Below are 141,865 nucleotides of genomic sequence, written 5' to 3'. Positions count from 1 at the left end.
TCAGTCCTTCTATTGATGCCATTACAAATTTATGAGCTGATTACACATGTCAGTTGTGGGGCCAAATAGCAAATTCATGGCTCTGAGTTTGCTAGTGAACTTTCAACATAAGATAAAAACCCATAACCCTATGCTCCCCACCCCAACCATAAACACTAAACTTAAATCCTAAACCGAACCCGAACCCCCTAACCCTCACCCAGACATGGAGTTGCAGAGTTTGGAGTCTGCCCAGCTGGTTTCCTATCTTGCTGTGAGGATTACAGCTCAGTGATTCCATGAATCTCAGGAGAGACTTTGAATTTTTAACATTGTTGAGACTGCTATAGATTATGGGGACTTGGGAAGTTGGATTAAATGTACTTTGCATTATGCTATGTTTAGGTATGGGCCATACAGACTCATGTGTTTGAACAAGTCAATGGGAACCAGAGAGTGGAATGGGGTGATTTGTATCTGCTCTGCCCAGGGGATGGCAGTACTAGGTGTGGTCCTGTTGGAGGAGGTGTGGCCCTGTTGAGGAGGTGTGGCCTTGTTGAGGGAGGTGTGGCCTTGTTGGAGTGGGTGTGTCACTTTGGCATGACCTTTAAGACCCTCATTCTAGCTGCCTGGAAGCCAGTATTCTGCTAGCATCCTTCAGATGAAGATGTAGAACTCTCAGCTCCTCCTGCACCAGGCCTGCCTGGATGCTGCCCTGCTCCCGCCTTGATGATAATGGACTGAACCTCTGAACCTGTAAGCCAGCCCCAATCAAATGTTGTCTTTTATAAGACTTGCCTTGGTCATGGTGTCTGCTCACAGCAGTAAAGCAGTGGGTGTGGCTTTAAAGACTGATGGTCTCTGGTTTTCTATGTCATCTTCAGATAAGCTGGAGTTATCACAGAGAAAGGGGCCTCCCTTGAGAAAGTGCCTCCATGAGATCCAGCTGTAAGGCATTTTCTCAATCAGTGATCAATGGAGGAGGACCCAGCCCACTGTGGGTGGGGCCGTCCCTGGGCTGGTGCTCCTGGATTCTATACAAAAGCAGGCTGAGCAAGCCATGGGGAAGCAAGCCAGGGAGCAGCACCCTCCATGGCCTCTGCATCAGCTCCTGCCTCCAGGCTCCTGATCTGCTTGAGTTCCAGTCCTGACTTCCTTTAGTGATGAACAGCAACGTGGGAGTGTGAGCTGAATAAACCCTTTCCTCCCCAGCTTGCTTCCTGGTCATGATGTTTTGTGAAGGAATAGAAACCCTGACTAAGACAGTTATGTAGTCTTTGTTCTATCTCAGTGGGAACTGAGTGGCTCTAACTTTCAGCCTGATAGTCCAAGTCGAAGTCGCAGAAAGAAAAAGGAACACTTGGAAAAGTGATTTTAGCATTTATTACTAAGTTGTAAAACGTTTCCTATGAAAGCTCTCTAAGCAAAAGGGGGAAAACAGAATGAATGAAAAAGGGGGATAAGGGAAAATATTTCGCTCTCCTCTCTTTGTCCTCAGCACTTATACATCTTTCAGAATAGAAGAACGCATGTTAAAGAGTTGAGCACAAGTTTACACAGAAATTTAAATCAGACATTGAATAAAAAGCTAACATCAGTGAATGTTTACATGCATATCCATTAGGAGAAATTACCTGGCTAAACGTTCATCACCTGTCTCAGCTTCCACAGGTTCATCAAGATTTTAAAACCAAGTAACTAAGTTATTGGTGAAGTTTTGTATAGATAAGCTCAGTCAATATCTTATCTTCTGTCCTAAAATAAGTCATTATTCCTTCTGATGACCTTTGGTGAACGGTTTTACACCCTCTTGGAATGTGCTCTGAGAGGTAGAAAATCTGACTGCCATCTAGAAGCAATGAACCGTTAACACGAGGGGAACTGGCAGAGCTCTCATTGCTGTTTTCACTATCAGAAAGGACTTACTAGCAGTCCTGCTATAAAATATCTTAACAAATACTGATATAATTTCAGGAATTCTTATAGGATCATCATTAAGTATCAAGAAATCATCTATCTCTCTACGTAGCCTCACTACAAGACAGAAAATCTTCATAAATCTGCAGAGAGCTGCTCAAAATGGTGGGCTAATACCTAGTGATTGTCCCATATGTTTAATGACAGGAAAAGCATATTAATAGCAGGAATCTTTCCTAGAGTGGTTTTCTCCTGGGCCTTGACTACAGGAGCAAATCTGCAATGGATTATTATAACCAAGGAAGACCATCTCAGGAAGATCACCTGCCAGTTATTAGCTTGTTGGCTCCTGACACTAACCTAACCATGACCCGGAACTGCCCTTCCACCCCTAACCTGTCCCTAAGCTCAGCCTCAGCCCTGACCGTCTAATCCTATCCCCCTAACCCTCTAACCCTAACCCTTAACTTTGTAACCCCAACCACCTTAAACCCTAACCTTCTAACCCACCCGGCCTCACTACATCAAACCCTTGGCCTTTACTTTGACCAGGTGATTGAACTGTTATGGATCTATGCAGATTTCAAAACACAGAGACTTTACCACACTGAGCACATCCATAAGGTTTTTCTCCAGTATGGGTTCTTTTGTGCATCCAGAGAAAACTGTGAAGGGCAAAGGCTGTACACTGCTTCCATTCACAGGGTTTCAGTGAATGGAAGTGTGAATACTTCTGCTATAGTGAGGACTACAGAAATGTGCAAAGGCTTCGCTATATCCAACATATTCGCAGGGGGTCTCTCTGGTGTAATATCTTTTATGCCTTTTGTCTTAATTTGGATTTTATTGCTGTGAAAATGTACTATGACCAAGGCAACTCTTATAAAGGACAACCTTTAATTGGTGGGTGGTGTACAGATTCAGTCTATTATCATCAAGGCTGAAGAATGGCAGTGTCCAAGCAAGCACGGTGCTGTAGGAGCCGAGAGTTCTACATCTTGATCAGAAGGCGGCAGGAGAAGACTCTTCTGCCCTGGGTGGAGCTTAAGCATAGGATCTCAAAGTCCAGCCCCACAGTGACACAGTTCCTTAGAGGCCACATCTCCGAATAGTGCCACTACCTATGGGCCAAGCCTATTCAAACCACCCTATCTCTGAAGATCCTTCCGACCTGTAAAGACTTTACCACGTTGGTTACATCCATAGGGTTACTTTCTAGTATGTGTTCTTGTATGCACTCGGAGGTGACCTGATTGTGAATAGCCTTTACCACATTGATCACATTCATAGGGTTTCTCTCCAGTGTGAGTTCTTTTATGTACTTGGAGATAACCATGATATACAAAGGCTTTACCACATTGATCACATTCATAGGGTTTCTCTCCAGTGTGAGTTCTCTTATGTACGTGGAGATAACTATGATATGCAAAGGCTTTACCACACTGATCACATTTGTAAGTTTTCTCTCCAGTATGTGTTACTTTATGCATTTGGAGATGACTGTGTCGTGCAAAGGCTTTACCACATTCGTTACATTTGTAGGGCTTCACTCCAGTATGTGTTGCTTTATGTACTCGGAGATTAGTGCTAAATGCAAAGGCTTTACCACATTCATTACATTTGTAAGGTTTCTCTCCAGTATGAATCCTTTCATGTCTTCGAAGATCACCAGGATATGCAAAGGCTTTACCACATTGATCACATTCATAGGGTTTCTCTCCAGTGTGAGTTCTTTTATGTACTTGAAGATCACCAGGACATGCAAAGGCTTTACCACACTGATTACATTTGTAAGTTTTCTGTCCAGTATGTGTCCTTTTATGTCCTTGGAGATGACTGTGTTGTGAAAAGGCTTTACCACACTGACTACATTTGTAGGGTTTCTCTCCAGTGTGAATTCTTTTATGTACTTGGAGATACCAATGATGTGCAAAGGCTTTACCACATTCAAGTTTTCTCTCCAGTATGTGTTACTTTATGCATTTGGAGATGACTGTGTCGTGCAAAGGCTTTACCATATTCGTTACATTTGTAGGGCTTCACTCCAGTATGTGTTGCTTTATGTACTCGGAGATTAGTGCTAAATGCAAAGGCTTTACCACATTCATTACATTTGTAAGGTTTCTCTCCAGTATGAATACTTTCATGTCTTCGAAGACGAGAAGGATATGCAAAGGCTTTGCCACACTGATTACATTTGTAAGTTTTCTCTCCAGTATGTGTTACTTTATGCATTTGGAGAAACACATGATGTGCAAAGGATTTACCACATTCGTTACATTTGTAGGGCTTCACTCCAGTATGTGTTGCTTTATGTATTCGGAGATTAGTGCTAAATGCAAAGGCTTTACCACATTCATTACATTTGTAAGGTTTCTCTCCAGTATGAATCCTTTCATGTCTTCGAAGATGAGAAGGATATGCAAAGGCTTTACCACATTCATTACATTTGTAAGTTTTCTCTCCAGTATGTGTTACTTTATGCATTTGGAGATGGCTGTGTCCTGCAAAGGTTTTATCACATTGATTACATTTGTAAGTTTTCTCTCCAGTATGTGTCCTTTTATGTCCTTGGAGATGACTCTGTTGTGAAAAGGCTTTACCACACTGACTACATTTGTAGGGTTTCTCTCCCAAAGGTATTATATTATGCATTTGGAGACTACTGTGATGTGCAGAGGATTCACCTTTTTGAATACCTTCATAGGGTTTCTCTCCAGTACGAATTGTTTCACACCTTTGAGGATACCTGTGACATGCAAAGGCTTTACCACACTGAGTATATTCAGAGGGCTTCTCTCCAGTAGAACTTCTTTTATGCCTGTAAAGATAATTGACACAGGTGAAGCTCTACCAGATTCTATATACCAATGAATCTCTTTACCTGCAGGACTTAATTCTACAATGTGGTCTAATTGTAAAGAGAAATCACATCTTAAGGTTTTATCACTTTGTTTACAATCATGGTTTCCCCTTCACTGTGGGTTGTTTTGTGTCTTTTAAGACATCTGTAATGGTAACATGGCTCACATCTGTAGTGTCCTTTTTCTCTATGAGATTTTTTTTCACATACTTGAAGAGGAATGGAAGATCTCAGAGCTTTACCACACTAAGTACATTCATAAATTTTCCTATATTGTGAAATATACTATGTTTGCATACTATATTGATTGGCAAAGAAAACCTGGACAAAACAGAAGACAATTTCCACATTCCTAGTACTCATAGGGATGTTCTGCAGTGTGAGTTTATTCCCAGTGAAGTTGGAAAATCAACCAATTATAAACTTGTTCAAACTGAGAACGTCTACTCAAATGGGGACTGCTACATATATTCTAATTGTTCTGGGAGGGAGAGAGGTACATCGCTTCTTTCCATATCCCTATGTCCACATGGCTTGTATCCATTGTGACACATGGTATAGCTATTAAAAGGAGAATCAGAAATTAAAGATTTCTACATTGCATTCACACCGTTTGAATTTTTATTCATCAAAGACATGTGGTATAGGGATTAAGGTTTCTCCTAAACATTCTTGACTCTCATAAACTGCCCCCTCACTTAAACTTGGCAATGTTACGATATAAGTAATCAATTTTACTATGGGATATTTGCTTATTAGAAACATATACTGATCCTATTCAATATGCAAATATAGATATAAATACATATCTTTTGCAGTATGTGAGTGGTGTGAAACTAAACAGAGTGGCTGTTCAACAGAATAGCTTTAGTGTTGCTAGGATTCAAATGTTAATGTCTGCTAAGGCATCGTTTCCTTTTCTTCTTTCTTAGAGGAAAACACAATCAGACGCCTGACATTGAGGCACATGGTTTGTGGGAATTTAATGATCACAGATATACTTGCTTTTTTACATTGTTGCTTTTCTTTAAAACTTCCAGGACACATTAAAATTTCTTCAAAGCATATTCATAGCAATTTGCACTTGAAAATTACCTTCCATGTCTTCTGGAACTTTGACAATGTTCTTCAATATTACGGTCTCCCCAATTGTAGCCTAAAATATAGTCCCAGAAAATGTATAAATATATTATTGGAAATTAGGCAAAATTTAAGTTGCTATGTTTAGCAAACCTGATTTATTCACCTCCTTCTTCCTCCTTCTCAATTGAAGTTACAGAAAACCATTAGTAGCAAAGAGATAGTTGTTCCCTTATTTTGAAAAGTGAGCCCTGGGTTCGGGCTCCAGCTCCGAAAAAAAAAAAAAAAAAGTGAAAGAAAGTTCTCTATCTTACCTACAGCAGTGAGGTTCCAGTAGGTCTCCAGCATCACATCTTTGTAGAGATTCTTCTGTGAAGGATCCAGCAAAGCCCATTCTTCTCGAGTCAAGTTCACATGCACATCATCATAGGTCACTGCATCCTAACATATCCCACACATGTGTACATCAGAAACCATGATACTGACATCACTGTAAATGTATGCTTCACCGACAATGTATCTGTATGATTCTGGTGCTTCCCCCACTTATTTCTTGACACAGAAGTTGTAATGCAATTACCAAGTCATCGAAGAAGGAAACTGAATAATGAGGTTCACCTCTGTCACCTCATTGCCCTTTGAATAGGATATATAGCCTTGCAAGAGAAATGCCAATTAAAAGAGGGGGTGGGGGAGGAAGAGGGAGGGAGGGAGGGAGAGAGGAAGGGAGGGAGAGAGAGAGAGAGAGAGAGAGGCCATGACAAGCAAAGAGTACTGAGCACACATCAGGGAAATTGTATGAACAGTTACTAACTACGGAAAATGATGGGCAAGCTGAGTGTATTGCCTCTTGCAAGCCTTGAATCCCAGCATTCAGGAGGCAGAGGCCGGTATCTCTCGCTGAGTTGGATGCCAGCCTGGTCCATCCAGGACGTCCAGAGGTGCATATTAAGACCCTGTCTCGGGGTTGGGGATTTAGCTCAGTGGTAGAGCGCTTGCCTAGGAAGCGCAAGGCCCTGAGTTCGGTCCCCAGCTCCGAAAATAAAAAAAAACGAACCCCCCCCCAAAAAAAAAAGACCCTGTCTCCCCTGTAAAAAATCAATGAAAGATAGAAAGGACTCGGAGGTTTTTACTGGAGTTGCTACAAAGAATTACACATTCACTCCAGTTCTGTATTCATCCTCAGGAATCCTGAAGTGCCCTGACCTTAAACTCTAACAGTAATGAGATCTTACTAAGGGGGATGCATCCTTAAACCATTCAGATGGACAGGTGAAATATTGGCAATGTAAAGGTTGATTCTAAACCAGCAACATAGGACAGGAGAGATGGCTCAGCCTGAAGAGCCCTCGCTGGTCCTGCAAATAACTGGGCTCAGTCACCACTACTTACAAGGGGCTCACAATTATTCATTACTCAAAGTTCAGGGATCTGAAGCCACCCTCTGACTACTATGGGGACCAGGCATACATGATGTGCATATTCACGCACAGGCAAAATACTCATATTCATTCAAAAAATAAAAACAAACAAGAGGTAGGAAGAATGTCACCTGCAATCCAGTGACTCAGAAAGCTCGGCAGTGAAGCGCAGGCAGTATTAATGTCCTGAATACACGCCATACTGAGAAAGGGAATATTCTCCCTCCCAAATTTCAAAGTTCACAATGTGGATGAAGATCGGCACAACAGCATATGCTTGACTTGTACCAAACCCAACATCCCACGCCCATCAGTCAAAAATATAAAAACAAACAAACAAACAAACAGCAAAATCTAGGCATACTGGTCCACATCTGGAGCCAGGGTCACATGGACCTTTATGTTTAAGGCTTGCATGTTCTACACCCCTACTCTCAGGACAGCCAGGCCCACACAGAGAAACTTTGTCTTTAAAAACTGAAACCTTGCGGGCTGGAGAGATGGCTCAGTGGTTAAGAACACAGACTGCTCTTCCAGAGGTCCTGAGTTCAAATCCCAGCAACCACATGGTGGCTCACAACCATCTGTAATGGGATCCGATGCCCTCTTCTGGTGTATCTGAAGACAGCTACAGGGTGCTCCTCTACAAAATAAATAAATCTTTAAAAAAAAAATAAAAACTGAAACCAAACAACAAAATTAGAAATATAAAAACACCAGGCTCCCAAAATATAGCATTGAATAACAACAGTTTCAACTGCGTCTCCTGTGATTTAGGGAGTGTATAATGGTGAAGGCAAGACAACATGAGAACAAAGCTGACTGATCAGATTCAATCACAACACAGTAGACACACACACACACACAAACACACAGACACACAGACACAGACAGACACACAGAGACAGAAGACACACAGAGACAGAGAGACAGACAGACACACATAGAAGACACACAGAGACAGACAGACAGACAGACACACTCAGGAGTCTAACCAAACAGTGGGAACTCAGGGAATCTCAGAAACATTACTGACCAAGCCAACAGTGGCCTTGGGACCGACACCAAAACCTCATACGGTGGGAAGAGTTGTGTTCTCCGAATCTGAAGCAACCCCTCCCCGAGGCCCTGGCCTCTGACCGTTACCATCTCCCCCAGCCATATTCATGGTGTAGAGAAGGAGCGCTGTTTTCCGTCTATACCTCGGGCCTCAGGATAAGCTCACAAGGCCTAGGCCTTAGACTGGCTCTGCCAAGCATGTTCCTGGGTTTCAAAAGGAGCTATGTCATGGGGACCTCAGGGAAAGAAAGCCTTGCTTGACCTGCCCAGCACTCAACACAACCATGGATTTTAACCTTTTCAAATGGTTGTCAGCAGGTGTCATCCTGCCCATGTGGCAAAACTGAGTTTTTCTCAAGAAGAACTGAACGTTTATTGCACGCCAGGCCCTAATGTTGATTGTGCTCCTGTAATGCCCCACTGAGCAGCTTGTTAGAGGCCTGCTCTTTGACATGCGGATGGGCCTGGTGGCTGGTTGTAAGTCACACTTGTTTCCTTTCTTATGGCTTGGAGCCATGTTTCTGGACAACCCTGGTGGCATCCTGATCTCTAACAGGCCAGGTTAGCACACTTACCTGTGGGGTGCTTTACAGGCAGCCCTCCCTCAGCTAAGTTCTCGGTGTGACTTTCGATATCCTAAGAATTAGTAAATACTTTACATCGTCAATTCTACTGTTTTACATCACAGCGCGATATTGAATGGCTACCCAGCATGTGAGATGCCTTTTACAACCTCCACAAATAACTCCAAATGGATTTTACACCTTAATTTTAGACATTGCATTTTTTTCCGGAGCTGAGGACCAAACCCCAGGGCCTTGTGCTTGCTAGGCAAGCGCTCTACCACTGAGCTAAAACTCCAACCCCTACACCTTAATTTTAAATGTTAAGAACGGAACTGGTGGGCTGGAGGGATGGCTCAGTGGTTAGGAGCACTGACTGCTCTTCCAAAGGTCCTGAGTTCAATTCCCAGTAACCACATGGTGGCTCACAACCATCTGTAATGAGACTGGATGCTCTCTTCTGGTGTGTCAGCTACAGTATATATATATAATATTTTTCTTTTTAAAGAGAGGAACTGCTAGAAACTAGGGCTCTCTGGATTTGGCATCCTGACAAGCCACTCTCCCAAATGCTGTGCGCGGATGCAGCCCCACAGTGAAGGTTTTCGGGGGCTACCACTGGGTCGAGCTAGTGGCTAGGAGCACAAGAGATCGCACAGGTGGCCCCGTATGGATGCCGGTTCCCCCCATGCCCCAGGAAAAACCCACCACATCGGCTCCCACTGCCCAGCCCCCTGCTCCTCCCGGTCGTTGGCAGTGACCCTGTGCTCACCATGCCACAACTGCAGAGCCTGCCTGAGCGCGCCCCACAGCATCCAGTTGCAGGACAGAGGATTCGAGCCCGTGCACCTACTGGGAAGAAGCCGCCGCGTGGTCGCAGAAGATCCCGCCTCCTATTCTGATTGGCACGACTGGAGGCTTTGATTGGCCAGTGAGTCTTGAATGGCACGAGCACCTTCCTTAGGATTAGAGCGTGCATAAGGGACTCAGTAGAGGTTCTTGACCTGGGCTTCCAGTCCAGGACCGGATCTTTTCCAGATCTGCAGAGATTGTAGCCCTGGTGCCCGTCCACCGATAGCCTAACCATCTGTCTCCGGGACCAGCCCCAGGGAGGCCCTACCACTCCACCCACCACTGCTCAGTCGCCCGCTCCTCCCCTGTGTGGGCAGTGACCCTGTGCTCACCAGGTCCTGACTTCAGCCTGAGCTCCCCTCGCAGCACTCAGTAGGCTCTTTCCCTTCTTCCTCCTGGAATCAGGGTAAATAGCTTGCATAGCCCATTACTCAACTTGCAGTAAGTTATCGATCTGTCCCACAAGCGGAAGGGGGCCAAGGATATTAATAATTAAAGAGAGATTTTGGGAAAACAGGATTTTTGGTTTGTGGCTGCTGAGATTCATCGCCTTGCTCACTGTTCTCTCTTCCTCCCCACCCCCATCCTAATTCTCCCTCCCCATAGCGACTTCCCTGACCTCCTTGGGTCTGGTGAACCCTCTGGTTCCTTGGGATCAGTGAACCCCCTAGAGAGCTGCCCCCAAATACTCTAAACTGGCTTGGGTTGAGCCCTTCGTGGTGAGCTTAGGGAAGCTGCAGCCACCAGGTGAGAACCCTGGGAGACAAACAGGAAGCGGGTGAACCCCAGGGAGCCCCGTCCTTAGCCAGCTCAAGGCGAGCAAACATCCACGCTCGGAGCTGAGTTAGTAAATTTCTCTAGATGAATCTGATAGGATGAGTGCATGTCTGTAGAAAGTGGATTTATTAGGACATTTCACAGGCTGTGGTCCACCTACCCCAGCAATGGCTCATAGCGGCTCAGTCCGTGTTGTGTCTCAGCTGCTCTTCAGCATCCAGCAGAACTCTTGAGGTGGATTCCTGTTACTAAGATGATTTTCCTGTTAGTACAAATATAACCGCAAGGCATTGGTCCCCACTTCGGAGCAGAGCTCTGCAGATCTATGGAGATTTCCCGAGGTGCAGCCGTCTAGACAAATAGATGACTTACGTCTTAGTGATGCTCTTCTAAGAATTCCTAAAATTATATCAGCGATTATTAAGCTCTTTTATAGCGGGACTGCTATTAGGTCCTTTCCGAGTCGCGACTGCAGTGAGAGCTTTGCCAGGCTCTGTCCGCAGCCCATTGCTTCTGCTACCGAGAGCACATTCCAGGAGGCTGTAAAAGCAAAGGCCATAAAAAGGGGACTAAAGATTTACTGTGGGCGCTAGGACAGATGGTAAGATGCCGCCTGGGTTTATCTGTACAGAACTTCCCCAACAACTTAGTCGAGGTTTGGTCCTCTCCACGAACCTGCGCAGCTGTGACGGGCGATGTTGCGATAAAAGGGCCCGTGTGGGCCCGGGAAACACAGTTTATTTACTTTGCTCTGTAGCCTAAGGATGAAAAAGAAAAGCCTCGCGGTTTGGCCCTGGAGCCAGGACCGGGGAATGCGGGGCCTCCCGACCCCGTAAGGGAAGCCATCGCAGGGGCTTTGGGGTGGCCTCGAGGAGCCTGTGACACAGTGGAGCCTGGCGAGGGAGGGACGCGGTGCCTCAGTTTCCCCCTCTGTATCTCAGATGCCGCCCGGGTAGAGTTATGGCTGAAGAGCGAACCGGTCAGAACCAGTTCCCACGCGACCCCCCGACCCCCGATCCCGGACCACAGCTGAGAGGGCGGGAAGGGTGAGTGATGTCCCCGCTCAGGGCATAGGAACGCGCTGCGTCCCAGCGCACACAGTAGGCACGGAAGGTACGCGCGCCAGTGCCCTGACTGTGCGTGACGTCACGGCGGACACGCCCCCGGGGACACAGTCTTCGGGGAGGGAGCGCGGGCCTCAGACTGGCTGGTCGGACAGCGTGGACGTCGGCGCTCCCCTTCCTCCGTCGCGAGTGGAAACCTGCAGGGGGCAGGTCAGTGACAGCCGGGTCACGCGGTCACACGTGGGGGGGAACACAAATTCCAGGGTCACAGGGGGGGTGGTGTGGGTCGGGGTCACACTGGTGGGGGGAGTGCGGGTCCCGGTATGGGGGAGCAGTGAGGGTCACGGGGTCACAGGTGGTGGCAAGCGGGTCCAGGGGTCACCCAGGGGCGGGAATGGGGGTCCCCGGGTGTGCACAGGGTTGTGGAGCGCGGGTTCTCAGCACAGTTCAGCCTCCTGCCTCAGTTTCCCCTCTAGCTCTGTCTTGCACGGCCCTGCCCTGTCCCACCCAACACCTCGACCCCACTCCCCGACCCCTCAGGGTGCCGCGCCCCTCACTCACTGCGCCCCCCACCCCCCTTCCCCGCCGTAGTTGCAGCCCCCATGGGAGACCAGGCGGACTGGATGTCGCAGCTGTGCCCGCGGCTGTGGGACGTCCCATTGCACCACCTGTCCATCCCAGGTGAGTGCGGGGCCCGCCTTCTCAGACTGGGAGGGGGCTTCCGTGGGGAAGCTGTCAATCACTGTCAGTGGCTCTGTCAGGCTGGGGGGACCGCCCACTGGCTGGGGGGTGACAGGGCTGGGGGGAACAGGGGCTGGGGTGACTGGAGCTGGGGAGCGGGGCTGGGGTGACAGGGGCTGGGGTGTCAGGGGCCGGGGGTGACAGGGAATGGGAGTGACAAGGGCTAGAGGAGGGGGGCTGAGGTGACAGAGCCTGGGGGTGACAGGGCCTGGGGGGGTGACAGGGCTGGAGGAAGGGGCTGGGGGTGACAGGCGCTGGGGGAGTGACAGGGGCTGGGGGAGCGGGTCTGGGGTGTCAGGGGCCGGGGGTGACAGGGAATGGGAGTGACAAGGGCTAGAGGAGGGGGGCTGGAGGTGACAGAGCCTGGGGGTGACAGGGCCTGGGGGTGACAGGGGCTGGAGGAAGGGGGCTGGGGGGTGACAGGCGCTGGGGGAGTGGCAGGGGCCGGGGGTTAACAGGGGCTTTAAGCCCCGCCCCTTCCAACCTGTCAGTCACAGGGGACCCTGACCCGCTCCGGGCTCCGGCGGGGAGTAGGGAGCGGGGCATGGCCGATGACGTGGTGATGACCGTGCATGTCCCCAGGGAGCCACGACACGATGACGTACTGCCTGAACCGTAAGTCTCCGATCTCCCGCGCACGCTCGCGGCTGCTGCACTTGCTGGGCCGGGTCCTGCCATTCCTCACCGGGCCCGCGGTGATGAAATGGGCGGTGACGCAGGTGAGGGCGTGTGCATGCGTGTGCGCGCGTGTGTGCTTGTGTGCATGTGTGTGCGTGTGTGTGCGTGTGTGTGCGTGTGTGTGCGTGTGTGTGCGTGTGTGTGTGTGTGTGTGTGTGCGCGCGCGCGCGAGGGCGAGTCTGAGGGCGGGGTAAGGGTGGGCCTGGTGACGTGTGGGGGCGGGGTTAGGGCCCGGTGATGTAACTCCGTGGGCGGGGCTAGAGTCCTGGTGAAACACTCCCCCCACCACAAATCCCGTGCTCGGCTGTCCACCCCGACCCTGCAGACCCTGGACGTGACGCGGCAGCTGGATGCAGGTGTGAGGTACCTGGACCTGCGGATCGCGCATGCGCCGGGGGGCTCCGCACGGAACCTGTGCTTTGTGCACATGATGTACACGAAGGCGCTGGTGGAGGTCCGGGCCGAAGTGGGTGTGGGGGTGGCGGTGGGCGGGGCACTGGTTGGTAGGGGAGGAAGCATGGAGGGTAGGAGGGGTCCGGTGGACACCGGTCCCGCCCGGCTTAGTCCCTGGTGACCCGACCCCTGACCCGGCCCGCCCCGCCCCCCCAGGACACCCTCACCGAGGTAGCCGAGTGGCTGCAGCTGCACCCACGCGAGGTGGTCATCGTGGCCTGCAGGGACTTCGAGGGGATGACGCGCGAGATGCACGACTACCTCGTGGGCTGCATCGTGAACATTTTCGGGGACACGCTGTGTCCCAGAGGGGTGAGGAGGCGGGGCCTCCGCTGCGTGGGGCGGGGTGGGGGATGGGGCGGGGCGGGGCGGAGCTGGTCCTTGGCTGGCGTGGTGAGAGGGGCGAGACCCTTACCCTGGCCCTCACCCCCTGCCCCTCCACCCAGGAAGTCCCCACCCTGGGGCAGCTGTGGGCGCGCGAGCAGCAGGTCCTTGTGTCGTACGAGGACGAGGCCACGGTCAGCCGCCATGATGAGCTGTGGCCCGCGATCCCATACTGGTGGGGCAACGCGGTGAAGACCGATGCGCTGTTGCAGTTCCTGGAGACCAAGAAGGGCCATGGACGCCCAGGTGACGTCACTTGGGGAGGTCGTGGTGACGTCTTAGGTACAGGGTAACGTCACTCTGAAACAGGGACTTCAGTGCTGTCATCGTGGGGGATGGGGACAACAGTGATGTCATGGGAGTAGGAATGTTAGTGACATTACAGGATGGTGGTGATGTCACGGGGACCAGTGACACATGGGATACGGTTCAGTGTGACATCATGTGGGGCAATGGTGATGGCTTATGGGATACGGGGAAGTGCAGTGATGAGGTATCATGCAATGAGGCAGGCGTCTGGCAGGGGATGAGGGCAGACATCGGCGTGGGCGTGAATGGTGCCCGTGGGGATCGGGAGGGCACCGGACAGGTGCACTAGGTGTCATCCTGACACCACAACTACCATCCCTGATGATGTCATCAGTCACAAAGGGAGGGGACGAGGTGTCTGCTGTGTTTATGTGGCTGTGTGGTGTGGTTTTCCCTGTGACATCATCCACATAACATGGCGTCACAACCCTAGGTGGCCTGTTCGTTGCTGGCATCAACGTCACCGAGAACTTGTGCTATGTCCTCCTGCACCCGGGGGACTCCCTGGAGGAGATGACGCGGCGTAGCGTCCCGCTCACCACCCAGTGGGTGCGCGCGCAGCAGCCGGGGCAGCGCCCTCACTGCACCAACATCATCGCGGGCGACTTCGTGGGTGCAGATGGCTTCGTAAGCGACGTCATTAGCTTGAACCAGAAACTAGTGTCTCCCTAACCTCCACGCCCCCAAGTCAAGCGTCACCACTTCCAGTAACTTGGTGCAGGACAGGGGCCCCGAATGTTCCACTGTGCTGCAGGACGCACGGCGGCCACTTCCGACTGCGTCACTTCTGTGCGCATCGCCAGAGGCTCAGTCCTCCGCTGATTAAGGGATTTCCAAGTAACGCACACGTGCGGTTATTTTTGTGGTCTCTGGTAGCCCACGTTAGACCCTGGCCATGGAAAATCTGTGACTTCCCCCCTTCGCCCCACCTAAGCTTCCACAGGAAGCTCTGTCGCCCCCCCCCCCCCGTCACTGAGCACAGCACTTTCCCACGTGACACGGACACCACCCAGGCAGGCAAGGGGAACACAACCGGCTTTAATGAACTGTCAGTCAGTGTGGGGGTCAGAAGTGATGTCAGTGGGGAACAGCTTCTGGAACCGGCCATAGGCGGCCTGGGTGATGACGACGGTCACGTGAGCCGCACCGCCCTCCGGAAGCTCCTGCACCTGCTGCACCACGGCCTCCTTGTAGAGCCACCTGCACACAGGAGAACCAGGCGCGAGGCATGCTGGAAAGCGGTGCGGGCGCGGGTGGGCCCCCACGCATGACTCACCCAAGCTGGGGTCCCCCGAGGCGCACGCGTATCGTGAGCAGCTGCCTGCCCGTGGCGCGCAGCACTGACGCCTCCAGGGCCGCCTTCAGCTCGTCCAGCCCACGCCCTGAGACTGCAGATACTGCCAGGGCTCCAGAGCATGGCGTGGTGTGCCTGCCGGGGTGGGGTTAAGGAGTCACATGTGGGGTGGGCCCGGAGATCGGTGTGGGCCACCACCCTACCCACCGCACCACGCTACCCACTGCAGCATGCTCACCCAGGCACCAGGTCCACCTTGCTGTGAACCTCCACGGCAGACTCCAGCAGTGCAGGGCGCAGACCCAGGCCCCGCAGTGTGGACAGGACAGTGGCTTTCTGCAGTTCTGCGTCAGGATGGCTCACATCGGTCACGTGCACCAGGACGTCCTGGGTGGGGTGTGACCAGGGGTCATAAAGGGGTATGGTCAGGGGTCAGAGGTGGAAGGTAAGCGAGAGAACAGTGGTCGCAGACAGGCCTGGAAGCGGGGACACCCCACACCGCTGAGCACTGCGCAGGGGTCAGGCTCTAACCACTGGACTGACACGCACCGAGTAGGCCACATCCTCCAGCGTGGCAGAGAAGGCGTGGATCAGGCTGTGCGGCAGCTGGGACAGGAAGCCAATGGTGTCCATGTACAGGACACGAAGGCGCGAGGGCAGCCGCCCCTCGTGCACCGTGACATCGAGCGTTGCGAACGGCTGGTCCTGTGGCTGTAGAGTGGCCTCGCCCGTCAGGGCCCGGATGAGCGTGGTCTTCCCTAGAGGCGCGGGCGAGACCATGGCTCCTTTGGCCTCCCCGCAGCGCCTTGCCCACCCGGAGCGCAACGCCATGCACACAGGCCACGCCCACCCCGCCCTGGCAGCACCTTGCTCACACCACGCCCACCCAGAGCAGCGCCCCTTGGTCCTCACCGCAGTTGGTGTACCCCACCACGGACACCACGGGGAACTCGCGCCGCACCCGCTCCTTCCGCATCAGCCTCCGCTTGTCCCGCAGCCGCTCGAGGACACGGCGGAGCCGCAGCTCCCGGTCTCTGAGCGCACGCGCCCGCAGTTCCGAGAACGACTCACCTGGGAGGGCAAGGGATGCTTGTGGGGTGCGGGGTATGGGGGATGCGGGGTGGGGAGGAGCCGGGGCACACATCCGCGGATCCTCCCGCGAGAGTCACACCGACGGCCCTACACACAGCCCTGAGCTCGGAGCAGACTCCGTGTGCATAGATGCACTCGGGGGTCAGGAGGAGTCATGGAAGGGTCAGGGGTCACATGGACTCACCATACCTTGCAATGTCCCTCGTGCCCCCTCTCCCGCTGTGATCTCAGGGCTCAGTAACGTGCTCCGCCCACCCCCAACCCCACCCCGTCTCCCCACCGTCTCCCTGTCATCCGCCCCGGGGCTTACCTGACCCCATGATGTACCGGGAGCCCCAGCCTTGCTGATCCTGCTGCTCAGAGTCCCCGCTCACGGAGGACCTGGGGGAAGACGAACGGGAGCACTCGTGCCTCAGCGTCCGGGGTGTGTTCAGCGGAAACGCGAGAGGAAACTTGGAGACCCCCGCAGCATCCACAGACATGCGAGGGTGCGCGGGGAGGGCTGCGGGGAGCACCACAAACACTGCAGCACCCACAGACGCGCTAGGACCGCAGATGGTGAAAACACGAGTGGAGGACGTGCGGGGGGGGGACAGACAGCACGGCGCACCTGAGGAGCGGAATCTCGGCCAGCGCCAGCTGCATCCGGGCCTCCCTGGTGCGCGCGTTGCAGCGGAAGATGTGAAGCACCAAGGTGAATCTGTCGAACACGCGCAAGCCCCACGCGGTCTCCAGCTCCTTCTGAGGAGACGGGGGTCATACGGGGATCAGTCACGGGGTCACGTGGTATCATGGGTCACGTGGGGAGCAGAGAACACGCGGGAACCTGGGTCTGTGGCGTCATCCTCTCCACGTTCAGGAAAACCGATGTGATATCCTGGCATCCCCTGATCTTCTCTGGAGCACAGGGAGTGGCCGTCAGGGGTCAGAAGTGGGGGAGGCGGTGTGTCCTGGGAGGCGACATCTACACCCGCCTGGGTAGAGGCAGCAGACACGCACTCGCACACACACGCGCGCGCACGCACACACACACACACACACACACACACACACACACACACGCACGGGCGCTCAGCAGCAATGGTGAAATACTGCTCACCTGTCACATACATACACACACACACCTGTCACGCATGCACACGGAGGCGCGCCCAGCAGCCAAGAGTGTAGTACCGCTCACCTGTCACACACACATTCACCTGTCACTCACACACACGCACGGAGGCACGCCCAGCAGCAAGGGTGTAGTACCACTCACCTGTCAGGTCCCGGAAGTTGCCCTTGCCGAACACCTGCCTGCTGCCAGGCGCTGCGCTGGACACCACCAGGGTCCGCGCGACCGACCATCCCGGGAGCGCGCGCACGAGCGCGGCTGCCTCTGCCACCTGCCACTCCGCTGCGGGGACACACGGGTCCCGCGGTCAAGAGCCGGGCAGGGAGGACCCGGAACGCTGCTGGCGCGGAGGTTAGGTCCGGGATGGAAGCGAGCCCACGCCAGGCCCGCCTCCTCCCCCCACCCTACGCCCCCACCCTGCGGCTCACACCACGCCCCCAAACAGCTCGCCCTGCGGAACTCCAATGTTCGACTGACTAGGGCAAGGCACCGAACGTCAAGGGCACGCCCCCACCGTCCGAAGTTTCCCCCCAGACTCCGCCTACAATTTAAAGAAAGCCCCGCCCCAGAGCAGCCCCTAAATCTCACGCACACCTTACCCACACACAACCCGGAGCACACGCAGCCCCACCTATGGAGTAGCCCCAGGTACCATCCCACTCTCAGCCAGATCGCGCCCCCTCAAACTCCCCAGACTCCGACTCCACGCTCAGAGTAGCCACGATCCCCAGCCAATCCGACTTTCCACAGTGCGTACCCCATGCCGATGTCCATCAGATCACCCCAGTGCTCCTCCCTCGGCTTGTCCTTGTTTTGGATCCGCTCCTCCCAGACCTCCACCCGCCTGTCAGTCTGACCCGTAGCTCCTCCCTTCCGCTCTCAGTACCCACTTCGGTCCTCTCTGCAATCTCTTCCGGCCGCGGCGCTCTGATGCCTCCATCGTTTCCGGCCCCGCCCTCAGGCGGCACCGCCGCCCCGGTTCCTTCCCGTCAGCCCTCCGTCCGGCGGCCTCCCGATAGCACCGCGCGTTTCCGCCTTCAGGTCCCCGCCCCTTCCGGCTTCCCTACTCTGTCTCCACTCTCGCCATACCGGTTACCTGTGCTGCGAGGCGTTTTTCCGGCCGGGCGTTTGACGTCAGGATGCAGGACGCACACGCGCTGTGCGTCAAAGGGCAGGAGGGGCGGTACGCGGAGCAACTCATCCTCCTCCTCTTCGTCCTCACGTGGATCCTCCCGGCCTCCGCCTCGCACGGGCCCGTCTGATGCCCACACGCTCCCCAATGCCCGGCTCCCGGCGCTGACAGCGCGGACGGGACGTGGCAGGGTCCCCGCGAGGCTCAGAGCGTGTTGGACACGCCGCACACGCAGGAGCCAGATGCCCGGGAGCGCGGCGACGCGAGGGAACAGCATGGCGCGTGCGCGCGCACCGGGGTGGGTGAAGCAGTGACAGACAAGAAGGACAGCACGGCGCATGAGCGTACGTGAAGGGCTCCGTGCGGCGGGACAAAACCGTGCTAGCGCGCAGCGTAGAACCAGGCGGGGGGCGGGGTCAGAGAGAAAGGCCAGCGAGGGGCGGGGCCGGAAGGACAGTGCTCCTCCCCTCAGTGGCCGCTTCTGAGCTTGGCTCCTGATTGACAGGAGGCAGAGCCCCGTGTTGTCACTAGCGGGTAAGTGTGGCCTTAAGGAGGGGGTGTGGTCTCACTGAGGGGGCATGGTCTGTGCTGTAAGTCAAGTTGCTCCTTTATCGTGATGTCACGTGTGTTATCTCCTGGACACCGGGGTCAGTACACCTGTCACATACCTGGGATTATCCACTATAGCCGGGACGAGCACCCACGTGTGTCCTGAGTACTACACATGGAGGGGTGGTTCATAACCCGGAAAAGCGTCGGCTGGGAGAAAAGAGCCCCGGTCGGTGCTGTGACGTCACCCCCGAGCTCCCGCACTGGGCTGTGGGCCCATGAACGGTGGAAGGGAGGTCCCTTAGCTTCGACCTCACCCTCGAACCCCTGACTGCGCAGCCCACTGTGTTTCACAGACGAGAGTCTGCGCAGCTCACTATTATCCTGGAGCACTATTATCCTGTGTGTGTGATGCTCCATCGCCAGTGTCCACGAGATCACGAGACCCTGCTTCGGCGAGTGCCCGGGTCTTCCGCCCCTCAGTTCTGTTGTGATCTATTACCCCTCAGTGGCCTCGCCCCATGTCAGTCTATCCTAGCTTTGAAGGTTCACAGCCGGGTCCACAGGCCCTGTCTCTCATCGCTCAGCCCCGCCCACACCTGAGCCCCACCCCCTGCCTGTCATCGTTCAGCCCCGCCCACAACCCAGCTCCACCCCCCCACCCCTGTCACTGCTCAGCCCAGCCCTCTGCTCTACAGCCGCCCCCTCACCCTGCCTGTCACCGGCCAGCCCCGCCCCCACGGCCCGCCCCTTCACACCTTCCCAGTCACAGCTCAGCCCGGTCCCCTCATCCTGCCTGTCATCGCTCAGTCCCGCCCTCACAGCCCACCTCTTCACACCTTGCCTGTCACCGGCCAGCCCCCCCCGCAATGCAGCCCCACCCCCTACCTGTCACCGTTCGGCCCTGTCCTCTCATTTACAGTACCCCCCCTCACCATTCCCTGTGCTCAGCCCCTGTCTTGGGGCCAGAGATACTGAGCTAAAACGATTTTATCCTAACGTTTACTTTCCTTGCTCTGTTCTCTGTTCCCTCTTCCGTCGGTAAATTACAAAATCGACAGATGAGGAAATGGTTTTGTGTATTCTTGAGCCAACAAAATGGTTCAATAGGTCAAGGTGCCTCCCACCAAGTCTCTAAATTTGTGTTCAAGCCCGGGGACCTACATTTTTGAGGGTGAAGGCAACTCTCATAGTTTGTTTCTGACCTGTACCGGCATATTTTCCCAAGCACACATTCCTCCCCTGGTAGATAAGAAAATGTAATTGAATAAAATAACACTTCTGTTTTCTAGACTTTAAAGTGAAAATAAGGGTTTTTGTGATTTAGTAAATATTCATTTTGCTGCACATACTATTGTAATGGAGCTATTAATATAACAGTACGGTATTCAGTACGGTGGTTTTGCATTTTCTAGAAGCTGTGTACAGACAAGGCTAAAATGCAATTTCACATTCAACACCACAAACATCATCTAAAATTAAAGCGTTCCATACTTCTACCAGGTTTTTGACAAAATTCTTCTCTGCGTTTATCCAAGCAACTCTCCATTGGTGTGGGAAGTGTAAAGCTTGTTTTCACATTTCATGGCCACAGTGTTCTGACCATTTCATGATTTACACATAACCTGGACTCAACTCATGAGTCAGGTTCTCCTCATACCCAAAATTGTTAAGAGTTTATCTGATACCGAAGAAGTCAATCTTTCGAGATTCAGGGAATACTTGAGTGTGTGAATTTTGCTCAGCTCCTGAGTCTTAGGATTCTCCATCTTCCATGTAGAACAGAATTTTCAGTTCTAAGGAAATTACAATAACCTGGCAGGATACGTGACTGCCAAAGGTACAACTGGTTTTTCTTCATCTCTCATCTTCATCTCACTTCATCAGTGGCACAGTTCTCTGAGATAGATCCCTAGGCCAGAGCTGTCCTGCATCCTCCATGCCCACTTTGAATGAGTTTGCCTTTGGTTCTTTTATTCTTTGGAGGTTGTTCTGTAGATTCCGTTCCTCAAACTCTATGTTGTCTCCTTTTCTGTATCCCCACTGAAAATCATGGAGATTAACTTACATTTTTTCTTTTGTGGGAGTAGCACTGGAGATAAGAAGTCTCATTTCTTTTTATATTTCAGAGTTAAGGGACACTTTTGATTACCATCTGAGGATATTTGTACCAGTGCTAATCAGCAGTGTGGTTTTGTTTCACTGCCTGAATTGGGACAATGTCTACCTTTCTTTTCTTTCTTTTTTTTTTCTTTTCTTTTTTTTTCGGAGCTGGGGACCAAACCCAGGGCCTTGCGCTTGCTAGGCAAGGCAAGTGCTCTACCACTGAGCTAAATCCCCAACCCCTACCTTTATTTTCTTAATATTTTATGCATGAGTACACTGTAGCTGTCTTCAGACACACCAGAAGAAGACATCAGATCCCATTACAGATGGTTGTGACCCACCATGTGGTTGCTGGGATTTGAACTCAGGAGCTCTGGAAGAGCAGTCAGTGCTCTTAACCTCTGAGCCATCTCTCCAGCCCCAGTGGTGCATTTCTAAAGGACATAAGTTTAATTCCCAGCACCCACATGGGAATTCACAACAGTTTTAGGAGGATCCAACACCCTCTCTCTGGCCTCTGTAGGCACTAAACATGCACATGGTGCACAAGCATGAGACAGAACTAATCCACATGAAATAAACAAATTTTAAAATAAAGTTTTAAAAATTAATATTCAGGTCAGTGAGACAATACAACACAAAAGGACATTGCTGATGACATCATCTTACGGAAACAAGTATGTTGTGGTACCCGAGGTAGGGTGGGGTGTGGGGTGGGTTCCGGAAGTGAAGCCCACCTCTAGTCCCTGGCACATTTGTGCCAGTGGATCTCTGGGAAATGTAGTTCTACATGGACACATCCTCTAATGGGCCACATCGACTCTGCAGCTATCAGGTCTGCAGTAAGCATGAGTGAAGCGAGTGACAGATGATATGGTCCTGTGGGGAGCAAAGCCTGTGTCCATCCTGGTCTTTGGCAAACTCGAAGAACGTTCAGGATCTGATTGAAGCCAGCACGGATGCCTTGGACAGGCTTGGTGCGCATGCGCAGAAGGGCGTTAGGGGGCGTCCTGGTTTTGGAGAGGATTAAGGTGAGTTGTGGCCTGGAACATTCTGAGGGATTGCGGCCAAACACCTGGTAGGAGGTTGGGGGAGGTGGCTGGGGGTGAGAATGGGGGTTGGGAGTGGGGGGATGAGGGAAGATGGGGGTGTCATCGCTGATGCTGCACCCTGTCAGGGAGAGTGACTTGATTCATTGATGGAGAAGCGTCTGAATATCAGATCATTCAGGCCTGAGAAAGTAGGTGTCGGTGCCAGGTACATGAAGGGCTAGTGGGATTCCCCAGACAAGCCCTTGTGGGGTTGGGGAGGGGGGACTTGCTTTCTAGGTTTGTAAACCTATGAGATCTGGACGGCATCCATGTGCGATCTTTTTGTTGGTGAAGACAGTGATGATCAGTCATTTGGATGCCAGTGAATTATGAGGCTTGGGAGGTTGATTTACAAAATTCTGTTGTGTTGTGGGTTTCCTTGACTGGAAAACACGTAATTGTGAGGACATTAGGACCCTGTCTTCCTGAGAAACAGCAGAAATTATGAAACTTTTCACCGTTTGGATTCTAGGAGATGCTCTCTGTAAAGAATTATCATCGGAGTACAATAGTGCTTAGTTAGGTCTGGCTGTGCTCCTTTGTTAGCAATAACAAACCTGAAAGTGATGCTCTCCATTCCATTCTTGTCTCAGAAAATTATCTTCACTACCCACCTATCAGTCCCAATGAAAAGATTTTTAAGCAAACTGAATAAGTTTTCCTTCTTTCTCCAGTTTTTTTAATCTTGTGCTGCACACAAACTCTCCCTAAGCAGAGAAATATTCCTATTTGTTCTCCATCACAGACTTTAATCACACTTGGCTATACTCAGTTCTTTATACAAGTTTTAGTTCTTTTAAAAGAAAATCTAAGGGGTCGGGGATTTAGCTCAGTGGTAGAGCGCTTGCCTAAGAAGCGCAAGGCCCTGGGTTCGGGCCCCAGCTCCGAAAAAAAAAACCAAAAAAAAAAAAAAAAGAAAATCTAAGCTGACAGTGCATGCTTTTCATCCCTGCTCTTGGGAGGCAGAGTCAAGCAGATCTCTGAGTTTGTGGCCAGCCTGGTCTACAGAGTGAGTTCCGGGACAGCCAGGGATAACTAGAGCTAATCCTGTTAAAATAAACTAAAAGAAAGGAGGAAAGATAGAGGGAGGAAGGTAGGAAGATAGAAAGAAGGACAGGAAGGAAGGAAATAAAGAGGAAAGAAAATCCAGCTGGGCATGTGACCCACGCCTTCTGTCCCAGTTACCTCCTTGACTATATAGTTTAAAGCCACCATAGCCTACTGGAGACTGTATCAGAAAAGGGAAAAAAAAGATAAAAAAGAAAAGCTCCTAGGACCACATTGGCCTTCAGGTCTTCTCTTCTACAGGTTCCCTGTTATCAAATTTATCCCTAAGCATGTCCAACCCCATCCCTCTAGAGGTCTCTCTTTGTGACTGATCTTCTCACGGCCTTATTACCACAAGCTGCCTCTTTTGTGGAGAATTCTTCTTCTTTTCCTTTAAACCCTAATAGGTTTATTCATTTAGAAATATTTATATTAGTATTTGCCTGCATATATCCACAGATTCTGAAGAGGGCACTGGAATGGGTTGGGGATTTAGCTCAGTGGAAGAGTGCTTGCCTAGCAAGCGCAAGGCCCTGGATTCGGTCCCCAGCTCTGGAAAAAAAAAAAAAAAAAAAGAGGGCACCGGGTCCCCTGAAATGGGAATAGAGGATGGTTGTGACTACCATGTGCGCGCTGGGGACTCAACCCAGGTGCTCTGCCAGAACAGAGCGTCCTCTAAACCCCTGAGGCACTGCTTCAGCTCCAGAAAAATGGAGATGAGATTTCAGTCACAGTCTTCTCTGTATTGAGGCACAAAGATTGAGACACAAAGGTAAGTCAGAAGCCTCTTGCTCTGATCTTGCTCAGTCTAACTTTCCGATGTTGTCACCCACACTGTGTCTTCTTACCTGGACTATCAGAGTCTGGTCATTGGAAATTAAGGCTTTACTGTGGCCTGCTTCGACATTAGTAGTTTGATAGTCAGTCTGCTGTCATGCTAACCAGCTGAACACTCTCTACAGGTATAGTTTGTAAGTCTAGAACACGTTGCACTTGCCAATATTGTTATATAAAGTAGAATTTTTGTTTTTCTTATCTACAAGTTTGTAAAGTAGGAGTTTTCCTTTTTTATCTTGGCATTTCCTTGGGGGTTATTCTTAGGAAGAAAATATCCCTGGATGATCCATACCTGTAAAGTCTTTGACTCTGACTTCACATCTAGTTAAATGTGACTTATACCATAACAATGAAGGAACACAACTGTAAGTACCCATGTGTATTAGAATGTCATTTTTTTTTGGAGTTTGTTATACTTACACTGAGTATTGTTTATGTTTATTTGACATGCTGATGTGACTTGCTTCAGCCTGCAATTTGCAAGTTGAGCCAGGGTTTTCTTTTTTTTTTTTTTTTTTTTTTTTTTCTTTTTTTTTTTGGAGCTGGGGGACCCGAACCCAAGGCCTTTGCGCCCTGAAGGCAAGTGCTCTACCACTGAGCTAAATCCCCAACCCCTTTTTTTTCTTTTTTAAAATAGATTTATTTATTATGTATAAGTACACTGAAGCTGACTTCAGACACACCAGAAGAGGGCATCAGATCCCATTACAGACGGCTGTGAGCCACCATGTGGTTGCTGAGATTTGAACTCAGGACCTCTGGAAGAGCAGTCAGTGCTCTTAACCACTGAGCCATCTCTCCAGCAAGAGCCAGGGTTTTTCTTTTCTTTAAGATTTATTTATGTATATATGTCCATGTAAGTGTATATCGTATGGGAGGTACATCTGGGGTTATAAGCCGTTATGAACTGCCCAGTTTGGCTGCTGAGAACTGACCTTGGATCCTTTGGAAGAGAAGCATGAACTCTTAACCAATGAGCCACCTCTCTAACTCAGAGCCATGGTTCTTAAGGATGGAATGTGACCTGGGCCTGGCCCAGATGTGGCCAGGATCAGCAAGATATGCCATGATGCCATACTCCATCTTTTTTCATACCCACCGTTTGTGACATCTAGCATGAGGCTTTAAATTATTTGAGTTCCCATCAAGAGAAAACCAAGATTTGCACATCCAAAGTAATGATATTCACTAAAATGATGTATCTGGTATCTCCACAGGCCGTTGCTTTCAGGAATAAAACAATTCCTGTGAGACAAACAAAAGGGGGACTCAAGAGTGAGAATGTATTCTTAGGTTCCAAAGATTTTCTCTCTGGAATGAAGATGATTGTAGTAGTTTGGCCCAGGGAGTGGCACTATTTGGAGGTGTGGTCTTAAAGTAGGTGTGTCACTGTGCGCATGGGCTTTAAGATCCTCATCCTAGCTGCCTGGAAGTCAGTCTTCTCCTAGCAGCCTTCAGATGAAGATGTAGAACTCTCAGCTCCTCCTGCACCATGCCTGCCTGGATGCTGCCATGCCCCTACCTTGATGATGATGGACTGAACTTCTGATTCTGTAAGACAGCCCTATTAAATGTTGTCCTTTATAAGAATGATCTTGGTCATAGTGTCTGTTCACAGCAATAAAACCCTAAGACAGAAGTTGGTACCAGGGATTAGGGTATTGCTGTGATAGGCCTGACTATGCTTTTGTTTGGAGGAATGTTGTTTGGGACTTTGGAAAGCGGTGCAATGCGTTAAGTGAGGATTAATGGTTTATCCTAGTAGGAATATGGAAGACTTTGTTGCTGAGGGTGATTGGATCTGTGGATGCTTGGATGTGGTGGTTTCAGTGGAGAAGAATTTTAGTATGTGACCAAAACTATGTTCTTGTGATAGTCTGGTGAAGAACGTGGCTGCTTTTTGCCCTTGTCTGAAGAGTCTGCCTGAGGCTAAGGTGAAGGGAGTCAAATTAATTGCATTGAAAAAAAAAGGAGGTCTTAAAACAACCCAGTTTAGACTGTGTGCTATAGAGTTTAGTCTCATGAAGAGCACTTTGATGAGGGGTACCAAGCTTAAAAAGAGCAAATACAAAATGTATGCTTGAAGTATTAAAGGGGCAGTAAGAAGTAGAATGGAATTTTATCTCCTTTGTTCTAGGAGATAAAATTAAGGGAGCAGTGACATGGAAGCAAGTTTCAGGCATGGCGGTAGAGGCAAGAAGATCTCTGAGTTCAAGGCCAGTCTGGTACAGAGTCACTTCTAAGTAGAAAAAAATAGGTCAAGGTACAGTCGTACATGCCTTTAATCCCAGCATTCAGGAGACAGAGCCATGCAGATCACTGAATTCAAGGCCAATCTACAGAGCAAGTTCCAGGACTGCCAAGCTTAGGCAGTGAAGGAGTTAGAAAACAGAAAGCTGGTGAGGATGTGATAGAATAAGGGTGGCCATGTTCCAACTCCAGCAAGCAGCAGAACTCAGCATCTTCCGCCATGTGCCTCTGACTTTAGAATCAAGAGTGGAAGGAAACTACTGGAACAATTGATGCTGCTCAGCCAGAGCTAATAAATTAGTGACGATTAAAAAGAGGCTAACATCCCTCAGGTTAAATCTTCTGGGAGGATTTCTGAGAGCACAAAGAAGGTATATTCCAAAGATAGCCAAAGTTGTACCATGTGCTTCATCTGGACTTGATAATGTGTAAGAATCACCCAGGTGGTACTGGTTTTGAAGGCATGAACACATGAATGTGTCATGAAGAACAGCTGAGGCTTGGCACTGAGAGAGGCCAGGGCATTGGTGAAGGTGCAGCCTTAGTTACAATTGATTGCCTAGGACTGAAGGGATCAGGCAAAGAATTTGAGGCTTGACACATGAAGAGAGCCTGTGAGAGGCTATTGGTGAAGCCTAGTTCCAGCAGAAGACCCCACGATATTGGAGAGACCAGTACCATGGGATGATCACCAAAAACAGTAGCAGCAATGGAGTGGATCAACCTGAGCTTAGAGCGCTACAGAGGGCAGAGCTGCAGAAGTGACCCAAGCCCTTTGATTATGTGTGGATCTCAGACATTGGAACAAGAAACTGAAATTTGAAGTTACCTTGGAGACCCCAAAAGATGGAGAGATGCCAGGGCTGTGGGAAATGTACTGAGGAAAGCTGCTCACAGGGAGGGGAACCAGCTCAGGAGAAACAAGTTTGTTGCAGTCAACAAAGATGAAAGGAGTTGGAGATCTGGACTGCTTTGATATCAGACATGGAGATGCAGAGTTTGGGAATTTACCCAGATGGTTTTTGGTCTGTTTGGTCCAGTATTTACTCACTGTGACATTTTGGAATGGTGGTATATCCTGTGATATTTAAGGTATGTGTTTTGCTTTTGACTTTAAGGGATTACAGTTTAGTGATTGAATCTCAGAGGAGACCTAGAACTTAAGATTTTTTTTTTCTTTTTTTCGGAGCTGGGGACCAAACCCAGGGCCTTGCGCTTGCTAGGCAAGTGCTCTACCACTGAGCTAGAACTTAAGATTTTTAAATATTGTTGAGACTGTGATAGACTATAGGGACTGCTGAAGTTCAGCTAAATGTATTTTCCATTATGCTGTGTCTAGGTATGGCCCCATAGACTCAGGTTTGAACAAGCCTACGGGGGCCAGGGACTGGAATATGTTTGGCCCAGGGAGTGGCATTATTTGGAGGTGTGGTCTTGAAGTAGGTGTGTTACTGTGAGCATGGGCTTTAAGACCCTCATTTTAGCTGCCTGGAAGCCAGTATTCACCTAGCAGCATTCAGATGAAGATGTAGAACTCTCAGCTCCTCCTGCACCATGCCTGCCTGGATGCTGCCATACTCCAATTAAATGTTGTCCTTATAAGAGTTGCCTTGGTCATGGTGTCTCTTCACAGCAGTAAAATCCAAAGACAATAATTAAGTCAAAGGTGAGTTATTTGTTTATATCCTACGGCAGTTTTTTCCCCCACATAGAAGTAATGAGGCATACATGAATCTGTAACTGGAAAGGCCTAAAATTAGTCTCTATATAGACGTGAATCATAATAAGAGAAAATATAAAGCTTTAATAGCTATTTAATTAGATGGTTAGTGAACAAATTTCTAAGTAGCAACCTGTAATAACTATATTTCCCGAGACTGGTTCTTACAGAATTCCTTAATATGAGCTTAGAACATGAATTTAAATAACTTGGACCATTGTATTAGAAAGTAAGACAGGCTGTTTCAGTCATCTCGGTGCCTTTGGAGGCCTGCTGGGAACAGGACTTCTAAAAAAAAAAAAAAACCAAGTATGTCTGGAAGGCTGTGGTGCAAGGCCATTTTTGCTGGCTACAAGCTAGGCCTCTGGAACCAAAGAGAGCACATGGCTCTTCTTAAAATTGAAGGCGTTGGGGGTTGGGGATTTAGCTCAGTGGTAGAGCACTTGCCTAGCAAGCGCAAAGGCCCTGGGTTCGGGTCCCCAGCTCCAAAAAAAAAAAAAAAAAAAAAAAAAAGAAAGAAAAAGAAAGAAAGAAAAAAAATTGAAGGCGTTTATGCCCAGATAAAACTGAGTTCTACTTAGACAAGAGGTGTGCTTGTGTGTACAAAGCAAAAAACAATACAGTGACTCCTGGAGGTAAACGAAATAAAACCAGAGTGATCTGGGGAAAAATAATTTGAGCCCACGGAAACAGTGGCATGGTTCGTTTCAAATTCTGAAGCAACCTTCCTGCAAAGGCCACTGGACACCGAATCTGTGATGCTATACCCATCCTGGACTTAAACTAATGGAGAGTAAATAAATAAAAGTATATTTGTGATCTTGTTTAAAAAAAAGAAAAAAGAAAGTAAGTAAGACAGGAGCCTTAAATACACATTAGTTTAGATTATGGTTTTAGAAAGGACAACTAAGTCATATAGCAGGGTGGTCTTAGAGTGTCACTTAATAGTTATAAATAGATGGACCAAGCTGAGCTTTAGGTCCCATGTGGTAAGTTTGAAAGATCCCCGTGTGACTTAGTGCAGCCATTTCTTAAGTGATATTGGAAAAGCTGTGCTGACATAGCTGTGGCCTTGTCCTGGGAGCTCCAGGAGGGGAAACATCTGCCAAGTCAGATATCCTTGGCACCGGAATAGCTGAGCTAATAAAGCTGTGTGGCCTTGTAATGACTATATATACTACAGTGTATATATATATATATATATATATATATATATATATATATATCAGCAGAAATATATATTTCTGCTGTTTGAGGCTCTTCACATCCCTCCTGCGTGAGGACAGTGTCAAGCCCCAGCGCACTGGTATCCCGAGTAAACCTCTTGTTTTTACATCAAGACTGAGTCCCGTGTGTTCGTGCGGTGGTGGGTGTCCTCAGGATTGGAGTGAGTCTCCTCAATCTGAGGGTCTTTCAGTTAAAGCAGCAAACCAAAAAAATACCGTTTCAGCTACTTAGGCTGTGTTGGGGAGGGTGGGGCTTCCGGAAGTGATTTCTGGGAGTGTGACGGTGACAGGTGAGGTAATCTCCCAGGAGCAAAGTCAACAACCTCAGAGCATTCAGGATCTGATTGGAGCCAGTACAGAGCTCTAGGACAGACTCACTGCGCATGTGCAGAGTAGCAAGGTTGGCAAGATGAAGGTTTAATTGTGATCCTGGTTTTGATCAGAATTAAAGCGAAGTATAGCCCGAGGCATTCTGAGGAACTGCAGGCAAATGCCAGGTAGGACATTGGTGCAAGAAGAGAAGGTCAGAGGCACGCGTGTGTGCACGTACACGTGTGTGTTTGCGTGTGTGTGTGTGTGTGTGTGTACTCATGCGAGCGTCTGTGTGTACATGTATGCGCATATATGCGTGTGTGTACGCGTATGCATGTGTATGTTTGCATATGTGTGTGTGCGCGCACGTGTGCATGTGTATGTTTGCATATGTGTGTACGCGCGCGCGCGTGTGTTTGTGTGTGTGCGTGCGCGCGTGCGCGCGCCTCAGGGAGCAGGTTGAGGCTTCCATTGCTGCTGCATTCCGTGGCGAGAATGATTCTATTCCTCCATTCTTTGGTGACGCCTGCGGATTAGATGATGGAGCATCTGAACATCATAGCGTTCTGGCCCGAGAGAGCAAATGCCCGGTATATAAAGGACTAGCGGGATTCCCCAGACAAGTCTTTAGAGGGTGTGAGTCCTGGGCTGCATGGATGTGTGATCTATGGGGTTTGGGGAGGTTGATTTACAAGGTTCTGTTGTAAGACTTTAAATCATTTGAGTTCTCATCAAGAGAAAACCAAGATTTATACCTCCAAATTAATGATATTTACTAACATAATGTATCTCGTTTCTCCACAGGCCACATCGCTCAGGAGTAAAACAGTTTCTGTGAGAGACAAACAAAAGGTCGATGTGTTCTTAGGTTCCAAAGATTTCTCCCTGGAATCAGGACAGAAAGACGTCATGACATATTGAGTTTCTTAATATAGCAGAAGATGATGGAATCATCCAAGGTGAGTCATTTGTTTATATCCTATGGCATGGGTTTTTTTCCACCGTATGTAGAGGTGATAAGGCTTATATGAAACTGCAACAAGAAAAGCCTAAAATTTAGACTCTAAATGGATTTGAATTATAATAGAAAATATAAAACTGTTTAATAGCCATTTTAAACAGATGGTCTAGAGAAAAAAGTCCTAAATAGCAACTCTGTAATTACTCTATTTCCTGAGATTTGAAGGTCTTCAGGCTGGAACCGCATCAGTAAGGTGAGACTATCCACAGAACTTAGTCAGACAGAAATCATAACGTACAGTGTAAGAACAGCTATGCAGTTACACCAATAGGGATCCTGCCCCGGAGTTCTTAATCTGGTCTAGATAATTTGTTTCATATGAATTTTATTTGTCTGTTATTATTTTGTCTGAGAGAGGGTCTTTTTTAGATCAAAGACCATTGCCATCATCTTTAGTAAAAGGATAACCCTTGTATCTTCATGTAGTCTTAATTCCGGGGTCATTCTGTTTTGAGAGCATACGTGAAAGAGTAGGCAAGAATTTGAGGCTAGCATGGGCTACATTATGAGCTCCTGCTAACCTGGGTTACATAGTAAGATTTTTCAAAGTGGGTAGGAGAGAAAAAAATAATTGGCATTCTGTTTTGTTTTGTTTTTTACAAAATGTATCTGAGAATTTAGCCCATACACTCACATGAAATCTACCTACTTGACTGGGAGTGGGAGCTCATGCCTTTAATTTCAGCACTCAGGAGGCAGAGGCAGATTGATCTCTGAGTTCAAGACCACCTTGTCTACAGACCTAGTTTCAGGACAGGCTACACAGAGAAACCCTGTCTTGAAAAACCAAAAAGCAGAAGAGGAGGAGGAGGAGGAGGAAGGAGGAGGAGGAGGAGGAAGAGGAGGAGGAGGAGGAGGAGGAGGGAAAGGAGGAGAAGAAGAAAAGAAAAAGAGAATTGGTTTCTATAGAAGGAATGTCTGGTTCTTCCTTCCAGCCCCACACTCCCAGAAATAAAACTCAGGCTCAAAATATATTTACAAATACCTTGGTTATATAGCTAGGCTCTACTCTGATGAGATCAAAACTTAGATAACCCAATTTTTTTTTTTTTTGGTTCTTTTTTTCGGAGCTGGGGACCGAACCCAGGGCCTTGCGCTTCCTAGGCAAGCGCTCTACCACTGAGCTAAATCCCCAACCCCAACCCAATTATTTTAACATACAGTCTGCAACATGGCTGGTGACCTATGCTCATGTACCATGCATCTGTCTGTCTCCTCGCAACTTCCCAGCAAATCTCCCTGTTCCTGCCTCTTTCCCAGAATCCCTTCTTTCTCTCTAAGATGTCCCACCTCTACTTCTTGCCTAAGTCATGAGCCATAGGCTTTTTAATTGACAGGTAAATTGCTTTTAAAGATTTATTTATTTATTATATATAAATACACTGTCGTTGTCTTCAGACACAGCAGAAGAGGGCATCGGATCCCATTAACAATGGTTGTGAGCCACCATGTGGTGGCTGGAAATTGAACTCAGGACCTCTGGAAGAGCGGTCAGTGCTCTTAACCGCTGAGCCATCTCTCCAGCCCATCTTCTTAAATCTTAAACAACTTAGGCTTGAGTGAGATTATGACTATCCATTCTTCAACTCCAAGAGACCCAAGAAGGAATAAATATTACCCGAGTATGCAGGAAGCTCAGAGATGCAGCTTCTGAAAATTATAGAAATGACAGCGACAGGCGATTGAACAGTCCCAGTATTGTCTGTATAACGTTGGAGCGACTGTCTTCAGCCTTCTGGCCCAGAGTGTGACACACTTTTTCTGAAGCAGGACTTAGGAAAGACTTGCTTACCCTGTATTGGCAGAGCTTGGCAGTCGACTTCCCTGCATCCGTTTGTCCTTTCTGGACAGCATGTCTGCAGTTGAAGCATGGCATTTTCTTTACCGGTGGCTAGCTTGCCACAGTTGAAGCAACTCCACGTGGAGTTATTGGTGCTCATCATCTTCTTTGAAATGGAATAGGATATTGCCAGGAGCAGACTTGTCTCATAGTCAAAAGATCTTTTTGTTGTTGGAATCCCTAACCCTATTAAACTTGAACGACAAGCATAATCCAGATGTTATAAGTTATATGTCAGATTGGACAGATACAACACTATACTAACTTGTTCCCCAGCTGTAAGACCTCTTGCTATTAGCAGTTTCTCTCAGTTACGTGGTTCTGATCCATCATGGCTTCTTCTCCTCTACCTCTGTCCTCTTCTCCACTTCCCTTCCTACTCTCCTCCTGCCCGCCTCCCACTCTCGAACCTCCTGTCCCACCTTTCCCCTCCACTGCCTAATCATAGGCTGTAGTCTTTTATTGACTGGTGGACATTAGGAGAAGGTTCACATGAGATCACCTGAGTACGTGATGGACTGCTTGTTATGGGCAACGCCTCTTGAGGAAGCAGTATTAATGGTAGAATATAAACGGCATTAGGTCAACTCACTACATCTTTTAATAATGAAATAATTTTAAATGCCGTATTCTGTGAATCTCTGATAGACCATCTTCTGTCTATTTATAGTATATTAGACCAAGCAACAGGATTATAATTTTGGGACAATTGAGAGTACAATCTAATATGACCATGGGTTCAATTGATTGACTATTAACTTACATTACTTAATTATCTTAAAGTTTGTACTAGAAGCTGTTGAAAGGACTGGGACTAAACCTGGTATTATTAAATGAGTTTCATAGTCATAAAACCTATACAAGAGTTGAAACATACAAATATTATGTTATAACAAATTAATCTTAAATTTTGTATCAATATCCAACCTCATACCAATGAAAGCCTTGAATCTGTATCAATGTACAAAGTTTTGTACCAATGCAACAAAACATAAAGATCTCTTCCAATGTAAGATTGTGGCTATAAAGTGTTTTTTGGTTTAAGAGTAGATTCAGTAATCTACCCCATTTGTCTAATTTCTTGTAGTTATCCCCCACCCTTTTTTCTTTTCAATCCCCTTCCCTTTATCTAAGGAAGAAAGACAAAAGGGTAGAGAAAAGAAATTCCTTAATCTAACCTCTCTCCTGCATTTTCTCTCTATCCAAGACCATAACTATTTGTATCATCCCTTAAAATGTCCACATATGTATAATTTATAAAGTAACCAAACCCATGCCCCTAATTTAAGAGACTGGGACCACTCTTTTTAGAATTGCTTCCTGTTGAATTGGGGTGAAGAATTCCTGTTTGGGAGACCAAGAAAATTAGAAAAATGGATAGTTTTAAGAAAGCTAGCTGTAGGATTTGGTGTCCAGTCTCTGTATGTTAAGAAAATTCAGACTTAAATGAAGTCCTGACTGGATGGAATGGACCAACCAAAGACACCTGGGATCAGCAGCCTTTCCTGAAGCTGTTCTAGAAGCAGCTCTTTTGAGGAAACAGCAGGAAAATAGGCATCCCAGAATCTTCAAGGATGGATTTTGCCGGTCTGTTGTTTTGGCCTTCCATTCTGCAATATACAAACTTTACAAGCAATATCTGAATCTATGAAGACATTTGTATGGGATGTGCATGGTATACAGACCAATTGAGGATGATTTCCTGTTCTTTGTTTAAGCAGGTGCAAGGCAAGTTTCTTTCTTTAGAAGTTAGTTTGATCATATAATCAAACTGTGATATAAGTCTCCATTCATACCACATGAAAGGTGGTATGTAATAATAAGTCATGAGAATGCTATAGCCAACAAGACTTACTGACAATGTAAGCTGAAGTTCTGGCTGGAGACATATATATGTCCCAGTCAATTTCAGAGTTGTTTCAATAGAGGGTTTAGCAACACATATTACCAGTGCATTTGGTCCTCTTGATTTTCTCCTGTCTGAAGCTGAGATCTTCCAAGGTCTCCCTCTACAAAGCTGATCCTTATTACTTTGGAAGGAGTCCAAAGCCTTCTCTTCTTTCCTGTTAGCACAAATACAGTTTCTCTTCCAACATAACATGTCCTTCGTGTGGCAGTCTAAAGTCACTAAAAGTCTACATTGATCCACATTAGCAGCCCCTTTCCTACCTAGGTCTGTCTTATTTTGGCCTCCCTCATAGAGGGTGTGTAATACCATCATAACCACCGAACTTATAACCACCTTCGTTTTAATAATTTAAAACAATTAAAGCCATCGGAAACCATTATTTGTTGAGACAGGATTTTTCTGTGTAACCTGAGCTGACTTTGACTTGTTTTGTAGATTAGGCTGGCTGTTAACTTATGAGGAACCTTTAAGTCCCTGCCTTTGTCTCCCATGCATTGAGGTCAAAGGCTTGGATTTATTGATTTATTTATTATCAATGAACCCTTGAAGACATTTGTATCAATTCTTGTTTTTTCTCCCTTCTTTGAGAATTATTATCTATGTGGATTTATTTAACATGCTCTTTTTTTCTCTTAATTATTATTCTCTATATTCAATTTTATTCAGATTCCCTTCTATTTGTTGTATAAGCTTATTCCCAAGTAATATTGTATATGGTTAGAGGTTTTCCCTTGTGTTTGTTTATATGTCGTGTGCTAGCGTGAATTGTAAGCAGGTCTCCCACGGGAGCCCATGTTGCTCAGACGAGTATGACACCCTATTTTATGTTAGTTCTCATGGGAACCCCACATTCCAAGGAGACAGGCTGGCTGCTCAGACTAGTGTAAAACTACCCTCTGTTAGCTCTCATGAGCATAGCTTTTCTTTTTTTATTGGATAAAAGCAAAGCAACTCTGCCGAACCCCAACTCTGGGTCCCCACATCGACCAGCAAAATATATCTTTCCTAGGGCAAAATGCTTTTTGTCAACAGAAAAGCACTATTTGAAATTATAAACATACCTTATGTGAATAAATATGCCCATATTCCCTTTTCTTTATATGAATTAAAGACTGATGTGTAGTTTTTTAATTACTCAGGCCCCCTCCTATTTATTATTAAGCAAAAACCTATATAGATAGTACCTTTAAGGAAAAAAATGTCATTTTGAATTTTATACTGTCATTTGCAAGTGGCTGTATCTTTCAGTAGAGGGTCTTGTCCTGATTTTATTGTATAGACCTGCCTGTCTCTGTCTCCTGTGTCTGCTATTGTTTTAGCGCAGACATTGTGCTGCCCGCACCTGTCCACAACCGCATTCGTTTGTTTACAAGAAGAGGCATTTCTGCCTTCCTCCCGATTCTGGCTGAAGCAGCCAACTTAGAGCTGCATTTCTGCATGCATGAGCACAGGGCACTGATTCCCACGGGACAGGACAGGGGCGAGCCAAGTTTGGGAGAACCTGAAGAGGCTTATCCTGAAGCTGTGGTCTCCAGGAAGTCTCCCAGGTTTCACCGTCCGCCCTTGCATTCAGTCTGTGTGTAACCGGGAGCTGGTTCTCCTCCTACCTTTAGGAGAAGCCCCAGTGTTCTGTTTTAAAATTCAGTGGCGGCTTCTTTAAAAGCGGTCTTCTGCGCTCTCCGCTCTCCGTAGGTCCCTTGACTAGGAAACCCCTTCCCAGCTGCTGGTCCTGTGCTGTTCTGGAAAGCTTTTGCTTTCCTGTTTTCCTTCCTTCCTTCCTTCCTTCCTTCCTTCCTTCCTTCCTTCCTTCCTTCCTTCCTTCTTTCTTTCTTCTTTCTTTTTTTTAAAAAAAGAGACCAGACCTCTTTTTCCAGCTAGCCTGACTATTCCCTGCTTTTTACACGGGCCTTATTATTATTATTATTATTATTATTATTATTATTATTATTATTATTATTATTATTAACTTGAGTATTTCTTATATACATTTCGAGTGTTATTCCATTTCCCGGTTTCCGGGCAAACATCCCCCTAATCCCTCCCCCTCCCCTTCTTTTGGGTGTTCCCCTCCCCATCCTCCCCCATTGCCGCTCTCCCCCAACAATCTAGTTCACTGGGGGTTCAGTCTTAGCAGGACCCAGGGCTTCCCCTTCCACTGGTGCTCTTACTAGGATATTCATTGCTACCTATGAGGTCAGAGTCCAGGGTCAGTCCATGTATAGTCTTTAGGTAGTGGCTTAGTCCCTGGAAGCTCTGGTTGCTTGGCATTGTTGTACATATGGGGTCTCGAGCCCCTTCAAGCTCTTCCAGTTCTTTCTCTGATTCCTTCAACGGGGGTCCTATTCTCAGTTCAGTGGTTTGCTGCTGGCATTCGCCTCTGTATTTGCTATATTCTGGCTGTGTCTCTCAGGAGCGATCTACATCCGGCTCCTGTAGGCCTGCCTTTCTTTGTTTCATCCATCTTGTCTAATTGGATACACGGGTCTTTTTAGGATGTAAGCTTGAGTTCTAATTGCCATAAGTTGAGCACCATTTTGTAGATGTTACAGCTGGCTCTTCCTCCTAGCCCCATGCTCCCAGAAATAAAACTCAGACTCAAAATATATTTACAAATACCTTGACCATATAGCTAGACTCTACTCTGATTAGATCAAAACTGTATGCAGTAGGCATCATTGCCCTGGCAGCAGCAGAACGACCAGTTCCTCACTACCCACCCCAGTGTTCTGAGTTCCTGAATGAAACGCGTGTGTGTGTGTGCGCGGACACACACACACACACACACACACACACACACACAGAGAGAGAGAGAGAGAGAGAGAGAGAGAGAGAGAGAGAGAGAGAGAGAGAACCTTATATTTAATATGCCTTAGTCAGCTCAATGGCTAAGCCATTCCCAAACATCCACATAGCTAGCACACTCTCCCCTCCCATACTCCTGAATTATTACTTACTAAAACCTATATTCCACTCTGGCCACTCAGGACCCAATTGGGGGAACCCCTGGGGCTGCTCTTTCCCTGCTCTTACGTGTTTGGTTTGCTCTCCCTCCCTGCACTTCTCAGGCCTGAGTGTTTTGACTTCCCAGCATGGTGGTTCTCCTTTTGCTCTTCAACCCCTTGCTGGTGAACCCTAAAGTCCCATCTCTGTCTCCTTGCCTAGCCATTGGCATCTGACAGCTTTGTTCACCAATCAGAACCAACTGGTGTCAGGGACCCTCAGTGTCTTACATTATGAATTCTCATCCAATTTTGGGAACTCAAATAACATAATGCAAGCGTCAGACCAAATCCACAACAAAGCCTTAGATAAGTCAATTATTTTAACCTACATTTTGCCATGTGCCTGGTTACCTATGCTCAGGTACTTATCTCCTCACACTTTCCCTGTGAATCTCCCCATGCCTGGCTCTCTCCCAGATATCCCACCTCTATTTACTGCCTAAGCCGTAGACCGTAGGCTTTTTAATTGACAGGTGATGCATCCGTACAGTACACAAGGCATTCTCTACAGGTCTCACTGTGTGGAAAGGGTGGCCTCCGTAGACGCACATGTTTGAGTACTTGTGGCCTTATTGGAGGAGGAAGTGTGTCACTGTGTAGGTAGGCTTTGAGGACTCCTATGCTCAGGTTGTGCCCAGTGCAAAAGTTAGTCTTCTTCAGGCTGCCTTTGGATAAAGATGTAGGACTCTCAGCTCCTTCTCACCATGTCTGTCTGGATGCTGTTGTGTTTCCTGCCATGATGACAATGGACTGAACCTCTGAAACTGTAAGCCAGCCCCAATTAAATACTGTCTTCTTGCCTTGGTCACGGCGTCTCTTCACAGCAATGGAAACCCCAAGTAAGACACTGTGTACCCTTGGCTGGCCTAGAACTCGATGCGTAAACCACCACTCCTAGTCAGGGAAGTCTTGCTATGTAGCTAAGGCTGGCCCACCCCAGCCTCCCTAGTACCCGGGATTACAGATGTGAATCAACCACATCCAGCTCACAATTATACAAACTTGAATAACATTTTCTTTCATCTTAATAATATATTATTATATCACAGTATTTATTCATCCCAATGATGCGCAGCTGAGAAAAAAGCATTTATCTTACAGTTTCTGTGGTTTATTGGTTTCTTCTATCTCTGGTTCTTGAACAGAGTCTTGAATAACACATAATACCAGATGTTCAAAAAGATTGAGGCCATCTCAAGGTGCACTAAGGAGAAGATCCAGTTCTTACGTCTTCGTAGGAACGTTTGAGCCTTGGTTTCTTGCTGTATGTGGCTCAGACTTTCCTAGGGAGAGAAAGAACTCTTAAGAAGGAAGTTACATTCTCTGAGAGCCTAATCTATGACAGGGCACCACTTCTCTTCAATCCTTATGTCCTGCGGTCGGTGAGGTCACTTAAAAGCCTAACACCAGTGCTAGCAGTCGGAGACCACGGAGGTTGTCTGCCACGGAGACCCAAGCCTGTGTCCCACAAAGCCCCACGAGAGTCACTTCACATCAAACAGAGATTGTGCTTTTCAGATATCATTTGAGGATGTGGCTGTAGACTTCTCCTGGGACGAGTGGCAGCTGCTTAGCCCTACTCAAAAGAGTTTATACAGAGATGTGATGTTGGAGAACTGCAGCAGCCTTGTCTTCTTGGGTGAGAGTTTCTGCTGTAATTTAGTGTGTGGCTAGTAAGCATTCCTTTGCTGTGTTTGCTGATTTAGATATTAGTCTCAAATTTCAAATTTCCTCATTTATATACCATTCCTGTATATATATATATATAATGATTTTTTTCTCTCACTTGCTTTATTTTGTGGTCTTTAACGGTTCTTTTAGATTCATGTATTTTGTGTGCATGTGTGTTTTGCTTGTATGCATTTGCATCACATACATGTCTGGTGCCCACAGAGGAACTAGAATTACATATGATTATGAATTACTGTGCTGGGAACTGAACCCTGGCATATGCTCTTAAACGCTGAACCATCTCTCCAGGCCAATATTTCCTGGCCTTTATAATAAAATTTCTTTATGCTTGAGTCTCTCAACTAAAGCAACTGGGCTCAAATTCTCTGCTTCTAATTTATAGGTAATCAAACCATCAAACCTGATGTAGCTTTCAAGCTAGACCAAGAAGAGTCACGGATAATGGATGAAGAAATCCTAACTCAAAACTTTTTAGGTAAGAAATCACAAACATTAGGAAAGGTAAAAATTTAGTTTTAAAATTTTCAGGAACAGGTGAGTACATTTGAAGTGTTGTTCATAGATTTTTATTTAAAGTTCCTAAATCTTGAGACAGCTATGGTGGCAAAGGTCCCAGGGCAGAAAATATCTTTGTAATTAAATATTTCAGAGTATTTATGAGATGTGGTAGAAGAGTCGGGGGAGGAAAAAAGGGCTATAAAGGCCTGGAAATCATGATAAAACTTTCAATCTGTCAGAGTTTTTTAAAGATTACTAGATGCTGTGCTGAAGTCAGAAGTAGGACTATTATTTTGGAGAAGTAGGTAGAATTAAGGATTCTGTATGCCAGCATGTGACAGACACAAAGTGCAGAAGTAAGCACGTGCCCCACACAATAGCAGCAGTGTGTAATTAGCCTGGCACACATCGTGCTTTAGAGTGCTGGGATTACAGGCATAAGCTGTTATGCCTAGGTTAATGGGGTTTTTTTTGTTTGTTTGTTTTCGTTTTTATTTTTTTATTTTTTTTATTATTTATTTATTTATTTATTTATTTTCGGAGCTGGGGACCAAACCCAGGGCCTTGTGCTTGCTAGGCAAGCGCTCTACCACTGAGCTAAATCCCCAACCCCTCGTTTTTATTTTTTGACACAATTCTATTCCTAAACCTTTGAGTTTATATATACACAGGGTTTGCAGTACTAGGGATTGATGCCAGTATCTTTTTTTTTTTTTTTTTTTTTTTTTTTTTTTTTTTTTTTTTCGAGCTGGGGACCGAACCAGGGGGCCTTGCGCTTCCCTAGGTAAGCACTCTACCACTGAGCTAAATCCCCAGCTGATGCCAGTATCTTATATAGACTAAGCAAGTAATCTACTACTGAACTACATCCCAACTCCTTTTTGGTTTGTCTTTGAGACAGAGTTTTACTATGTAGCCCTGGCTGTTCTGGAACTTGCTTTGTTGGCCAAGCTGGCTTTGATCCTCCCAACTCTGCCTCCTCAGTACTGAGATTAAAAGCATGTACCACCATGCCAGACTTTCCAGTGTTTTTTTTTTTATTAAGGACAGGGATCTCATTAAGTTTCCCAGATGTGATATGAATTTGCAAGGCTCCCAAGTAGCTGGGATTCGATAAACATAATCTATAATCTTACGTGGATTTTTCTTAGATTTACCTATGTCATATGTGTGAATATTTTGCCTGAATATGTGTTATATGCACCATGTGTGCCTGGTGCTCAAGGAGGTCAGAAGAAGGCATCATGTCCCTTGGAACTGAAGTTATGAATGAGTTTTGAGCCACCATATGAGTACTGGAAAGCAAGCCTGGATCTTTCACAAGAGCAACGAGTGCTTTTAACCACTGAGTCATATCTCCAGCCCTTTATTTTTATTTTAAAAGTACAGTCTTTGAGTCTGGGCATCGTGGTGTGTGCCTTTAGGCCCACCACTCAGGAAGTAGAAGCAGGAGGATAAGGAGTTCAAGGCTATCGGTTACACAGTGAGTTTGATTGGCTAAGTGAGATATTTGTCAAAAAAAAAAACCTCACAAAAACACAAAATTACTGTTTCTTTCTCTCATAATTCATAAAATGGCTTGCTGCAAATTCTGTAGATAGACTCTATTTTTATCTTATGATTCTTGTTTTTAATCACCAGATTTAAGCTGACTGGCGGTCGGGCATGGCTTTAATCCCAGCACTTGGGAGGCAGAGGCAGACAGATCTCTGTGAGTTCAAGGCCAAGCTGGTCTACAGAGTGAATTTCAAGACAGCCAAGGGTACAGAAGGAACTCCATCTTAAAAGAGCAACCCAAACAGCAACAAAAACAAAACTCAAACAAAAACTATAGACTTTACTTCCCCTCATATCTGTGCATGAACCATCAGGTCTTTATTTTGTTCTCTTTCATATCAGCAGCACTTGTTGGTTCCTTCTCTCAGATTCTAATATTTGATAATTGGATGCTACCTTTATTCCCCACCAAAAAACTTGTCTCTCAGGAAAAGGGTAATCCATCTCTGAACTTAAGTAAGATAGAGGAGTGCTACTTATTGGCCTGTTCCTCCTGGTTTGCTCAGTTTCTTTTCTTAAGACACCCCAGGACGGGGCTGGAGAGATGGCTCAGTGGTTAAGAGCACCGAATGCTCTTCCTGAGGTCCTGAGTTCAAATCCCAGCAACCACATGGTGGCTCACAACCATCTGTAATGAGATCTGATGCCCTCTTCTGGTGTGTCTGAAGGCAGCTACAGTGTACTCATATACAATAAAATAAAATCTTTTAAAAAAAAAAAAAAAGACACCCCAGGACCACCTACTAAAGGATGGCACCGCCCACAGTGGGCTGGGCCCTTCCACATCAATCATCCATCAGGAAAATGATTGATTTTTTACAACCTTGCCTATAGGCAAATATGATGGGGCATTTTTCTCAGTTGAGATTTCCTCTTCTCAGATGACTCCAGCATGTATTAAGTTGCTATTCTCAGAGGACAGTGATCCACAACGTCACTTTCAAGTATTCAGTAATCTGGACATGGTGGCACGTGCCTTAATTCCAGCTCTCAGGAGGTAGAAATAGGCAGATCTCTGTAAGTTTGAGGCCAGCATAATCTACAGAGAGAGTTCCAAGACAACCAGGTCTATGTACAGAGGTGCTATCTAAAAAAAAAAAATAAAATACCTCTCTCTCTCTCTCTCTCTCTCTCTCTCTCTCTCTCTCTCTCTCTCTCTCTCTGAAATCCTCAAAATATTCAGCAAAATCACCCGAGGAAGCACATGCTTCTAATCTTACCACCTGTGAAGTAAATTGGAAGCCAGCCTAGACTTTATCATGCATTTGAGTCCAGAATTCACAGTGAGTCCTTCTCTCAAAAAGAGAAACAGGACTGGATGGGTTTGCATAACTTGCACAAGGCCTTCGGTTCAATTCCCATTACCAGAACACAAGCAAAATTACAGAAAAATCAGTACAGTGAACAAGTTTAATCAGCAATCATGTGGAATTCAAATGTAATTGCACTTAAAAGGAAAAATACTATCCTAATGTAATACAAATATTTTTTTTTTCTTTGAATAGGGTCTTCCAGGCTCGTCTCAAGTTCGTTAAGTAATCAGGAATAACCTTGAACTTTTGATCTGCCCATTCTAAAGTTACATAAAACCTTCTCATGGTTTGCAATAACTTCTATTGTTAGCATCATCTATATATGATACACATATATATTTGTTTATAGGTTTAATTATTGGCCCAATTAAAAAAAGGATTAATGTCAAATGTTGATAACAGTAAATTTGAGATGCTGAGACAGAAGGAACACCGCAAGTCTAAGTTCAGCCTGACCTTCAGAGCAGGTGTTGAGATGGCTCAGTCAATAAAGGCATTTGCAACCAACCATGATACCCTTAGTTTGATTCCTGAACCCCACATGGCACGCGAAAAGAACTGACTCAAGCTGCCCTTTGATTTTCAAACATGTATGTATGCTGAGCATGTACACACAAATAAAAAAATTAATACAAATATTTTAAAGGCAAAAATTGTTTTAGTGATGGTCAAGTTACTGATGCCAGTGATTCAGTTGATGTATTTTTTTAAAAAACAGATTTGTTTATTTTATGCATATAAGTACACTGTCTCTGTCTTCAGACACACCAGAAGAGGGCATCGGATCCCATTACAGATGGTTGTGAGCCACCATGTGCTTGCTGGGAATTGAACTCAGAGCCTCTGGAAGAGCAGTCAGTAACCACTGAGCCATCTCTCTAGCCTCTCAGTTGATGATCTTTTTTTTTTTTTTAAAGGGTTATTTTTTTTTCTGTAATTTTTTTTAATATTTATTCATTTTTTATATATAAGTACACTGTAGCTGTTCAGACACACCAGAAGAGGGCATCAGATCTCATTACAGATGGTTGTAAGCCACCATGTGGTTGCTGGGATTTGAACTCAGGACCTTTGGAAGAGCAGTCGGTGCTCTTAACCACTGAGCCATCTCTCCAGCCCTCAGTTGATGATCTTAAGGGAGATTATTTAAAGGGATTTTTCTTTTCATTTTTATTTTGTGTGTTTGTTCTCTTCTTCTACTGTGTGGGTTCTGGGGAATGAACTTAAGCCATCATGCTTGACAGCAGACACCTTTAACTCACTAAGTCATTTTGCTGGCTCTGAGATGGTTTCTGTCCTTCCTTCCATGATTGATTGATTGATTGATTGATTGATTAAGACAGGAGCCCACTGTGTGGCCTGGAACTTGCTATGTCGACCAGACGGGTTTCAAACTGACAGAGATCCACCTGCCTCTCTGCCATCCAAGTACTAGGACTAAAAACGTGGGCCAACTCCAGGCAGTAGTGGCACAGGCCTTTTACCCCAGCACTTGGGAGGAAGAAGCAGGTGGGTCTCTGAGTTCGAGGTCAGCCCGGGCTACACAGAGAAACCCTTTGTTAAAAAAACTTTTTAAAAAAAGTGGGTCACCATTACCAGCTACTGAGGGTTTTTGTAATGTAATTATGGTATGGAAAATTAGGGCTTCTCATCTTCCAGATATAAGGTTGGTAGCCTGTGCTTGCTCTGCATCTCAGCCAAGGTTTGTTTTTTTTTTTTAATATCATTCAAAAGCTGAGTGTGTTACAATGTTAATATTTGTTTATTTCTCAGTTTTCAGTATATTTTGTATGAGTAGTTACCTGCCTTTTATGATCTTTTGCATCTGAGTTCTAGACATATACTCGAAAATCACAGGTTACTGCATATTTATATCATTTGAAATTCAGAATTTAATTTTTATGTTTCATTATCCAGGACAAATGCCTGGAGTTCTAGTATTTATGAGATTTAAGTCAGGAGGATTTTTAGTTTGAGGTCTGTGTGAGCTACATAGAAAAACTGTTTCCAAGACAAACAGAAAACCAATTAGTTCTAATTAGCATATATTATATGAGGGTTTACCTTCTTCCCAGGATAGTAGGCTTTATTTTAGAAATTTTATTTATAAATACAATCACTGAAGAATTCATATAGTGTGGTACATTTCTCTTTTCTTTTTAGAAATCTGGCTAAACAGTAATTCTGAGCCATGGCCTCAAGATAAACAAGACAAGCTTAAAAGGATGGAAAGAGGCAATGGAGATAATGTTTTGGAGAAACTGTTTCAGCCAAGCATGAACTCTGTTTATTTAGAAATGAGATTCCATATATGTGGTACAAGTGAAAAGAATGTAAAAAATCCTTCAAATTTTTTTATTCCAAAAAGTAACTGTGGAAGAATAAAAAGTAAAGTCAGTAAGAAATTATTATTTTATCTAAAATTTGACAGATCCTACAGTAAAAGAAAATTCCATGATTGTAATAAGTATAGAAAAGCAAACAGTAATGAGTCACAGCTTGTTACAAACCAAATGACACATTCTGGGATCTATTTATGTATGGAATGTGGTAGGATTTTTAACAAGAAATCACAGCTTACTGTACACCAGAGAAATCATACAGGAGAGAAGCCCTATCAGTGCAATGGATGTGGGAAAACTTTTGCACAAAAGTCCCTGCTTGCTCTTCACCAAAAGAGTCACTCAGTAGAACCAGATGGTTGTGATGAACGTCAGAAGGCTTTCAGTGGGAAGTCCCTGGTCATTCAGCAACAGAGAACTCATGCTGGACAGAAGCTCTGCACACATGGGAAAGCCTACAGCAGGAAGTCACAGCAAAACAGGCAGGAGATAATTCACACAATGGGTAAACCTTATCGTTGCAGTGACTGTGGGAAAGCTTTCTCTCAGAAATTGAAACTCATCATTCACCGAAGAACACATACAGGAGAAAAACCCTATAAATGTAGTGAGTGTAGAAAAGCTTTCTTTTGGAATTCACAACTTATTACTCATCGGAGGTCACATAGAGGGAAGAAACCTTATGTATGCAGTAAGTGTAAAAAAGCCTTCAGGAGGAACTCACTTCTCATTAGGCATCAAAGGATTCATGCAGGAGAGAAACCACAGAGAAGCAGGGAATGTGGTGAGGCCTTCATCAGAAAGGCACAACTTACTAAACATCGCATGACCCATACAGGAGAGAAGAGCTATCAGTGTTATCACTGTGAAGAAGCCTTTTTCAAGAAGTCACAGCTAATGCGACATCAAAAAACTCACTTAGGGGAGAGACCACATAGATGTACTGAGGGTGGAAAAACATTCCCTGAAAAGTCACAGCTCCTGACACATCAAAAAAGTCACTTAGGGGAGAGACCACATAGGTGTACTGAGTGTGGAAAAACATTCCCTGAAAAGTTACAGCTCCTGACACATCAAAAAAGTCACTTAGGGGAGAGACCACACAGGTGTGCTGAGTGTGGGAAATCATTCCCTGGAAGGTCGCAGCTCCTGACACATCAGAGAACTCACACGGGGGAAAAACCTTACAAATGCAGTGAGTGTGGAAGGGGCTTCTCTCAGAGGTCAAGCGTTGTATCACACCAGAGAACACATACGGGTGAGAAACCCTACAAATGCGGTGACTGTGGGAAAGCCTTCACTGAGAAGTCAAGCCTCCTTCATCACAAGAGAACCCACACTGGGGAGAAGCCCTTTGAATGCAGTGACTGTGGGAAAGCCTTTGCATGGAAGCCACAGCTCCTTCGGCATCAGAGAATTCACACGGGGGAGAAACCCTTTGAATGCAGTGAGTGTGGGAAAGCATTTGTTCAAAAGGTGCAACTCATTAAGCATCAGAGACATCATACAGGAGAGAAGACCTATAAGTGCAATGGTTGTGAAAAAGCCTTTTTTGAGAAGACACAGCTTATGATCCATCAGAAAATCCATACGGGAGAGAGGCCCTATACTTGTGGTAAATGTGGGAAATCTTTCACTAGAAAATCACATCTAATGAGGCACGAGCCAATTCACACAAGAGTTAAGTCCTATAGGTGCAGTCAGTGTGGTGGTATCTTCAACAAGAAGTCACACCTCATCAGACACCAAAAAGATCATACTGTAGAGGCCATATAAATGCAGGGAGCTTGGATAGATGCTGTCAGGTTCAGATGTCCCCCTAATACTTCTTGAGAATATGCAAAAGAGTCCATCAAGACCATGACTGCTGAAAATCTTTAGGAGTTGGGGATCAGAATGTGGAAAAGAGACTGTAGAGACAGACCCTGTGAAAAATCATTTTTCCAGAAGACACAGCTTAGTGCGCCTGAGATAAATTATGGTAACACTGGTTTCAGTGCCTCTTGTGATAGTGCTAGAGCCTCTACAGAAGTTACAAGCATTGAACAGGAGAAAAGCCATTACAGCAGGCAAACCAGAAATCTCATCCGAAAGGGACAACCCATTGACCACTAGAGAGTGCTAACAAAGAAGGCCCTGAATAAGAGTTCAAACTGATGATTCAAAGACTGTGATTAGTGTGATCCTACTCAAGTGATTTTGGTGAGGGAGTTGTGTTCATTACATATAAATTATTTCCAAAAAGTTGCCTGTTTTAACCAGCGAATGTGTTTATGGAGACATCTGCTTGCTACTGTGGAGGAGTAATAGACCAGATGGACTCTCCTGCCTTAAACAGCTAGAAACTGTACAATACATGTGAAATATTGTTTAATGTTTTTAATTGCCATCTAGAAGTTGTATGTATTTTGGAGGTAAAGTATGTCATTTCAATATACATACATAATGTGCAAAGATCAGACCTGGATAATTGACATAATGTGTATTATATCAATTTATATATTTATCATTTTTCTGTTAGGAATATTCAGAAATCCTACTACCTTTATGTTGTTGTTGAGATGAGTCTCACATAGCCTCATCTGGCCTGGAACTCCCTATGTAGACCAGACTGGCTTTGAACTCACAAAGAGATGCCTGCTGCTATCACCAGAGTGCTGGGATTAAGGACACGCACCAGCACGCCTGGCTTCTATTGGCTAATTTTAAAAGCTTGGTTTTGTTTTGTGCAGTTACATTGCTGTGCTGTGGAGCATTTGAAGCGAATCCCTGTAGTTGTGCACCTGAACTCGTTTACTGTCCTCTACCTATTCTCTTTCTACACCCTCCCCAGGTTCTAGTAATAACTTTCATTTTCTCCTTTAAGATCTTTATCAATGTTTAAAATCTATATGTGGTGTTTGTCTCTCATTATTGGACTTATGTCCCATGATGTCCTTGACTTCCATATGTATTTCTACAAATCACCGAGTATGTGTGAGTATGTGTGTGTGTGTGGGTGCTTGTGTCTGTGTCTGTGAGTGATTTCTCAAGCTTTTGGCTAAGATCAACTGTAATTAATAGAGTATCAATAAATACAAACTTGGTGAAACCTGAGAGTCGAGATACATTCCCAAGGTCAACTGTGATACATGTCTGTAATTCTGTTCTTTTAAGCAAGAGGATTGCAGCATGTCCCAAGATAGGTTGGGCTACACAGTAAGACCTTGTTTTCCTTGTTTTTGTTTGGTTTTTAAAGTGTGTGTGTGTGTGTGTGTGTGTGTGTGTGTGTGTGTGTGTGTTTGTGTGTGTAAACTTTTAAAAAGTTCAAATGGAACTAGTAGAGATCAAAACATTACTGAAAAGATTTTTTTAAATGCTTAAAGTGGAATTTAAAAAAAGCAGTTTGGACATTGTAAATAAACCAGTGAATTTGATAAGCAAAAATAACAATTATTCCAATGATATATAGAAAGAGAAGACATAACTAAAAAAAAAAAAAAAAAAAAGAAAGAAAGAAAAGAAAGGAAGCCTTTGAAGTTTGGTATATAAGCTAGTTGGCATAGCATTTATCTGGCCTGAGTGAAACACTGGTTTAACTGCCTGCACTGCCAAATGAGAAAAAAGAAAGTGTTTGAAGCTAGATTGTCTCAGCCTTTTGTTAAGTGGGACAGGAGGATAGTGACTGTGTCCCAAAAACCTAAAAACCATTTAAGGAAGAGCTGAAAATGTTCCAAATACGATTTTTAAAACAACAATAACAAAACAAACAAAAAACTAACCCTGCATTTTGAGGACGTCCCAAGAACCCAAGGCTGAAGTGCATGGAAGACCTCAGGAATGCACACCAGGCTGGTGAGGACTAGTGATGAACCGAACAGGTTTGAAACACCTGAAGAGGAAGAAGGATAATACACAGGAACAAAGGGTGGCAGCGTGTCACCTGGGCAGAGATTTAAATTAGAAGACAAAGGGGCCTCAAGGAAGACACATCAAAGGAAGCTCGGGGGCTGCAGGGAACAATTCAGAGTGTAAATTTGGAATTAGTTTGAATAGGGAATGAAGAATTCTGGAAATAAATGCTATATGGAAAGATTAAAAGTAGCTTAAGACACTTTGTTTGTATAAATTGACTGTTTAGGACCAAAGCAACATATTTTAAGCTCCTAGGCACCTAGATGTTCAATGGGACTTAAGTGAGTATTGTTTAACAGACGGTGTCATCTGTTCCTGGAACTCTGGCGAGCTGCTTTTGGAACAACTGAAGATCAGGAAATGTATGTGGTACTGGTTCTGTGTTGATGGCCCCCTACCTCTGTCTAGCAACCCAGTCTCTGTCTTCTAGAGACAGATTCCCTAGAACTTCTTCCTAGGTTTGAACCCATAAGAGGCGAGATCTGTCCTACTCCTGTTTCTCTGCTGGGCCTTGGTTTTGGTTCTTCTCTGTGATTAGCAGCCTCCCTTCTGTGGCTTTCAGCTAGCAACACACACCTTGCTTTTCAGATGGTATTTCCCCTGAGTGCTTGTCCGTCACTGGTTGATTTAATTCTGAACACATATCTGTAAATAAACCCTTCATTAAATGTTCTCTTTAAAAATTTTAAAGTTTTGTATGTATGAGTGTTTTGCGGGCATGCATGTATATTTGTGTACTAGATCCAGGCTGGTGCCAGTGGAGAGCATGAGCGGGCATCATGTTCCCTGGAGTGGGAGTCACACATAGTTATATTCCACCGTGTGGGTGTTGGGAATCAAATGTGGGTCCGATGCATAAGTGCTCTAAACCACTGAGTCACCTTGTAGTCCCTATTAAATGGTATTCAAATGAAAGTTTTGGCTGTGTTGTTGTTTTCTCTTGTTAAAATGAACGTTTGCTAATTGTGAGCATCTGCTCCTAGTACATGTTCTCATGGAACATAAGAGCGACATTTGTGAAAATCTTACCAAATACCTCATTTCCACTTTGTTTTAGTATTACAGTAGAAGTGACAAATGCCAAAGTTTTACAGTTTGTGCACATGTTAATGGCCCTTGAATCTGTTTCCACCTGGAACTTATACCTAAACCTCTGTGGTAACCCAACCCAAAAAGTTTATAAAGCCTTGTGCTACTTCCGAGCTGGCTAAGCAACCTACAGAAAACTTGGGATTACCTATGCATGACTAAAGACGACAATTAAAAAGGAAGAAGTCATTTCCAAAGTATGAGGGAACTTTCACATATTTTCACATGCAGGTTGGCTCATTTTTAAGCATACTTAGTTTCTGATCATGATACAAATTTAAACAAGATTATGGACAGGAATGCTTATCGATATTCCAAAGTTAAATAAAGGTGAACTATCACTGGAGCCTTCCCTGTTTATTTCTCACTGTCTCACCATGAAATTGTCTGCAAAGAGTCCAGTAAACCATCTTGGTTCTCATCACCATCATCATGCCAGGAAGAAATTGAAACAGACTACCCATGAGGCCTGACTCAGGCAGCACCATACCCGATCATTTCCTAAGTATCTGCTTTAGAAGCATTGCCTTCAGACGACTGTGGCGGTCCATGCCTGTGATCTCAGAAGTTTGGAGGCTGAGTCAGGAGGATTCCCATACATTCAAGGCAGCCTGGAATACATAATGAATTCCAGGCTGGCTTGAGCTTATACTTTGAGGGTGTAGACTCAAACCAGATCATCCATGTAGTGCGAAGAAAACTGTTAGTTTGAGGTAAAGCCCATAACAGAGGACTCTAAAATGAAACAGTCTGTGGTGTTGCTTTTATACAAACTGTTCTGCCATGTGGGGTACACAATCCAGCCAAACCAGTGGTGTCTGATATGACGGTGACAAACATGGATGTGATTTACAGCCTATGCCAGCTCCCCATAGACAGTTTTGGAGCACAGCCTCAAGATTTTTAAACAGATGATCTCCTTTTGAGAAAGTAAGAACACATACCACTGTGTACAGCAGATTTTTTTAAATTTTGTGTTTGTGGTGTTTTGCCTACAAATATATGTCTGCACCACCATCACCACTATAGAGAATTCAATCTCTCTCTCTTTTTTTAAAAGATTTATTCATTTATTATATACAAGTACACTGTCGCTGTCTTCAGATACACCAGAAGAGGTCATCGGATCTCTTTACAGATGGTTGTGAGCCACCATGTGGTTGCTGGGAATTGAACTCATGACCTCTGTAAGAGTAGTCGGGTGCTCTTAACCACTGAGCCATCTCTCCAGCCCAAGAATTCAATCTCTTAGTACCAAAGTTTACTATAAAGTTCTGGATATGGCTCCTTTCCCCAAGGTAACCAACCAGTGATCTGGTAGCAAGTGGATAACAACATTGCATTGGGAAGGGGACAATATTTTCTTACTGGAATGACAGCATGGGTATTGATTTGCCTACTCTGTATGAAATGCTTCTACACAAACTATCATCTACAGACTAACTAATTCCACCATCATTGTTTTCTATACAGTGTTGTCTTTGATCAAGGAATTCACACCAAATAAAGTGCACCCTGGCTCCATGAACATGGAATTCATGAGTCTTGTTATGCAGAGAACATCAATCTACTATTTTTATTTGAATTATAGAACCCAAAATGATACAACTACAGTATTATGCACCACATAGCAACAATTTAGTTAACAATATTACCAGTAGTGACTCTGAAAGACTGTAATGAAACTTTAAAACTCCTATGTCCAGTATTAATATTGTTTCTTTTCTACGCTTAGATACACAGATACCATTTTATTACAAGTACCTACAATTGTTAAGGCCTAGGTAAAATGTTAAGGCCTACTAACAGTTTCCTGGCTAGCCTACCATTATAAGGAAACTTTCCCATATGTTTCTGCTGTTACTAGGAAAATTTCCAATGTCAAGTTGATTACATAGCCTGTTATGTTCTATCCCCTTGTAAACCAATCATGATAGATGTCAGTAGAACTGTGTCAATCACAACAAGCTTGGACCTGAACCAACCACTCAGTAGCTCTTCCTGCACCTGTATATAAACTTTCATGATATAAGCTGCCCCTGGGATGAATCCCAACATAAGAGAGATACCCACACCAATATAAGAAATTATTTGGGGGTTGGGGATTTAGCTCAGTGGTAGAGCGCTTGCTTAGCAAGCACAAGGCCCTGGGTTCGGTCCCCAGCTCTGAAAAAAAGAAAAAAAAAAAAAGAAACTATTTGGAATAAGACTTCCATTTTGAGTAGTGGTGGGGTAAAGTTTAAGTTCCCAAGACCTCCTTGGGAATTGACATCCTACTTGGCAGAAAGAAACATGTACATGGGTAACTGTGGCAAGTTAAGACATGAATATTAGACAAGACAAGTCACTGCTATAGTTGAATATCTCAACCAATGGGAACAGGATAAGTATACAACAAAGACATATTCCTAAGTAACCCTTACCCCTAAATCCTAATTGGTGGAATAACTTGACACAGATGTTTACGGATTTTAGGCTTAAAAACCCTGTAAAATCTTAACTGGGGGTCACAATTCAATTTCCAAATGTGGACAGTGGCCCTCGTCGATCAGTCCTGAGGTATATGCTCAACAAACTGTCGCTGTCTGAGATCATGTTTGTGAGATGATTCCTGAACCCCAACACAATGTTCATTGCAGTAACAGGTTATTCAGTTTGGTAGCCTAGGAGCAATAGACAGCATATAGCTTAGCTACATAGTAGACTCTACCATCCTGGCTTTTGTAAATCTATGATACACCACAATGAAATCATCTAGTGAGGCATGCCTTTGAACACACTTATCCGAAGGCTAGGAATGGCTATAAATATTGGATGCAAGTCTAATCACCGTGCTGACTTTGAAAGGATAACATAAACCCCATTTGTCTCCATTTAAGGACCAGGCCTGATTTCGAAAAGAAGGCCATAGACACCAGCTCTAGGAACAGACCATAAGTCCCAGAAACTAGGCGGTAAGGCACAAGGCTCAGGAACAGATCATAAAATCCAGATAGGTCATAAAACCTCCTCCCAAAGAACAGCACAGGGATAACAACAAAAATGGGAAACAAGGGGTTGGGGATTTAGCTCAGTGGTAGAGCACTTGCCCAGCAAGTGCAAGACCCTGGGTTGGGTCCTCAGCCTCGGGGGTGGGGGTGGGAGTGGGGATGGGGGTGTTGGGGAGTGGGGGGGTGAGTGTTTGGCTGACGGGGTGGGGGCTTGGGGGAAAACTATCTTATCCCAGTTGGGGTCATCTTGAAAGACCCCCAGATTTTGGGGAGACTCTCGCTCCAGTCACGGGTTGGGGTACCCCCAGGAAACACGAGAAGCCAGTCTTGATGTAATCAGCAAGAGGCAGTTTTATTTACGAGATCTCGGGCTGACACGTATCTCACACAGGAGATTGAGTCCAGCCCCGAGCCTCTCTAGGCAGGAGCTTATATAGGGAAAACCAGGGGTTTCGTGTGGATACACATAATTGGCTAACACAAAGGGTGCACAGTTACTACTATTGGCACGGAGTTACATCAACAAAGCATACGTGTAATCTAGCATCTCAGCAATGTGGGCAGGGCAACTCATCTCACTGCAGCAGGGGGATGACCCATCCTCAGGGAGTGAAGGAAGGGGGGGGGTGGCTCCAGATGGCCAGTGTCCTTGAGAGCTGATGGTGGGCCAGTGAGCCCTATCTCAAATTCTCTCAGGCATGTCTGGACTTTGTTTGAGACTAACTTTTTGAAATTTAACTCTTCAATCTGTGCTGGGCAGTCCTATCCGTCCTCTAGTTAAACATTCATTGAAAGACTCCCGGAGCGGGGAGACCCACGCTCAAGTCTCAGGATGACACGACCCCCTAAGAACTCACGTGAGACCGTCCTTGCTGTAATCACACGAGGTTTATTAACGGGAACCAGTGCACTGGGGTCGAGACTCATATCCCACGCAGGGGCAGTGGAGTTCGACCCCGAAAGGCTGGGAGAAAGGGTATTTAAAGAGAGAAACCACAACCTGAGGGGGCAGGGATGGTGTCACTGGAAAGTGTCAAGAATACTAATGAAAAATCACAAGGAGGAGCTTCCTGTTTCTCAAGATTGTTAAAGTTTATGATCCATCAGTTCCTGGGAGGAGCTTCCTGTTTCTCAAGATTATTCTCTAAGTTTTAATCTAACTTTATGATCAGTTAGTACAGGTAGAGGGCAGGGTCTGGAATTTGAGGTATTTTGGCTTCTTAGGGGTGAGGTTGCATTTTTTTAAACTTCTGACTTTTTGGCTATATTTTTTTATTCTTTCATCATGACAGGTATGCAGACCACTGACCACCAGTACAAGCCAATCAGAAGCCGACCCTTGCACCTCCCCAGCACCCACCAATGAAATTTTAGATTATCTAACTCACTCTCTAAATATAGAAGGACTAACATAGTTACCAATCAAAGTTATACTAATGTCGTGGCTTTGCGGCTGCTGCCAATCACATTAGAGATCACCTAATCCTTCTAGAGAGTTCCCCTGGTTCCCTATAAGAAGGCCTGGGCACCTTTGCCTGGGGTCGCCATTTCAAAACATGGTTGACCCCTACACGCCGGTTGCTTCTGCAGAATAAACGTTCTTTGTTTTTGCATATTATCTGGGTCTAGGGTCTTCCCTCAGCGATTTTTAGACCCTTATAACTCCATCTCCCTAGAGGCAGCCACTGCTACTTCCTTTTATATCCTTTCAGAAGAATTTCAGTAAATATTTATAGATAAAGACTCATTTCCACGTATATTTACAAGTATGTCAGTGCATGTGTTTTCTTTTTTTAAAAAAAAAATCAGATGTTTAATAATTTTTTGAAGCTGTTCTCTAGCAAAGACATTACTCTGAGCTGCGGAAGTATCACTGTGTGCAATTGATTGTCTTCAGCGACTTCCTTCCAGGGCATTGTTTTTGCCAGTGTTTCTCTTTCATCAGAGGCCACAAACATGTTTGAGGTATACAGCTCGGGAATGACACAAGACTCTAAGAAACAGGATTTAACGTGGAAAGATATCGCAAATCTGCCCTCAGAGACGAGTTACCAATTTCTATTCTAATTGACATCTTAATTATACTGTTAGTGAAGGGCTGGCTCACTTTACCTAACTTCCACATTTTATAATCTGATGTATGAAAATAGCACCTTATCTCGCTACAGGTTAAATGGCAAACCGTATCGGTACAAGATTTTAAGCCCCTCGCATTTAGAAGTTACTCGGTCCTTTTTTTTTTTTTTTTTTTTGCCTGAACATAACATGGCGCCCTCCACAGCTTCTTCCGCGCTTTTGCAGGAGGCTAAGTCCGCTTGCCAGCATCAAAGATGGCAACCAGGCGCACATCCTCTTGTCTGCGCAGGCTCAGATCGCTCCGCCCGGCCCTCTTCGGGTAGCCTTTCCTGGCACCGCTCTAGCCGTCGCTCTCGGTGGGCACCGCCGCCAGCCAATCACCGGGCGCACCGCCCTGCACCCCTCCCCCTCGCCTCCCGTGGATCAGCTGGGTCCCCGAGATGTCTGTTGACAGCGGTGGCGGCGACTGTGCTGCCGGTTCCGGGATCCGCGCAGGGCGGGGGGTAAGCAGGCGGGCGGGTGGGGTCCCGGCTGGGGAGGCGGCGGCCGGGGTAGCAGCGGTGCTGAGCTTTCCAAGTCGTCCCTGAGCCGGCGTTTCTGGGTCTCTGTAGATGTGAGTCCTATGGAGCCACACGGGGAAGACGAGCAGCCGCCACCGCGGGAGCCCTGGGGGAGGCTTCTTCGCCTAGGCGCAGAGGAGGACGAACCCCAGATCCTTCTTTGGAAACGCGAGTGGACCATCGGAAGGAGGAGAGGTGCGGAAGCCGGAGTGGAGTGAGGACGAGGATGAAGGCTGCAGGGGTAGACAGGGGGGACCCAAAGTGGGTGCCCAACTGAGGAGACACTGAAGGCCTAGAGCAGGACGGAGACCCGGTCAGAGTGGGTTCAGATGGGGGAACCGACAGGGGCTTGAAGTGGGGAAAGTTCAGGGCTGCCGAGGCTGAAGCTACCAGAACGGGGAGGCAGGTGCACTGTGCTTTCCTTCCTCCCCGCCCCCCAGAAAATGGGGTTATTTATGTGTGCAGTTGCTCTTCTGGATGTTGGATGGTGGCTATCGGTTAGTTCTCAGTACAACTTTATGAAATAGATCTGTAAATATATCCTTCAGAATACGATCTTGTGCTCACTGCTGTACACTTCTCTTTCTCAATGAAACGCAATTAGAAATCAATAACAAGGAAAACCGAAAAGGTGTGTAGAAATTTGACACCGCTGTTAAACAGTTGATGGGTGGAAAAAATAAACCACAGACAGGTACTTTACAGAAATGTTTTGTGACCAATGAGAACAAAGAATATGCTCAGAGGGCGATTTATAATGGCAGGGTTTCTATTTGAAAAGGTCTCAAAGTCCCAGGAACTAGAATCTTTTATTTAATAAACCTGAGAATTTGAACAAAGTCATAAACAGACCCCAACATCCCTAGCTTTGGGTCAATGACATACATTTCTATAACATTGTGTCCACCTTATTTTGCAAGGAGGGTTGATGAAATATTATATGAACTGCTTGTACCTAACCTAAATTTGGGGCCGGAGAGGGCCTAGGTGATACAGTTTTTGAGGACCTGAATTCAGATCACCAGTACCTGTGTAAAAAGCTAAGTTTGGTGGTGCATAACTAATCCTAGTTCTGGGGAGGCAGAGACAGAAGGGTCCAAGTTTGCCGGCCAACTCCTTTTGCAGACTTCTTGAGCTCTGGGTTGATGGAGAGACCCTGTCTGCCTCCACAAACATGATCATGTACACATGCATACACATACATTAGAGAGCCTGTTGTCACAATATCAAGATACAGCATTGCATGTTAAAACAAGAAACAAAAATCTGCTTTCTAATAGAAATGCTTTTAGTAATTACTTTTGCTAACAATGTAAAGTTCATTGCACTTGTTTGCCGGTACTGCTATGTGGAAGGCTAGAACTAATCCCTGGTTGGTTGTCCTCTAAATCTTCACACTAAAAGTTTTATGGGATTTTTAATAGAATTGAATGGAATTGGCTTTGAATGGCAAAGGAGAAGAAAAGTAGTCTTTTTTCCTTACTTTTTTTTTTTCCTTTTTTGGTTTTTTTCAAAAAATTTTTTTTTCCAGAGCTGGGGACCGAACCCAGGGCTTTGCGCTTCCTAGGCAAGCGCTCTACCACTGAGCTAAATCCCCAACCCCCTTTTTTGGTTTTTTGAGACAAGGCTTTTCTGTGTAACAGCCCTGGCTGTCTTGGAACTTCCTTTGTAGACCGTGCTGACCTCAGACTCATGGAGATCTGCCTGCCTCTGTCTCTGCCTCTGCCTCCGCCTTCCAAGAGCTGGGATTAAAGGCATTTGCCACCATGGCACAGAATCTCCTGATATTTCCATCTCCCCAAGCCAATGTCACTGCCAGATGCCCTCACTGTGTCTTGCTATAGCTTCCACTCGTTGTCAGTTACTTTCTCCTTCAGGGGTCTGGATAGAACCTTTGGGATTAGGAGCATCCACGGGGCCTTAGCTGGGCCACGTCTGTGTCTTTCACCTTTTCATGTCCTCACCTTCCTCTTTGGTGGCTAAATTATGCCTGCATGCTGACTGCGTCTGTCGAGGTACTGGCAGGGAATGCAAATGTCACTGTGTAGAATCTCAGTGATTGTCAGACCAGAGTGAGCAAATGGCTGATACTCGTAGCAGGGGCTTGAGACCTTCTGCAGTCATCACCACCACTGCAAGACCGTGGAGGACCTTCAGAACAAGATTCTTGTTGCCTTCATTGGCAACTCTCGATTTGTCCACAGATGGGCAGTACACGTTAGGTGCCTGTGATTTCTAAATCCGTTTTGAGATGTGTCAGAACAGATCCTGTGTCTGAAAACCAGCATCAGTAAACTTGACCATGAACAACCTGGAGATGTAGGTTATAAGCCTTGAAGAAAAGCTGGTGTACCTGCAGAGTCACAAAGCATCTGATCAGACTGGTAGGGACATGTGGGCATTGACCTATATGTGACCTTAAAAGAGACAAGGCAGTATGAGATTGTGGCAGAGAAGAACTGGAAGGATGAGTAGCTGAGGCTGAATCAAAACAAGTAGCCGGATTCTCTGGTGGTCACCACATGGATGATTCTACACGAGCAAGTCTTAGGTTACCGGCCTACAATATATCCTTTAGAATCTCGAAATACAGCTTCCGTTGTAGCTTGGCATGAACACTTTCCCGGAAGGCATGCTAAGGCATGTTAACAGAGAAGTCCGCTTTAGGGCCCAGTTGGCACAAATCTAGGCAGTGATTAGCTGAACCTAAGCCTATCTAGGATATGCACGCTGATATCCGGGAGTGCCAGCAGCTTGTGGACATCAGCTAGTGGCTAGAGCGGAGCATAGCGAACTATGCAGCCTGGTTAATGTCCAATATGTTATATAAACACTCACCCCCAGGTTCTCTGAGTTATTATGTATCTAGATTTTTTTTTTCTTACAGAGGGCTTCCTCTGATTGATGAAGGGAGGGGTCCTCACCTTAGCTCATTTCCTTTCCTGCCGATAAAAGTTGGTGGTTCAAGGATGGGGAAATGTTGGGTCTTCTGATCTACCAACACATATATAGTGGCAATTTTGGAATTTTTATTTCTTAAAAAACAAAACAACAACAACAACAACAAAAAACCAGGAATATTGGGCTGGAGAGATGGCTCAGAGGTTAAGAGCATTCTCTGCTCTTCCAGAGGTCCTGAGTTCAATTCTCAGCAACCACACAGTGACTCACAACCATCCGAAATGAGATCTGGTGTCCTCTTGTGGCCTGCAGGTGTACATGCAGGCAAAATGCTGTATACATAATAAATAATCTTTAAAAAGCGAGGAGTATTGTAAAAATACAGTATGGAGATGTGCAGCCGCTTCCGATTGCCCATGCAGCGGACTGTGACTTGCTTTTGTGCTCCAGCAGGAGTATTATTTTGCCAGTGGTAAATAGTTTCTACAGTTGTGTGACATTTGGTTAGAATTCTGGGGACTTTTCAAAAGGGCTATGAATGCTAGGGTCCTGAGAGGCAGGGTGGGCTGTGGGTTGTTGGTCGGTTGCTGTTGATCAAAGTTTATTAAGTAGTTGTACCCAAAGAAGAAACAAGAAGAGGAAATTAGATATCCTGATGGCAAAGGTCAGATTTGCCTCAAGGAACTGGATGCCCCTAATCAGCAGGAAATAGTTTAAAGATAGTGCCAGTCCCTCTCCTGTGTATCTTTTCTCCCTCTTATCTATCATTAGGGGGTCGAAAGGGTGGAAGAAAGAAGAACCCACAAAGTCTCCAAAGCCAGCCTCACCTATAGCTCAGTGATGAAATCAAAGCATAGGGCGAAGCAGAGTAAGGTGTGATTTCTAGGGGACAGTGTGTCCCCCTTACCCTTATTTTGAGACAATCTTACAATGTGTAGCCCAGGCCGGCCACAGCATAGGCTCCTGCACTAGCCTGTGGGAGTTCAGTATGAACTCTTGTCTAGCTGTCACTTACATTTAAAGAGAGGAGCTCTAGTGGTGCTCCAGCTATATGTCTGTCAGCACATATACTTCCTTAATTTAAAGAAAGCACTGATTTTTTTTTAGTATTTTCTACTTTGCATTTAATAAAGATCCCTTTCTATTTTAATTTCCTTATATATGTCCTATGATACTTTGATTAATCATATTTTCTATGTCTGTCTTTACTTCAGTTTTATGATTTATGAAACTCAAAATTTCCATAGAGGAAAAACTTGAGAACTATTTTAAAATATTAAAAAATTAATTAATTTTTGCTTAGGTTAGTTAGTTGTTTTGTTCGTTTGTGCATCTGTTTTACAATCTAGATACTGTTATCTGTTGAGCTGTGTGATAAACTGTCATGCAGAAGCTGCTGATGTGATGGGATATCTTCCAGGTGACTGGGTTGAAGAAGGTTGGGACTTACATCCTGTCCCTTTACTTTAGGTTAACACTTGAGTATTTAAATGTTGTTTGTGTCCATGAGCACAATTGGTCACAAACTGGAAAAGCAAGGTGGTGGTACTCAGAGCACCTACACTAATGTCCAGTGTCTCTTGCCTTCTGTTTTAGGCTGTGACCTCTCTTTTCCCAGCAATAAACTGGTCTCTGGAGATCACTGTAAACTTAGAGTGGATGAAAAATCTGGTGAGGTGACACTGGAAGACACCAGGTGAGCACTTGGTCTTCTCTTTCCCTTTGTAAGTCAGGGAGCTGGCGATGTAGTCGCATTGTGGTGATACAGCTCATACGTCTCAAAAATAAGACTTAAAATATATAGGTTGGTTTTTCTTTTTCCTGCTGATTATGGTTTCCTCACCCTGTACTTTTCCCAGTTCCTACTTACCTCCTTCCCATCTGTATCCATGCCTATTCTGTCGCATTAAAAAAACAGTCATCAGGATCAGGGTCTGGTGAAGGGGCAGGAGGCACCATGTGGGGCTGTGAAGGTGGCAAAAAGAAGCCCCTGAAACAGCCCAAGAAGCAGGCCAAGGAGATGGATAAGGAAGATAAGGCTTTCAAGTAGAAACAAAAGGAGGAGCATAGAACCTCGAGGAGCTAAAAGCCAAGGCCGCAGGAAAGGGACCCCTGGCCACAGATGGATTAGAAAATCTGGCAAAAAGTAAGCTGTTCCTCACATCTGAGGTGATGGTGACCCTCCTCTTCCATTCCTATTTAAACATCTGAATTCCCTGCCGTAACATCTTTGCCACCTAACAGCTCGAATGAAGTGTTATCCTGGAGCCTGCTGTTGTACATTGTAATGAACTTTTGTTAAAAAAGAAAAAAAGTAATAAACTGAATAATGCAACAAACAAACAAACAAACAAAAAACAGTCATCTACGGCTGGAGAGATGGCTCAGTGGTTAAGAGCACTGACTGGTCTTGTAGAGGTTCTGAGTTCAAATCCCAGCAACCACATGGTGGCTCACAACCATTTGTAATGGGATCTGGCGCCCTCTTCTGGTGAGTCTGAAGACAGCTACAGTGTACTCGCATACATAAAATAAATGCTTCTTAAAAAACAACAACAACAAAAAAAAACCCAACAACCTAAAAACAGTCATCTAAATAACAATAAAACATAACCAAACAAACTCAAATAAGACAAAACAGATAGAAGAAAGAGAGTCTGAAAAAAAGCACAAGAAAAAGATACAGACAGAGACACACTCATTCACACACTCAGGAGTCCCATAAAAGCACAAAATCAGAAACCATAATATATATGTAAAAGGTATGTAGGGTAAAAGTAAATAAAAATGAAAAATAAAAATTGAATTTTTTTTTAAAGGCCTGACACAACATTTTGAGACAAGGAACCTTCAAAAGATACCAACAGAAACACTTGAGTTCATTTTCTGTTGGCATCTACTGATGGGCATACGGTCTACCCTGAAGAGTGGTTTCCCCAGTGAGGCTTCCTCGGAGAAAACTAATTTTTCATTTGCAAGTGGTTATCAGTGAGAGCTAGCTGTTGGGAATGGAGGTGTAACCTCCTCTTTCTTGTACTGGTCCATTCCTGCTCCTTCTGTTTCTGTGAGTTTGTGTGAAGGCCTCGTTTCCTTGGTGTCTTCATCCCCTCTGGCCCTTATACACTGTTCTGCAGGACTCCCTGACCCTAGAGAAGGATTTGGTGGGAGATGGTCCATCTACTCATGAAAGCTTATCATTTCCCTCCTCTGATTCTTTCCTTACTATAGATCTCTTCCTGCTGCAGATCTCTAACTGTGTTACGTCTGCTTGTCTTTTAAAGGGAGACACTTGGTTCAGAATGTTCAATTTGGTACAAGCAGTAGGCAGTGTTCTGGCAGTACCTTGAGTTGTACACCAGTGAGAGAAGGTTTAGGGACCTTGTTTTGTTTGTTTTCATACAATATCACTGTTCTGTGGAACTCATGAGGTGTGTGTACTTGTAGAGATTAGGCACCATGTCAAGGGATAGAAGCTGGGAAGAGGTTTTTCTAAGAAGAACTAATGGTTCTTTTTCTGTTTTAGTAGATAGTAGATTAAATTTTTCTTTAATTCTTAACACTGTATAGAAAATTATGCTAATTCTAAAGTCATCTTCCTATGACAAGAAGTTGCCACAAACTTAATAGCGTATGAGAATGGTGACTTACTTTTGACACTTGTAGAGGTTCAGAATCCAGTGTGGGTCTTGGCGGGCTAAGTCCTTCTGGATGCTCTGGGATAATCTCCTTTCTGTCACAGGTGTTGCCTTGTGGGCAGAGGTGGGCTAGAGGAGAAGCAGTAGTCAAGGCAGAGGCAAAAGGACATGTGGGTCAGTTCAGACAATAAGTAGAGATCACAGCAGGGCATTTGGGCTTCAGCCTGAGTGCAGGGGTTCATTTGTTTGAGAAAGAGTTTAAAAATGGACAACTGGAGGATACCTGGTTGCAGAAAGCCAGTTAGGCTTGTGTCAAGATTGAGGTCTGCATAGCATTTCATCAGTTACTGTGCCATGGTCCTGCCTGCGTATTTATGTCCTGCCCTTGGCTGCTGTCAGGCTACAGTGGCAAAGCTGAGCAGTTGGAGTGAGACTTTGTGACCACAGAATTTGAACTAGCACCATGTGCTTTCTGGAAAATTTTTGTCATTCCTTGACCTGAGAGAATTATTTTGCAAGTCTGAAATACAAATTCCTTCCAGTACTGGACCTCAGGAATGAAGCTGCAGAGCCAAGCTTGGTTCAGTTGAAATTTATTTTATGTTCAGTATACTGAACTCTTTGGCCATCATGTATTCATTGTCTGATTTTTCCAATAGGTCTCCACCAAAACGTTCTTCCCAAGAGAATCCTTCCTGTGCCCACACTCTGGACCTAGGACATGTATTGTGGTTCCCCACCTAGCAATGTGATTATAATTGGGTTACTACATCTTTTGAGCACAGGAGCCACACAACCTTTAGTTGAAAGCCCACAGTTTGCTTCCCTTTTGTCCTGAATGCATCTTTTGGGAGGGATCAGTACTCACTAAGGAAGGAACTAACAGGGGAGAGTGAGAGAGAGGGAGAGAAGGGGCAGACCTATCCACAACCCAGGAAAGAAGGAAATGGCAGCACTGTGCTGCTTCAGGATCCAGATGACCCAGATTCAGTTTTCACCCCACATGATGATTCAAAACCAAATGTAATTCCAGTTCCGAGAGTTCCAGTGCTCTCTTCTGGTGTGTGTGCGTGCGCATGCACGCGCGCGTGCGCACACACACACACACACACACACACACACACACACACACGTACATCACAAACACAAAATAATCATACACTTAAGAAAATAAGGCAGGAGTAAAAAGTAATCTTTTCAGAAAAAGAGAAAACCACTCTATTAGATAATTGGGTTGCTAATTTGCTGGTATCTGGGTAGTAACAGGTAACCTTCTTGTCTAGATCATTGTCAGGAGATGCTTGCATATATAAATGGTTAAATAGGTTTTTTTCCCTATGAGTATGTTCAGAATAGTAATGCTGAGCAAATTTCTTCATATGGTAGAAAAATGTTTATCCTATTTAGTGTCTCGAGTGGGGTAACGTACACTTTTGTTTTTGTTTTTGTTTTTTTTCAGCACCAATGGAACAGTAATCAACAAACTTCGAGTTGTTAAGAAGCAGACTTACCCTTTACAGAGTGGGGATATCATCTATTTGGTGTACAGGAAGAACGAGCCAGAGCACAGTAAGAGGACGTTAACTGGTGTAGATCCTTTCCCAGGTGTTGCACCAAGAAGCCCTCGAGCTGAGGCTGGAAACACCCTCAGGAAGGCCGTGCAGGAGGGGACATCTCCGTTAACTGACAGTTATGGGGGTTCTTGGTGTAAGCACTTGGATGGAGTGCTGACCTTTCAGCTGGGCCTTCCTTCAAGAAAGCCCCAGGAGGTGCACATCTCACAGTGGCAGCCAAGGAGGAGAAATGAGCTGCACTGGGATGGACAGTAGAATTTGGAATGTGGGGATAACTTAGACAGGGCCCAGAAGCCATTGGCAGTGCTGCCTTTGGACAGTTTACAAGAGACAGCAAAGGTTAGACTGGATCTAGCTCCATGTGCGGCAAACAGATTGGGAGAATCTTTGAAGGGTATCCTGAATACTTGAAGGCCACCATAAAATCATTCTTGGCAAGGAGAGAAAAGAGGACACCTGTATTCTTTAAGTCCTCTTAAGTAAGACCAGCCTCTTGCCACACGGAAGGATCTTGTACCTTCTTTCTGGTGGTTATTTCACAGTTATTAGTGAAGTGTGTCTTTTTCACCCTTTTCTCCCTTATGAGACCATTTTCCCTTTTGGTTGCTTCCTTACACTTAGGTTGGTAAGTGTGATTCACTTTTATTAGAATCAGATGTTAAGTGAAGACAATCAAAAGACAGGTTGTGATGTGATTATAGGAGGGGAGCGCTGAGGTCGCACCTCCCATGGGGCCTCGGCTCTCTGACTTTTTAATTTCCTTTTAGATGTGGCATACCTCTATGAATCTTTAAATGGCAAACAGAGCTTAACTCAAGAATCCCTTGGTAAGTGAAAGGAAGACACAGGCCTGGGTGTTATAAAGGGCTTTGTTCTAGGATGGCCCTTCAGCCCCTTAGTGCCTTTCTGAGTTGTGAGTGTTCTCCCTTTGTTTTTGTGCCTGCAGAAGCCAATAAAGAAAATATGTTCCATGTGACCAAAGATTCCTCAGGTCCAGGGCAGGGTGATGACCCCCAGGTTCCACTATTGTCACCCATGGCTCAGACATGCTTAGAGGAACCACAGCCATCAACATCGACATCAGACCTCCTTCCCACGGCCTCTACCTCTTCTACGGAGCCAGAGCTGACCTCTGCAGGGCAAAAGCATTCCTCTAGCTCTGGTGAGACGCTATCACAATGACAGTCACAGTTTTGTTTCTGGAGATACAGTAAATCCATTCATCAGTGAGTATTCTGTAGCCATGTTTACTGGTTTATTCCCAAGAGAAACTAAACATTAAGGACCATGGTAACATAATATTTTTATAATTTTATCTAAATATGATTCATACAATATAAGTATCACTCAATTGAAGTGTCATTCATAAGGTTATATGGCCGTCACTGTTAATTACAGAACATTGTCAGTTCAAAGGAAACATGTTTCTCTGCATTTGCATGTTCTGAGCATTTGTATTCATAGTCATACAGTATGTGGTCTTATGACGACTCCTTCATGTGTCAGAATGTTTTCAAGGCCTATCCAGAACTGTCTGTTGCTTAGAACCGGTTTTACAGGCCCCGGTCCCCGTGGCTTATCCTTTCTTTTTTGATTCCCATCAACACACACATAAACACTGAAAGCCTACTTTACCATTACACGTGTATTCTGTTCCGTCTCTCCACGTACACTGTGTGTAGTCTAACAAGGCTTTATTGACCTTCTGATAATCAGATCTCTTACAATGGCTAACTCCATTCATATCATCTCTGTATATCACACTGGCACAGTTACAGTTACTATGAGTGTCTACCAGTGGCGAGACCGTGTAAGTATGTGTGAATATCCATTCCCCCTCTCTGGGACCTTCCACACACGTGCCATGATCTAATGTTTGTTCTCAAATGAAAAGCTGGACATGAAAAGCTCTGACGATCAGAGGATGAGTAGGTTCCAGGGCCAGGAGATAGCATGGGAAGGTTGTTCATTTTTAGTATATGAGTTCCTATGTAGCATATGGAAGTATTATTTGTGCCTAAAATAATTCCATTCCCTCGCTCCCTCCCCTTTTTTGGATTGATAGTATAAACCAGTTTCTTCTTTTTCCAATACTGGTATTTATTTGGATATAATAAAGCATATATGTATTGTGCTATAATATTATAAATAAGGTAGGGATAGTGAAAATTTTCCTATTTAGCGAAGTTCATTTAGCTTAAGCATGTGATGCTTAAGCTTCTGCCTGTTTAGATCAGAACTCCATCTGTTAGTTCCTTGACAGTATTCCTCACTCCTGTCAGAAGTATCTGCCTCATAGCTTTTGCAGGTATTTAACATGTAATATGCATTTTGTAATTGCAAAAATGCTCAGTTGTACATCTTAGACCCAGTATTTAGGGATGATTCTGTTGTGGGCCTCCCTGCCTGTCTTCGTGAGCGCAGTGATGGGCTCTAGTGCACTTGAGGTCTGACTCCTGGGTGAGTGTGGAAGACGGGCGTCATTCTTAAGCTGAGATTTATGATTACAAGCATCACTTGATTTAAATCGATGACTCTCTCTTGACTTTATTCTGAAGCAGATAAATCAGAATCGTTCTTATTCGTTCTCTTTTACAGGACCTGGGACTATAAGCATCTCCCCAAAAGAATGTAGTTCACTTGTTGCCAATGGTGAACTCTCTAGCCTTTCTTCAGTTTTCCAAGACAACGAAGCATCCTTTTCTTTGTTGAAAACCGAAGATACTGAGGAATTGGAGCCTGCCAAAAAAAAGATGAAAGGAGGTTAGACCACTGTTCCGTGTTGGCCTCTTGTGCTCTGTGCTGTGGCAGGTGTTGCCTGTAGTAGAAGTATGTGGATCTGCCTCAGGTTTAGTAACAACTTGCATTTTCTGTATGAAAGTCTAGAATTCCTTCTGCTTGCATAATTTAAATAGAACTGTTCACTACTAGGTCATGCTATTGTTCTGAAAACTGCATTTTCAATTACAAAAGGGTGTCCTCTATCTTTGATAGGATAGTAATTTCTCTAAAAAAAAGTTGTCTTAAGCAGGGTATGGTGACACATAATCTATAATATGTGTCAGTACTTGGGAGACAAAGGCAGGAGGGTCAGAGTTCAAGGCCAGCTGGCTGTGGGAATCGGGTGATAGAAGAGCTGTTGGAATGATGTTCTGGGGAAAAACTAGATTATCTGAACATTTGTATAAATTAAATTAATTGGCTTGTGAAAGGCATGATAAATCACAACAGTTCCATAGGAAAATGTAAGTATAGGGCTGGGGACATGGCTTAGTCAGTAAAAGCATTTGTTGTGCAAACCTGGCAACCTCAGTTCTCTCTCTGGAACCCATATAAAGGTGAAAGTAGAGAACTAGCTCTGTAGGAGTCCTCTGACCTCCACATGTGTGCCTTGGCATGGACACACCACACCATACACACACACACACACACACACACACACACACACACAAACACTCTCTCTCTCTCTCTCTGCAGGACAGCGAGGGCAACACAGAGAAACCCCATCTTGGGGGAAAAAAGGTATTGATAAGAGGTGACTTTGAAATTAAACAAAAATGGAAAATTAGAGGCTGGAGAGAGGGCTCAGTGGTTAAGAGCCCTTCCTCTTGCAGAGGACCTGAGGCACCACCTGAGGCTTCCAATCACCTGAGAGTCCATTTTCAGGGGACCTAGTGCCCATTTCATGTAATCTTGGGCTCTTACTCTTAGCCACGTAGTTCCCAGAAATAACGACTCTGAGACTAAATTATTATGAGTCATGGCTTAGGCCGAAAGCTGGAGCTTGTTCCCCATGTAGTTCATCCCTTACTTTCCCTGTTCATTCCATTCTGTGAGTGCCACATGGCTGCTTGCCTCTCCTCAGGTTATGCCAAGCCTGAACTCCTCCTCAGAGCTGCAGGCGAATCTCCTATGTCCTGACTCCCAGAATTTTCTCTCCCTGCTGGACGTCCCACCTTCTACTCCTGCTCCTTGTCCATGGGCTTCTTATTGACAGGTGGAACTTAAGAGATTCTCTTTGTAAAGTCAGGCTTTGGCAGGCACCAGGCATGTACATGGTACACATACATACATGCAGTCATTCACACACACATAAAATACATTTAAGAATAGAAAATTACATAAGTTTGACTACTTGACTAAGCAATGAATACTTATATTTATAATGATGGCCATAAAATGTAGTTTAAGCAAGCAATACTTGCTCAGTAATTTTAAGAGGACCTTAATATTTGATAATTTGTTAAATCAGTTGAGGGTAACTTAGTGGTTGAGCCTAATGTAAGGCCCTGTATTTAATTCCAATTCTGTAAACAGAGTGAGTCAACTAAAGGATTACAATACAGATACATAGCAAAAACCTGAATCATTTCCTCAGATGAGGAGACTGGGTAAGGAAAGGCCAAGGCAGAGAGTAGCTGCATTTATTTCCCTCTGTGTGACTTTAAAAGTTGTTTGCCTTTCATGCTCTTTTTCCTTTCTTTTCAGACAGACTTTTGGTATGTAGCCCTGGCTAACCTGGCACTTGTTATGTAGACCAGACTGTTAGCAAACACAGAGATCTGCCTGCTTCAGCCTCCCAGTGCTGTGATTAAGCATTTGGGAAGAAAGGTGTGCACTGTCATGCTTGGCTTTTTTTTTTTTAAATGGGTACATGGCGAACAGAGAGGACATTGGCTCTCTGGAGCTCGTGTTAGAGGTGGTTATGAGCTGAGAACTGAACTCAGGTACTTTGAAAAAGCAACAAGTTCTCCAGCCCTAAGCATTTCTTTAATTAAACATAAGAATTGAGTATTAGTGAGATGTCTCAATGAATAAAGGAGCTTGCTGCTAAGCCTGAAGACCTGAGTTCAATTCAGCAGGACCTACAGAGTAGAAGGAAAGGACTAGGTAAGTCCTGCAAGTCCTATGGAGGATCTGACCTCCACATGCATCCCCTTCCCTCTCTGCAAATCAATAAGCAAAATGTAATAAATCCAACATTTTGTTTGAGATCTAGCTGTCTATCACAGAATTCACTCTGAAGACCAGGCTGGCCTCAGACTGACAGAGATCCCCCTGCCTCTGCCTCCCTAGTGTGTCATCACACCCAGCCTGTATACCCAACTTTTAAAAATAAATTAAATTGAATAAACTATGATATTGCAAGCCTAGAATCCCAGTCTTGGGGAAATGGAAGCAGGTGGAGCAGATCTTCAAGGTAACTCTCAGCCACATAATGAGTCTGAGATTAATGAGGGCAGCATGAAGAAATCCCCAAAAACAATCAAACAAACAAAAAACCAAAAAACCCAATAATAGCAGTATAGTTTATGTTCATAAATGTACCAGAAGAAAGGATTTTTTTTCCTTTTTTGTTTTTTTCAAGACAGGGTTTCTGTGCATAGCCCTGGCTGTCCTGGAACTCACTCTGTAGACCAGACTGACCTCAAACTCAGACCTCAAACTCAAACTGCCTCTGCCTTCTGAGTACTGGGATTAAAGGTGTGCGCCACCACTGTCTGGCAAAAGGACATTTTTAAAGTTTTCAGTGTACCTTAGAGTTTTTTTTTTTTTTTTAGTACTTTTGGTTATATTTTATTTGATTAAACAAAAGTGACATTTATAAAAATACTATACAACTGATCTGTCCTTCTCCCACTTGTCATCTTCATGTCTTATGCATATATCCTAGGTGTATGTTTTACCCCCCCTTTTAGGACAGCAACTCTTTTTTTTTTTTTTTTTAAAAAATTTTTTTTTTTAATTCTTTTTTTCAGAGCTGGGGACCGAACCCAGGGCCTTGTTTTTTTTTTTTTTTTTTTTTTTCCGGAGCTGGGGACCCAACCCAGGGCCTTTGCGCTTCCTAGGCAAGCGCTCTACCACTGAGCTAAAACCCAACCCCAACTTTTTTTTTTTTTTTTAAGATTTATTTATTTTTATTTATGTGAGTACACTGTAGCTGTCTTCAGACACACCAGAAGAGGGCATGGGTTCCCTTTACAGATGGGTGTGAGCCACCATGTGGTTGCTGGGGAATTGAACTCAGGACCTCTGGAAGAGCAGTCAGTGCTCTTAACCACTGAGCCATCTCTCCAGCTTAGCAAGTCTTCTTTTAAACCAGAATTTAGGCAAATAAGAACATTGACTCATTTGGGACCTTCTTTAAAAAAGTTTTTATAGCTAGGCATGGTGGCACATGCCTTGAATTCCAGCACTCAGGAAGCTGAGGCAACCAGATCTCTTGAGTTCTAGGGCAGTCTGGTCTATACAGTGAGTTCCTGGACAGCCAGCGCTACACAGTGAGATCCTGTCTGAAAAACAAGAAAAGTGGCTTTGTTTCTTCTGCTATTGGTAGACAATAGGAATGTGAGGATCTTCTGTCTTCACGTTAAATGATTGTGACTGTTTGTCCTTTGTGATTGTGATTGTGTCCTTTGTCTTATAGATGGGGAGCTTGACTTGAACCTCCAGTTATCAGTTGCAGACCAGCGTGGAATTGCCCAAACCTCAAGTGAGGATGTCAAAGATGCCTCTGTGAAACCAGACAAGATGGAGGAGACACTAACCTGTATCATCTGTCAAGACCTTCTGCATGATTGTGTGAGGTGTGCTGCTTCACTTCATATCCTAGGGTGGCTTCAGCAGTACCAGCTCCCTTGACAAGTGTGAAGAAGTGGCCATAAATAAAACAGACTTTGAGCTTCTTTGCCCTGAAATCTGTTCAGGTTTCCATTTTACTTGTGTCAACAAGGAGAAACTCTATGAGATGTGATCAATCTTGGTTTTGACTGACAACAGGACATGAATAACCCTGCAATAACAGAGCAAACCTGATCTTTCCTCTGTAGGGGAATCATGTGAAGTATACTGGGTTTTAAACATTTCCTGGCTAAAGACATAATACTTAACAATAGAATGAAATTCCCAGGATTCTCTTTGGGAGAAACTTCCCTTGGTTTTTGTTTGGAAACTCAGGAGGTAGATCCGATCCAACTTTTAGTACTCAAATACTTGGTACTTGATCTATGATTTATTCTCCCTGAAAATAGGCATATAGCTCTGATTTTTTTAATTACTGTTTTTTATTTTGTATCTTTTAACACTGAGCTTTAAGTATTTTTAGGCTAGATGGCACCGTTCTCCACAATTGGCCCATGGTTGGGAATCTAGCTTGCATTCCTCTTTGGGTCAGCCTGCAGCTGTCAGATCTTTGGAAGATTTTGTCAGAAAATGTGTTCTTTATTCCTTCGTATTCTGCCAGTTTGCAGCCTTGTATGCACACATTTTGTGCGGCTTGCTACTCTGGTTGGATGGAGCGTTCATCTCTGTGCCCTACCTGCCGATGTCCAGTGGAGCGGATTTGCAAAAATCACATCCTGAACAACCTCGTGGAAGCATACCTTCTCCAGCACCCAGGTCAGCTCCAGTAACTTTTCTCTGCTAGGGACCTGGGGGCTGAAGCTCTGCCCTGAGCCATCTAGAACATCTCTCTAGTCCTGTCCTGTAGTAAGAAGTATTAAAAACCTGGTGCAGGGCTTCTTCCCCACCTTAGACCATTTATGTTCCCGGACGAAAGATACACACAGCCTTTATATTTTAATAAGCGTTATGTAGCATAACATCTAGGCCGCTGCCTACCCTCCATGCTGTTAGAATCTACTTTTCTATCGATGACCCCAAGTTATCACTTACTATTTACTGTGTTCCATCTGGGCTGCTGTTAACTCTAATTGGCCAGCCCTCTGGGCCCTGTTCTCTTGGCCTTAGCCCAGGCAGCGCTCTATCTCCCTCCTGTATGTTGTTCTTCATGCATGGTGGCTTCTTTTTGTCTTTCCTCCTCATGGTCCTCTCTCTCCCAAGTTCGTGAAACTTCAACCCTACCTATGTCTCTTCTGCCCAGCTATTGGCTGTCGGCATCTTTATTCACCAATCAGAATTAACTTGGTCCTAGGGGCTAAGTACAGACGCTAAATCTGAAGGTCCAGCACATAACATTACAATAGACAGTGGTAAAAGGCGAACCCTCAACGCTGTCCCTTGCCAGTGACTGTTGCTATGCCCTTTATGTCTAGATAAGAGTCGCAGTGAAGAAGATGTGAGAAGTATGGATGCAAGGAATAAAATCACTCAAGATATGCTGCAACCCAAAGTCAGGAGGTCTTTCTCTGATGAAGAGGGGAGTTCAGAGGACCTGCTAGAGCTGTCTGATGTTGATAGTGAATCCTCAGACATCAGGTTAGATCTGTGCCTGGCTCAGAGTAGGGATCTGGGGATGAGAAGTCCATTAGCACTGTGCTTAACTGTACTGTGGGGTGTACAGCTATAGGACTTCAGTCAGTCAGTTTCCTTAATGCTTTTAGCTTATTTCTCAAACTGGAGTATGACCAGAACTGAATGGACTCAGAGCAGCAATGAATAAGTTAAAAACCACAGGTAGCCTTGATGAACTTTTTAATTAATTAATTTTGAGACAAGGTCTCTTTATGTACCCTTTGCTATCTTAGAACTCACTGTCTAGACCAGTCTGGCGTTGATCTCACAGGGATCCACCTTCCACAGCCTCGTGAGTGCTGGGATTAAAGGCCTGTGCCACCACTCCTAGCTTAGTCTCTCTCTGTATGTAGCCCTGGCTGCCCTGGACTTACTTATGTAGACCAAGCTGTCCTTAACTCGTAGAGATGTGCCTACGTCTGCCCCTGAGCAGTGAAGTTAAAGGCATGCACCACCATTGCAAGACTCTTCAGTGGGTTGTGAACTCCCCAACAATACCCTTCATTTCTTAGGCTCTTCATCATGAGTCCTGATTCACTGGCAAAGCAGAAAAGTCATATGTATTGTCTTACTCCCATAAGCACATGTAATTCTTTTTTTAAAAATTTATTTATTTTATGTATATGAGTACACTGTAGCTGTCCTCAGACACACCAGAAGAGGGCATCAGATCCCATTACAGATGGCTGTGAGCTGCCATGTGGTTGCTGGAAATTGAACTCATGACCTCTGGAAGAGCAGCCAGTGCTCTTAACCACTGAGCCATTTCTGTAGCCCAGCACATGTAATTTTTATAGTTAGGGATTGGGAGTCCTTGGCTGTAAATGATAGTGTTATAATTTCTTAGAGTAGTATCACAGGAGAAGCATAATACCCAGGCTGAGAGGAGATGGTTCTTTGAGACCTAATTTTACTTGGTGACACATTGGTTTCAGGTCTTCATTTTGTGCATAGGCCCTGCATGATTTTTTTTTACAAATAAATAGAAAATTACCTTGTCTGGCTTAGAGTGAGTTCAAAGCTAGCCTGAAAAGCTTAGACTCTTGTCTCAAAACAAAACTATTTTAGAAGGTCTAGAACTGTAGTTGCGTGATGGAGTGATTGCCTAGCATGTGAGAATGTTCGGGTCAATCTGGCATACTAAGTTGGGTGTAGCCACTGACACCTTTAATCCTAGCTCACTAAGACCCTCTTGCCTCAGTCTTGACAGTGCTGGGATTGCATCTGTGCTCTGATTCCAACAAGAACACACATGAATTGAGAGAATCAGCAGTACTTGCCGTGTAGTTTTCTCTCATGAGCCTGGGTTTCCTTGGCCTTGGAGCCTGAGTCCGTGTGCACTGAGTAGGGACTAAGTGGCCCAGGGTAGAGTGTGCTGAAGCATGGGGTGTGAGGGGTTGAGCAGGAACGTGGCTGAGCTCAGAGCAGCTGTCGTGTGGTGGGTGCTGTCCTCACTTTCAGACTCCTGTTCCAGGTAGTTATGGGTAGTGCCATCCCTGTGGTAGGAGCTGGGCAGAAAAGTAGGGTTCACTGCCATCCTCACACGTGCTGAAGTGGTGCTGCAGATGAGCAGAGGTAGAGCAGAGGCCTTGAAGGATAGAATCCAACAGGTGGAGCTGGGGTAGGTGATGATGCAATGATGATGTCTGCGTGTCTGCCTGGAGCCTGTTCCTTTGTAACTGCATCTGTGCTGCTTCTCCTCACAGTCAGCCATACATTGTATGCAGACAGTGTCCTGAATACAGAAGGCAAGCAGTGCAGTCTCTTCCTTGCCCAGTCCCAGAGGGTGAGCTGGGAGCCACACAGGCCCTTGGTGGGGAAGCACCTTCAACATCTGCCAGCTTGACAACAGGTAAGACAGTGGTATCCAACCGCGAGCTCTTCCTTCCACTGTGTTATGTGCTTGTGATTTTTGTTCTATTTTTCTATGGCGTGATTCCTCTATGATATCTTTCCTGCCCTCTCTTCCTTTGCGTCAGCTATCCTCTTGCCCCTCATAGCTTCTTGCTTGGCATAACCAGTATTGGTAAGAAATCACAGGAGCCGGGTAGAGATAGGATCTCTGTACATTTGAGGCTTCCCTGGTCTTCATATTGAATTCTAGGATATCCAAGCCTAAACAGAGAGACCTTTCTGTCTCAGAAAGAGAGAGACAGAGAGAGGAGAGAGAGAATTAATGAATTAGGTGAACATCTGTTTATTTGAGTCTCCCCTTTTGGACATATCTAATAATTGACAGTTCTGGTTTTAACTTTGGTCTTTCTCCAGCCTACTGCTTTAGGGAGTTTGCTTAGTGGTTTTTTCCAAAGCCAAAATGATCATTCTGTATCTGTTACCCAAATTAAGAGACTGGCTTCTCCCTAGCAGTATGCCAAATTCCCATCGGCTGCCTTGCATGTCTATAGAGCTGTCCATCATTTGTGTATTTCCAACAGATTGGCACCTAGATGCTCTGAGAAAAGCAGAAGACAGGCCAAGACATAGAGCTCTTCCCAAGAGAGGGCATGCCGAGCATTTATTTGTAAGGCATTGGGTTTTACTCCAACTTAAAAGGAAAACAGAAAAGATGAGGAGAAGGGGAAAGAGAGCTGCTTACTTGCATGTAGCTGTTCTTAGATCCAAGGGTTGACCTGGCTGCAGGTAGCATTCCAGTGCTCTCTGCCTGGGGCTGACCACTCTAATTCTAGTTCTGCCTGTTCTTAGTACAGTCAACACCGTGATCATCGCCAAACTGAAGATAGCCTTAGAAGCCCCGGCCCTTTAGCTGCCATTTAGCCTGAGTGTGTTAGGCAGCCACTAACCTAGGATTGTAGTTAGGAGGCACATTCTAAGGGTTGCCCAGGACAGCCTTTTGATTTGCTTTTTTGAAACAGGGTCTTAATTTGTAACTCAGGCTAGCCTTGAATTTGATCTTCTGCCTCAGCCTTCCAATAGCTAGCATTATAGGTGTATTCACAGTGCCTGACTTGAACTACCTTAGTCCATTTACTTTTTTTTATTTTTAATTTTATTTGTATATGTGTGTGTATGCATGCATGCATTATGTATTTTTGGTGCTGTCGATTAAGCTGGGGATTCTCAAATGCTAGACAAATACTGAGCTATAACCAGCCCGAATTCCTGTGTTTCAAATACCAGACTATCATTTGGCCACTTAGGAAGTAGTGCATTCCTGCTGGGTTCAGGCACTCCTCCTGTCTTTCACCTGATATCTAGACATGCTCTGACCTAAGTATGTCTGCTTCAGCAGCCCCGGGTTATACATGCCCTCTTCAGGGAAGCCATGCCATATGCACCTGCTGCTTCCAGCCTATGCCGGACCGGAGAGCTGAGCATGAGCAGGATTCCCGCGTCGCCCCTCAACAGTGTGAGTATGTCAGTCTCCCTGGGGTGCCCCCTGCACAGGAGGACATTCTTGTGTATCCTCCATGGCTTGGTTTTCTTTTTTTTTTTTTTATAGTTTTTTTTTTAAGGATTTATTTATCTATTTATTTATCTATTTATTATATAAGTACACTGTAGCTTCAGATCTCATTACAGATGGTTGTGAGCCACCATGTGGTTGCTGGGATTTGAACTCAGGACCTCTGGAAGAGCAATTAGTGCTCTTAACCATGGAGCCATCTCTCCAGCCCTCATGGATTGATTTTCAAATGAAATCGACATTATGTAAGCTATGAAAGATGTTTTTTTCCCATCTGCATATAATCATAATCATTTGATCCCACATGAGCATGTTCCCTACCAGTTAATAACACTGCCCTGTAGAGACCACATTTCCATATGTGTGTGGTTCTCCTTCTGGGTTCTGAATCTATATCCATTCTCTTATCAGTACTATAGCCGTCATATAATATGTTATTTATAAATCTAATAGGTGAAATATCTGGTTTTTAATTTATATTTCTTACCATTAAAAGAGGTCTGTGGATAGAGACATAGCTGAGTGGTAGAAGAGTTGTTGGGATGTACAAGCTTCTGGGTTTCATTTGCGCATTTCAAAACTGAGTCAGAAGCACTCACGGAGCTATTCGTTTATACGATGGCTGCTTGAATTTACCTTTGCTTGAAATGCTTGTTTATATCTGTTTCCTTTTTAAAATACTTATCAACTTGAGAGTTCCTTGAATATTCTTGCTGTTAAATGAAGAAAGACATAAACTCATGTGGCCACATCAACAAGTTCCTACTGTACCTGAGCCACTCTTCTGGATGTGAAGGGCACAATGTCTGATATAGCGTAAGCTCTCCACTTCAGTGATGTAGTGCGTTCTGTGCTCAGAGACTGCTTCTGGGGAGAGTGTTCTCCTAGCCTGGATTTAATTCAGCACAGAAGAAGAAACAGTTTCTCAGCAGGGGTCTGCATGTGGGAATAGGTAGTTTACAAGTCCCAGGCCTACCAGTGTGACTTCTAGGCATGTCGAGAAGAATCCCTGGAAGAGTCCTGAAAATACCTCACTTTATATCCGAGAAATACAGAACAGCAGGTGGCAGCTGAGGTTATGTTCTCAAAATTTTGCAAAGAGGGCAGTCTTTACTTTGCTAGTTTAGTAGATATTGCTTTTATAGATACAGGTATTTACAAAATGATTATTCCCTTTAAAAGATTTACTTACTCAGTCCTGTAAGAATTTCAGCTAGCTGGGGCTGGAGAGATGGTTCAGCGGTTAAGAGCACTGACTGCTCTTCCAGAGGTCCTGAGTTCAAATCCCAGCAACCACATGGTGGCTCACAACCATCTGTAATGGGATCCGATGCCCTCTTCTGGTGTGTCTGAAGATAGCTACAGTATATACATAAATATACAGTATATTCATATACATAAATAAATAAATCTTTAAAAAATTTCAGCTAGGGTTCGTTCAGTAACATACTCAATGAAATTGCATTGTAGAGAATATTAAATATTTTTTTTTCTTTTCTTTTTTTTTTCGGAGCTGGGGACCGAACCCAGGGCCTTGCGCTTGCTAGGCAAGCGCTCTACCACTGAGCTAAATCCCCAACCCCTGAGAATATTAAATATTAAAAACCTTTTCTACAAAGGCAAGCACAATGACAATGTAAAAGCAATATTTATGGTCTGTAGAAAAGTTCTTTGCAGACATGAATGTGCGGTTCCTTCAAGTGTATCACATACTCAGATCTAGGAGACGATGAACTAGGGCTTTTTGGGGCTGGGGTCAGAGACCAAGCTGTCTTTAAGATCACTGAATTATCATAATTCTATCACCTTTTATTTCGGATGTCACTTTGGCATGTTGTCTCTGCTCTCTAGTTCCATGAAGACACCTCAGAAATACTGTTTTCAAAGAGTCGAGCTCTTGAGTCTGGTGCTAAGTGTCCTCAAGGTATGAGAGCAGCCTCAGTTCTAGGTTTCAGTTGACCAACTGTCCTCTATCCTCAGGTGCAGTGTGCCTGCAGCCCTTCTGCCACCTGTACTGGGGCTGCACACGAACTGGCTGCTTTGGCTGCTTGGCCCCATTCTGTGGTAACGTCAACTCTTCAGCCCTTAGTTGCTTTGACATTTCTGTGTCCTCTTAGTGAATATGGGACAGGTGGCGTTGAATGGTGTTCAGAGAAAAGAGGCTTCTATGAGCCATCAAGTGATTATCTACCCTTTTCTGCTATACTGCAGACAGTTCTCACTTAGAAAGACTCAACCTACATTGCTTCAAAAGCAAGCGGTATCAGAATAAGAAAAATATTGGTTTTCCTATACAGGAGAAATTGCTTATTCAAATAAAAACACTACTGCTATAATCCCAGCCCTCAAGAGGCTTAGAGGAGGATTAAAAATTCAAAGATAACAGGTGTGTGGTGTTGCATAATTTAATCCTTACATTCAGAGAGGCAGAGACAGATGGATCTGTGGAAGTTCCAGGCCAGCGAAGTCTAATAAGAGTTCCACACCAGGTCTATACAGTGAGATCCTGCCTCAAAGAAAAAAGAGTTCAAGTTTAGTCTACAGAGGAAGCACACCCTGTTTCAGTAGTGAGATGGGGATCAGTTTTACCTGTTCTCTATTTAAAGTTGCATTTTAGTTTGAGTAGATGGTGCTCTCTCTCTCTCTCTCTCTCTCTCTCTCTCTCTCTCTCTCTCTCTCTCTCTGTGTGTGTGTGTGTGTGTACAGAGAGAGGACAAAGGTCAGCATTGAGTGTTCGCTATTGATTCCTGCCTTATTTTTAGAGAATTACTCATTTATTTTGTATGTGCACACACATGCCATGACACATATGTAGTCAGAGGAGTTTGTGGGAGTCAGGCCTCTCTTCTCACCACATGCATCTCAGAGATTGAACTCAGGTTGTCAGATTTAGAGGCAAATGCTTTTACCGGTTGAGACATCTCCTTAGCTCTCCACTTTAAAATTTCTATTTTTTGTTTGTTTTTGTCAGTGATAATGTCTTTTAACTTTTGTTGATTTTAAATGATGTTATATCATCCTTAAAAAACAATATTCTTCCTTCCTCTGGCAGAGCTCAACCTGGGGGACAAGTGTTTGGATGGAGTGCTGAACAATAACAATTATGAGTCGGATATCCTGAAGGTATTGCCTCCATACTTCTGGGGATCAGTGAAAACCGTGAAGCTTTCCTATAACCTTTGTGGTTTCTGTTAGGATACACACTTTCCTCTTTAGCATTAGCCTGCCAATGTATACTGTCAAAAACACTGTATTTTCTGACCAGTACAATCAGGTAGTTCCATGGTTCTAATAGGTCAAGTTTTCCATGTGTTCCAAAATGAATTTACTGTCTGTTCATCATGCTGTCAGACCATAGGAACTGGTTGATACGTCTTACAGAGAGGCTTTCTAAATTCTGGCTTGCTCTGGTGCCTTTCTCTGAATATTTTCTTCCTGTGTTTGAGGACGCTAGCTCAGGTCTTAGAATTGTAACATGTTCAGTTCTGCACCTTCTGCCCCTGCGTTGAGAACTTTGCTGCCCTTTGAGTCCTTTCATTGATTTGAACACATCACCAGACATAGTTAGCTAAGCACCACGACACCTAACTTTTGTGTACATTAAAACACCTTTTAGTAACAGCTGGACAGTGTCAGGGAAAACAAAGGCCTAGCATTCAGCTATACTTGTCATCCTGGGTGAGGAGGGTGGAGGGCAAGGATACAAAAATACTCAGAGGGCTAGAGAGATGGCTCAGAGGTTAAGAGCACTGGCTGCTCTTTTAAAGGTCCTGAGTTCAATTCCTAGCAACCACATGGTGGCTCACAACCATCTGTGATGAGATCTGATGCCCTCTTCTGGTGTGTCTGAAGGCAGCTACTTCTACACAAATAAATAGATCTTTAAAAAAAAAAAATACTGAGATAAAAAGCAGAAATTCTCTTTGGAGTGTGCTCCTGAAACCTGTAGCTTCTATTCAAGGAGATTTAGCTTCTACCGGAAGTCATCCGTAGCTTATCTAGGCCAGGCAGGATCTAAGCAGACATTGGAGATTGTCCCTTTTCAAGGGCATATGTCTGCCTTTCCAGAAAATAAGGGGAGGGGTTCTGGTATGTTGTTTACTAAAAGCAGATGTTGGCAATTTAATGATTTGATTTGAACTATGTTAGAAGCAGCACTGTGACTAACAGTCTGTTTTCTTATTTCTCTGTCCCTTTTAATAGTATTTAATGTTAAAGCTTGCTGTTTTCCTTCTCCCCTTGAGTGTCTTATCTGTCCTTGTGCTTTGAAAGCCTTTGTGGAATTTTTTGAGAGAATCATGAGCTTTTAGTTGAAGTATCCCCTTATTAGTTGAGTGATTCATCTAAACTAGAATTCCTTTTCACCCCTTTTCCCTCCACAGAATTACCTGGCAACCAGGGGTCTGACATGGAAAAATATGTTGACAGAGAGTCTCCTGGCTCTACAGCGGGGTGTATTTATACTGTCTGGTAAGCAATGTTTAGCTAGTCCTGCCCTCCAGAATGCGCATGAATTTTTAAGGGTGTCTTAGTTTCATATAAAGTGGTAAGATCTTGGCAGTATTACCTATCTGTTTTACTACAGATTTGTCTTTGACTCTGACCCTTCCTAAGAAGATAGAGGAAGGTCTAGATACTTTATATTTATGTTTTGATTTGACAGAGCCCTACAGTGTAGACTAGGCTTTCTCTGAACTCCTGATCCTCCTGTCTTCCTCGTTAGTGCTGGGATGACAGATGTGAGCTGTCATACCTGTCAAAACACTTTTTAAAAAAAGCGATTTATTTATTTTATGCATATGAGTACACTGTTGCTATCTTCAGACACACCAGAAGAGGGCATCATTGGATTCCATTATAGATGGTTGTGAGTTACCATGTGGTTTCTGGGAATTGAACTCAGGACCTCTGGAGGAGAAGTCAGTGCTCTTAACCACTGAGCCATCTCTCCAGTCCCTGCCTAATCACTTTTGATGTTTTAAAAACTTGGCTTTTTAAGAACTTGGTGCACTTGAAACCTGTATATCATGTTCCAGCACCTCCTCTTCCTATTAGGGCAAGAAGGGAGCGTGGCTTAGTGTGACTAAGGGAGCGTGGCTAAGCCTCCACAACTTTGTCACCAACTTGTCAGCACTCAGTTGGCAAATAAAGTCAGGATTCTGCTTTCTCCCAGAGGAATGCATAGTGTGGAGGCTATAGAAATTGTAACAGTTTTTTTCCTCTAAGACTTAAATGTTTTATTAAGAGAAAGTGAGCAATTTGCTTAAAATCCCTTGAGTTATTTCTTTCTGGTGATCATGTTCTGGTGTGTCTTGTCTGTTGTTGCAGCAATTTCTACAAACACCTTTGATTTCTTGATTGTTGTATTGTAATAGGAGAAGCTTATACAGAAATATGAGTGACTTCCTGTTCTCCCAGTACACTCAGACGAGTCCCAGCACCTCTTATTGGTGCACAGCCACCTGTCAGTCCAGCTGCAGGGGATTGGCACCCTCCACTGGCCTCCATGGGTATACACTCTAGCACAACTATAAAATAAATAAGGAAAGAAAGAGAAGGAAGGGAGGAAGGAACAGAGAGAGAGAGAGAGATCTGAGAGAGAGAGAGAGAGAGAGAGAGAGAGAGAGAGAGAGAGAGAGAGAGAGAGAGTATGCGCATGTGCGAGCGCTCAGTGCTGGAGAGATGGCTCAGTGGTTAAGAACAACAACTGCTCTTCCAGAGATCCTGAGTTCAATTCCCATTCCCAGCAACCACATGGTGGCTCACAACCACTGTAATGAGATCTGATGCCCTCTTCTGGTGTGTCTGAAGACAGCTACAGTGTCCTCATATAAATGAAAGAAAGGGGGGAGGGGAAAAAGAAAAGGCTGGATATGGTGGTGCACACATATAATCCCAGCACTCAAGATGCAGAGGCAGGAAGACCTCTGTGAGTTTGAGGCCAGATGGCCAGCCTAGTCTACACAGCTAGGGCTTTGCAGACAGACCCTGTCTCAAAAAAACCAAGAAAGGAAATACAAGTAACTTTTCGGAAGAACATAGGATAAAGTAAAATTCACTTGAAATCCCACAGCTGAACACTGGCCGAGTGACCTGGGGTAGCACTCACGTACACACTGCTTACCTAGCATTTGTGATGGCCTGGGTTTTGTCCCCAGCATTGGAAATCATAAACAAAGAATAAAACCAATATGGAAATAGTGTTTTCATGTATATCCATCCAAGCTTTTCCAAAAGGTCCTCATTTGCAGGTTACATTGCAGATGGTGCCCTAGTACTGAAGGTCCTGTTTGCCCAGCATCTATCACACACTCCTTTCTGCCAAAAAAACTCCAGGCAGTGTTTTTGAGGTAGTGGGAACTCGTCAGGGTTCTGAACTAAATTCCCAGCCTTATCTTGTTTTTTTATTATTTCATAGAGTTTTCGGAGGGGACAGGCTTAGGGAAATGGTTCTGTCCCTGACTAGGCTCAGACTTGCTGTATAACGAGGACTGACCTCGGACTTCTAATGTCACCTCCCAAATGCTGGCAGAAGCCAGCCTATACTACTATTCCCAGTTTCATATAGTGTTAAGGATCAAGCCCGGGGCTTTGAGCAGGCATTCTACCAACTAAGCTACATGGGCAGCTCTCCACTGAGCTTTCATCTCATAACATGTTTAGGTACTTCATTAAATGATATTTCTTGTTTTCCACTACATCAATGCCATAGCTGTTGAGAATGCAGTGCTATAAGCCTAGAAGTTTTCATTTTAGAATAAGTGGCGGGATTTTTTTTTTTTTTCAGAGCTGAGGACTGAACCCAGGACCTTGCGCTTGCTAGGCAAGCGCTCTACCACTGAGCCAAATCCCCAACCCTTTTTTTTTTTTTGACTGTGGTGTGCACAGCTGAGTCTTTGCCACGTGAACACACAACCTTCCCAAGGTTGAGCAGGTTCCCCTTCGTGCCCGAGGCAGCTCTTGCCCCTGGGCTTTGCATTTGGCATTTAGTTGTGAGTATGAGAGAAGCTGACAGTGACTTATTCTTTGAAAGCCTTTGTGTGATTGTTAGCAGAACTGAAGGCCTTTTTGTACCTACAGATGCTTATTTATGGTCCTGGGCTTTACGTGTGCGCTCTGGTGTGGGGGTGGGGGTCTTCGGCACCATTGACTGTCTTTGTTAAAGTGCGCAGTACTGCCCTTATGTTGTAGAGATGCTCTTACTGTAGCATTACTACTTCCCAGTTTATGTTTTTTATATTTCCATTTCAAATTTTAAATTGTAGGTAGTCAAATTTACAACTCATTTCTTATATGTGATTTTTATTCTGAACACATGTAGGTTTAGCATTCCAAATTTGAAAATGCCTTCAACATTTTAACCGATAGAGTGCCAGAGACATGACAGCACAAGAAAAACTCGATCTATCCCAGACCTGTGGTGAAATCACCTTCAGGCAGTGTGTGAGATGTGTAGAAAATGTAAATGATTCTGTGGTGAGAATTGGGTCCTCCACTTCTCATTACGTCACACAAATCTCCAGGGACAGTGCCACACACCCTTAATTTCAGTACTGGGGAAACAGAGGCAGGTAGATCTGAGTTCCATATCAGCCTGGTCTTATCTCAAAAAACATGTAGGGAAACTGGAGAGATAACCCAGCAGTTAAGAGTACCGGCTGCAGGGTTGGGGATTTAGCTCAGTGGTAGAGCGCTTGCCTAGCAAGCACAAGGCCCTGGGTTCGGTCCCCAGTTCCGGAAAAAAAAAAAAAAGAGTACTGGCTGCTCTTACGAAGGATCCAGTTTGGTTCCCCAATCTCACATAATGGGTTACAGCTATCCATAACTGCATTTCCATGGAATTGGAGGCTTTCTGACTTCTGCAAGTACTAACAACACATGTATCCATACAGGCAAAGCACTGGGACTCATTATTTTAATCCTTGGGAGCATATACACAGATATCTCCCCATCTGGAAAATCAGTCTAAACCAGAGCACCTCTGACCTTCATGTTTCAGATAAGGAATAATTTACCATACTAAATACCTCTTACACATGTGATGCACAGACATTCATATATATAAACACTGATAAAATAAAAATAAATCTTAAAAAAATCCAGCCAAATTGGTATTTAGATTGATTTTGGGATTATTTTCCAAATGTTTAACCCATTTTGTTAGTGTGAAGTGTGTCTATTTTGGTGTTAGAAAATGGCATTGCAGGGGTTGGGGATTTAGCTCAGTGGTAGAGTGCTTGCCTAGCAAGCACAAGGCTCTGGGTTCGGTCCCCAGCTCTGAAAAAAAGAAGAAGAAGAAAAAAAAAGAAAATGGCATTGCTTGATAAATGGCTGTATTCCCCAGATTACAGAATCACTGGAAACACCGTGCTGTGTTACTGCTGTGGTCTGCGTAGCTTCCGAGAGCTGACCTATCAGTATCGTCAGAACATTCCTGCTTCAGAGTTGCCAGGTAAGGCGCCCACAGACCATTTCTGTCTGTATTGGTGTGTCTACTCAGTTCTAACAGGCACTTACTATGACATTACACTCCATACTTAGCAGAAGTTGTAGGCAGAAGACAGGCACATAGGTTGCATTTGCTTTTCAGGCTTGATCAAGATACATACAGACATTATAGACATCACTAGAGCAATATCATTTCCTTTACGTGATTTTCAGATAGATGTGTTTTTCTTGTCTGACAATCTTGGCAGTCTATGAATACTGATCATAAGGAGAGATAAGATGTAAGCTAGCATGAGAGCTTAGTAAAGGTCTTGCTGTGCTGGTGTGAAGACCTGAGTTCAGTCCTCATGTTTTATTAAAAAAAAAAAAAAAAAAAAAAAAAGGTTATGTGGATATTACACATTACAGAGGTCCCAGGTTCAGTTCCCAGAACCTACATGGCAACTTATCTGGCACCTTTTCTGGCCTCCATGGTGACCAAGCACCTATACTTACATGCAGGCAAAATATTAGTACACATAAAATAAATAAACCTGTTTTAAAAGCAAAGAAGAAGGCTGGCCGGTGGTAGCACACACCCTTAATCCTAGTACTTGGGAGGGATAGGCAGGTGGACCTCTGAGTTCAAGGCTAGCCTGGTCTACATGGCCAGTTCACAGAAGTAGCAGTAGCTGCCAGAAGCCAGGTGTAGCATCTCATGCTTATAATTCCAGAACTAGGGAGGCACAAACAAGCAGATCCCTAGTTTGGCCAGGTAGCTTAGCCTAATTGGCATGTCCGAAGCTAGTGAAAGACCTTGTCTCAAAACAAACAAACAAACAAAAACCCAAGGTAGATGACGCCCAACACTGACTTGTACACATACATTTGTACCCACACACTTGCACCTTGAACATACATGAACACACACAGAGTGACAAGAACGCTTTGTGCTCAGTTTCCTTGTATGTCCAGTTAAATTTATTTAGCTACATGAAAAGTATATGATACATCTAATGTGGACATGTACTTCTCTTTTCCAGTGACCGTAACATCCCGTCCTGATTGCTACTGGGGCCGCAACTGTCGCACTCAGGTGAAGGCTCACCATGCAATGTGAGTGAGGCTGGGGAACATTGGGGAGACAACAGTAATATAAATTATATGCTAAAAAATGCTCGAATTTGGGGACTTTAGGTGTACTTCAGTAGTAAAGCACAAACTTCTGGCTTCAGTTCTCAGAATCCTACTCCTTCCCCCAAATACACTTATGTATGCTAATTTAATCCCTATACTTCTATAAAATCATGCAGTATGCAAAGTAGTGTTTTCAAATAGAAATTGTGCTCTTGTTACTGTGTTTCCTAAACAGCTTCTCTGCAAGTGTCCTCCTCTGTCTTTTATCTTTGTCTTCATAGATGAGTCACATTATGCCTTGTCTGACAGCTTCCAGAGCTGACAGGCAGAGTCTAGTGCTGGCTCTCTCTGGGCCAGCAGCTGTGGTCTAGTCATGTCTCCCAAGTTACTGGCCCAATTTGTGTGATGGAGTAACACCTGGGTTTTTCTTCCTATTGTATGTATGGAGGTTATGCAGTAACTTAACCACTCCTGTCTTATGGTTTCACTGCTATGAACAGATGCTATGACCAAGGCAACATTTAATTGGAGCTGACTTACAGGTTCAGAGGTTCAGTCCATTATCATCAAAACAGTAGCATAGCAGCGTCCAGGCAAGCAGGATGCAGGGAGAGCTGAGAGTTCTACATCTTCATCTGAAGGCTGCTAAGAGAAGACTTACTTCTAGGGAGCTAGGATGAGAGCCTAAAAGCCCACACCGACAGTGACACGCCTCCTCTAACAAGGCCACACCTCCTAATAGTGCCACTCCCTGAGCATATTCAAACCACCACAACCTCCATTGTGGTGTCTTCAAGTGCTGTTCAAAGCAACATCTGCATTGCCTTATGGAGTCAGAGTCAGTGCACAGCACTAATCTTTTTGCTCCTGTTTTTAAAGCAACTAATGCCATGGTTCTCTGCCAGTCAGTCCATTGGCCAGTTCTTAATTTTTGGTTCAGATTAAGGCATTGGAGCTGTTGCCCACAGTATAAAAGAGAAGAATAGAGATGACTCGTTGGTTTGTTTGTGTTTTTGTTTGTTTGTTTGTTTGTTTTTTGGTTGGTTGGGTTTTTTGGGAGGGGAGGTGTTATTGTTTTGTTTTTTGATTTTTGAGACAGGGTTGCTCTGTATAGCCCTGGCTGTCATGGACTTACTTTGTAGACTAGGCTGGCCTCGAACTCACAGAGATTTGCCTACCTCTATCTCCGAGTGCTGGGATTAAAGTCATACATCACCACATCCAGCCCTAGAAATGAGTTCTTAATGGGTAGTTTTGTGGCATAAAACCTTGCATTGTGCTTCAGCATGAACAGCAGACACATCTGTTTCAAGAAAGGAAATTTTAGGTTGTAGATGTAGCTTAGCATTTAAGAGTGCATGTTACATTCTGGCAGTGGAGGCACACACCTTTAATCCCAGCACTCAGGTGGCAGAGGTGGATCTCTGTGAATTTAAGTCCAGCCTGGTCTACAAAGAAAATTCTAGAACAGCCATGGCTGCACAGAGAAACTGTCCTGAAAAACAAAAATACAAGCAAGCAAACAAACAAACAAACAAAAAAAGAGTGCATGCTGCTCTTGCAGGGAATCTGAGTTCAGTTTCCAGCACTCATTCTGGGCATTAGTAACCACCTATTCCTCTTTTGTCAGAGGATTAGACATTGATAGCCTCCTTAAGAACCCACATGCCTCCAAACAGACACACACAACTAAAAGTAATAAAAATAAATTGGGGGGGGGGCATTTGATCACCTGTTCACCTTTGTTCACGGTCGTATGGATGTGGGTAGCAAAGACAATGCCACTTTCTGCAAGGATCTCCAATGTTGCCCTGGTCTGTGGAGAGGGGGAAGTGGCCCCTGTTTCCATAGGGTTTGTCTCCACCTTGCTGGCTGAAGTGCAGGCACAGGCACACACTAAGGAGGCACTGCTCTTATTCTATGATAAATTATCATAGTGTTTTTATTTTTATTTTAAAAAGAGAAAAGGAAAAAAATACTTAGTGGAGCTAGAGAGATGCCCCAGCGGTTAAAAGCACTTGCTGTTCTTCCAGACAATTTAGTTTGGCTCCCGGCACCCATGTCAACATCAACCATCTATAATTCCAGCTCCAAGGGATTTGATTCCCTCTTCTGGCCACCATGGTCACCTCTACACACATGGCATATAGATACATATAAATACACATATATTTGAAATAAAAAAATGAGGGCTAGAGAGATGGCTCAGAGGTTAAAGCACTGACTGCTCTTCCAGAGGTCCTGAGTTCAAATCCAAGTAACCTCATGGTGGCTTACAACCATCCATAATGGGATCCAATGCCCTCTTCTGGTGTGTCTGAAGACAGCGACAGTGTACTCACATATATAAAATAAACAATTAAAAAAAAAAAAGAAACCTTTATTTGAGGATAAAAATTGTTGAGTGGGCTCACATGATTCACACATGTTCTTATGTGGCAATTACAATGTGCAATTTCACAATTTGAATTTGATGTTTTTTTTCTCTCTGCAGGAAATTCAATCACATCTGTGAGCAAACAAGGTTCAAGAACTGAATATTGGAGGAGACACATGAAACAGTTACAGAGCACAGGAGGCAATGATACTATGGTTTTTTTTTTTAAATACCATGTACATTTTTACGGTTTTCCCTAAGCAGCACTGAGGTTTCTGGTCAGACTCTCTGGTGTGGCGAGCTTTATCTTCAGTCTCTCTCTCTCTCTCTCTCTCTCTCACACACACACACACACACACACACACACACACACACACACACACACACACACACACACACACACACACACACACACACATGCCCCACTAACCTGGGAGGCCTACTGGCCACACTGGCCTTCTAGTCAGTGCGAGAAGATGAGCAGACTGAGATCTCCCCCCTCCCACTAGACAGCTCTCCCTTCCCGTGTGGTGGGGCAGTGACAGTGCAGGTTTGCAGGTTTGCAGGTTTGTACTTCTGTGTCTTTTCTACCTTGTACCTTGACTACAGTTAAATGGGAAAGTTTGTGGGAAAAGCTGTCAGATATGTCAGAAACATTCTCCGGAAGGAAAGGAAGCATACGTTTACAGCCTCCAGGGATGTATAGGATATTCTTCTGTCTGAAAAGACACAGCCTTTTGTATATTTTTTATTTTAATAAGTTTGGTGGTGCTTATCTTCTAATAAGATTTAAATATTAAAAACTGTAGCACAAATACTATAATTTATAATTTACAAATTGACTAAAATTAGGAATAGCCTGATATTTGGAAGAATGAGCATATGTTTTTGTTTATTTAAAAACTTATCAAATGTCCAAAACTGCTAATCCTGGGGAGGATGTCTTGAGTATCCAGGTCCTTGACACAGGGCTGGCCAATGCCTCTTGTCCAGCAGGCCAAGCCCTTAGCCCTCCCGTCCCTGAGAGCAACTCCCTGCTGAAGCTCCAGATGGCTCCAGACTGACAGGGCCTTGCTTCTCCAGCCCTGATCTGGTACATTATTAGGTTTGCCATGTCATCTGGAATAATACTTGAAATTTTGTTCTTAGTTTTTTTTAAACTTTTTATCTTTTATTGAAATCACCTGTTATATTTGTTTGCAAACTGGTAACTTTTTGCTTCTCAGGAATACAATTTTCAACTGTTGTCTTGCTCTTGATATAGACTGAGAGGCAGTACTCTGTGTTTGTGGGAGATGGTTCTCTTTTTTTGATTCTAATAAATGAGCTGTGTTTGTTTCTCTTCTTGTGTTGTATTCGTATGTGAGGGTCCACATGGTCCATGCTAATGCACACGAGCACCACTAACACTTCACTACACTAATCGTTCACTATTCTTAGTGTTTACTTTATTGCCTGCTAGTCAATCTGGTAGCTTCACCAGCAGATAATGTCAACAGGTAAGCAAACGGGATGTTTGAGTTCAAATCCTGAGCGTCTCTAAGCATAACACCAGACAGTATCTTTATTTTCAGACCTGGGCAGTGTTGAATGTGTTATCTGCACCTTGAGCTCTGTGTTTGGTATTTAATCCCTGGCCCCTGTACTCAGGTCTACAGGATCCTATTCCAAAGGGAAGCACCTGGGGCATCAGCACCAGGACATCCAGATCCTTGGGAATCACTTAATCCTCAGTTCTTTAAGAGAGCATAATGTCTGAGAGTCACTTCAGAGGGGCTGCAGGGACTCCACATGGCAGAGAGAATAATGTCTACATGTCAGGCTGTACATGTCTCTGCATAAGAGAGCTCTGGGCATTGGTGAGCATTGCTGGGCAAAATTTGAGTGAGCTGCTTATCAAGGCAGGTTTGTGGGACTCAGGCAGTGTCTTTATGATCATCTGAACTTCATTTCTCTAGATTCTGTATTAGTTCCTTCTCTTGTTGGTATGTGAAAGAAGGAAGGGCTTATTTTGGTTCTTAGTTTGAAAGTATAGTCATCCATTGTAGTGGGGAAGGTACGTTGATGGACACGTGAGGCAGCTTGTCACATTGAATCTGCAGTCAGGAAGCAGAGAGGAATGAACAATGGCACTCAGCTTTCTTTTTGCATTCCGTTCATGTTGAGGACCCACCCCATGGGATGGTGCAGGCTACACTCAGCGTTGTTCTCCTCAGTTAAACCTTTCTGAAAACAACCTCACAGACACACCCAGAGTTGTGATTCCTAGGTGACCTCAAATCCAGTCAGGTTGATAATAACATTGAACCATTCCACCCAAAAAACCAATAATCTGGAGTTGTCTTGCTGGCTGTTATCACCTATAGGGTATGACTGTTTTTTCTGTAGCTCTTGAGCCTGGCCTTGTGAACATACCCAGAGTGGGGCCTGCAGATGTCCACTGAGCCTCTACTTCCTTGTGCAGGAAGGGGCACTCCATATTCCTCCAAGCTTGGCCTACATCTCTGCCTTGCCAGCTGTTGTATCTTTCTTTTTGCTATCAGAAGGAACCCTTCCTGCCCTGTAGGGTTCCAAGCTCGAGCCAGAAAAGGGTGGTAGGGGTGCTAAAGGAACCAGGCTGACCCCAGTACAACCTCACTGGGTCAGACTCCCAATTACAACTGAGAAAACTGGCTTAAAACAAAGGAGACCCTACTTCAATTACAAAAAGCTGATTAAATCTTCAGGCTTACTCATCTTGATTACTTTATATTGTAGGTTAAGGTGTAGTGGGGAAGGTCAGACCAGGACTCCAGCAGGCTTTCCTACCCTGGAATTGGTGTTTGCCTTAAAGACACAGCTAACCCAGAGGTGTAGCTGGGAGTTCAAAGTGGGTTTCTGCCAATTGAGGGGACCCTGGTGACAGCTTACCCTGCATTGGTCTGGCAGCCTAAGAAAGAGCGATAGAGAGCCAGGATGGCCTTACATAGCTACAGTGAGGCCCGGGTAACAGACCTAGAAACTTGCCACCAGAAGCTCAGAAGTAGGAAACTGAAACTTAGTGAAAAAAGAACTCATAAGTCCAGTGTGGATCTAACTTTGTACGATGGAGGAACCCAGGCATTGTCCCTGAGTGTTCTCCGGCTTTGCCTTTTCTATGCCTCCCTTCAGGTTTTGTATGCACACCTTTGTTAATGTTTATACACTGTCAGGGCTGTATAAATGGGCTGGGTTTCTCCTCAAGAAATGAGAACAGAGGCCCATAAAGTAGGAGAGGCCAGTCTTACAGACTCACCAGATATAGTACCCACATGAAGTAAGTTCGGTGATCTATAACAGGACTGCCTCCAGAGTACTAGTACCATTAAACAGACAGTTTAAACACCATATAACATAAAGCCCCCATAACATATTAAAACCAAAGGGAAAAAACACTTGGACTTAAAATACTTCCTAGTCTACTATAACCACGGGTCTTTTCACCAGCACTCAAGTTCCCCAAAATAACAACTAAGACTGAGTTATAGTTGAATAAATGCTAAGGCCAAAAGCTTGGGCCTATTCCCCAACTAGCCCATAATCCAATAATCCATTTGTTTTATTCCAAGCCCCGCCACATGGCTTGTTCTCTCTCCTCAGGGTTCACAAGACAGTGGTCAAGAGTTCCAGGCAAATCTCTCCCAAGTCTCAGACTCTATTCTAGAATCCTCTTTCTATACAGGAACTCCCATCTCCCTATTTCCTGCCTAAGCTCATAGGCTAACAACCTTTTATTGACAGGTGAAGCTTCCATACATTGCACAAAAGATTCCTTCCATAGTCTATTACTCTCTGAGAGTAACAGACTCTGATGGAGTTGATGCTGTCTGGGCTCCCTGGACTATGTGATATTCTTGTGCTGGTGACTGGATAGTGTGTTACTTGTCTTTCTGACATCTCAAATTTTCTTAAAACTCTATAGACGCTATAACACCACCCACACATACCATGAAAGTCTGCCTTCATGGTCTTCAGCATCTCAGAAAATATGACCTTGTGACTCGGGTCAAAACCCAGGCATTGTCCTTCATCTCTCTGGAAAAGCAACTGCATTATACATGACAAAAGATAGGCCTGTTCCCACCAGAGGCCAGAGTCTGTGCCTGGGCCAGTACTTACCTCTGATTGCTGTAGCTGTTGCCATCTCTGAAAGTTCTGCCTTCCCCTTGCCACAGACCCTATGTGGCTATTCCCTAGCCTCACACCGACCTCCAATCCCTGTGCTACTCATATTTAACACTCTCCTAGATCTTCTCATGCTCACTACCTGCTTAGGCAAGTTTAGTTCATAGCTTACTTCCTCACGGGAACCTGGGAGCACTTTGGACTTCTTAAGCACCTTTCTGCAGTTATGTTTTGTTTAGGAACCGGCTCAGATTGATGAGAGGTTTCTAAACATTTTTTAAATTATTACAGTACATGTTGATGATATGTGTAAATATATGTGGTGAGTGTATCACGGTGCACGTGTTGAGATTAGAGGACAACTTGTGGAGTTGGTTCACTCCTTCCACCTTTTTATGAGCTTTAGGTTGCCAGTCTTATGCTGCAAGCTTTGAGGTGGGGAGGTTGATAGACATGTTCAAGGCCCAGCAGTCTCTAGCTCTGAAAAACAACTATATACTTAGCATTTTTCCCATGTAGCTGTGGCATCAGTCTAATTAGTATATTGTTTGTTGAAAGAACTTCTTCTCTCTTCCTATCTCTTCACATACTAGAGGCCAAACCTGAGGGTTCTGAGCTACATTGCAGACATTTTTTTTTACTTTTTAAGACAAGTCCCGGGCTGGAGTGGTGGATGTGGTTAATAGCACTAACTGCTCTCTTCCAGCGGTTCTGAGTTCAATTCCCAGCAACCACATGGTGGCTCACAACCATCTGTAACGGGATCTTGGTACCTTCTTCTGGTGTGTCTGAAGACAGCAACAGCGTAGTTAAATAACTAAACTAAATAACTCTTTTAAAAAAAAAAGACAAGTCCCACTCTATGCTCCAGTCAGTCCTTGAGCTTGTGATACTCTGCCTCAGACTTCCTCGTGCTTGTAATACAGTCGCGTGGCACAGCGTCCGGCGGTGAATAACACTGGCATAACACACGCTAGATTTCCCAACACACGCTAGATTTCCCAACACTCGCGAACAAGTTGCCTGTACCGTGGTGGAGGCGGTATCTGGAGGGCGTGGCCACGTGGATCATCACACCCTCCAGTCAGGAGGCCGCGAGGGGCCGGATCGTGGCGAGTCCTGGTTACGTCACTGCCGCCGGAAGCACTTTTTTCGGGGGGGAGGGGAGTCTGAGTTGGTCCTTTAGGCTGGAAGTTGTTTCTCTGAAGGGAAGGCACGCAAAATTTTAGGGCCAGTTTCTGAAGGATACCTCAGTTCTGTTCGAAGATCCGTACCAACCCTAATTCGATAGTGGCTACTGGTCGCAGAGGACAGCTTGTCTTCCGGAACGAAGACATCGCATACAGTTTGTTTCCGGGCGGTTGCCCGAGACTGGTGCCCTGTTGCGCCCCGCCCCTTGCACGGCCACGTCCTACCGGAGCCGCAGGGTTGGGCCGCTACGGGTGAGGGTTGTGGGGCCGGTCGAGGAGTTGGGTGAGGAGGGTCGGGAACCCTGTGGTAGAGGACTGTGGAGGGACTGCTGGGGCAACCCTGACCGCGTCAGGAGAGGCGTAAACGGGCAAGGCGGATGCGGAGTCCGGGGAGGGTCGCGCAGACTTTGGGTCAGCGGCGGTCAGCTCAAATCAGCTTTTCCTTTTACTCTGTGGGGCTGGAAGCCTGCCTCGCAGCTGGTGTCAGAACAGGGTTGTGAATGCAGAGGCTTCCTCTGCACCTCACGGGATGCGGTCGGCCCTGAGAGCGTGTGCTACTGTTGCTTGGATGGGTCAGCGTGTTTGAAGTCTGCTCCTTTTGCAGTTGATGACGAACGTGACAGGGTGGCAAGTGGTTCAGTGCGTGGGGAACGTATTGTTTTGACTCTGGTGCTCAGAGGTGTCTCACGGTGCTGATGAACATGGTCAGTGGAGTCAGTGACCGGAGAGAGCTAGGCGAACAGCTTATCACCTTCCCACGGGCGACGGCTGAATGTTTATAGAAAGAGAGGCCCTGTTTGTAAAAGGTACCAGGATACAGTAGTGTTGTGGTCTCTGTTTTCATCACTTTATGGTGGAGGTATACGAACAACTCAAAACAGTTGAGAGGATTAGCTTTGTGCGGCCTGCGAAAGAGTACTATTGAGTCAAGGCAGTCCTCCATGACAAGAAGCGTCTGTACAAAATTATTGAGAGGAATGTCTCAAGAAGAGTGAACAAGTATAGAGACCCTATGGAGACTCAGTTGTACTTCTGGATGCATGACATAGCCAGATAATAAAAGGCGCAGCATGTGAGGGGTACGGACATAAGTAGGAACCCCTTTAAGCTGATCTCCAGTTTAGGCTAAGAGGTTTGTATTTTATTGTCAGTAGGACATTGTAAACCATTTACAGGTGCCTCCTGACTTTTATTTTTATAATCCTTTAATGACTCAGACACAGTGTGCCCTGAATAGAAAGAAAAGGAAAAAGCTGGATATGGTGACACATGTCTGTAACAGCTCTTGGGAGGTCAAGACAGGAAGACCACCAGCTTGAGGCTCAGGCTACAGTAGGGAGATTCTGTCCAAAAACCCAAAAGCAGATTGGAAAGACTTCTCAGTGGTTAAATGTTATAGAGTCTGATAACCTGAGTTCCCTGGAAGCCCCGTGGTGGAAGGAAAGAACTCACCCTTCAGTTGTCCTCTAATCTCCACACACCTGTGCATATGAACACAGACAATGATTTGGAAAATCTTGTTTTCTCCCTACTTCTCAGAAAAGAAAAGAAACAGAAGAAATGAAAGTTACTCAGATTTAAAAGTAGCTGCGTTTTGGCCAATTGCTTTAAATAGTGTTATTTTCTCAAGGAGAATATATAATTACAATTGGCTTTTACTATTAATGTTGAATAGCTGTTGAAATGAGAAATAATTAAACTTGTTTAGCAAAGGCATAACAGATCCTATATCTTACTGCATCAATCCTAGCAAAAAAATTTGTATTCATTTTTTTTCTGTTTTTATTGATGAGGAAATAAGCTAATCGTGACTCAGAAATCTACCTAACAAGATCTTACAGCCAAATGAAAAAACAGGATTTAAGGCAAACATGTTTTGCCTCAAAACCTATCACTATGTCCTTGTTGTACCCGAGGCTGTCCTTTGGTTTTTACCAAAACCAAATGGTATTTGCTGTTGTTCAGTAGTGCAGCGTCAACCAGACATCTTCAGGAAGTCCTGTTTTATCTTTGCCTGTGCCTCATGTCTAGTTGATGATAACCACAGTAATGGGGTAGCAATTGTTTGTGGATCACGTTTATGGACTTTTGGGAAAGCTGGAAACCTGTTGCACCTGAGATGGTAGTCTCTCAGTGTGAATCTGGGCAAACTGCTGAAGTGAGGTATATCTTGGGAATTTCTCAGTGATATCTTTGTTTTGCCATCTAGAAATAGGAATGCAGATGGTTAGAAATGAAACTATAAACTGAGTGAAGTAGTACATGACTATAAGCCTACAATTCAGTACATAACTGTAAGCCTAGCATTCAGTACATGACTGTAAGTCTAGCATTCAGAAGGTGGAAGCAGGAGAATCTCCATGAGTTGGAGACTGTCCTGGGCCATATATTGAGCTTTTGTCTATAAAAAAAAAAAAAAAAAAAACCCAAAACAAACAAATTGAGCTGGCTGAGATGGCACAGTCAGTAAAGTGCTTGCTGTACAAGCATGAGGACTTGATTTTGATCCTTTGCCAAAGCCTATGAAGCTAAAGAAAGCTAGGCACGGCAGTGTACACTTGTAACCCCCACACTGGGGACGTGGAAACAGTCAGAATTCTGGGCCTTACTGGCCAGCCAGCCTGTTCCTAGTGATGAATTCCAGGTCAATGAGAGATAATGTCTCAAAAAAACCAAGATGAATGTCACCTCAAGATTTGCAAATACATATGCACAAAAAGAGCCAAATTGACCAAACAAAAGAAAAAGATAATTATAATGAAAATAATCCTTTCGTTTAAAAAAAAATCACAAATGTAGTGTATATTACCCACAGTAGGGTGTGTGTGTGTGTGTGTGTGTGTGTGTGTGTGTGTGTGTGTGTGTGTCTGTGTCTGTGTCTGTGTCTGTGTCTGTGTCTGTCTGTCTGTCTCCCCACCAGCACCCCGGCTGTCTCATCTTCCTTGGTGTCTAGAGATTTGCCCTTGTCAGCAGTCTGAGATAATGAGACCCTGTATGACTGATTTATGCCTACCCAAATTCAAAGAAGACTGAGGTTAGACGGTAAATGCCAGATGACTACCCTTCAGGCAGGACTGCTGTCAGAAGCCTAACTCCTAGCACAGTGCAGAAATTCATCTGTAGATCCACATCAGGAGGAGCTAGCTGACTATGAGCCATCTGAGAGAATTAACCAGAGTCAGCTATAGCTGGGGGTCCTCTGTTCTGGAGGACTGTATCATTCCATGCATCTCTGAAAAGAGGAGGGACTGCTTAGGAACCAGATGTCTTGCTCAGCACAAACTCAGAGTAACAGGAATTAAGAGGCGAATATGTGGTGGTCTCCAGCTTGTGACAACCTGATTCATTTGTCATCAAATTTAAATCAATGGAACTTGAATGTTCTTGGCTAATGTTTATCTATTAACAGTCTAAGTCATAGGCATTGCCCTGCCTCTAAGGCACATTATCTCTGGGACTCTTTGGCTGCACTCCTTTTGTGTTTACCGTATACTAGACTTGTATGGCATTGGCTAAGTTGATAGACTAAGCTGACTTTATTATTGGTGAGTTCCTTCATTCATAGGTAATCGTCAGTCACAGAGGACAGATGGAGTCAGAGGCTGTGTGTCTGTAGTGACAGCTGTCAGTGTGCTAGCCCTCGTTTTGAGTCAGCATCACACATCTCTCAGGCTTCTCAGGCTTCTTACCTGCAATTTCTCTGTGACTTTTTTTTTTTTTTTTTTTTTTTTTTTGGAGCCAGGGTCTCAACTTTGTAGCCCAGGCTGGCTTGTAACTCACTATGTAGACCATATTAACTTCAAACTCTGAGATCCACCTAACTCTGCCTCCTGAGTACTAGAATTAAAAGCATGTGCTACCACACCCAGCTTCAGTGTGATCTATAAGATCAGGAAGTAGGTTATTTTGTCATGAAACATGTTAAGCATGAAAGAATAATAAGGAACTTATTCTGAAAAATAACATAGATATGAATATTTCTACTGAGTGCTTGGAAGCTTATATTAAAATCTGACCATTTGATAAGAAAGTAAGTTAGTAATACCATCAGCTCACTTCAGGGTTGATAACTAATTGTCAGACTCACAGTGAAGTTATATTTTCTTAAACTTAATCCACCATAGTGATTACTGGTCCTGCTAATAGAGAAAGGTGAGGTGCCTTCTCTGCCCACCTTCTAAGTTAGCTGCCTTTCTGTGTATCCTTGGATCTCCCTTCAGGATTCCCATCTAGCATACGATTACCTCATCCTTTAGTAATCACTTCTTTAGTTTTCTCTCCTTAGCCTTGGACTTGGTCATTCCAGGTGTTTTATGAGTATCTAGCTGGGCACAAATGGTTATTTACATTTAAATTATACTTAAATAAAATGTAAAGTTCAGTCCCTCAGTTGCCACATGGGCAACTACAACACATTACAAGCACTTTTTAAAAGCCTCGGAGAATCATTTGTGGTAGAACGTCTTAACGCTGGCACCAGGAGAGACTGAATACTTTAGAAAAGGGCTAAAGTGTTGTGGGTTTGATATTTTACCCTCAAAACCTAGGATGTTGTAGGTGCTCAGGGATTGTTTGTGGGCGGAAATCTGTATTTCTTTTCTGTACAAATCAGGAGCCTTGTTACTTGAAATCTAACAAATTAAGTTTCACAATGCATTTTTCTCTTTGTCCTCACAGGAATCATGGTATTGCTTGGTTTGACTTCAAGCCATTTATGAGACTTTAAACCTTACCCTGAAAATGGAAAACAGAGTAAGATCCTTCTTAGAAGCTCTGAGCTGTTGCTGATGGCAAAAAGCAAACTTAATCCAGAGTTACCTGTAGCTCCTCAAAGTCTTCTTAGTCTGGGCTGCCCTGACCATGGATGGAGCATCAGCCAAACAGGATGGCCTCTGGGAAAACAAGTCTAGCAGTGATATTTCATCTTGCCCTGAAGCCTCACTGGAAACTGTGGGCTCTTTGGCCCGACTGCCTGACCAACAAGATACAGCTCAGGGTAAGTCATCAGGTCATTCTATGATCTAGCCCTTCACTCTGAAGAAGAGGAGGTCAGCTAGTGTTTTGGAGGGGGACATGGACTTTTCATTAGTAATCTTATAGATGTTTTCATTTGGTGTTAATGTTAGATCAAGCACAGTCCATAGTCAACAGAATAGGAGATGTGCCATGGCCTGAAGCAGAACCGATTCCTGAAGGCTTCTATTGGATTTCCACTGGCAAATTATTGTTAGTGCTTGGAATTCTACCTTTTTGGTTGATTGGTTGCCAAATTTTGAATAACTGGGGCTGATTAGTGGTGTAGGATTCTTGAACCATGTGTCTCTGTTGTTTGTGCACCAGTAATAACTCAGGGGATTCTAATATCCCATGCAGTCAGGAGCTAGCAATGCAATAAGGACTTTAAAAAGATAATTATCTACTGGTTCTCTAGCAGAAGTTGCATTGTAGGTCTTATAAAATGATGTTTAAGCAGTTAACTGGTTTTCATGCCTGAGACAGTGGGTTCTTGCACAGAACAACATCTTAGATCAGCCACTTGGAAGATTTATGTTACCTATCATGCATAGTTGTGGGGGTTAAAAGAAGTAATGTGTGTAACCACTTAGATCTACCATTCAGTGAGATTCATAGAACCTATGCATAGGGTAGTCGTGAGGGTTGTGATGTATATAACATGAAAAAGAGCTGGAATGTAGCTCAATGGTAGAATGCTTACCTGGCAGGTATGAAGCCCTGAGTTCAGTCCCTCCTACCTAGTGAGCATTTAGTAAGAGGATTTTTGTCTTCTGTTTGTCGCAATTTTATATTTAAGCTTGTGTTTGCAAACAAAATCTTCATACATAGTGGATCTTGTTGCTAAGAGATTTTAAGTGTAGTATGCTGCTCATAACTCATTTTGTGTATCAATCTACACATCAGAAAGTGGTATTTACTATGTGTAACTTATATCAGAAATGCAGAATCCCTGCACCCTTTAATAAAGAAAGGGTGAAGGTGCAGGACCACAATCCCCGCACCTTTCAGTAAGTAGAGACCTTTAGTAAAGCTAACGGTGAGGGGCTGTGCCATATGCAAAATGTCTTGGGCCTTGGTGGTTTCTGTGCTCTACTCTCTACTTGTAGCTTTCATTTTCAAGGAAGAATGAGAGTGACTAATAGGAATTTGTGTCTGTGAATAACAACTCGGTTTTCACTTGGCTTGAGCAAAAACAGGGAATTTCCTGCATGCCTTCTGGACATATCTTGGTACCCATTGACTTTGGTGCCTATGAGGTCTTAGGCCACTGAGCCTGGGAATACTTCAGGATGGACCTCCCTCCCTCCCTCCTTACTGATGACTGGTTACCCACTAGAGGAAGGCAGAAGAAAAGCTAAAGTTGAATTAATTTTGAGAACTTTATCTTTTTGAGGAAGAACTATGTTTTAGTTCTGTATACAGTAATGGCAGCATGTAAGGCTGGGTTTGGGCCATTAGCGGAGTCCTTGTGGGTAAACTTGGGTTCTTCAGTTTTTAATGTTTTTGAGATAGGGTCTCTTGGAGAGGCTTTCCTCAAACCTGCTATCTAGTTAAGGATGATCATGAGCTCTTGATCTGTTTGCTTATATCTCCTAAGTGCTGAGACTATAGGCATGAACAGCCACACCCAGCTTGTGAAATTGTTTTTTTATAATATTTAACTCTTGCTCATCCAGCCAAAACAAAATTTGATTTCTGTTCACTCTGATATAGCAAATTTGATTTCTGTTCACTTTAGCATAATCACTCTGATTAGATCATCTACTTCTTTGGAGAATGTATTTTGACTTTACTTTGAATCCAGCCCTTGGAAATGTGACCTTGGACTCTGATTAGCCCTGCTGTCACCTATACATTAGAAAAATCTGCTTTGTTTTAAGCCTCTGCTCCTCCCAACAACACTTAAAAAGATAGGTTTTGGGGCTGGGGATTTAGCTCAGTGGTAGAGCGCTTACCTAGGAAGCATAAAGGCCCTGGGTTCGGGTCCCCAGCTCAAAAAAAAAAAACCAAAAAAAAAAAAAAAAAAAAAAAAAGATAGGTTTTCAGGTTTAATTTTTCTTATTTAAGTGGGAAGGAAACATGAGTTAAATACAACAGCCATAGTGTAAAATATGAGCCTAACTTAACAGGTGAGGACATGAGGCGTGGCCCCAACGTCCCTTGCCTTAAGATAGGTGTGGTGGCTGTTTTCCTGAGAGTCAGAGAAAACAGACTTATAAACCACAGAAGTGCTATGCTCATAGGACTTACATATAGCTGTATGTTTGGAAATAACTTAAAACTTTTTCAAACAATGTGTCTAACACACGTTCTCTCTCTTTCCAGATGGCAGTGTTGAGGTAAACAGAGTTTTTAAGGAAGAAGGAAGCCCAGACAGATCCAGCCAGGTGCCCATCTGTCAGAATGGGCAGATCCCAGACCTTCAGTTGTCTCTCGATCCCACAACAAGCCCAGTGGGACCTGATGCCTCTACAGGTGTGGATGGTTTCCATGACAACCTAAGGAAGTCTCAGGGAACTAGTGCTGAGGGCAGTGTTAGAAAAGAAGCTTTGCAGTCTCTCAGACTCAGTCTTCCCATGCAAGAAACGCAACTGTGTAAGCATCCGTTCCCTCTGGACTCTTCCTGCCCCTTGCTATCAGCACCTTCTACTTGGAATCAGTGCCTGACTGCTCCTGTGTCAGCAGTTCTGACTTGCCCTGTCTTATTTTCCTACTGTGTGGGGGAGGCAGGGGGATGCACCTTAATGATTTAGCTTCCCTTTTTTTTTTTTTTTTTGGTTCTTTTTTTTCGGAGCTGGGGACCGAACCCAGGATTTAGCTTCCCTTTAAGGAGTGCGAGTATGTCTGGATGTGGGGACTTTCTGCCATCTAGTACTAGCAGTGATATCAGACTCCTCGACAAATACCTCCCATGTCATTCTTCATGGGTGGCCAACAGACAGACAGGGAATTCATCTAAAGACGGAAAATCAGATTCTTACAAGATCCTTTGCATGTTTATATAAAAACCTGGATGTTTTGTCACGGTCTTTAAAAATGAAATTTATATGCCTGTAATTAGCTATTTGAAAGACTGAAGCAGGAGGATTGAAAATTGAGGTCAACCTTAGTGCCACTTAGCAAGGCCCCCATAAACAAAGCAAAAGGAACCTTAGGGGCTGGCGAGAGAGCTCGGCAATTAAGCGTGTTTGTTGCTCTTGCAGAGGACCTAGCTTTGGTTCCCAGCTCCAACGTAAGGCAGCTCAGTAACCTCAGCCCCAGGGAATCTGATGCCCTCCCCACGCATCTGTGGATATTTGCACCTACAATCACACACAGTGATTAAAAATAAAACTTATAGAAAGGTAATATTAAAGTGGGATTCAATTGTTCAAATAATTTTTCAGGATTAGAACACTTGGTTTTATCTTATGACACGGTCCTCCCACTCCCCAGAGCACCTTAGAATATGCAGACAGCTCCCTATTTCCTGGTGCTTTTCTTTTTCTCTTTTTCTTTTGTTTTCATTTGTTTGTTTTTTCTAGACAGGCTTTCTCTGTGTAGCCCTGGCTGTCCTGGAACTCATACTATAAACCAGGCTGGCTTCAAACTCAGAGATCACCTGCCTCTGCTTCCCGAATGCTGGGGTTAGAGGTGTGGGCCACCACTGCCCAACTTTTCTGATGAGTTCCAATTCTTGACCATAATGGGTTCATGTATCCTTGCGCCATTAAGCTTGTTTCTCTGTGGGACAAGCAAGTCTTGTTTGTTTTTTTGTTTGTTTTGTTTTTTTGTTTTTTTTGGAGCTGGGGACCGAACCCAGGGCCTTGTGCTTGCTAGGCAAGTGCTCTACCACTGAGCTAAATCCCCAACCCGACAAGCAAGTCTTTAGTGTTGTCTCACATAGTCATATGGCCAGTGACTGGTGAGGACACTTTCCCCTCAGATAATCTTCCTTTCCTTTTTTGTTTTTGTTTTTGTTCTTTGTGGAGTGTTGGTTTCCTTGTTGGGTTTGGGTGTTTTTGTTCTTTTTGGTTTTATTTTTTGTTTTGTTTTGGAGAGTCTTGCTTTGTATCCCAAGCTGTTATGCAAGACTAGCCTGGAGTTTATGATTCTCCAGCTTCAGTCTCTTAATTGCTGGTATACAGGCTTTCACCCATTTTTTTTTTTTTAGTTAGTGTTTTTGTTGTTTTGTTTTGTTTTCTGAGGTAGGGTTTCACTATGTAGCCCTAGCTGACCCAGAACTAACTATGAATACCAGACTAGCTTTAAACTCAGAGATCTGCCTGCCCTAGGCTCCTGAGAACTGTACTTGACCAACTTTTGTTAGTTTTCACGATGAAGTCTGTATTCCCAGGTTAGCCTATGCTTCCTAAACTCCGGTGATCATTCTACTTCAGGCCTCCCAGGAGTTGAGTCCACAGGCATGTGCCCCTGTACCCAGTGCCTTATTGTTTTCATACATGACAGTGATGTGATGATTCATCGTTTTATTTCAGTTATCAAAGGACTTGAATGTCTTTGTATCTGTTGGACATTTGTAAATTCTTTTCTAAATTGTCCCTGTGGTGTCTGGAATTATTTGCCTTTTCCATCGCTGGCATTATTTATTCAGTGCTATAGTGTATATATATATATTTTTAAATTCTGGAGAACTTGACAGCATTTAAGTCAAGAAATAACTTGTAGGCAGGGAAAAGTTCTGATGGTCTGTGTTTGATTCCTCCGAATCCATGTAAAAGTAGAAGGAGTTGTCCTCTGGCTTTCTCACTCATGCTGTAACATGTATTTGTAAATATAGATAGTGAATGAAAACAATTTAATAAATTTAGGGTCTGAGGAGATGATGGTTCAACTGGTAAAGGTATTTGCCATCTATCCTAAGTTCAACTCCCAGGACACAACATGATGGAAAGAGAAGTGACTCGGGCAGCTTGTCCCCACCCTCACAAGCAGCTCTGGGACTTGTTTCCACTTTTCCAGGAAATAAATAGTAACTATAAATTTTTAAAGTGAGCTTACAGATTTGATCTTCCCTCCCTGTTCTGGGGAATCCCTACCCTGCTAGGATCGATGTATGGATAGATGTATGGATCCATTGTCATTTTCATCCTGGCCTGAGCTCCGTCTCACACAGCTTGTCATGGAGCTTTAGTGGTCTTTAAACCCAGGTTTATTTGCTGATTTGTGACATCTGTACAATGGCCAGAACTCTTGAATTTGTCATCCTATGGCCACACCACTAGAACTACAATAGCTCTGTGGAAAGCCATTAAAGCCATTGCACAGAATGCTAGCCAAAGTGGTGAGATCCTAATGAATTTGGTAACTGCCCTGATTTTAGAGATCTCGGAAATCTCATATATGTATGTATATATGTACATACCTACATACATGTATATATATGTATGCATTTTTCAGATTCTATGTCTAAAGAGGGTGATATATATAAAAGATCGTTAAATTATTGCATTTATGCTCTTTTTTTTTGACCTCTTAACCCTCTGCCGATGTTTCACAGACACATCTGCTGGTATTAGGATTAAGCCACAGCCCAGTCCTGGTGAGAGTGTCTGCCTTGGGTTTGCAAGTTACCCCCCTTACACACACACACACACACACACACGAGAAGTTGGCTTTTAATATTTTAAATCATTCCTTATATTTAAGAGTTCCCATTTATATTTACCGTCCTTGTGTGTGAGTTCTGGATTTGAGCTCATTTGTCAGGCAACTGATGTAGCCTGCCCTTGGCCCTCAGAAGCACAGCTCCGTAGGTCTTCAGTCTACACTAAATGCTGCAGCAAGACTAATGGGTCATTTTGTTTATTAAATGGACAAGGTCTGAATAAATAGGGTTAAATAAGCTCTTGACGTTTACATGGCGTTATGACTTGTTACTGCAGCAGTTCAGATGATGTGTGCCTGTAACTTCCTATGAAAATGTCTCTGTGATGGAAAGAGGTTCATCTTGGCATGTGTCACTTGCAAGTGCAGTTCTTAGAGCCTCAATTTTCTCTCAGTCTGGAAATTGTCATGGAATAGAGGTTGCTGTGTGTTTTTCACAAGTTAAAGCATACTGGTGATTAAAACAACCAATCTGTGATTACCAACTTGTTTCCGGTACCCTGCTCCCTTTAACCTCCCAATGGCCGTTTCCCTTGTAGGCTCTACTGCATCTTCACTGCCCTTGGAAAAGGAGGAGCAGGTCCGACTGCAGGCCCGGAAGCGCCTGGAAGAGCAGCTGATGCAATACCGAGTTAAACGCCATCGGGAAAGGGTGAGTCTCTTGGATTGGAGTCTGGACTGTCTGCTGTCTCCTCTGTGTGAATGCTGAGCAGCTCTGAGTTCTACAACATGGAACTTGTCCAGTCCACAACTGTGCGTTCCAGTCTCCATCCTGTGTTTAACTGCTGCATTTAGGGTGCATGTCACCCTCCCCGTGTCCCTGCCGTGGGGTACATCAATTTGGTAGAATGACAGGATTGATGTTTTGCTAGAAGAGGAAGTTATGCTGCAGCTGGAGAGATGGCTCAGCGGTTAAGGGCACTTGTTGCTTTTCCAGAGGACTTGGGTTTGATTCCCAGCACTCACAAGAGGGCTCATAGCCCTCTGTAGCTCCAGGTCCAAGACATCTGACACCCTCTTCTGGCCTCCAAGGGAACCAGACATACACATGGTGCACAGATGTGCACACAGGCAAACACCTATGCACATAAAGTAAAAATAATTTTTAAAGAAAATTATGTTGACATACATAGCTTGAGTTTTTCCTTTATTTCAAATATCACTCAGACCATTTTGGAATTTCTAGCTAGTATAAAGAGATAAGAGATAGAAACACTGACAACAGGAGAATTGGTGTTATTTGCAAGTTGATAATGCCTCAGAAGATTATGAGAAATCAACTGAAAACTTACTAGGTATAAATTTTTTCTGTTATTCCAGTTTATTAATGGGAAAAATCAGTAATTATCTTGCCATGATCAGTTGTAAAATCACTTGGGAAAGAATTTGCAACAATAAAAATGATAAAATAACTAAGAACTAAAATGATAATAAACAGTGATTATAAGTTATAAAATGATAATAACATTGGAGCCAGAGTTCCACATGGTTGGGCGTTAATGGCACATTTACATTCCTAGACCAAGATGGAGGCAGGGAGATGGCGAGGTTTCTCTTAGTGTGGACCATGAGACCTATATGTCAATATCCTCCTCGCTCCACAAGAAAGGATACCGTGTGTATTTGCTGAGTTTTGCATAAGCAGACATGAGTAAAGAGGCTCATTACCTCTGGATTAATTACAAACCAAAAGTAGACCCAACTCAACAGAACTTCTGTTTAAAAACATTTTCTGTATCTGAGACACTAACCAGGACAATAGCCAGGAACGTTTTGCCAGGAATCTGAATGAGAACTTATTATGTAACTCACTTTAAAGTGTTTTAAAGTGTTGGCCATTAAAGGCCCAGGGACGGTCAAGTCTGGTCATTCAATGCAACCTGAGATGTGATTTTTCAGATCTTCTACATCCAACATTCTAAGGGCCTGGCAGACTGTTGTTGGTAGAATGTTCATTCATGCATGTTTTCTGGATGACAGTTTTAAAATGCTGCTTGCTAATCTTAGTCATATTTTTATACTTTTGTTTGTTTCTCAGTCCAGTCAGCCGGCAACTAAAATGAAACTTTTTAGTACACTTGATCCTGAGCTCATGTTAAATCCAGAAAACTTGCCAAGGGCCAGTGCTGTAGCTGTGACAAAAGAATATTCCTTCCTGCGTACCAGTGTTCCTCGGGGGCCCAAGGTAGGCAGCTTAGGGCTGCTGGCACATTCTAAAGAGAAGAAGAATTCCAAGTCAAGCAAGATTCGGTCTCTGGCTGACTATAGAACTGAAGATCCAAGTGACTCTGGTGGCCTTGGTTCTACTGCTGATGCTGTTGGAAGTTCCCTGAAACAGAGTAGAAGTAGCACTTCGGTTGTGTCTGAAGTGAGCCCATCATGTGAGACTGATAACCGTGCAGAGAGTGCCTCACTGGCTGGGGACAGTGTGTCAGAGGCTGATGGAAATGAGAGTGACAGTTCCTCACACAGCAGCTTCTCTGCCCGAGGGGCCTGTGCTGTCCTGGGGAATGTCGGCACGCCAGGAGCAGCTTACGTGGTTGATGGCCAGGAGATTTCTGCTGAGGCCCTGGGCCAGTTTCCTTCGATTAAAGACGTGCTACAGGCTGCAGCAGCCCAGCACCAAGATCAGAACCAGGAAGCCAATGGGGAGGTGCAGAGCCGCAGAGACAGCATCTGCAGCAGGTAGGGCAGCAGCCTTGAGTCTGGGCTCTTGCCTGTTGCTATGCCTTGTGTCTTTGCTAATGTACCCCAATCTTTACATTAGGTTTTCATCTATATACAGCTCTGTTACTTCTCTATAAGTAGAATCAGCTCTAAACCACTTATGTGGAATGAAAAGCACTATAGACCCGGTTGTCTCTTAAGACTTCCTGGGTTCTTACAAGTTCCTGTTTCTAGAGCATGTTCTTCTGTAGAAGGCGTGAACCTCAGATTCAGTTCACTTTTTTTTTAAATTTGTTTATTTTATGTATGTGAGTACACGTCACTCTCTTCAGACACACCAGAAGAGGGCATTTTCAGATCCCATTACAGATGGTTGTGAGCCACCATGTGGTTGCTGGGATTTGAACTCAGGACCTCTGGAAGAGCAGTCAATGCTCCTAACCACTGAGCCATCTCTCCAGCCCCCTCAGTTCACTTCTTTTTTTTTTTTTTTTTTTTTTTTTTTTGGAGCTGGGGACCGAACCCAGGGCCTTGTGCTTGCTAGGCAACGCTCTACCACTGAGCTAAATCCCAACCCCTCTCAGTTCACTTCTTAAGTTGTATGTTTAAACTCTGGGAGAAGATGGAGACGATGGAGCAGGATGATCCAGATCAGGTGGATTAGGTCAATATTATCTTGTCCAGGCGGGCAGTTTATATCTTTACTAATTGGCAGTGAATTTATTGTGTGGATGTATTGTGGATTGAGAATTTAACATATAAATGTTATTGTTGGGTTACATTTTTTTAGCCTTGATTTTACTGGGTAGTTGGGAGTTTATACTTTAACTACCAGGGGCCAGTTACTGGGAGTGTGGGCAGAATCCGTGGCAGGGAGCCGTGATAAGCCAGCCACTGCTGGACTTCTGGAACCATGATTTTACTGGGTAGCTGGAACCAGAGAGTTCAGGACTAGCAGAGAGCCACTGGAAGAGTTACTAATCTAAGATAAATTAGTGCTAATTCCAATGGCCTGTTGGAGCCTGAACTAGCGACCGCCAGGGTAGCGCGGACACAGTTCTGATGCTCTTTTATTTTTACTGCAACAGTGGTGCATACCTATGATCCAAGCACTTAGGAGGCTGAGGCAGTAGGATCATACATTCAGGGTCAGTCTGGACTACATAGTTTCAGGTCACAGAGGACCTATGTATTGTCTACATAAAAAGAACTCTCTTTTAAACAAAGCAAAAACCAAAACAAAACAAAAACAGGAGAAGCAAGAAGGGAATGTAAAAATTGGACAGTATGATGAAGGATAAGGAGGAATAGCAGTTATCATGTTCTTATCTCTTGACTTTGTACTTCTGACCCCTAGTGTGTCCATGGAGAGCTCTTTTGCTGAACCACAGGAAGAATTGTTGCAGATCCTTAAAGATAAGAGGAGACTTGAAGGACAGGTGGAGGCTTTGTCATTAGAAGCCAGTCAGGTAAGGGATGTTTGATTGCTGCTCAATAAACTGAATCTCTGAAAAGATATGTAGGTCTTTGCTGTATGGAATTTTACAGATAACTTGAAGTGTAATTCATCAGCCAAGTTATCCCTGCTACTCATTTGTGTCCGCTCGTTGTGTTGGTCTCAGAGTTGTGCTAGTTTATTTATGGCTAATTCTTTCCCTTTGTCTCCATCAGAATTTACCAAGAGCATGTCCTAAATATACCTGAGAGTTTGTGACAGTTAATTTCTCCTGGTGTCTTTCCATTTCTCTGACAGAGTAAAAGTTTCATTGTATCCCCATTACTACTTTTTGTGTGTATCTGTGTTTACTTAATAGTTTTTCATTTCTTAAAGATTATTATATTTATTTATTTGAGTTCGTATATATGGTGGGGGTGTATATATATGTATGTGATATGAAACATTTTGAGACAGCTTCTCATGTAGCCCAGGCTCGCTTTGAACTTGCTATGGAACTAAGGATGACCTTGAATTCTTGATCCTCCAAAGGCCTGTGCCACCATGCCTGGCTTGCTTCTCTCTCTCTTTTCCTCCTTCCCTCCCTCTTTCTCTCCCTCCCTCCCTCCCTCCCTCTCTCCCTCCCTCCCTCTCTCTCCCTCCTTCTCTCCCTCCCTCCCTCTCTCTCTCTCTCCCTCCCTCCCTCCCCAATAACAAAGAACTAGATCTTTATCCTTCTGTTGATAGTTTAGAGTGAATCTGTTCATGGGAATTGAGGTATATGCTTTGTGATGGAGAAACACACACACAGACACACACACACAGTCACAGATGGAGATCACAGACACACATACACACACTCACAACAAGATGGCTGACCAGAAGTTATGAACACATACAACAGGAGGAGAGCAGTGGCTAAAGCCATGTGTGAGATTCAAGTGCTTGCTAAGTACATATGTCAAGCTTTAAAAATCGTTAGATACAAGCCAGTTTGTTTAGTTATATATAAAACAATCTTCTAAGGCGATTTCAGAGATTTTAAGAGAACTTTTGATTGTACACAGTTTTCTGTGCTAATTGAGACTGTCCCTGTCTCATCACATCCCTGATACTTCCTCTGGATACTCAGTCCTGAGGTGGGTCTAAGCACCTTTACTTCCTTCCTTCTGATGCACTTGTGATCAACTCTGGATGGGTATGGCTCTCTGCCAGTGTCCTGTGGATGTCGGCTACATTGACTCTAAACTCCTCTTGATCTGGGGTACAGCTCAGAGCTAGAGCATTTGGCTAGCAGGAATAAATCCCTGGCATCAGTCCCCAGCACTACAAAGAAGTAAAGTCTTGTTAAGTTTTACTGATTATCCCAATTCCTTTGGTGTTTGCTCCTCTGTCTGTGGACATCCTGTTGACACACTTCTTTAACACGTTGAGTGGTGCGTTTCCACACTTAACTCTCAGATAGATCAGGTGAGTTGAGTGCTGGTGACTGGGGCTTGTCTTTGTCTTTTTAATTTTTTATTTATTGAACCCCCTTTTGTAGTTCTAGGGATTGAATTTGGGTCCTGTTGTGTGCTAATCAAGCACTCTGCCAGTGAGCAACACTCGTAGCCCTCACTTGTCTCCTAGCTGTTGTCTGTAGCTCCTGGAGCCTGTCTGTGCTCTGTCCTGTGGCACTGTTGCTATGGTCACTGAAGTCCACTCTTAAGTCTGTGTTATGGCTTAGCTCTGAATTTCTGCAATGGCAGCATTTCCCTCACTGATCTCAGTCTGACTGCTTTTATCTCTCAGGGAGCTGTCAACCTGTTTTATATGGGGAACAGGTAACTGACACGCTTAAATGACTGCTTTTTGGGTAGGCCATTTTTCTCTGTCCCACTGATTGTAAACATAATAAGTTTAAGCAGTCTTGTGAAAACAGTAGTTGAGAGGGACTTATTTTTCTGAAAGCCATTATGGTTTTTGGGGATATTTTCAGGCACTTCAAGAGAAGGCTGAGCTACAGGCCCAGCTTGCTGCCCTGAGCACAAGGCTACAGGCACAGGTGGAACACAGTCACAGCAGCCAGCAGAAGCAAGACTCCCTTAGTTCTGAAGTGGACACTTTGAAGCAGTCTTGCTGGGATTTGGAGCGGGCCATGACTGACCTGCAGAACATGCTAGAAGCTAAAAATGCCAGCCTGGCATCGTCAAACAATGACCTACAAGTGGCAGAGGAGCAGTATCAGAGACTGATGGCCAAAGTGGAGGCCATGCAGAGAAACATCCTCAGCAAGGACAACACAGGTAAGGTCTGCAGCCCAGGTGTGATTTCTGGGTCCTGTAATTGGTTCAAGTTAGCAGACAATTAACACAGAGACCCTCTGCATTGTTACAGTAAAATAATTTGGGCTGAACTCCTGAGAGTCTATGGTTTTGCATAAAGAAGGTAGCCTAAACTCAGGAATTGACTTTGGACTTTTACCACTAGAAGTATTTCTTTCTGCTCTCCTTCCTCTTAAATCCAGTGTTTTGGGAGTGGTTGAACTGTATATTTATTCTACATTTTGTAGCTTGTCCTTCACCATTTTGTGGGTTTTTCTTTCTTCTGCCCTTTCTCCACCTCTTTTCTTCTATGCTTTCAACCCCTACCAGTAGATAGGAGAGGAAAAAGGTACAGGGCACATTACCATTAAGACTACTTTCTGGGGGTTGGGAATTTAGCTCAGTGGTAGAGCCAAGGCCCTGGGTTCAGTCCCCAGCTCCAAAAAAAAAAAAAAAAAAAAAAAAAGAAAAGACTACTTTCTGCTATTAGGGGCATTGAGTTCCTTGGGGCAAGTTTGATCTTCGACATCAGGATATCTAATATCTTTTTGTTTCTTCTTGCACATAACTACTTGACAAACCACAACGAACAAAAACCAACAACCACCCAACCAACCTTGCTTCTTGGGGCACCAGCCCCTATAATGTCTTCTGAAATCCCCAGAATTTCAAGCATTACACAATTGCAGAAACTGTCTGCAGCTGGCAAAGTCGTGTTCCTGCTGGAGCATGAGGCAAATCACAGTCAGCTGCTGTGGACCATCTGAAGCAGCTCCATCCCACACTTGGGGTTAAAATGAAAGCACAGTCCTATTTCTGTGTTTTTAAAAGAAACCAAAATTCTCACTACAACATTTATTCCTGCTAATTTCAGATGCTGTCTAAAGTATTTTAAGAGCAATGTGTGTGTTAGTGGTTAGTAACCTTTGCTCATTATGTTGGTCTGTAGCCCTTGGGGCTTACCTACAGGTCATTCATAAAGATACCCTGCTTTCAGTTTTCACCTGAGGCAAACCCTGATACTAAAGGATATTATTTGAATATAAGTCAGAAGGAGAGGGGAAAGTGGGGTTGGGAGATTGAAGGCCTCGTGATAAAGGAAATGCAGGCTTGTTAAGTGAGGCTTTTGTCCAGTACAGTGTAGTGATGAGCTGCTACCCAGAAGCTCATTCCCAACACTAGAGCATCGAAACAGTCCCTTAAATTGCTATTTTTCAGTCTTTGAGCATTTTATGGTTCATTAGTTCATTAGGGGAAAAAAAATCTGAAAATTTCTAAATAGGTTCATTTCGTTCCTTTCTAAGTTCTCATTACTTTGGAATTGAAGCACTGCAAGGGGATCGTGAACTCTTAAACAATCTTACTTTTATTTCTTTTTGAGACAGGGTCTTATGTAGGTTAGCCTGGCCTTGAACTTGCTATGTGGCTGAGGATGACCTTGAACATTGGATCCTTTTGCCTCCCATCTCCCAAGTGGTAAGCTAACAAGCTTGTGCCACTGATACCTGGTTGTCCTAGTTAGGGTCATTGTTGCCGTGATGATCACCATGACCAAAGCAACCTGGGGAGAAGAGGGTTTATTTGGCATCTGGTTTTTATACAACCCAAGACCACTGGCTCAGGGATGCCACTGCCTGAGTGGTGGGCCCTCCCACATCAGTCACTAATTAAGAAAATGCCCTACAAGCTTACCTACAACCTGATCTTACTGAGGAATTTTCATAATTGGAGTTCTCTCCTCTCAGATGACTTCAGCTTCTGTCAGAGTGACATCAAACTATCCAGCAGACCGGTCACCCCTCTCTGTCTCTGTCTGTCTGTCTCTGTCTTTTTCTCTGTCTCTCCCCCCTCATTTAAAATATTTATACCAGTTTTCGTGGCATACTGGTGGCATAATCTTTCAGCTACTTTGAAGATTAAGAGAAAGGAATGAAAAGCTTGTGGCCTGGACATCTTAGCAATCCCTGTGACCACATAAAATAAAGAAAAGAAGGGAAATGTCTTCACAACACAAGTACTTTCTCAAGCTCAGGATATAATTTAAAATTTAAGATGTCTGACTTTGTTTGTATTGTTGACTTCTTCGTCGTCCTTCTTACTTTCCTCCCACCCTGCTCATGCTGAGTTGACCAAAGGACCAATTAGCAGGTGCCGCTTCGGAATCAACCATCCAATGCTCAGGCTGTTTCTTTATGGCAAATCGATGATGTCACTGGGTACTCAAAGATGAGAGCCACAGTGACATGGCAGTTTCTGGGACACATGGTTGGGTTTCGGTCCTTGCAGATTCCATAACTGGAGTTTCTTCCCGGCATAATTTTTTTGTTGTTCCAGCTTTACTCAAGCACATTTATAATTGTTAATGGATATGGCCATGATATTAGCTAAATATTTGAATTACTTGATGTGTGTTCTTCCACCTCTGTAGAAGGAACAAGGTAGTAATCATTTCTCTTGTACCCTTAGTCTTGCCCTCAGCTCAAGTTGTTAATATGTGTCCTTTTTGTAACTCTTTCGTGCCACAAGTAATTGCTATTTAAAATGGCTCCAAATGATGATATTCTGTATGTGAGGAAGCTCAAAGCAATTTTATAGATTAGACAGTTCCTTACAGAAATTTCCTTAAGGCATTGTAGCTGACTTACATAGAGCTGCTGGCCATGAGCTTTATAGTCATTCATAATAATTAAGATAATAGATATGTGGATGAATTATTAATAGATAATAGATTAATAATTAAGCAGATATTAATTAAGGTGTGTTTAAACTAAATCACAGGTAAATGAACAGACACTTTCATCAGTTAATAGAACTGTTGTGACTCCTTTCTCTGGGAGCAGTGGTTCTCTGTCTACCACTGCTGTTTTTGTGGTAACTTTATAGAACATGTCCACTGTGCAAAACCAGCATCAACAGTACTGCTTCTCTCTGTAGACTTCAACCTTAGGTCAAACGACCCCAGCTGTGGCTTTTTTGTTGGTGCTGGCTGGTCTGAGTTGGCTGTGCCTGCTTACTTTCAGTTCATGACCTGCGGCAGCAGATGACAGCGCTACAGAGCCAGCTCCAGCAAGTACAGCTGGAGCGCACAACACTGACCAGCAAACTACAAGCATCACAGGCTGAAATCACTTCTTTGCAGCAGGCCCGGCAGTGGTACCAACAGCAGCTTGCTTTGGCCCAGGAGGCCAGAGTCAGGCTGCAAGGAGAGATGGCCCACATCCAGGTATAGTGCCAGAAACTCCGTTCAGAGCTGTGGGACACGCTTCCCCTGAATTGCAAAGGTGTGATGGCATCTAAAACTCCAGAGGCTAAAACAAGAGGATCACATGTTCAAAGCTAGTAAAGTGGTGGTGAAAGGTGTTTATAGTTTTAGATATCATGGATATGTTTTTGTTTAGTAACTGCTGATTACTTTCCAACCAGCACCATCCTCTATAAGAGCTTCTCACGCCTTCCCTTCCGTCACAGGGAGCTGGTGGGATCCAGTGGGATCTGCTTATTTATAGGTGTACCTTAAGTAGGAATTCCAGTGTAGGTTATGTCCAGACTACACATTCTCAGGTGTGATTGCCTGATCTGGTGGACAGTCCCCTGCCCCATATAGAACTCACATGGCTCAAGTTCAAGGTAGGTTGGCAGAGGGTTTGTGTAGGTGAGTCCTGGGGTGGAAGACAGAAGGGCAGGAGCTTTCCCTGCAATAGGTCACATTGATAAGTTCAGTCATTGTTAAAAAAGAGAGAACATCTTAGTGACTAGGGATAATGGGCCACACTTGATGCCTAATTTTAAGTTTCTTTTTACCTCCTGGGTTTTTCTTTGAAGGTCGGACAGATGACTCAAGCGGGCCTTTTGGAGCACCTGAAGCTTGAGAATGTGTCCCTATCGCATCAGCTAACAGAAACTCAGCACAGATCCATCAAGGAAAAAGAGCGCATAGCTGTTCAGCTCCAGAGCATTGAGGTGAGGACTGTGGTGCTAGTGGAGTGATACTTTTTTATTCCATGTTGGTTCTTGCTAGCAAGTGTAAAGCATGCACAAACATAATCAAAATACCCACAAGTAAATATGAATGTATCTTCTGAATATATATACTTTTCTATCTTATTTAATATTTCAAAAAATGCTTTTGTGGCTACAAACATGGCTTAGTGGGTAAGAGCACTTGCTGTGCAAGCAGGAGGACGTGAGTTAGTTACATGGAAGTCAGACATTGCTATAACCCCGGCATTTGCAGGAGGTTGAGACTAGGATTCTGTGAGCTTGCTGGCTGGCCTAGACAAAATGGCAAGCTTCTACTTCAGTGACAGACATTGCTTCAAGGTAGTATTGTGGAGAAAAACAGATACCCTAAATTTTTCTTGGGCTTGTATATACATGCAGGTAATTGTGTGTTACCACACATTTATGTGCACACACCACAAAAACATAACACACACACGTAATCCCTTTAAGCTGCATGCAGTGTAGCTGTTCAGCATTTTGGAATTCTACCTCTTGTGTGGCCCAAGTGCCCTTGGGACCTTGTCGCTCTTCTTTAAAGCCTCCCTTGGAGTTCCTACCAGTGCACTGTTGCACTCTTGGGACAGAGCTAACCACAGAGTGAAAGGAGAAAAGGGGATTAAGGATGTTTGTACGTTAGACAGTATTTCCAGGCCCAATACAGGGGCTTGTATCTGTTTGCAAGTGTTCACCCTCTTCAGTCCTCCAGTGACAGTGTTCTTCCGAAGGCATTTTCATTATTGCCTGCTGTTTCTCTAGATGATGATGGGGAATGAACTGTATTTGGCTTGGATCTCAGTCCTGTTCTCTAACACCTAGGTCAGTAGCTCTCAACCTTCCTAACGCTACAACCCTTTAATACAGTTCCTTATGTTGTGATGACCCTGACCATAAAATTAATTTTTTGCTACTTGATAACTATTTTGCTACTATTATGAATCATGGTATAAATATCTGACATGAAACTCCCAGGTTGAAAACCACTGCCCTGGATGATTTCTTAGATCCCCCATGTTGAGAACTGCTACCCTGGACGATTTCTTTTTTTTTTTTTTTTTTTTTTTTTTTTTTTTTTTCGAGCTGGGGACCAACTAAGGCCTTGCTTTGCTGGGCAAGCGCTCTACCACTGAGCTAAATCCCCAACCCCCTGGTTTGATTTCTTAACCACTCTGAGAATTTCTTTCAGTCTTGCTTTTCATAACAGGCCTGTGTGGCAGGCTGGCTTCAGACTCTCTATAGCCTAGGATAACCCTAAACTCTTAGCCTCCTGCCTCTTATCTCTGGGTGCTTCTATCTGAGTGCTGTGATGTGTACATCCCACAATTACCCATTTTAATGTGATATGGGGGTCAAAACCAGAGCTTTGTGAGTCAGGCAGTCATTCTGCTATCTGCATTCTATCACTAGCCCTTTGCCCTGGTCTTTATTTTTTTTATAAAAGAGATAGTATTACTTGCTTAATATTCTTGTTACAAAAAGCAAAAAAATAAAAAGAAAACAAAATACAAAATATCTAATCAGAGACTGGTAGGATGGTAAGGTTGCTTGCTGCCAAGTCTATGACTTAAGTTTGATCCCTGCAGCTCATATACTGGAAGAAAAAACTGACTTCTGTAAGTTACCCTCTGATCTCAACATTGGCACCGTGGCACATGTGCTCACATGCACACACATACACAGACATAAACGAAATATAAAAAAGTTTTTATTAAAAAAAATCTAGTCAGTAATGACTTTGAATTGTGTGCCTGGGCCAGTTTTGATCCTGATCTTTCATAGATGATCACAGAGGCATTTAGCTTTCCTGTGGCTTTTTTGATTTCTCTTCTTTTCCTACCTGTACTTTTGTCATATGGAGCAAACAACCATTTGGCTCAGGTAGTTGAAGAGAATTATGTTGAGAGCTATAATGAGTAAAGACTCTGTTAAGAACTAGAAACAGTTTTGAAATTATTTCCTGGAAGAAATGTACCTAGGTTGGATGTGATGGTGTCCACCCAGTGCTATCCCAAGTATGTGTCACCATGTGTAATTTTATGTAATAGTTCCCAGGCCCGAAAAAGCACTTTTTGTAGCCGAAATATATCTCCAACTCAGTTTTCTCAGGTTCTCCCCTCTCTTCCCCTGCTTGGGACAAGCCCAGGTCAGCTGGAGTAACTGTCCTGAGTAGCCTGACTATGCCTCCACCTTTAGTATGTCCATAGGTACCACCTACGGACTGAGCCTGTCAGGTTGCAGTTCATAGACAGGATGGAGATATGGATAGAGACTGCTTACATAGCAGTGGGTTTCTCTGTGAAGGATGAGACTTGAAGTTTGTTATTGGTGATCAAGTTTTTCTGCTTTTTAATAAATAGAGTGGGGCTGGAGAGATGGCTCAGTGGTTAAGAGCACTGACTGCTCTTCCAGAGGTTCTGAGTTCAAATCCCAGCAACCACATGGTGGCTCACAACCATCTGTAATGGGATCTGATGCCCTCTTCTGGTGTCTGAAGACAGCTACAGTGTACTTATATATAATAAATAAGTAAATGAAAAAAAAGAAAGAAATAGAGCTGGCAAGATGGCTGAGTGGTTAGGAGCAATTGCTATTTTTTAAAGGACCCAGGTTGAATTTCTAGCACCCATATACCCCTCACAACCATCTTACCTCCAGTTTCAGGAGATTCAGTGCCCTCTTCTGGCCACTAAGCATGCATGTGGTACCTACCCATACATACATGCAGTAAAAACACACATACACATAAAATAAATCTTTAAAAGAAATACTATTTTCTTATTCAGGCTGACATGTTGGATCAGGAGGCAGCATTTGTACAGATTCGGGAGGCGAAGACAATGGTGGAAGAAGACCTCCAAAGGAAGCTGGAAGAATTTGAAGGTGAACGGGAACAGTTACAGAAAGTGGCCGATGCAGCAGCGTCCCTGGAGCAACAGTTGGAACAGGCAAGCAATTGTGCTCTCTGCACCCCAGGCTCACAGAGATCTCTGTGGATGTGGGCCTTGCCTGGAGTGCATGTCTAAGTGCAGTTTACACATGCTGTGTGCTCTCTGGCATCAGGCTGGGTTGGTAGCTAAGGTTTGCTTGGGGCTCTCTGTTGAATGTGATGGTCACTATCAGACTGTTCTGTCACTAGCCTGATCATGGGTTTGCTTCTTTCTATTCATGTTCTTCTACTCTAAAATTTTACATAAAAAAGGCCTTTTAATGAATCATCAAAATTACTTAAATTCTAAACATCAAAAATACATAAATTCTTGTGCCAGGTGGAAGGCAGCATGTTAAATTTATCATTTACTTCCAGGTGAAGTTGACATTGTTCCAGCGAGATCAGCAGCTGGCAGCACTTCAGCAGGAGCATCTAGATGTGATAAAGCAGCTTACATCGACACAGGAGGCTCTACAGGCCAAAGGGCAGTCCCTCGATGACCTGCAAACACGTTATGATGAGCTACAAGCAAGGCTGGAAGAGCTGCAGAGAGAGGCTGACTCCAGGGAGGATGCCATTCACTTCTTGCAGAATGAGAAGATTGTCTTAGAAGTGGCTCTGCACTCAGCCAGGAGTGACAAGGAGGAACTTGACAGAGGAGCACGGCGTTTGGAAGAAGATACTGAGGAGACATCAGGACTTTTAGAACAATTGAGACAAGATTTGGCTGTCAAGTCCAACCAGGTAACACTAGCTTAAATGTTTTCTGAAGGACTTGTGTAGAGCATGTTTTGGTCTTTGAAGAGGAATAATTTTAATATAGAAAACCTGGGTACTCAACAAAGTCTTCCTATCTCTGAGGCATTGTGTGCAAGTTGGTGCCCCAACTGCCTTACATCTCAGATGATGCTCCTAACTGCTGTGGGGTGAACATGATTTCACGGCCACTTCAGAATGTAATAATTATAAATAATGTAATATGTCTGGTTATCTCTATCATATATCCTGGACATATACCATGCAGAATGCTGTAAGAGCCCTGATGGGGTGAGTGTGGCTTGCTCAAAAGCAATTTTTTATTGAGTGTGGGGTGTGACTTAGTGGTGGCACACTTGCCTCATGTCCCAGGGTTCAACCCCCAGAATCTCTCCATCTTTCTTTCTCTCATACACAATAACAAAGCAGCAACAAGCTTTTTTTTTTTTTTTTTTTTGTAGCCTTTTACATACATCCTGTATTCCTGAGTCCCTGGGGCTCTTCATGTGCATAGCTGAGGTAGTCTAAGGCCTGAGATGTCAATTTCTACCAACTTCCAGATAGTATGGCTGGGCCAGTCTCTGGTATGGGTTAAGTCAGAAAAATATGGGGTGTTGTAAGTTGAGACTCATTGGATTAGAACCCCATTCACTCCTCTATGTAGTGTTTGGCTGCTTTCCTACCACAAGAACAGAGAGAGCTGAGACTCTGTCGCTAGATGTGTTGCTCACAAAACTTAGAATTCCTCTCTGGCTATTCCAGGAAGGGCTTACATCTGTCTACTCTAGAGCATCCCCTGCCTTACCCTTTCTTTCACTGCACTGCCCTTCACCTAGTCTTTGTACTTTTAAGTGGCAAGGAAGAAGGATACTGGTCATGTGTCCTCCTTGAGCAGCCTCTGGGCTATCAGCATGTGTCTGATTGAAAGCCACCTTCTGTGCTCTAGATGGTGTTGGCTCTTAAAAAATGTCAGTGGGCACAGACTAGAACTGTCAGACTGTACTCCCTGTAGGCATACATTTTTTGTAACCATCTTTTAATAAGGGTTGCACCTCTCCTCTATCGCACCACCCAGCAGAGGTCGTGGAAGAGAAAAGTTATCAGGATGTGGGGAGTGGACCTGCTCAGCAGTAGTTTTTCGAGTACAAGCTCGCTCTTCTTTGGCAGCAGTTCAGTCCTATAGCAAACACCAAATACAGCTCAGCAGCTGCAGAATAGTCCTCTAGGCAGGCAAACAGCACACATGAACTGGCAGCTACAGACCAGTCCTTTCGGCAGGTCCACACCAGGGGCAAACCAGCAGCTGTTGTTTAATCCTGAGGCTGTGGAAGTCGCAAACTGCCACAGGAACCTCACAAGCCATTTTGGGGCAAACTTTTCTCAATGGCAGCATTTGCACAAGTTGAGCTTAACAACGCTGTGTAAGGTGAACCAATACATGGGTGTCATTAGCAAAGAATAGCAAGGCAGAGCAAATCAAAGCAACGCTCTCCTTTATCAAGCATCCTTTGACCCGTGTGCCCCAGCAAATCATCATTTGACCTAAATAACTTTGCAAAGAAACTAGAGTTTCCATGTCAACCCACTCTTCTGCAAACCTCTCCTGTAGGTGGAACACTTGCAGCAAGAGACAGCCACATTGAGAAAACAGATGCAGAAAGTAAAGGAGCAGTTTCTTCAGCAAAAGGTAAGGAGACATAGGAAACAATTGTTGGGCATTCTGCTGAGTAGTCTGTTGCAGTAGAGCAAAATCAGAAAGAGGGAAGCATCTGTGTCTTTCTTACCTTTTTAAAGGTGTACTTATTCTAACTTGTCCCCACATTGCAGACAGTGAGACATCATACCCTTTCCCCTTTGAGGTAGGAGCTATGATCCTCAAAGACTGAATGTAATACCAACCATTGTGATAATGAAGGTGCCCTGTCATTATCTCTTCCAAAAGCCGTGTGTAATTTTTTGGTCAGCGTGTACTAGTTGTATTTTCCGTATAGAGTGTAAAAAGCTTACACTATAATCCAACTTTAAAACAAATGTAGTTTGTACCAAAAAGATCCATGACGTAAGTTTTGGATTTTGAAGCTCATGTTTCCTGGTGGAGGAATGGCTCTGATTCCTTACTTTGTTGCCAGCCATCAGTTGAATGTTTTGTTCTAAGAGAGGAAGATCCTCCAAAGCTCGTTTATAAGTAGTGTTTCAGTTTATTACTGCGGTACTCAAAGGATAAACTTTCAGATTCTAAGCACTGCAACCAAGGGAAGATAAGTCCTTGTACGATCACCTAGAAGATACAGGGATCCCAGGAAGATAATGGGATGCTTCGTGCGGTGTTTAGCTTTGGGGTTATTGTTTGTAGAAATTGTGTGACAGAAATCCAGACATGCCATCATCATTGGTGTTTCTCCATGGGCAGTATCAGATTTCAGTAACTATTATTTTGTGTAAAAAGTTACACCCTAGGGCTAGAGATGTAGATTAGTGGTTAAAGCATTTTCCTCTAATCCTCTAAGCCCTGGGTTCCATGCCTAGAATGTGGGCGAGGAGAGGGTTATGCCGTGAATTGTTGGTAAACGCTTTTATAAAGCAGCCTTATTCACTGAGTAAGGTGCTGACTGTCACTGGCTTATTACTTGTGACTTGTCCCGAAGGTGATGGTAGAGGCCTATCGGCGAGATGCTGCTTCTAAAGACCAACTCATCAATGAGCTGAAAGCTACCAAAAAACGCCTGGACTCAGAGATGAAGGAACTGAGGCAGGAGCTGATCAAGCTGCATGGAGAGAAGAAGACTGTGGAAGTAGAGCACTCACGGCTGCAGAAGGACATGTCCCTGGTTCACCAGCAGATGGCAGAGCTTGAGGGGCATCTCCAGTCGGTGCAGAAAGAGCGAGATGAAATGGAGATTCACCTGCAGGTGGAGTGCAATAGATTGGTTCTTTTGAGTTGTGAAGGTTCAGCCAAGTGTGCTGGGGGCTTACTGTGTGCGGGGTGGAACAGGGAGCTTCAACCAAGAAAGACTTTTAAAGCAGTTTAAAGACAAGGCTTCCTGAACTAATATTCAGATAAATCCAGGCTGTGATGCTACATGAAGGAAACAAAGAAGAGTGAACATCGGGTCATGGCACCTGTTACATGGTCTGGGGAGCTAGTTTCTTGAGACTAGAAGTCCACAGAGTAGGCACCAGACAGAAAGGAGAGAGTGCTCTGCAGATATCCTGAGTTTAGGCAGGATGCTTGCACTGGGAGGATTGTGTAGCTGCCTACCCTTTCCCTCTGGGCAGCTCTACTGCCCCTGCATCTGGTTGTTTTAATGAGTGCAGTGACTGACTGGCCTGGTGACCAGACAAGGGTGTAAGAGGTGACTTTAATGGTAAAGATAGAGATCTTGGTCCCAAATAAGGAACACTTCCTGGGATGAGAAATTTGGAGAGGCAATAATGCAGGATGCTAGAACAAAAAACACATGCTGAAAGTCCCTAAGAGGTCGTGGCCCCTTTCTTGTTCCTTTCATGAGGTATCAGGTAAGGCAGGGGCTAACCTGAACTCATCTTTCCTGCCAGGAGAGCTTTAGGAAGGCGTGTGATGGTCTGGACATAATGGAAAGAAGTCGGTTGTGGTTTTGTTTTATGGATGATTCGGTTGCGTGTCTATCTCTGGACCATGAATGTGCCACCCACAGAAGCTAAAGGACGATATTGAAATGCTTTGACCTGGAATTAGAGATGATTATAAACTGTTATGTGGGTTTGGGAATTGAAACTGGGTCCTCTAGGGGAGCAGCCAGTTCTCTCCAACCCCCAGAAATGCATTTGATTGCTAGGAAGTGTTGTCATCAGTGACAGATACCTGGAGTATACAGCTTTTTACTTACTGCACATTTTTTTTTTTGTTGTTGTTGTTCTTTTTAAAGTCTTTGAAGTTTGACAAAGAGCAGATGATAGCCCTTACTGAGGCCAATGAGACACTAAAGAAACAAATAGAGGAGCTGCAGCAAGAGGCCAAGAAGTAAGTCTGAGCAGCATACACCTGCCTGTGAGGAGCACCATCTCTGCTGGAAGAGGGACTAACTTGGATAGTCCGTGGTGTTGGCTGTGCTCATAACATATCCTTATAAAACTCCAGCTCATGGAGAGGTAGCCTGGAACGTGGTTCTAACGTTCCTTCGTGATTGGCAGTTACCTTTTTCTTACTTATTTATCTGAATTTCTAAGTTGATTTGCTCGAGCATCCTTTACAGAAGCACCTCCTCCTGCCCCAAAGCTGGAGATGAAAGCCAGGGCATTGAGTATAGTAAATAAAAGCTCTCCTATTAAGCTACATGCCCTAGTCCTACAATCTCTTTATTTAATTTGACTTTTTTATGCCATACACTGGTGCCAGTACCCTGTCATCCCTGCTCTCTCACTAGGGTTGGCACTGAGACTCATCTGTCACAAATGGAAACACATGACTCTCACCAGTCACTGCTCATACATGCATATGTACACTTTTGCAAATACCCTTTTGGGTAGTTTATTTATTTTTATATTATTTTATTTTTCTAGAGAGGGTAGCACTATGTAGCCCTACCTGGTCTAGAACTCATTGAGATTAAGCTGTCATTGCTTTTTTGGTTTTTGAGACTCTGTCTCTCTTTATAGCCAAGACTGATCTCAAACTTGTGATATTTCTACTTCACCTTCTCAAATGCTGGGATTACAGTATGAGCTCTGACTCTTGGGACCTCTTTACTCCATGGTGCATTCTATGCTGCTTATGAATACCTTCAAAAATCTACCGAGTGCTTTTGACCTTCAGGAAAAATGATAGGGATGTTTTTTGGTTGAAATTTGCTGTTTCTCTGCCCTCACAAGATCATTTTGTTCTGTTGAGTAAAGGTCTCTGTAGCCCAGTCGTCCTGTGTCCAGCATAATCTCTGACTTACAGCTATCTTTCTGCCTCAGCCTTTCAGATGCTGGAATTACAGGTGTATACCAATGTACCCATCACAGAATCACTTTTAAATTGTGCAGAGAGGAGGGCAGATCTTGATGATGGTGGATTCAACTCGGTGGATTTACACTGTTTCTTCTGTCCTAGCATAGATCCCTGACAAATTCCTCTTTTCCTTTAGTAACCAAACCAAAGCAAGAACACACTTGCCCAAGTTCACCTGAGGATCAGCCTGTTGGGGAACACGGAGTGGTTAAGCTAAAGTGGCCTCTCGAGAGCCAATACCCTAAGCCTGGTGTGCTGGTAGGCACATCTCTTGAGTTTAAGGTGCACAGAGCAAGTTCCAGGACAGACAGGGCTACACAGACAAACCCTGTCTCAAAAAGGCAACACAATACAATACAACACAACACAACAAAACCAAAAAAATCCTGCATCTAACCCTAAAGGATGAACATGCCAACATATGCCCTTGGTGTTTGAGGTCAGGAGCTGGTTGAGTGCACTAAGATTAACTCAGCTTTCTCATGTCTCAGGGCCATCACAGAACAGAAGCAGAAGATGAAGCGGCTGGGCTCAGATCTGACCAGTGCCCAGAAGGAGATGAAGACTAAGCACAAGGCTTACGAGAATGCTGTGAGCATTCTCAGCCGTCGCCTACAGGAGGCTCTGGCTAACAAGGAGGCCACAGATGCGGAGCTGAACCAGCTCAGAGCTCAGAGCACAGGTGGCAGCAGTGACCCTGCTCTACATGTAGGTAAACACATTTCTCCCAGTCGAAGTCCTTAGGACTCTTGGTTTTCTTTGGTTATGTTTTTTTGGTTTTTTTTTTTTTTTTCCTTTTTTTTGGATCTGGGGACCAAACCCAGGGCCTTGCGCTTGCTAGGCAAGCGCTCTACCACTGAGCTAAATCCCCAACCCCGTTTTTTTTGTTTTTTAAGACAGGATTTTTCTGTGTAACAGCCCTGGCTGTCCTGGAACTTGCTTTGTAGACAAAGCTGGCCCTGAACTCACAGCAGCCTAAAGTAGGTTGACCAGGATTTCAAGGTTAATCTTGGCTGTCTGGCAAGTTCTAATGAGACCTATCTCTAACAAAAGAATAGATAGAGCCTTCTGAGTTGGGTTTAGTAATGTAATCTCAATACCTGTGAGGCGGAGGGGAGAAGTTTACTACTTCAGAGCCATCCTGTGCTGTTGCATAAGGAGGTTGTGTTTCTAAAACCAAAACAGCGGGGATGGCCGAATGGCTCGATGGGTAAGGCCCCTTGCACCGTGCCTGATGACTTGCGTTTGATCCCCATTCACATTGTAGGAGTCAGGAAGACACCTGACACCAGAAGTTGTCCTTTGAAGAAGTTTGTCTATGCACACAAGAGCACCTACACACATGCACGGACACATGTAATAAATGAATAACATGGAATAAAACTTTTAAAACAAAATCTAGAATGTGATCAGGTATGTGCCCATGAGAGTTGAAGGAGGAAAAGACCAGTGACTAAATATGTTTCCCATTTTGACTTTCAGGAGAAGATTCGTGCTCTGGAGGTGGAACTGCAGAATGTTGGCCAAAGCAAAATACTGCTGGAGAAGGAGTTACAGGAGGTGATCACGATGACAAGCCAGGAGTTGGAAGAGTCCCGGGAGAAGGTGCTGGAGCTCGAGGATGAGGTAACACCTGCACTGCTAAGCGCAGCGTGGCTGTGCTTTGCTCCTGGATCACCTGTAACTGTTGTTGGGCCACACTGTTGCCAGTATCTAGGGAAGATCAATAGTTACCACCTTTGCAGCTATTACATGGCTGAGACTACTGAGACATGTGGAGGCAGGTATGTCTAGCCTGTATGCACATGAGTCCCATGATAGCTGTGAGTCCATCCTAGCAGATTTTTAGGTAACAGATTTCTGATTAATTTAGTGTTTAAAGGTTAGACAATCCTGTTCTTTTCCCAGTTAGAATGCTTTGATTGTAAATAACGAACCCAAGGTAAATCTGCCAGAGAGCAGACACCGCAGTTTATTGGCCCTACTCACTAAGGTCCCGTCTCCAGCCTCTGGCTACCCCTGCCTACTCTGTTGCTACAGCAGGGCCTTTAGGAACTTTACATAACTTTCAGGGATGTGTGTTTTATTCAGCAATCTATCCTATCCTCAAATGGGTATTGCTGAGGTCAGATCAACTCCATGTTCATTGGTGAGCAGCTCATTCAAGGCCCTGAGCAACTAGTTTCTGAAGTGGCTTCTCTGAAGCCTGTGAACCCAGAAGAGTAGCGGACTCACAGGTAATAAGTCGAGGACAGTTTGTGCTTTAGTATTAACTCTTGGTGAAAATCGCTTACCTTTTCAGTTGAGTATTTTTAGTTTAGTAGTCTGTCTAGCAGAGTATGATTTTTTTTGTATGTGGGAAGGTGTTGCTTTTGATATAGGGTCTCCATATCCAGGGTGGCCTTGAGTTGATCCTTCTGCCTCTGCCTCCCAAGTACTAGCATTATGGCCATGGATCTCCACACCTGCCCAGAGCATGACATTTTACATGTACCAATATGTTTCAGCTTCAAGAATCCAGAGGCTTCAGAAGGAAGATAAAACGTCTTGAAGAGTCAAATAAGAAGCTAGCTCTGGAGTTAGAACATGAGCGAGGGAAGCTCACCGGCCTTGGACAATCTAATGCGGCTTTGCGGGAGCACAACAGCATTCTGGAGACTGCACTAGCCAAGAGGGAAGCTGACCTGGTGCAGCTGAATCTCCAGGTGCTGAGGCCTATATCTGCCAGGAGCAGCATGAGAGTCATGTGGACCATACTTATGATCAGTGTCTCACCATACTGAGTCATAGCCACTTTCAGGGGACCCCACACCTGGCTCAGAGGAACCTGGACATTGATTGCATAAACCGGGATCTCCAGTTGTGAGAGCCTGTGCTTACTGTCCCAAGTTCATTAGTTCCTTTTGTGTGGGAGGCTCCTGGTGGGACAGGTCAGACTGTCCTAGTTCTAGACAGAAACCTGTACAAAAGACACTCGTCTGAAGTCATGATAGGAATTAGAGATGGAATTTGAACCCCAAATTGGCATCTTACTGTAGATTCTGTTCTTAGCTCCTTAGGTTCTACAGTGCTTTGGAGGTTGGTGAACAGTTCAGGGAAAGTTTCAGAATGTCAGTTAAGGGTCACTTAACTACATCTTCACTAATGGCCTCTCACAGCTACTCTGCATGACCCCTTCATGTCTTCAATACCCACCTGAGTGACTCTTAAACTACCAAGTTCAACTGCTAGCACAAGATACAACCTTGACCAGTTTTGGAACACAGCTTTTCTGTGTTCTCAGGAAACTTCCCATATTTCACTTAATGATAGTGGTCTCTTCTCAATCACCATTAATTTCTTAGCTCTAGCTAACCAGTATTCATTGTCCCAGCAATGCAAAGTTTTCATTTCAGTGGTCTCTCTAATCCTAATCACAGCTGACTGTTCAGCCCCTGCTGACCAAACTGACAGAGTCTTAATTCAAAGTAGCAAACAGTCCTGTCAGAGTTTCTAACTCTGAAACTTCACAAGCCAGGCCTCCATCTCTGCACTGGTCAGCATTCTTAACCTTCCAGGCTCCTAAAAAACATCCTGCTGAGTTCTTAATGAACTCAGGGGCTCTTCCAGCTCAAAGTTCGAATGACATTTCACAATCTTCCCCACATGTCAAGTCTGTCACAGCAGTAACCCACTACTGTCTTAGGATTTATATTGCTCAATGAAATACCATGGCCAAAAAGCAAGTTGAAAAGGAAAGGGTTTATTCAGCTTACACTTCACATTTGTAATATGAAATATTTTATGTGTCCTTTAAATGACTCTGTGCTCTTCAGTGACAATTGGCTCTCTGCAGAGGCTGAGAAAGAGAGAATAGGGAGAAAGGAGTTGAAGAGAGCAGTAGGATTGGGGAGGAGCAGTAGGGTCAGGAGACAGAAGCATAGGGTCAGAAAAGAAGAAAGAAGGTTGAGTAGGACTAAAGAAGGGAAGAGATTTTGAAGAGCGAAAATAAGAGACAGTTGAAAGGGAATTGGGGTCCCAAACTGAAGAGACAGTTGGTGTATTGTGGTTCACCACTGAAGGAAGTCAGGACAGGAACTCAAGCAGAGTAGGAACTTGGAAGCAGTAGCTGATGCAGAGGTCGTGGAGAGGTGCTATTTACTATCTGGCTTCCTCCAGCTTTCTCATTCTGCTTTCTTATAGAACACAGGACTAGCAGACCAGGGATGGCACTACCCACAGTGGGCTGGGCCCTCCCCTGTTGATCACTAATTGAGAAAAATGCCTTACTGCTGAATCTCATGGAGGCATTTCCTCAACTGAGGTTCCTTCTTCTCTGATGACTCAAATTGACACAAGACCAGCCAGTACAGCCATGTCCCACCCATGCCTTGAAATAGTAGTTACTAGAAGAGTTTAGCCAATTTGCATTTTGTTCCAGTTTCCAAAACTCCTGTTCTTGCTGGTCTGACTTCCTTGTAAACATCTCTTATGATACATTCGCTTCTTTGGGAGGATGGTTCAAAGCTGTGTTCTTGAACATAGCTATTCGACAAAGTGACACACTCCTGTGAGGTCAGACTTCTGCATCGATTGATCTCTCTCTCTCTCTCTCTCTCGTCTCTTTGTCTCTCAGGTAGGGATCATACATCTGGGCTGGCCTTAAATTCACTAGGTTGCTAAGGATGATGACCTTAAACTTCTAATTCTTTTGCCTTGAGTTCTGGGATCATAGCTATGCCTGCTTTGTTTTATGTATAAGAGCTGGGACTTGAATCCAGGACTTTATGCCTGCTAGGCAAGCAGTCTACCACCTGAGCTACATCTCCAGCCCAGAGTGGGGTTTCTTACCTTCCCGACCTTGTTCCTTTCCTGTGATGCCATCATTTATGCTGTCCTACTGGGTTCCACGTGATGGCCGACTAGAGAGGATCTCAGATTGTATTGCAGATTGTGTGGGTGCATGGAATTGATACTTCTCTTTATTTATCCTTTCAAAATGTGATATAGGTGCAGGCAGTTTTACAGCGCAAAGAGGAGGAGGATCGCCAGATGAAGCAACTTGTCCAAGCCTTACAAGTCTCATTAGAGAAAGAAAAGACGGAAGTGAGCAGCCTGAAGGAACAGGTGTGTGACCAGCTTCAAGTTGATCAGGCCTTCCGGGAGGTGTAGCTCTCCACATGATAACTTTGTTTCTAAGGACTGGGCAGTTATGACACAGACTGCATAGAACATGGCATTGTTTCTTTGTAGAAAATGACATCATACGAAATGACTTTAACAGTGTAGGACTTGGGAGGATAGACTGAGCCACCCTTACATACACACATTGGTCTTTGCTAGGAAGACATTCCTATAAAATTAAAAACCACACTTCCTGTTTGTGCAAACTCCCAGCACTTAAAAGACTGAGGTAGGAGGATTCTGACTTCAAAGCCAGCTTGAGCTGCATGTAGTGAGTTTGAGCCCAGCCTAAGCTCTATAGCAAGACCTTGTCTAAAAATAGTCATCAAAGACGGCTGCATACAGCCTTAAAGTCTTTGTGGCTGGCTCCTCTCCACATCCCAGTTTTGCTGGTCCATTATATAATCATAACAGCAAAGGCCTGTGGTGACCAGTGTACATTCCATCCTATGCTCCATTCTTTTTTTTTTTTTTTTTTTTTTTTTTTTTCGGAGCTGGGGACCGAACCCAGGGCCTTGCGCTTCCTAGGCAAGCGCTCTACCGCTGAGCTAAATCCCCAACCCCCTATGCTCCATTCTTGGTTTTGTTTTTTGTTTTTTCTTCCCGAGACAAGGTTTCTCAGTGTAGCCCTGGCTGTCCTGGAACTGGCTCTGTAGACCATTCTGGCCTCAAACTCACAGACTCCACCTACCTCTACCTCCCAAGCCTTGTGCCACCACTGCTTTGTAACCTCCTCTCTTTTAGAATGTGATCTTCCTGCTGACATATCCCCTGGCACAGAACAAATACTCATGGCCACTGGGTGTGTGAGTGTGTGTGTGTGTGTGTGTGTGTGTGTGTGTGTGTGTGTGTGTGTGACATTGTTACTTATATACACATACAGTTTTCTTTTTATTTTTCTGAGACAGTGTCTCTTGTAGCACAGAATGTCCTTGAACTTGCTGTGTGGCTGAGGATAACCTTGGACTCTTATTTTTCCTGTTGTATTTTTTAGATAGGGTCTCATGATGTAGCCCTGACTGGCCTGATACTGGCTACATAGACCAGGCTGGCCTCTCATGGAGCTCTACATGCCTCTGGCTCCCAAATGCTAGGATTAAAGATGTATACCATTGTGCCTGAAAACCTTGAGTTCATGATCCTCTTCTACCTCCCAAGTACTGGGGATTATAGGTGTATAGCTCAGTGGCTACCTGAGATTGTGAAATATAATTATAACTTAAAAATTTTTTTAATTTATCATGTACATGTATGTACACATGTATACATACATGTACATGATGTGTGTGAGTCATGACACACACACACACACACACACACACATATATATATATATATATATATATATATATATATATATATATATATATATATATAAATTTAGGGACAACTTTGTCCCATAGACCACACGAACACCAATCTCAGTCAGACAGGGATGATTTATTGAACACATACCTAAAGACTGATCCATGAAGGCAACAGACATATCAGACTCAGGAGCAAAAAGCTGTGCACTGAACATTTCTCAATGTTAGCTCTTAAAGGCTAAAACAACAAAAACCACAATGAGCTCATAGCAGATACAAGGGGAAGTAGAGTGGTCAGTCTTCCATGTTTCCTTAGTAATTATGGTAAATTTCCTTCGTAATTTGCTCTTAACCATTGAGCCATCTCTTCAGTCCCAAGGACAATTTCTTAAGAGTAACAAACCTCATAACATACAGAACATAACAGGGTATGTGGTCAGCATGAACCTGCTCTGAGTCAAGTTTTTTTTCTGCGTCAATGATTAGTAAGCATAGCAACAATATGAAGTAGTTGGCAGGCATGGAACAAAATGGCTACAACTATGCTGTGGGGGTGGCTTCAGTGGTGTCAGTTCACTTTCCTCCTTCACAGGGTTCCAGGGATTGAACTAAAAGGGTCAGGCTTGTGTGGCAAGCACCTTTACTTGGTGAGCCACCTCATTGGCCCAGAAAAAGTTTTAAAAGTGAGATAATTTCAAGGCGTGGTAAACACAGTTTTAATATGAACATAATGGTATGTCCATGGCTCCCATTTGCTTATCTGATTAGCTACCTGGGCTGTGCTTGGGACTTTGACTCATGGTCTATTGCATCCCACATCGTCATTCCTTCTGTGTTAAGATATCACTTTTCTTTGTTTTGGTTCTTGTGCATCTAGTCATAATTTTAACAATAGTCATGATGATAATATATTTTTGATATTTTTATGGTTGTTTGCATGTGTGGTATGTATATGCATGTTTGCATTTGTTGGGCACATCTGTATATGCAGATGTTAGTTCATGACTGTGTGCTTGCACATGGAGACCTAAGGCTAGTGTTTGGAATCGTCCTTGATTGATTTTTCACCTTATCCTTTGAGACAGGATCTCTTAATTAAATCTAAAGTCTGCTGATGGCTAGTCTCCTTGGGGATCCTATCTTTGCCTTTTAATGCTGTCCATTTCAGATGGCCTACCATGCACACTTTGTTCTTATGTAGACACTAGTGATAATGAATTCTGGTCCTCTTGCTATCATGGCAAGTACTTTAATCACTGATACATCTCTCTAGCCTATAAGACATTGATAATGAACTTTGGAAACTTCAGAAGGAAAAGAAAATTTGTGGGAGATGTTTGTTTTGGGGTTTGTTTTTTCTTAGACAGGGTCTTCCTATGTAGTAGCCTAGGCTGGCTGAACTTATTATAGTGTAGGCCAGGCTTGCTTCAAGCACACAGAGATCTGCCCCCCAAGTGTTAGGATTAAGAGTGTATATGTCGGGTTGGGGATTTAGCTCAGCGGGTAGAGCTCTTGCCTAGCAGCAAAGGCCCTGGGTTCGTCCCCAGCTCAAAAAAAAAAAAAAAAAAAAAAAAAAAAAAAAAAAAAAGAAAAAAAAGTGTATATGTCAATGCCCATCTGGAGAACGTTTTAAGAACCGTGTGTGTGTGTGTTTTACTTGTTTTAAAAGTAGTCTTTTTTTTTCTCATATTAAAACATTTTTATGGGGTTGGGGATTTGGCTCAGTGGTAGAGCGCTTGCCTAGGAAGCGCAAGGTCCTGGGTTCGGTCCCCAGCCCCGAAAAAAAGAAAACAAAACAAAACATTTTTATACAATCTATTCTGATCATGCTTTTCCCTTCCCCAACTTTTCCCAGATCTTCCTATCCCTCTACCCAACTCTATATATACCCTTTCCTTCTCTAAAAATAGGCAAATAAGAGAAACTTTAAAAAAAAAAAAAAAAGGCCATTGAGTTCATTTTGTGTTGGCCAACTACTCCTGAGCATGGGTTCTGGCCTGAGGTGTGGTTAATACCCAGTGAGATTCCACTGAATAAAACTTTTTCTCTTTGTAAGTGGGTATCACTGGCAGATAGTTTCTTGCTTGAGTTGGGAGTCCCTGTGCACTTACCCTTCTCATTGTTTGGACCCTGTGTGTGCTGTCACAGTTTCTGTCAGTTCTTACGTGTTTCAGTCCTGCTGTGTTTGGAAGACAACATCCATCCCCTCTGGTTCTCCACCCCTTTTTTGAATATGTATCTTCCTGAGCCCTGAAGGGAAGGATTTGATGAAGATACCTGATTTAGGATTGAGCACTCTGAAATTTCTCATTCTCTGCACACTGTCCATTTGTAAATCTCTTTGGTTCTCATTTTAAAAGCAGACATTTTGAATGGAAACAACCTGACCAAAATAATCTGTGACACAATTTGAAGGACCATTAAAGTGAAAGTATAGAGCACAGTGCAGAAGTAGTGATGATACTGATCGTGCCTTCTTTTTTCTTCTTTGTAGTGAGCCCTAATCCTCTAAAGTGCTAAGCACAATGTTGCTGCACAGACAGCTGTAATTGTTTCTCTAATATTTCTAAACTGTTAGAAAAGAAAATGCAATTTTTTTTATGCATTCAAGAATTTGCTTGGAAATCTTGTGAGAATCTATTGTTGACTTTGAAAATCACCAAATATTCAGAGAATGCCAGTTACATTAAGAATAGGATTAACTTTTTATTACAACTAGATGGAAATATAAGAATTAGGGGTGGCTGGAAATGGTGGTACTTGCCTTTACTCAGGAGGCAGAAGCAGGCGGATCTCTGTGAATTTGAGGCCAGCGTGGTCTACAGAGAGAGTTCCAGGACAGCCAGGCTGTTACACAGAAAAACCCTGTCTCAAAAGCAGACAAGAAAAGAACTAGGAATACTCTTAATTACTAATAAACAAATATAGTTGAGGAATATAAAACCTATTTAAACTAAGAAACTGTGATTGAATTTTATTCATTCAGCAGTCTGTCAGCTACATGTTACTGGTCCACTGCATGCTAAACGTACAGACAGTTACCTTCATCTTTATCGGTAAGTTAGTCTTGAGAGGAAAAAAGAAGCGATTGGTCCTACATGGGTTTGAGGGGCTTCAGTGCTGCCACTGGAAATTCCATCAAACTTGTTGCAGTCATCATGGTACAACTTGTGTGTGAGGAATGTCAACTTCTTCACTTTCTTCTAGATGGCTGCTGCCAGGGTGGAAGCTGGGCACAACCGCCGCCACTTTAAGGCAGCGACTTTGGAGCTGAGTGAGGTGAAGAAAGAATTGCAGGCCAAAGAACACCTGGTACAGACACTGCAGGCCGAGGTGGATGAGCTCCAGTGAGTGCCTGATGCTTGCACAAGTATACTCCAGGGCTGGCCATGGCGATCGCTGTCAATTCCATATACTGACTGCATCAGAGCAATTAGGGTTTTCTGTCATTTTTATTTCATTTTGGATCTCACAGCAAGAATCATCTGTCTTTTCCTAAGATACCAATCAGGGCAAGTCAAAAGAACAGAATTATCTGACTCCTTTCTTAGGAAGTCTGAGTTTAACCATAACCCAGCTCTTCCTTGACTTCTTCCTGGAATAGAAAGAACCCCCACTTGAACCCTTAGTCAAGGGATATCCTGGATGTTTTGAGATCCATTGTAGCATCACACTAACAGAGTATCAACTCCGACGTGAGGAAAGGGGCAGGATAGACCTAGGCTGCACACACACCTCTACAGAAGCCTCAGAGGCATTTGTTTATTTTGTTGTGAAAGTGTCTGACAGCACCGTAATCTGAGCTTTGCGAAGTGTCCAGAGTGCAGAAGACTTTGCAGGGTTAGGGAGGGGTAGAGCACTGGAAGGACTTTATACTGTGTATGGCCAAGGGTAAAGGTCTCACCATGACATCCTTGGAGGACAAATTGAGAGAATTCTGTCATTTTTAACCTGTTTGTCTGTCTGTTTGTTTGTTTGTTTGTTTAAATGCCAGGATTCAGGAGGGAAAGCATTCTCAAGAAATAGCTCAATTCCAGACTGAGCTGGCAGAAGCTAGGACCCAGCTCCAGCTCCTGCAGAAGAAGCTCGAAGAACAGAGGAGCCAGCAACCAACAGGGAGCCAAGAGGTAACAGCCAGGTCCCTGTTTTCCTACTGCTCAGACAGAAAGTGTATGCTTTTTTAAATATAATACTAAAAGATGAATAGACATTCCTTAGAACTGCTTTACAGAATAATACAGCATTTTAAAATTATCTTAGTCATGTGATTTTATTCTTTAGATGGAAGATCTCAAATGGGAATTGGATCAGAAAGAACGAGAGATTCAGTCCCTGAAGCAGCAGCTTGACTTGACAGAGCACCAGGGCAAGAAAGAACTCGAGGGTACACAACAGACACTGCAGGTCGGTCCTGCCCCTGTCCAGGGTCCTGTTTCTGTGTTGAAATGGTGCAGTTCCAGCCAGGCTGAGTGTTACACATGTACCAGGAGTTCTCACTGAAGTGGATCACGTGTAGGCTCCCTGACGCCACCCCAGTAATCTGAAGACATTGTTTCCGTTTTAGAATGAGGCACAGCATGGTTATCTGGTTCAGGTCACACACTGGATGGAGGAGAAACTGAGGGAAATTCAAGCACTACCCCTTTGTTAAGCTATATGAAGTGTATGTACCTGGAACATGGTTTTTCTTTAGCTCCAGCGAGTAGTCCAGTGAGTAGTATCAATATGCAATTTGTGCTTATTATGATCAACTTCTCCATGAAGGCTCAAATGAGTAGTCTTTACTACTCAGGGAAAGGACCAGAAACATAACTTGCTAATACTCCTCACTTGTTAAAAAAAAAAGGGGGGGGGCAGAACTTATTAGATTGCTTTGTACTGTGTTTTTAAGAATGATTTATCTTATTCTAGTAACTGACTTTGGAATTTAAAGATTCTTTGGGGCTGGCGATGCAGATTTGCTGTTTGCAAAGGGCTCCATGTTGACTGTCAGGGGTGCTGCAGTGATGCTCAACAATTACGAGCACTTCCTGCTCTTGCAAAGGACCTGGGCTTGGTTCCCAGCACTCACTCAGTAGCTCACAGCTCCCTGTAATTGCAGCTCCAGGAAATTCAGCAACCACTTTTGGCTTCTGAGGGCTCTTGTGTGTTTGTGCTACACAGAAACACACATAAGCAACTCCAGCTCTAGAAATTCCAGTTTTCTCTTCTGGCCTCTACAGGCACCTGTGCTCATGTGCACATACCCATGCACAGACACAGATACATATAATTAAAAACACAATAAAAGGGGTTGGGGATTTAGCTCAGTGGTAGAGCGCTTGCCTAGCAAGCGCAAGGCCCTGGGTTCGGTCCTCAGCTCTGAAAAAAAAAAAAAAAAACACGATAAAGGGGGTTGGGGATTTGGCTCAGTGGTAGAGCGCTTGCCTAGCAAGCGCAAGGCCCTGGGTTCGGTCCCCAGCTCCGAAAAAAAGAATAGGAAAAAAAAAAAAAAAAACAAAACACGATAAAGATTTTTTTAAAGTCAATGGTTTGATATCAGTGAACTTGTCAGTGCCTAGGAAACTGCTTAGATGAAAAGAAAACTTATCCTAGGGAAAAATATGTTGCCCAAACTGACATACAAGTTAACATCTTAAAGTGTGTTTTAAGATGTTTACTTTTTGAGACAGCCTCTTATGGAGCCCAGCTCTTATGACCTCAGTTTGATATGTAGCTAAAACTGGCCTTGAACTCTTTTTTTTTCCCATTAATTAACATCCTGATCAAAGCCCTCCCCTCCTCCCAGTTCTCTCACACAGTCCCTCCTCCCATCCTCCTTCGTCTTCTCTAAGACTGGGGGGTGGGGGGAGCCCCTCTGCATACCAATCCACCTGGCACATCAAGTCATTGCAGGACTAAGCATGTCCTCTCCCACTGAGGCCAGACAAGGCAGCCCAGTTAGGGGAATAGGATCCATAGGCAGGCAACAGATTCAGGGACATCCCCCCACTCCAGTTGTTGGGGGACGGGTGTGAAGGCCAAGCTGCACATCTGCTACATATATATGTGAGGGGCTGGGTCCAGTCCCTATCTGCTTTTTGGTTGGTGGTTCAGTCTTTGGGAGCCCCCAAGGGTCCATGTTAGTTGACTCTGTTGGTCTTCCTGTGGTGTTCTATCCCTCTAGGGCCCTCAATCTTCCCCATGTCTCTTTCATGAGACTCCCCAAGCTCTGTCTAATGTTTGGCTGTGGGTCTCTGCATCTTTTTCAGTCAGCTGCTGGGTGGAACCTCTGAGAGAACCGTTATGCTAGGCTCCTTGCTGTTAGTGTAAGAGAGTATCATTAATAGTGTCGGGAATTGGTTCTTGTCCAAGGGACGAATCTCAAGTTGTGCCAGTCAGTATTAGTACTGGCCTTGACCTCTGAATCCTGCCTCCTGAGCCTCACCAGTGCTGGGATTGTAGGCATGAGCGACTCACTATGATCTTTTAGCTTTACAAAAGTGTCTGATCATTTTCCTTAGACTATCAAGTCTGAGTTGGAAACGGTTCAGGAAGATCTGTCTGAGACCCAGAAGGATAAGTTTATGCTTCAAGCCAAAGTGTCTGAACTGAAGAACAACATGAAGACTCTGCTGCAGCAGAACCAACAGCTCAAGCTGGATCTCCGCCGCGGTGCAGCCAAGGTTGGATTTAGGCTGCGTCCCTCACAAGTTAACGGTCTACCTCACTTAGATTTTGGCTGGGGATGGGGGTGGGCAGGCAAGAGATTGGCAGGTCTAGATTGGTTTTCTAGTCATTCACAGATTAAAACACTTAACCAACATTGAACTATCTTGTGCACAAAGATCATAAAGAATTCTGCTTGGACAGTGGCCAAACAACTTTATTTTGTTACCTTGTTCAAGAGCATATTTGTTCTCTTCTTGAACACATATCGTCTTGCTGTGATACTATTTCCAACTAATGAACCCAGCCAGGATGTGCCGCCATTGTGAGTCATGGTGCCATCAGCTTGGCTCAGGTGGGAGTTTCATGCAGTATCAGCCCTGATGGAGGGTTTGAGATCGCTGGCAGATAATTTTTGCACAATCGAAGTAAATATTGCCTAATTTCTTAGTGAACCTCAAGTGTAGGCTTATATCTTCGGGAACTCCTGTAAGAGAGCTCTGATGCCATGTTCAGTTATTTCTCCTGAGGGACAGTGCACAAGTGGTTTGTGCTTAACTAAGTGCATTAGGACTACTGGACTGGCTAGTAAATCTTAACTACTAACTCTCCGACCGTCTTCACAGACCTAGCAATTCAGCCCTCTTCTCAGAGTGGGGATGCAGGGAGGTTCAGTTGTCACAGTAGAGAATGAAGAAAGCTAATGGTGTACTTTTACAAACAGAAGAAAGAGCCAAAAGGTGAGTCCAGCTCATCCAGTCCAGCAACACCCATCAAGATACCAGACTGCCCTGTCCCAGCCTCACTGCTGGAGGAGCTGCTGAGGCCCCCACCCGCTGTGAGCAAGGAGCCCCTGAAGAATCTCAACAGCTGTTTGCAGCAGCTCAAGTATGATTTGTTTTCTATGGCCCATTTTGCTCAGTATTTAGACATATGTTTTTCCTGGGGGCATATCTTATGTTGTTTGTAGAGTGCCTATGTCTTTGAAGCCCTTGTGAAATAAAGGATTTTTACTGGCAGAGCTTCTGGGGTCCATGTTGTAAGGTGAAAACAGCTAAGTAAATCTTGGTGGTCCCTTGAAAGGTCAGGTGTTACTGAGCCTCTTGGCTGAGGACAGAGGAAACTAGCACCAGGGGCAACCTAGCACATGGGCCCTTGATAGGCAGGAGACCTTGCTGAGGGAAATCATGGGCTACAGTAGCCCCAGGTACAGCTTCTAAACATTGGCATCAGGCCTTCAGGTCAGTGTCCCAACGGAAGCACCGCTCAGAAAACAGAAGCCTGTGTCTGACTGTTTGCTGGTTTCTGCCCAGAGTGGAAAAAAAGTGTCAAGAGTTTTTGCTTTCTTTGCAGGATATTTGATGCAACCCCATGGTTGTATTATCTACTGGAAAAACCTGTTTCTAGTTGTGATGTATCTCAGCCCAGCACACACTTTAATCCAACAGCTTTCTGTTTATCGTAAACAGGATTAAATAAAGTCAACCATAAGTCTAAAGGAGAAGCAATCAACCAGTTGGCAGGGAGTGAACATAGGGGAAAAAACAGAGAATAAGAGGAAGTCAGGGGTTGGGGATTTAGCTCAGTGGTAGGCGCTTGACTAGCAAGGGCAAGGCCCTGGGTTCGGTCCCCAGCTCAGAAAAAAAGAAAAAAAAAAGAGGAAGTCAGGAGGATAGATAGAGAGATCAAAGGATGTGGAAGGGTGGAACATTAAGTTTGAGGGGGTTTTGAGACTGGGTGAAGAAGGAGAGTTTCCTTTTCCTTTGGGTTGTGGCTGAGGAGGGAAGTCAGCTGGACGTTTTCTCTGCCTTTCTGCGTTAGCAGGCTTTCACCCCAGCATCTGGCTCCTGAGTCTTCATTAGTAAAATTGATAGATGGAGATTTTGTTAATAACAGAAAACAGATTCCAGCTGATTTTGCTGGTCTGTGATACACTTATTGGTAGAGAAACACATATGACCGGTGGTGAGCCCATTGTATCCACTGTAGTTTGTTAGAGCCGTGGCTGGGGTTCTATCTGATCCTTGTATGATTTAGGATTTCTTCTGCCTTCTGTCTCCCCAGGCAGGAAATGGACAGTCTACAGCGCCAGATGGAGGAGCATACCATCACTGTGCATGAGTCCCTGTCCTCGTGGGCTCAGGTGGAAGCTGCCCCAGCAGAGCATGCCCATGCCCGGGGAGACACAAAAGTACACAATCAAAACAGTGTTCCTGGAGAAGGGCTGGGCCAATGACCACTGTTGTCCTTATCACCAAGTATTTGTGGCTGTTGAAGGAATACTCTTGTCAATATTATTTATTTGATTGAATGCTCTGGTGGCTTTTTTTTTTTTTTTTCGTTTTTTAAGAAATTACTTAAATTTCCCTTTACTTTTTATCAAGGATTAAAATAACAAACATCTGGGAGGTGGTGGCACACACTTTTAATCCCAGCACCAGGAGGCAGATGTAGGCATGATCTCTATGAGTTTGAGGCCAGCCTGGTCTACAGATCAATAGTTCCAGAACAGCCAGGGCTACAAAGAGAGACTCTTGTCTCAAAATAAATAAATAAAGGGATGAGGCAAGAATTAAAAACATAGTCATAGCTTTTCCCATGAAATGACCAATTCTTAAAAACATCAGAGTTTGGACTGCTGGTGAAGCCTGAGTGTGTATATCTGAACAGTCACTTGCAGAAGGAGAGAACTTCATGTGTGGCTCAGACACACATAAGACCTTTACTTTCCTACATAAATGAGTTTTTATTTACACCTTTTGCTTTTTATTTCATTTGCCTTTCAAACTATTCTACCTAAATAGGATGTATATATATAAATACCAAAAGTCTTTTGAAAACATACACCTATGTTATTTAAGGATCTAATTGTTTTACTACTGATTTCCCTTTGAAAATTTGCTACTGGGAAACAGTATACATGTAGCTGTAGGGGTGTCAGTTTAAAAATGTATTTTAAGAAGTATAACTTATTTTCTATGCATCCTAAAACCAAATACTCTTGGCACAGAAAGAATTGTGTTAGTTTTAGTCTTTTCATTTCTGAGGGTCTTTTCTACCAACATGTCCATGAATTAATAACACTGACCTCTCAGGTCTGTGGCCTTACGTGGTTTTACTCACTTTGGCTTACCAACAGGCAGGGCCAGTCAGGCCTTGAGGTCAGTTAGCAGGGGACAAAAGGACCTCCAAGGTCTCCTCATACTGACCTGATATTTGGAGAACACTGGTGGAGGCAGCCTTGGGCTGTGGGTTATAGGCTGCAAACACTGTGTCCCAAAGATGGTGTTTATGAAACAGTGAATGTCTGTCTGTGGCCATCAGGAGCCACCATGGACCTCTATTGAATACTTGTGGCACAACAAGCCAGAGTAATACCTGGAAGAAGGTAGGCACTTTGGTTTTCTGAGACAGGGTTAAAAGACAAAAGCCTTGTTTAAAGTCAGCACTAAGTGTGTGATTTATTGCCGTCTGCTTCCCAAATCATAATAATATTTACATAGAACACCTGACTTGAAGTCTGTAATCTTTGTGAATGCTTGTGAAGAAAATTTAAAATAAAGTAGGTTTTTGATCCATGACTGTAACCCCAGCACTTGGGAGGTAGAATCAGGAGGCGAATCTGTTCAAGACTAGTTTTCAGCTACACAGCAAGTTTGAGGCAAGACTGGGTTACATGAACCATGACTTAGAAAGACAGACAAGCTGGAACAACAAGAGAAACGATCTGGAACAGTGTTAGAAGGAAAAGGGAGAAAGACCTGAAGGAAGCTGTAAGCGTGATCAGCTAGTTGGTGTCTTTGAGTGGGTTTCTTGTCTATTTTATGGAAAATCAGTATGGCATTTTTAATCTGTGTTCTCTTATAATATCCTATTAGAGCTGTAAATGATGTGGTTAAAGTAGAATTATCAGCAGTGATGTCTGGTGTTTGAAAAATATTCTTTAGCAAGTATTGGGACTTTGAAGTGTGTATATCACTTGTACAGGGTTAATCTTAAAAAAATCTTTAAAACGTTATTGTAAATAAACCCTTTTAATCTCTAAGTTAGAAATTAGAAAAAGATGGTAATTTACATTATTTATTTTGTATTTTTAATGTCAAAACCAAGAAATAGCTCTTGGTTTGGACTTACTCTGCAACAGAGCTAGTTTCTCCTATGTAAAGAGATCTTCAAGTGAGTTTTGTTGATTGTGTTGTCTGGGGGAGGATAAGCTAATTCTGAACTCATTCAGGTGAAGGTTGTTTTCATGTCTTAACCCATTTCTTCGGTTGCTTTGCTGTCCCATATGCACGTATACCCTCAGAAATGTCACTTCTTCTAAACTTTGTAGTCTGCCTTGTGAATCCTTGGCTAGGTTCCTCTTGGTTCCATGAAAGGTCTGACATGTCTTGGCTTCTTTCTCTGTCCCTCTTTGCATGTCAGTGTGTCTTTTCTCACAGTTGTGATTCAGAGGACTCTTAGATTGGAGCCGGGATTCTCTTAGGGCTCTTTAAGTCACATTGAAGTTGAGTTTTCAGGTTCCCTTTTTTTTTGTTTGTTTGTTTGTTTGTTTGTTTTGAGTTTTTCCCTTCTATTTTCCCCTCTTATTTCTATTGTACTTGGCCTCCTTGAGCTTATTCCTGAGTGAATATGGCTTGACTACTGTTGCCTCTGCAGCCAGACCTGGGGGTTTTAGTTTGCTCATGAAAAACTGCAGGCAGGTATGGAGAATTGCTTTCTCAGGCGGGCTCACACCATTGTGTACCATTTCTGCATATATCATATATGCTGAATCTTGTCCTATACTGGACACCTTGGCTTGCATGCTTTATACTATTAGTTTTCTTATGTTTAAAAATTACCATGAAATTTCTATCTTTGTTTTTATGGTAGACATCCAATTGATGCTGTGATTTTAGATTTTTACACCATGGGAGCAGGCAATGATTTTGAGAGATGTGAGGCTGACTTTACGTGGACGTGGGATACAGGGAGCTCAGAAGGTAGTCTTAGTGCATATATCAAAAAGCTTGGTTAAATTCTTCTCCATTTCAAAATAAACTTTCCAGTATGTGGACACTGTAAAAGCCATAGGCTTATAGGTCACAATGATATATATTTTTCATATATTTTGAAACAAAAATTGGCAGGAGAAGATTCTGGATTTAAAAGGGACCATCATATTTGAAAAGTCCTGGAGCCTCAGAGGACCCCTGTGATAAAAATAATACTGTGGCATGAGATATCTCGAGTCTCAATCTAACATGCTCAGTAGTTTGGAAATCTAGCCCAGTCTACTCTGTAGTGGTCGTAGGTTCTGACAGGATCTTTGGGTCCATGTACAGTTTGGAGGGTCCAACATTTCAGTGCTTTTTGAGTTTCTCATTTCTATAAAAAGTTATCTTACAAGGGAGTCAGTCTTCATGTTGGGGCTTTCCCAGGGAAACTGTCATCACTGGTAACAAACTGTAACTTTAAAAAGGCATGTTGTTGCTGTTATTGTTTTGCCTTCTTTTTTTAATATAAGTGTGCTTGGGAACTCCTTACATTTTATGCAATAAACTATTTTTGGTAAAGGTTTTCATAATTCATTGGGGAGGGCTTCCTTCTTAGCGCTAGCGTTTTGTCATATTTGGGAGTAGCTTTTGTAGCTCATGTAGTTTTCACACTATTTTAAAAGGTAATTGTGTCCTATCAACGTTTGAGGGTAGGATACGAAGATTCACTCCTTGTTGTGTGAGACCAGCAGAAGTAGCATGGTAACCATGTCTCTTCATTGGCCTGCATCCACCATCACCATGAAGAAGGAGCACACTTGCAAAATCATGTGCATGAGCAGAGGATGTTGGGAGCCTGTCTGCCCAGTGCTCTTGAGCTGACCAGTTTCTGCTGGGTTAATTTTCATATCTCAAGCAATTTTTTCTTTTTCATTAATCCTTTATTTTTGATCAATGAATTATACAGACCTATTTCAGCTAAAAGTTATTAATAAGCCACAGAGTTTAAATCAAGTACTGTAAAGGAGAAGTTTATATAAATTCCTGAGGCACTCAGAAACCTGATTGCTCACGCAGTATTAGAAGCAAGTTATGAGGGAACTACAAAGTGGGTTATTTAACACCCCTGCCATCCATGGTGGGTGTCTTAGTTTGAGTTTCTGTTGCTATGATGAGACACCATGACCACAGCAATGTGCATGTGTGTGTGTCACCCACCCGCATTCAGGTATAAATGGGAGCTAGGCAAAAGCCTATTTAGAAAAAAATAAGCTTGCTCTCTACTTAACACTAAACACAAAAGTAAACTCTAAACAAGATAAAATTGTGA

General features: G+C 44.2%; 6 protein-coding genes across 19 annotated transcripts; 4 read left to right on the top strand and 2 right to left on the bottom strand.

Moving 5' to 3' along the window:
- Positions 1–2,774: 2,774 nt before the first annotated feature.
- LOC116885619 (zinc finger protein 431-like) lies at positions 2,775–10,695 on the bottom strand. Its single transcript, XM_032886919.1, is given in 7 exon segments — positions 2,775–3,846; positions 3,848–4,717; positions 5,855–5,915; positions 6,154–6,280; positions 9,655–9,841; positions 10,067–10,129; positions 10,672–10,695. Coding segments are annotated over 5 exon segments (1,863 nt in total). The 5' UTR covers positions 9,658–9,841; positions 10,067–10,129; positions 10,672–10,695; the 3' UTR covers positions 2,775–3,044.
- Positions 10,696–12,176: 1,481 nt separating this feature from the next.
- On the top strand, positions 12,177–15,048 carry Plcxd1 (phosphatidylinositol specific phospholipase C X domain containing 1). The gene is made up of 6 exons (XM_032886801.1): positions 12,177–12,256; positions 12,899–13,035; positions 13,320–13,448; positions 13,604–13,759; positions 13,894–14,077; positions 14,574–15,048. Exons 1-6 carry the CDS (start codon positions 12,178–12,180, stop codon positions 14,810–14,812), a joined length of 924 nt encoding a protein of 307 aa, XP_032742692.1. The 5' UTR covers position 12,177; the 3' UTR covers positions 14,813–15,048.
- Positions 15,049–15,158: 110 nt separating this feature from the next.
- On the bottom strand, positions 15,159–19,146 carry Gtpbp6 (GTP binding protein 6 (putative)). Its single transcript, XM_032886371.1, has 10 exons — positions 18,737–19,146; positions 17,785–17,922; positions 17,353–17,423; positions 17,137–17,267; positions 16,837–16,907; positions 16,347–16,505; positions 15,984–16,192; positions 15,673–15,821; positions 15,417–15,569; positions 15,159–15,340 (listed from the first exon to the last, which is right to left on the bottom strand). Exons 1-10 carry the CDS (start codon positions 19,110–19,112, stop codon positions 15,190–15,192), a joined length of 1,608 nt encoding a protein of 535 aa, XP_032742262.1. The 5' UTR covers positions 19,113–19,146; the 3' UTR covers positions 15,159–15,189.
- Znf605 (zinc finger protein 605) lies at positions 19,005–50,413 on the top strand. Of its 8 annotated transcripts, none has more exons than XM_032886368.1 (5): positions 19,005–19,116; positions 30,715–30,869; positions 39,201–39,321; positions 39,757–39,849; positions 44,906–47,623. In XM_032886368.1, the coding sequence occupies exons 2-5, from the start codon at positions 30,852–30,854 to the stop codon at positions 46,858–46,860; spliced, it is 2,187 nt and encodes a 728-aa protein (XP_032742259.1). In that variant the 5' UTR covers positions 19,005–19,116; positions 30,715–30,851; the 3' UTR covers positions 46,861–47,623. The 8 variants fall into 8 exon arrangements, 6 of the variants coding, with proteins under 6 accessions (XP_032742259.1, XP_032742257.1, XP_032742256.1 ...); XM_032886366.1 differs by lacking the exon at positions 19,005–19,116 and adding an exon at positions 19,182–19,306; XM_032886365.1 differs by lacking the exon at positions 19,005–19,116 and adding an exon at positions 30,040–30,095.
- Positions 50,414–55,465: 5,052 nt separating this feature from the next.
- On the top strand, positions 55,466–87,642 carry Chfr (checkpoint with forkhead and ring finger domains). 3 transcript variants are annotated; one of them, XM_032886890.1, is made up of 18 exons: positions 55,466–55,636; positions 55,745–55,888; positions 60,191–60,290; positions 63,689–63,798; positions 64,571–64,630; positions 64,750–64,965; positions 66,402–66,566; positions 70,231–70,390; positions 71,047–71,201; positions 71,858–72,020; positions 73,763–73,908; positions 75,307–75,423; positions 77,461–77,544; positions 78,533–78,603; positions 79,863–79,950; positions 83,825–83,932; positions 84,951–85,023; positions 87,539–87,642. In XM_032886890.1, the coding sequence occupies exons 2-18, from the start codon at positions 55,756–55,758 to the stop codon at positions 87,579–87,581; spliced, it is 1,992 nt and encodes a 663-aa protein (XP_032742781.1). In that variant the 5' UTR covers positions 55,466–55,636; positions 55,745–55,755; the 3' UTR covers positions 87,582–87,642. The 3 variants fall into 3 exon arrangements, with proteins under 3 accessions (XP_032742781.1, XP_032742780.1, XP_032742782.1); XM_032886889.1 differs by having other exon boundaries at positions 75,304–75,423; XM_032886891.1 differs by lacking the exon at positions 75,307–75,423.
- Positions 87,643–92,667: 5,025 nt separating this feature from the next.
- Golga3 (golgin A3) lies at positions 92,668–141,114 on the top strand. Of its 5 annotated transcripts, none has more exons than XM_032886888.1 (24): positions 92,668–93,006; positions 97,432–97,750; positions 100,096–100,245; positions 103,917–104,029; positions 105,416–106,062; positions 107,402–107,513; positions 109,458–109,764; positions 112,803–113,005; positions 113,605–113,742; positions 116,565–116,726; positions 117,086–117,454; positions 119,076–119,153; positions 120,112–120,375; positions 121,372–121,466; positions 122,930–123,146; positions 123,921–124,064; positions 124,946–125,143; positions 127,428–127,544; positions 132,116–132,255; positions 132,903–133,035; positions 133,190–133,312; positions 135,412–135,573; positions 136,281–136,444; positions 137,621–137,867. In XM_032886888.1, the coding sequence occupies exons 2-24, from the start codon at positions 97,615–97,617 to the stop codon at positions 137,790–137,792; spliced, it is 4,344 nt and encodes a 1,447-aa protein (XP_032742779.1). In that variant the 5' UTR covers positions 92,668–93,006; positions 97,432–97,614; the 3' UTR covers positions 137,793–137,867. The 5 variants fall into 5 exon arrangements, with proteins under 5 accessions (XP_032742779.1, XP_032742775.1, XP_032742776.1 ...); XM_032886884.1 differs by having other exon boundaries at positions 92,723–93,006; positions 100,096–100,365; positions 137,621–141,114; XM_032886885.1 differs by having other exon boundaries at positions 92,723–93,037; positions 100,096–100,365.
- The last annotated feature ends 751 nt before the right edge of the window (positions 141,115–141,865 follow it).

This window comes from Rattus rattus, chromosome 16, assembly GCF_011064425.1.
Source record: "Rattus rattus isolate New Zealand chromosome 16, Rrattus_CSIRO_v1, whole genome shotgun sequence".
Lineage (NCBI taxonomy): Eukaryota > Metazoa > Chordata > Mammalia > Rodentia > Muridae > Rattus > Rattus rattus.
Note: the sequence above shows the minus strand (reverse complement) of the source record. Positions and strands in the feature narration are given on the sequence as shown.

Bases quoted from the DNA above. Each gene is read 5' to 3' on its own strand.
- Plcxd1 (XM_032886801.1), top strand. From the start codon at position 12,178: ATGGGAGACCAGGCGGACTGGATGTCGCAGCTGTGCCCGCGGCTGTGG. The intron at 13,449-13,603 runs GTCCGGGCCGAA...CCGCCCCCCCAG, and splicing joins ACACGAAGGCGCTGGTGGAG to GACACCCTCACCGAGGTAGC. The intron at 14,078-14,573 runs GTGACGTCACTT...TCACAACCCTAG, and splicing joins GAAGGGCCATGGACGCCCAG to GTGGCCTGTTCGTTGCTGGC.
- Gtpbp6 (XM_032886371.1), bottom strand. From the start codon at position 19,112: ATGCGCCGTGCTGTCCTTCTTGTCTGTCACTGCTTCACCCACCCCGGT. The intron at 16,506-16,836 runs GTAAGCCCCGGG...TTGCCCTCCCAG, and splicing joins CCGGTACATCATGGGGTCAG to GTGAGTCGTTCTCGGAACTG. The intron at 15,822-15,983 runs GTGCGTGTCAGT...CACCCCACCCAG, and splicing joins TGGAGGATGTGGCCTACTCG to GACGTCCTGGTGCACGTGAC.
- Znf605 (XM_032886368.1), top strand. The intron at 39,322-39,756 runs GTGAGAGTTTCT...TCTAATTTATAG, and splicing joins CAGCAGCCTTGTCTTCTTGG to GTAATCAAACCATCAAACCT. The intron at 39,850-44,905 runs GTAAGAAATCAC...TTTTCTTTTTAG, and splicing joins CCTAACTCAAAACTTTTTAG to AAATCTGGCTAAACAGTAAT.
- Chfr (XM_032886889.1), top strand. From the start codon at position 55,756: ATGGAGCCACACGGGGAAGACGAGCAGCCGCCACCGCGGGAGCCCTGG. The intron at 72,021-73,762 runs GTTAGATCTGTG...TTCTCCTCACAG, and splicing joins AGTGAATCCTCAGACATCAG to TCAGCCATACATTGTATGCA. The intron at 83,933-84,950 runs GTAAGGCGCCCA...TCTCTTTTCCAG, and splicing joins TCCTGCTTCAGAGTTGCCAG to TGACCGTAACATCCCGTCCT.
- Golga3 (XM_032886884.1), top strand. From the start codon at position 97,615: ATGGATGGAGCATCAGCCAAACAGGATGGCCTCTGGGAAAACAAGTCT. The intron at 119,154-120,111 runs GTAAGGAGACAT...CTTGTCCCGAAG, and splicing joins AGCAGTTTCTTCAGCAAAAG to GTGATGGTAGAGGCCTATCG. The intron at 133,036-133,189 runs GTAACAGCCAGG...TTTATTCTTTAG, and splicing joins AACCAACAGGGAGCCAAGAG to ATGGAAGATCTCAAATGGGA.